General features: G+C 44.1%; 7 protein-coding genes across 15 annotated transcripts; 4 read left to right on the top strand and 3 right to left on the bottom strand.

Annotated features, from left to right (window-relative positions):
- The first annotated feature begins 50,959 nt into the window (after nucleotides 1–50,959).
- gtpbp8 (GTP binding protein 8) lies at nucleotides 50,960–61,631 on the top strand. Of its 6 annotated transcripts, none has more exons than XM_018743071.2 (7): nucleotides 50,960–50,979; nucleotides 56,607–56,959; nucleotides 58,799–58,897; nucleotides 58,984–59,114; nucleotides 59,330–59,429; nucleotides 59,689–59,807; nucleotides 61,007–61,631. In XM_018743071.2, exons 2-7 carry the CDS (start codon nucleotides 56,636–56,638, stop codon nucleotides 61,098–61,100), a joined length of 867 nt encoding a protein of 288 aa, XP_018598587.2. In that variant the 5' UTR covers nucleotides 50,960–50,979; nucleotides 56,607–56,635; the 3' UTR covers nucleotides 61,101–61,631. The 6 variants fall into 6 exon arrangements, with proteins under 6 accessions (XP_018598587.2, XP_018598585.2, XP_018598586.2 ...); XM_018743069.2 differs by lacking the exon at nucleotides 50,960–50,979 and adding an exon at nucleotides 55,090–55,164; XM_018743070.2 differs by lacking the exon at nucleotides 50,960–50,979 and adding an exon at nucleotides 55,111–55,147.
- A 121-nt stretch (nucleotides 61,632–61,752) lies between these two features.
- Nucleotides 61,753–67,336, top strand: slc10a2 (solute carrier family 10 member 2). Its single transcript, XM_018743066.2, has 7 exons — nucleotides 61,753–61,859; nucleotides 62,190–62,629; nucleotides 63,927–64,045; nucleotides 64,825–64,913; nucleotides 65,148–65,323; nucleotides 65,951–66,108; nucleotides 67,116–67,336. The coding sequence occupies exons 2-7, from the start codon at nucleotides 62,220–62,222 to the stop codon at nucleotides 67,259–67,261; spliced, it is 1,098 nt and encodes a 365-aa protein (XP_018598582.2). The 5' UTR covers nucleotides 61,753–61,859; nucleotides 62,190–62,219; the 3' UTR covers nucleotides 67,262–67,336.
- Nucleotides 67,337–69,867: 2,531 nt separating this feature from the next.
- LOC108928909 (ileal sodium/bile acid cotransporter-like) lies at nucleotides 69,868–75,991 on the top strand. The gene is made up of 6 exons (XM_018743109.2): nucleotides 69,868–70,280; nucleotides 72,944–73,062; nucleotides 73,834–73,922; nucleotides 74,148–74,323; nucleotides 74,431–74,588; nucleotides 75,849–75,991. The coding sequence occupies exons 1-6, from the start codon at nucleotides 69,868–69,870 to the stop codon at nucleotides 75,989–75,991; spliced, it is 1,098 nt and encodes a 365-aa protein (XP_018598625.1).
- Nucleotides 75,992–78,320: 2,329 nt separating this feature from the next.
- On the top strand, nucleotides 78,321–84,436 carry LOC108928910 (ileal sodium/bile acid cotransporter-like). Its single transcript, XM_018743110.2, has 5 exons — nucleotides 78,321–78,733; nucleotides 80,966–81,084; nucleotides 83,732–83,820; nucleotides 83,945–84,120; nucleotides 84,206–84,436. The coding sequence occupies exons 1-5, from the start codon at nucleotides 78,321–78,323 to the stop codon at nucleotides 84,411–84,413; spliced, it is 1,005 nt and encodes a 334-aa protein (XP_018598626.2). The 3' UTR covers nucleotides 84,414–84,436.
- A 2,706-nt stretch (nucleotides 84,437–87,142) lies between these two features.
- Nucleotides 87,143–92,244, bottom strand: rmp64 (ribonuclease MRP subunit p64). Its single transcript, XM_018743156.2, has 9 exons — nucleotides 92,142–92,244; nucleotides 91,556–91,710; nucleotides 91,323–91,411; nucleotides 90,426–90,554; nucleotides 89,327–89,404; nucleotides 88,353–88,660; nucleotides 88,161–88,222; nucleotides 87,794–88,023; nucleotides 87,143–87,643 (listed from the first exon to the last, which is right to left on the bottom strand). The coding sequence occupies exons 1-9, from the start codon at nucleotides 92,224–92,226 to the stop codon at nucleotides 87,298–87,300; spliced, it is 1,482 nt and encodes a 493-aa protein (XP_018598672.2). The 5' UTR covers nucleotides 92,227–92,244; the 3' UTR covers nucleotides 87,143–87,297.
- A 438-nt stretch (nucleotides 92,245–92,682) lies between these two features.
- On the bottom strand, nucleotides 92,683–95,431 carry tex30 (testis expressed 30). Its single transcript, XM_018743080.2, has 6 exons — nucleotides 95,202–95,431; nucleotides 94,292–94,710; nucleotides 93,921–94,157; nucleotides 93,766–93,817; nucleotides 93,160–93,368; nucleotides 92,683–92,921 (listed from the first exon to the last, which is right to left on the bottom strand). The coding sequence occupies exons 2-6, from the start codon at nucleotides 94,457–94,459 to the stop codon at nucleotides 92,745–92,747; spliced, it is 843 nt and encodes a 280-aa protein (XP_018598596.2). The 5' UTR covers nucleotides 94,460–94,710; nucleotides 95,202–95,431; the 3' UTR covers nucleotides 92,683–92,744.
- Nucleotides 95,432–95,595: 164 nt separating this feature from the next.
- poglut2 (protein O-glucosyltransferase 2) lies at nucleotides 95,596–106,317 on the bottom strand. 4 transcript variants are annotated; one of them, XM_018743076.1, is made up of 11 exons: nucleotides 106,158–106,317; nucleotides 105,840–106,067; nucleotides 104,803–105,008; nucleotides 103,978–104,183; nucleotides 103,587–103,664; nucleotides 101,599–101,771; nucleotides 101,132–101,369; nucleotides 99,054–99,263; nucleotides 98,503–98,592; nucleotides 96,392–96,496; nucleotides 95,596–95,751 (listed from the first exon to the last, which is right to left on the bottom strand). In XM_018743076.1, the coding sequence occupies exons 2-11, from the start codon at nucleotides 106,010–106,012 to the stop codon at nucleotides 95,734–95,736; spliced, it is 1,497 nt and encodes a 498-aa protein (XP_018598592.1). In that variant the 5' UTR covers nucleotides 106,013–106,067; nucleotides 106,158–106,317; the 3' UTR covers nucleotides 95,596–95,733. The 4 variants fall into 4 exon arrangements, 3 of the variants coding, with proteins under 3 accessions (XP_018598592.1, XP_018598594.1, XP_018598593.1); XR_001965712.1 differs by lacking the exon at nucleotides 95,596–95,751 and adding an exon at nucleotides 97,015–97,118 and having other exon boundaries at nucleotides 96,421–96,647; nucleotides 105,840–106,317; XM_018743078.1 differs by lacking the exon at nucleotides 95,596–95,751 and having other exon boundaries at nucleotides 96,421–96,647; nucleotides 105,840–106,317.
- Between the last annotated feature and the right edge of the window lie 9,663 nt (nucleotides 106,318–115,980).

Here is a 115,980-nt window from a genome sequence, read left to right on the forward strand (position 1 = left end):
CCCCCTTTAAAAACAAAGGAGCTGCTTCTGCTTACATCTGTTGCCTCCCAATGCGGGCTGCTCTCAGGACATAAAGGATAGCAGGTGGTGTGATGGTTGAGGACAAGGACTTGAAATTAACAAGCATTGTTGTTGTTCTCTTGAACAAGGCACTTAGGCTGAAACACTTCACTATGCTTAATAAATGGATAAAGTATAAAGCTGTAAACCACAACACAGCCAAAAACGGCATTTATTGCCTTATGTCGTTCCATAGCTCATGTCATAATTTTGAACTCTATCCAAATTTATGATACACCCCCACAGAAGCAAAATGGAAGGCTACAGATTGGATGTTTAAGGGTGACGTGGAGGGCTGATGACATTGCAAGGTCATGAGAGTGGAGGGGCTGGTGATGGTGATACCTGATGACTATTTAATGTTTTAGCTATGATGCTTCCTCCCCATAATCCATTGCTATTATGAATTCTATTTACTGTAGCGGAACAGAATGCTTTGCAGCTTTTACTGTCGACAAACTGTTTCCGCGTGAATATGTTCCCCGTTGTTCTGATTTTGAACTCTCTGTCGCCTGAAATGGAGCCGCAGCCAATGGAGCATTTGTTGCCCGGAGCAGGAAGTCTGAACACTGACCCAATCAAACAGAACCACAAGGGCATGGAGTAATCTTTTCTTCATTAACCTCATAACCTATTGATACCAGAATTAATTATTGATATCAGAAAGATTTCAAAGAATTCTTAATTGCTTTTTTCCTTATGCTGTGGAGCCTCTCGGAAGCTTTTTTTGTTTTAAACTTTAACCAAACTTTATATTTAAATAATAGCATTATTTGTGTGCAGCAGCTAAAATAATTAAAGTGTCAGAGGTTTTCCGCTGTACAATTATCAGTATGCCACATTTGACTGACGTTAAAGACGAAGCAATTGTAATTTTTTTCTGCTGGGTTCTGTTATGCTGACAGTGAAAACTAATAAGCAAAACAGCTTCAATGTAACGCAGAATCAAATTTGGATTGTAGTACAACAATACTTTTGCTGTTGTGAATTCTAGTGACAGTGAGCAATCAGAAGAGTAATTCCATGGAAGTCAGCTTAGTACCTTGTGTCTTATGTCTATGGAAAGACATAAAGCAACAACATTTACATCCATGGTGCAGAAGGTAATGTAGTGGTTAGAGCCATTGCCTTGCAATCATAGGACGCAGGACTGAATCCCACCTCCTGCTATAGGACCCTTGATTACCCTGAATTGATACAGTCCAATTACCCAGCTGTATAAATGCATAAGCCATTGTAAGTAGGATAGTATACAAATCTAAAATTATGTCACTCTGGGGGAAACAGGTCATATAAATAATAGAAAATAATGGTTAATATACACACTAGACTTGTTATACGGACAATATACACACTAGATTAGACATGTAACGTCATAAGCACCGGAGGAGTGACAGGAACAACAGCCTCTTGACCTTTAATATGGTTCCTTTAAAAACATATCTTGGCAGTTGGCTGGGGTTTCCACAGTGTCTTGAAAAGTGTAAAATAGTTATATACAACTGGGCATTTTGCTGAAGAAATTGAGGTTAAGTATTTAGCTCAAGAGAAAACCCCTACTGGACTTGAACTTGAACCCACTGTCAGAGTACCGCCAGCACTCCAGAGCTCCAGTGGCTCGGACCGGCAAGGCACGTTGTCTCACGTCCTTGAGGACGTCTCTTCCTGCCTCGGAGTGCTGAATGTCCGCTGCCAGGATGCAGAGCGAAAATGGCATTACTGCTCCAAATCCCATCCTACCTCCCCAGTCCTGGTGGATCGACAAATGCCGCTGTGTTCGAGGCAAGGAAAGCCTTTTCATGCTTCGGGCTGTACTCTTTTATTTAGTTGAACATCCTTTCGGTCTCCCTGGATGTGCCATTCACATCACCAGGTCGCCATTGTCGATTTCCACGGCGCTCAGACTCCCAGTTGACCTTTTTGCGCCTGCCTGAGGTGACCTTTTCCCGGCCTTCTCCCTGCTCATGTATAACAAATCTCCAGTGCTACCTATCTGCAGCAGTCCAGCTCGCTGCCGGGCCTCTACCACTGTCGCACTGATGGTGTTTGCATAAATTCCACGAGAAAGGAGGTGCTCAAGGTTGACTGCTGTGGAAGAAGTAAATGAAACTTGCGTTTCGGCTAGACTGTAGGTTGGTGTTTTTAAATGCCATCAAGTTGACATCAACTCTTGGCAACCATATACATAGTTGTTTCCGGAATGTTTTGTCCTACATTTTCATCCCAATGGTTGGAAGGACTGTGCACATTGTTACCGTGACTGAGTCCATACAACTGGTTGCTCATTGTCTTCTCCTTTTCCCTCCAACTTTTCCAACCATCACCATCTTGTTTTTCCAAAGAGTCTAGTCTTCTCGTGATGTGTCAGAGTGTTTGATAACCTCCTCACCATCTGGGCTTCCTGTGAGAGTTCTGGTTTAATTTGATCCAACATCCCCCAGTTTGTTTTTGCATCTTTAATAGCTTCCACCAGCACTACAGTTCAAAAAAGCCCATATTTGCCCTGTCTTCCTTCTTTAGTCTCCAGCTTTCATGTCTACAGAGTGACATTGGAAAACCGTTGCTAAGGTTCATTCCTGTTGATACGTTGGCACATTTGAGGACCTTTTCCAGAGATTTCAAGATGTTTCACTGCAAGACAATATGTGGCTATTCATGATTTTGGCCTTGAAATGAGCGGAACCCGAATCCACTTGGTACAGTAAATGCAGTGTCGAGACAGTCTTTTTATGACCCAGTTGGTATGCTGTTACATGCAAAGTGTCTTTTTGAACTTGTTCTCTTATTATTTTGAGTGAACAATTGCTCAAATTGTATAAGTCAAAGGAATCTATAAGTGCTCTGGACACACACTACTGAATGGATTGGTTATTAAGAGTTATTAGCTAAATGGTAGTTCGGAACTGAAATTTCATACAGCTGGATCATAGTACATTTAAATGCTTTATTTCGCTCTGTTTTGGTGTCACGTATATTTGCTTTATGATACGGGGACCTCTGCGACTGTGATATTTTTTCCTGCCCAAATGAAAAACTGATCTCAGTGAAGACATTTTTAAAGACTTATCTGTGAGGTCCATCTTGCCAGGCCTTTTCTCTGCTGTCCCTGATTCCCCAGTCCTAGATTTAACCTTGGTGGGTCTGAGAACGGGGGGTTTGGAAGGACAGGGCATGCAGGCAACCTGGCTTAACCTCGCTCCGCAGAGCCTCACAGCGGGCGGCGTCTGTAATCCGGCAGTTTACTGCGGGAGCAACGTGGGATCATGTCATCGAAAGGGTGTTTCACGCCGTGTCGCTCGGGGCTTTGTAATCCACACCCAGCACGAGGAGAGAAGAGCTCAGATGCCCCATTTAGCCCCCCCCCCCCCCCCCCCCCCCCCACCATCCACACATCCCCCCAGTGGATCTGCCACAAATGTACTGTATTACCATCTTGCGCCTTTCCGGCTGCTTTCAGACATCAAAAGTGCTAATGGGAACAAGCAAATCTTCACAGCAGATCGGCAGCAGGGCGCTGAGTGCTGTCGGGTTTCCAGATAGAAGTGGAGTGGGGGTGGAGGGACAGCCATGAATCAGAGTGTGAAACGAGGTCCTGCACTTCAGCCCAGCACACTCGTACTACAGATTCACCTCCTGAAATGTAGTATTGCTCCAGGACGGGGCGAGAGGGCACATATCTGGCAGAACCAGCAACAACTCACAACACAGCGATGCCAATGCTGTGACCATCCTCGCTCCTTACAAGTCTGACTAGACTCCTTTTCCCGTGTCAAATGATACAGAGGCAGCCTAGCAACAGCAAAACGGAAGCCGGCAATTTCACGTTTTAGAGCTTTAGCGCAGCTTTTGAAACATCCCCGTCTGGAACTTCGCTGGCATCTGTCTCACTGACAATTTGTCTTCTTTATTTCATTTCCTCAAACTGTCATTAAGAATAAATTCGAATGTCAGAAAACAGGAACGGGCCCAATATTAGCATGTCAGATACATTGTACCATACATTGCGGTGTTTCCATTCGGGTCCTGTCACTGCCAGGTACGTGAAGACAAACAAAGACTGACATTCAGCATTTGGCTTCTGATTGATTTTGTTTTTTTATGACTTCAGTGTTTTATTCCTCAAACATTTTTGTACTTTTAAAATTATTATTATTATTATTATTATTATTATTATTATTATTATTGTTGTTATTATTGTTATTAAAGAGTAATATGGTGGTATTTTACAGCTCCTGGCCAGTGGATTTGGAAGTGGGTTCAGATCCAACTGTCTGTGGAGTCTGCATGTTTTTCCTTTCATCATTTGGGTCCTTCCAAGTGCTCTGGTTTCTTCCCACAGTCCAAAGTCATGTGTTTCAGGTCATGTGGTGACCCTAAGTTGCCCATAATGGGAGTTTATTTGAAGGAATGAGTTTGTGTACCTTGTAATGGACTGATATCCCATTCAGTGTGTACCCTGCCTCACACCCTATTCTTCTGGAATAGGCTCAGGACCACCACAACCCTGCATTGGGCAAGCAGTTATGATCACGGACCTCATCATAAGGACAACGTGTGCTGTACAAATTCGAATATCAGGACTGACTCAGAATTGCAGACTCTTTTCTTGAACTTACAACTCCTGCAGACAAGCAGTGATGTAGTTCCAGAGAAGGGAAAATTGCAGCCACACACCATGAGGGGTCGTTGACACTCACACACACTCATACATAAATACATCTGAGTAGCAGTTGAAAAGATTAGAACAGAGTCATAGCTGTATTGCCATTTCAGTCTGGGGTCAGCTGGTGGAATCAAAGCTGTCATCAGGTGGGCTTGGTGAGGGGCACCTTTGACAGCGGACAGGAGGTGATGATGGACGGAAGATGGTGCTGATGATTCTATGAGCAACATAGGCAGTACTGTGGAGGATTGTGGGATTTTAAAAACCTTATTTGTGATGGATTGGTTGCTGAAGGGGGGTGTGGTGGTGCGGTGGGTAGGACCACAGTCCTGCTCTCCGGTGGGTCTAGGGTTCGAGTCCCGCTTGGGGTGCCTTGCGACGGACTGGCGTCTCGTCCTGGGTGTGTCCCCTCCCCCTCCGGCCTAACGCCCTGTGTTGCCGGGTAGGCTCTGGTTCCCCGCGACCCTGTATGGGACAAGCGGTTCTGAAAATGTGTGTGTGTGGTTGCTGAAGAGGTTGGGGGGGCGGGGTGAAGTACCTGTCTCCTGAATATCTGTTTAAAGTTTTCACTCAGCCGCTACTTTTATGGAAAGTAAATGACAAACTTTGCGCTGTATCCATGTATGCAGCTGGATAGATACCGAAGGATGGGTGCCCTTTCTACAGCTAAAACAGCAACACTGCTTGGGACTGGAACCAGAAACCTTCACACTTAAAAGTCAATAAGTGCTATGCTAAATTCTGTCCCCATTATTTTTAAGATATTTGCAGTGAAAGCATTTGGAAGACAAAAGGCAAATATGCAGGATAGCGCTCAATTTAGGTCATATTAGCTTTACCCATTTATTCTAATATACTTTTAAAAGCACCTAAAACCATTTAAAGTTCACTGGTGCAACTTATCTCAGTTCCCTTGCGGTGTCTTGTACGTGTTTGATTCTCAGATGTGTGACAAATTTGCCTAAGGATAAATGTGCCCACATTAAGAAGAATGGACACAGAAAGGTCAGAACTTAACATCTATAAAAAGCAGCGAGAAGAAGGATTCCCTGCCATCTTGGCTATTTTCAGCCGAACGATTCATAGCTCCCGTTCAGGCTGCTGTCATACCACAGCTCTAGATTCTTTGAAACACACACATACTGTACACTGCGGTAGAATTTAGATCCGTGTGATTTTAGGACATAGTTGGAAAACTGCAATACGACGGAAATGGTTTTTTTATTGGTGATAAATCACATTCTTATGGCTGTAATTATTGTCTTTTTGCTGCGCCAGCACGTTTTATCCAAAGCAGCTCACTTTTTCTGCACTTACATAAGTGGTCATTTGTACACAGCAATTTGGGATGAGAGCCTTAGTCTAGAGCATAACAATATGGTGCCTCCTGGGACTTGACCCAACACCCTTCGGGTTATACCTCGACATCCTGCCTTTTGCTGTCATGCTTCCAAGGCTGTATAATTAGTATTACTATCTTTTCAGATGCTTTTGCTGAGAGAAACTGTTACAAGTTCAAATTCCCCTTCTGTTGTAGTACCCTTGACTGAGGTACTAAACCTGAATTGCAACAGTAAAAATTATCTATTATCCATCCACCCAATTTCAAGAACTGCTTGTCCTGAGCAGGGTTGTGGTGAACTGGAGCCTATCCCAGAAGCACTGAGCACAAGGTTGAGGGGGCTACACCCTGGACATCGTACAAGTCTGGCAGCACAGTGGCACAGTGAGTAGCGCTGCTGTCTCACAGTGCTTGGGTGGTGCAAGAGGATGTGGGTTTGATCCCTACTTAGTCTGTGTGGACCTTACATGTTCTCCCTGTGTCTGTGCGGGTTTCCTCCACGTGCTCTGGTTTCCTCCCACAGCCCAAAGACATGCTGTTCAGGTTCACCCAGAGTGTGTGTGTGTCTGTGTGTTCCACTGATGTATGGATGAGTGACCCATTGTAAGTAGTGTATCTAGCAGTGTAAGTCACTGTGGTAAATAAGGTGTGTGGGCTCATAACACTACATAGAGTTCAATGGAAGTCACTTTGGAGAAAAGAGTCTGCTAACTAAGGAAATGTAAGTCCATGGCAGCAGTAAAAATTACCCTGCTGCATAAATGGGTAAATGATTGTAAATAGCTTAGTCCTCAAATTTAACATGGTAAACAAACTTGGAAAAAAGGTCATTAATAAATAAACACGGCATAATAAAAATAGTGGCATAATAAAGTAGATTTTGCTAATGATCAGCATCACAGACGGGGAAGTGTGGAATTCTGGGACATGGCAGCTCAGCATCTATTTATTAATGTTTGTTACTTATTTACATTTGCATTACTGATTACCGGATAAAGTACTGATAGAAATACAGTAGTGCTACGGCACGCCACGGGCTGATGGATCGCTGCTCATCCCAGCAGCAAAGGGTCACGCGTCATGTCATCTGTGTATCTGAGAAAAACAAACATGACGACTGAACCTGTCATCACACAGGTCAGCGCTACACGGACACCTTATAATGCCCTTGTTAATGTAACAGCTTTACCCATTAAGGGCAAAAAGTTTAAAAGCGAATGAATTTAAATCATTTTTATTTCCCAGCTGCACTTTTTAATATAGTGAGGTATATTGACATTAGCGACGAGTTGACATTAGCCGCCCTTGTTCGTAGCGCTATCGCGGGTACGCATTTTAACGGGATTACGGCCTCCGCTTTTTTAGCAGCGCTGCTTCGCGACGTTATTTAAGTTCGCGGATGTCAAGGTGCACAAAAGGGCGCAGTGTGGTTTGTATTTTCGGTACTTCACACGGAGCGCCGGCCCCTGTACTTTTCCCCCCTGATTGCCGAGCTCAGTGTGTTTTTGGGCTAAATGCTAATGTAATTCCAGGCCTATTACAGAGCACTCAGCCTATGCCCACCTGTGCTCCGGCTGGCGTTTCAGCTCCAGCGCAAATTCTGTTAGAGGCAATCAGGCCTGGTTATTACCGTGAACCAGCTGGCCGCTTGGAGCGCCCACTTTAGCCATGAAAGCTGCCTTCATTCAGGTACAAAATGCCTTTTAATGCGCGGCCCTATATACATGATGACCATCTGTTCTCGATTATGTTAATTTGTTCTCCTTCTTTTTTTTAAAACAAGGGCTTAAGCAGTGTTTTAACGTGCGCGCATTGATTAGAGGAAGCAGCGCTGGGAAGGGAGGCCGAGTCACCCCCCCACCCACACAGATACACACGCACGCGCGCACACAGGTAATCAAAGAAAATTATAATGGACGGAGGGTTTTAATGAAAGTGCTGAGTAAATGTGATGGGTGCCAGTAGGGCGGTTATGAGCGGCTGCGTCCCCGGCGCCCCTGGAGTGTTCCAGGGGCCTGTCTTCGCCGCTGCGTCGTCTTGCCGCAGCATTCGTGGCGCTCGCAACGCTTCATCTCAATTTCCTCCCCTTTCTCACTAATCAATCAATTTATTCATGGGCGCACACCGCCGCTCTTCTTGTAATTTGTTAAAGCAGGTCATCTGGCGATCGTGTTTGCATCGTTGTAATGCTCAGCGAGACTGGTTTCGGCGAGGCCGAAGAACCTGGCAGCTGCGAGCTGCGAGCCCCCACGCGACTCCCAGTCATTTCCGTCTTTGGCCTTCGGAAGGGACGCCCAGAGTCTCTTTATCGTTACAGTAATAATACATGCAGTTAGCAAAGTGATTAAAGAAATGGACTCGTAACCGATAGGTTGTAAGTTCACATCCTCCAAGGCGCCCCTTGCTGCCTGAACAGCTTTTCCAAATGACCAGCTGAATGCATGAGGAAAAAATGTCAGCTATGTTGATTGCTTTTTGGATGGAAATCTCTACTATGTACTGGAAAAGTGAGAATAAATCAACTTTTCGGAATCGACTTCTGATTCTGTGGGTCATATTTAATCCCTAAAACACCAACAAACCAAGGAAGGAGATGTGCATTTAAATACGCCCCCCCCCCCCAGCCTCCCCAAGGTATGACTGTGCTTAGTTGCACTGACAGAAATTTGAGAGAACATTGTTGTGTTACATTTATCCATTAATGTGACACTTTTCCCCATAGTAACTTACAGTGTTAAGTGACTTACAGTGATTTACCTATTTATACAGCTGGGTTATTCTTGACTACATCATGTTTTAGGGTGAATACCTTCCTTAAGGATACTGCAGCAGGAGGTGGCATTTAAATCAGGCTCATTCTGGTGTAAAGTTGGTATCTATAGCCACTAAACCACCTGCTGTCACTGTGTAAGTCGTCGCACATGGAGACACAAGATTTTTAAACCGGAACCTGAGATTGTGACAGGACATTCATCTCTTCCATTAATTAAAATGTCTTTTCATCCTTCAGTAGGATTCCGCGAGTTTGGCCTTCCTTTGTCCTCTCCGCCGAAATTAGAGGGATGCACTCGGGTATAGCACGGGGCTCCAGGATGCGCTGGCGAGCAGATTAGCTCTCTAAGCAGAGAACTTCAACTATCTTACAGAATTTCACCTGAGATCCAGCTAAACATTTGGAATCATAGAGGAACTATGGACTTCAGCAGCACGGCTGTGGAAAATAATGCAGATCGATATGTCGGTTCTCTCTTGGTTTGTGTCCTTTGCCACCTCCATCGATGGCTCTGCAGCCCAGAGCAGTGGAGTTCCGTAGATGGTGTCTATACCCTCCAACATGACCTGTGACCTGCAGGAATACATTTGGCCCTAAGAAAGACAGCAGGGACATCACAGACTGTGAACTCAGTCCACGATGGAGTGGTGGATAAATAGTGAGGGTAAATAGAGTCGCAGTCCCCTGATCCCCATCGCTGTATCCATTACTGCATTTTTATATTGTTATCAATATAAATTTCTAGGGATTTTTTCTTAAAATCCCTCAAATAGGCGATCTCTGAACCGACCCTGCTCAGTTTTGAAAGACTATGCCCTGTCAGTACTACCCAAAATGGTAATGAACCGGACCTGTTGCATTATTAGATTTTGTTCAAGCCAAGATGAAAATTGCTTTGTGGTCAGAGATTGCATCCACATTACATTAAAGTCCAGTAAATTTCATGTTTAAGGTCAGGGACATTGTTTTTTTTTTTTTTTTTCCAAAGCACTGGACAGGGATTGCAAAGTTTTGGTCACGGTGTTTTATAAAGCATTTTATAAGCAGCTGCTAAGGCAACATTGCAAAAAGCTAACTGGAAAATCCTGAAGTCGTATACTGAAAAAAAAATAACCTTAAAATATCTTTAAAATACTTGGCTTGAGTTTCTTTGGAATATTAATGACAGTTTACAGCTGTATAAATAGTCATAAGAAAATGTAACAGGCCCTCAGTACAAGAAGTGAAATTCAAGACTTTAATTCATAAAAAATGTTTAATTTATGTTGGACAACAGCTTTGAACCTACTTAACCCTGGCAAACAGCTGATTTCAGACGAGGGTCCCAATCTCAGCCAATGGCCCCCAGGGGCCGTTCTGCGAGGTACCAGAAATACCCACAAACCAACACTTTCCCCAATGCTCCTCTTGGAGTCCATCCAAAATACACGTGTTCAATCTCACACAGGGACCAAAAATAATAACAGCTGGGATTGTTTGGATGTCAATAGAATAGGACTGCAGATGCTGGCATCTCCCTCAAGTGATGGTTTTGGGCTGCAGCTCGCGGGATCGCTGAAGTCCTGCTGGTGAAACACAGAGGGGAAAAAAGCAAATGCTCACTCCCCCCCACTCCATTCACACACCACAAAAAAGAACAAAAAAGCAATTTCAACAGTAATTCCGCAACTGTGCCAATAAGTCTTTTTGTTCCCTGGAGGGATGTACATAGATGGATTCCTGAAGAAAGTATGGAATGGTTTTATTTAATGCATAGTGGTATTTTTTTAAAGTTTGGGGAGGAAAAAAATAAATCAGATTCTATCAATTGACTTGCGTGAACCCCCTTCCAGGTCCTCAGATATTGGCAGGTGGTCTTGGCCAAACACTTTGGTGAGTTACCCCTTGTTATAGAAATAGGGATGAAAATGAACTCAAAGGAAGAAGCATACTATGCAAAGTAAGAGCTCTTATCTTAATTTTTTAACCTCTCTGTTGCCCACATGTCAATAAGTTCAGAAAAAGGCTCCAGACCTGGAATAAAGCCAGTCGTGGCTCGGTGACTGACAATAAACATGTAAATAATGTACAGAATGTTGAGTTGGAAAGATGACAAGTCATATTCAGCAGATTTCCCCCTGTAGGGAAGGAGATGTCTGATATCATGGTAAACCACACCAAAGGAGGTGAAATAAAGGTACTGTGGGTTCCGGTTCCACAGGGGAAACTTATGATGGCCCCTAAATCAAGCTCCTGAATTAGATCAGTCAAATTTACATTTACTCATTTAGATGATGCTTTTGTCCAGGGCAAGTTACAGCGTTGACCTACGTAAAATTATTTATCCATTTCTGCAGGTAGGTTATTTTACTGGAGCAATTTTACAAGGGTACTACAGCCAGTGGTGGGATTCAAACCTGCAACCTTTGGGTGAAAAGGCAGCAGCTCTAACTAATGGCATCACTAAGGGGGGTGAGAGGGTATGGACCGCACTAGGTGACACCATCAGAGGGGGTGACACCAGAATGAGTGTCTGTAAAATTTGTGTGCAGTGTTTCAGCAGAGGGGTGCGGTGGCGCAGTGGGTTGGACCGCAGTCCTGCTCTCCGGTGGGTCTGGGGTTCAAGTCCCGCTTGGGGTGCCTTGCGACGGACTGGCGTCCCGTCCTGGGTGTGTCCCCTACCTCTCTCCAGCCTTACGCCCTGTGTTGCCGGGTAGGCTCCGGTTCCCCGTGACCCCGTATGGGACGAGCGGTTCTGAAAGTGTGTGTGTTTCAGCAGAAATGTATAATGTTATCTCTGTAGTTAGTTATAACAACAAAAAAAATCATAATAAAGCCCAGCTTACATGTATCAATATAGCTACAAGGCTAAAATTCCATTCTAATTTACGTTTTGAACCTTCTCATGCGCTCTGCTCAGAGCTCTCGTAATTACCCAGTTACAATGATGCTTCGAATCACGTGGTTTTGTCGCCACGCACTACAAGCATGCGCTCTTGTTTTCGTTGCTGCTGCTGTTTTTATGGCTGCTGATTTTGTTAAAGAACGTTAAAGAAAATGCAGACCTAAAGCAGATAACCCCTTCCAGCAGTTGTTTGTCACAGACTTTTTTTCTTCCTTTTTCTGCCAAAGTAATATTCCACAATTATTATAAGAGAATGTTTGGTATCACAGTGGAGGGAAAAAAAATTACTTTCTAGATCTTTCCACATAATCTTTGTTTTAAAAGGAGACTAATGTTGTTAGGGCATTCTTAAGTTTATTCTATGAGCTTTCTCTGGTCAGTTCTGTGCTAAAGTTTCAACCCGTGAGCCTCCATATTTAACATTTAAATTATCTCACATTGGTGTCAGGTGACAGTGATCGATGTCAAGGTCCCCTTCCCCGTCTCGCCATATTTCTCTTACAGGAAATATAAATGCTTTATAAACTTAAAATAAATACTTGGGCAAACGGCATACATAAGTTGATCCTGAGCAAAATCTGCAGGCATTCAATTTGTGCCACAAGATGACAGAGGGAGATGCATTTATATGGGCATGAGCCCAAATGATTTTATGAATGCAGAACTCATATTAATAAATAGCCTGAGATGGAAATTTTCCCTTTTGTCGTGCAGCTTGTGCTTAAGTGAAACTGTTAGATAGAAATATCAGTTAAGAGAAAGATGCATTTCCCACAGGGTGTTTAATGGGCAAATACCTTAGGGTGTCGGCGAGGCAGACGACACGGTGCTGACAAACCAAATTACATTGTTATTTGCAGCCGTGCACCGAGCTGTGTTTGACTGAATGATGCAGCATTTATCATTTACTGTAATGGCTGAATGCTTGTCATTTCTAATATAATAAATCTTGTGCTGCCCAGCTATTGGCAAATACATTTTTTTTGGATGTGATGTGATGGTAATGTGTTATGAACTGCTTATAAGAGCAGAAATACAACCCAGCTTTGAGTTGGACGAGGTGTAATCTTTGCTCAAATTTTGAGATGGTGTGTGTGTTGATGAGTTATGGGAATAAGTGACAGTTTCCTCTTCCAAATATTGCAGTATACATTCCTATAACAATATGGAAGAAACAAAAACCTTAATCTTCCACATATGGCAGATTTCAGTAAAATGGAGGAACATTGTGCCAAAAAGGAGAATTATGGGAATTTGAGTTCTTTAAATACCACCAGGAGATGGCAGGTGGAAACAGACAAATTGGTCCCATGGCTGTTACTTGAAGTGAAGGTGAAATGGTACATACACATCTTTGTACCAGTATTTATGTTATTAATTCTGTGATTCTCAATGAGTACGGATAATTAATTAATTTCTTGCTGAATGGAATGGTTGAGGGTAGAGTTTCTTGCAGATGCTACAGCTTCCCTCTCATTTCAGAGAAAGGGGCTGAGAATTGTGGGTAAAGCTGTTGTTTTGTTAACTATGTGAAGTCTAAAGTCTATATATATAGATATGTTTTGGATTATTCACACTTGTATAGTGTGAATGTAAATAGTGCACTGATAGGTTTTTCCTTCTGAAATAAATTATCATGGAACCACTCATCCTTGTGATTCCACCACTGTGCCTGGGCAGTCCTGACAGAGTGCCACACAAGGAGTTCTCACTGATCGACTGAAGTAATCACATTATTGTTGGCCAAAATTCAGGATGATGTGCCCAAAGAACTCAGGCATGATCAACTCAGGTGAGCGATCTGAGAATCACATGACTTTCTCTCACCTGCAACCCTGTATGGAGTTAATCCGATTGTGTGTCTATTATGTATGTGCGAGATGTAGTTATGAAACTTAACATCACCTGGTTCTATTGTTGATTCCTCGGAACAAGGTAAAGTGTGGCGCAAGACACAGAAGGAACAGCAGGGATTTCCGGTAACCGGTGCCAGATGACATCCCCAGTTTTCCAGGGTCCCACGGATCGCAACCCTTCATCCATGTCAACTGATGTCTTCCAAATGGTTCTTATGTCTGTTAGCACCACACCATTGCAGTAATCATGGTTTAACATTTCACTTGTTTGTCAGTTTCTACGTTCCTGTTTTTAATTTATATTTCTGTTTTTCTTTATTTGTTTACTTTTGTTTTTCTCCCCACATGTGTTGGGCTTAAGAAATTGTTCATAGCTTTAGCATAACTGCTGATCTTCAAGCAGGGCATTCACATTGAACCGGTCAATAGACGTCATTGATTTATGTATGCTTTTATAAATGTGCTTCTGCTCCTTTTCAGCGGGTGATTCATTTGTGTTACATTTATCGATTGTTTCCCGATTGTTTAGCTTTTTTCTCAAAAAAGGCATAAGTATTGGCACAAATTCTTGCTTTCAAAGGCCATTTACTTGTATTAGAAAAGCTGTGTTCCAAAAGAGGTACTTCTTTCCTGTCCCGTAAGTTGCTGGGTAGGCCTTGAAATCCCCACTCTTTCCTGACACTCATCCCACTGCGAGGTGCTCTCTATGGGGGAGCTGTTTACCATATGGATCCTCAGCTCCATACATCCCACTATTGTCTTCAGGGACTGGCAAAAGTCTGCCTACCAAGATCTGGATTCTGGATTCACCAAATTTTTCCACTCGTACTTGAATTCTCTTGAACATTTTCAGCTACACACAGTTGTACCAGTATGATCATAGCACAAGCGGCACCTCTTTCAATTGTTACACCATCTGTACTTTTATACTGCATTTATTCATTTCCCTGACACTTTTCTCCAAAGCAGCTGACAATGTTAAGGTACGTACTTTGATTTACATTTATACAGCTGGGTCATTTTGTACTGGAGCAATTGAGAGTAAGTTTCTTGCTCAAGGTATGGGCCATACCTGGGGGCAGCTGGAGAGACTGGCTCAGGACGGAGGCACCTGGAGAGCTGTGGTTGGTGGCCTACACCCCAGAAGGGGTACAGTAGTAGGCATAACTAACTAATTTCTAGCTCAAGGCTTTCGCAGTAGGATGGATTCAAACCTGCAACCTTCAAGTGCACAGGCAACAACTCAGATCAATAAGATACCTGCCACTGCCTACTGTAACAGAAAAATTGTACATTGTCTTATATATAATTAGTAATAATTAGAAATTGTAAGTACACTAACATTATAAGTGGCTTTGCAGAAAAGCGTCAGCTAAATGAATAAATGTAAATGTAATCATAATTAGTCAACTAGGTAAAGAAATAACTTCTCCATCAACTGTGATTTTTTTTTTTCCCCAATTCAAGTTCTGGTGCCATTATCCCTAGTCAGATGGTGACCCATTGAGTCTGAAGTTCTCTTAGGATCTTTGTGTTCATCCAGGTCTCCACTCTCATTGCGCTCCATCCAAGTCCTGTGAGTTCCCATTTAATTCTGGCCAAGTCAAAACCAGATGCCCATCATCCTATGACTGGTGCTAAAATGGCCAAATTCCCTGCACTGCTGTCATCTACTCTGTATCTTTATTTGCTTGCTGCTCTAGCATTATTGTATGTACCTCCAAAAAAATAACATTTTACACAGCCATATCTTATTTTCATCTCTCCTACATAATTAATTACAGGATTTAAAGGATTAATAGTATAAATTTCACCATGGCGCCTCCACAGTTCTGCAAAAGCCAAGAGAGAAACCAGTGTGTAAAATTTTGACTTTTACTTATTTATCTACTGCCTTGCAGATTCATTCCCTGATCCCGCCAGGCATTTGTTTTCCTGCTGCATTTGTGTCATCGATCATACAGAGGCCTTTTTTTTCACTGTGTTGACAAGATTAGTCTGCGACATCTCCACTTTCCCCAGTCCACAGGTCACTCCACCCAGAACTGTATGACCCAGTGGTCAGGTCACCTTCCATTAGAGGTCCGATCACTTGTAGTCCCAGTAGTTCTTAAACGGAGATATAGAACATTTTTTTCTGTATCAATTCAAGGCATGTACCTTGATCGTCTACTGCAGGAGATGGGCTCAGAACCTGGCAGCTTTGAGTGGAAGATGGGAACTGTAACTACTACATCACCTGCTCCCTCATTCATCTATATGGATCTTCAAGATCCACTCTCTTTTGCTTTTTTTGCTATACTTGATCCACCGGAGCAAACCCCCTCATCGTGGCCATACTTCCCCCCCCCGTGTTGCCTCTGAGTTGTGTCCTTTCCTGCCGGGCCTCTGCAGTCGGATCCATTTTCTCATCTCTTCCGTCAGCCTACCCCCTCGACGCTCCAGGAGAACAAGGGAGGTTCAGCAGCCTCAGAAGCACAGAAATACGAGCGTGCAGAGAACATTTGTCTTCGTTGTTAATAGATGGCGCAGATTCAGGCCTCTGGCTGCGCGTATTTGCTGCTGCGGTACCCGGCCTCTCCTTCCCCTCGCTCCACTTAATGCGCCACATTTGGTTCCCATTCACCAAAATATGAATATTTGATAGGAGGGATTGAGCAGATGCTGGAGTCGGTTTTCCCTTTCTGTTTGTGTTAACTGAGTCTCTTCTTCCCAGCGAGGCATACGGGGACACTGTCCCCTGGGTGAACCAGCCTCCAAAAGCCCTGCCCTATCAAGCTTTTGGAAGAGAGCTTAACAGAAGAGTAACGGTGGAATACAGTCTTAAAGTTAAATGAGATGAGATGACAGACTTGGGACTTCCACTGTGCGAGAATCACTAAGTAATTTCTAGGCTAATTGCAACTCAGCGCAAAGCCCATATCCCACCATCGGTGAGAACTCAGATAACCCGCAATGTAATATCAGAGAACACATTAAAACAAATAGTGTCCCACTGTGAATTATGGTGGGACTGTGACCTGGTTGGCCAAGTAATGAGGTCTTAATAGCAATACTCTTCCTTCCCTTGTTTTCTGCTCTCTGTTCCTTATCTTTCTTTCTTTCTTTCTTTTTTTTTTTTTTTTTTTTTCTTCTTCCACTGCACTGAAGCAACTATATACAATAAGCTCCGCCCTCGGCCAGTCCATTACCAGTTAATGTTAACAAGTATCCGCCTTGTGCTGAAAGTATAACAAAATAATGGTTCAGTAACATAGTATTTCACAATCACAATACTTATCACAATCTTCGACTTAATTCCATTAACATAAAACATTGTTTCGTCTCCTTTTTTTATTATGGACTCCTTCTGCCAGTACTTAAATGACTCCAACTCCCATAATTCCTCTTTTGCCATCTTGGCCTCTGCTTCCATTTTACCTAAGGTAAAGCATGTGTTGTTTCTCACTTTAAAATATACATTTTGCAGTTACATTTATGCATTCAGCAGAAAGCAATGCACATCTCATAGAAAATACAATATGTGCATTACATCAGTAGAAAGAGAGACTTAGATGCAGATGTGTGATTCTTAAATTAAGTGCAGTTTGTTTCTTTCGCCATGTGAACCAATATTTGTGACAGAAGAAGCTGCATAAAACTTTATCTGAATATCGACGATTCCTAATCACCTTCCCAGTAATATTAAATATATATATATATATATATATATATATATATATATATATAAAATTTTCATATATATTTATACTCTTGTGTTTGTGTACTCGATAAATATGTTATTTATTTCTTCTGTAATTCTCTGTCAGCTGTTTGTCTGTAAATACTAGACTCGAGGCACCCAGAACCACAGCAAATTCCTTGTGTACATCACCACACTGGTCAATAAAACTCATTCTTATTCTGATATATAGACATTTACATTAAAATGTTCATTTACAATATGCATATTCTGTAACATAATAGCATTACATTTTTTTCCATAATATTTCTCTTTGCTTTTATGTATTGTTATAAACAGGCTAAGAGGCACATGAGACAGAAAAGGTCCATGTGAAAGATGGGTCTAAGAGATGAGAAGTGTCTTTCAGGAGCTGTGTCCCCAAGATGGGGGAAAAAAGAGCAAGAGATATGTGAAAAATAGATATAGATAGAGGTATATATAGACAGAGAAAAATTCGAAGGCTAGAATGGTGAAAAAGTGGCTGTTTTGACTGTACTGCTGTTAGCTGTTCTCATCCACCCTCATCATCACGGCTATACTGGAGAGAGAGGATTTGGGGGGAGTCCTTTTTTCTGTAGCTCTAAATACATTATTTTCCCCAAAGGAGCGGAAGAATTCCAGAACGTTCTCTCAAGTTAGTTTTAATTTCTGTGACGGAACGAAGAGAATCATGTGTGCTCATTTCCGGCGGAGCCCGTTTGCCATATCCCAGCAAACACCTGGGAGAAGCCGCGTCCTCGGAGCCGCACCCAACTGCCACAGCGAAGCGAAAAAAATCCAAAAAACACAACCCCCGCCCCCAGCAGCGGCCTGCAGCTCAATGTTGCTCTCTGGAGGGAAGTGTTTGGTGGCAGAGGAAAAAAGCCAGGGATCAGCAAGCTAGGAAAACCGTGGCTCGGCGTCTATCCAGCACCAGCAGACTGGACCCCCACCCCCACCCCCACCCCCACCCACCTGCGACTGCACATCACCGGTAAAACTAAAGGTTGCCGGCTACATGCAGTCGTTGTCTTCACCGCGGTACGGTAATCCTCTAAGTTTCTGCCTCGGGGCCAGCATTTATATTGATATGGTTATGAATTATTTTCCTTGCTGCACTGAATTTGAAATACTCCCCTTTCCATACTTTTTAGAGGCTCGCATGACCTTGGGAATCAGTTCTTCAAAACACAGCTGCATTCCTGGGGCATTTTATGTTAAAATGAATAAGCTGGGCAGCTTGCTAATAAAATACCCTCTAGCTGATGTTTATTAATATACTGTACAGTCAGGATTAACAATATACAGTATATGTAAATGCCTAATGTGAGTTTGACAGTTTGGACAGTAATGGCTTCAGCTTATGTGCTTTTATACCATATCCTCCTCCGCATGCTTGTGACGCAGACGCTCCTGTAGGCGAGCAGTTGGGGGAACAGCAAGGCGTATCCATCCCTCACTTCTCACATCAAGCCGTTTCTAGGCATTTGTTTCTCTTTTTCGAGTTTTTTCTCCAGTTTGCAGAAGGAACCGCAACCAGCGGTCCTCAAGATTCAGAGCAAGGTGTGAATACCCGAGCAGGGCTTTGCTGGGTAATGTTATGCTCACATGTGATCAATTAAGTGGTGTAATGTTACAGCTATTTAGTTGCGTAGCTAAAATTTTTTGTCCATAGCAATGTATTATTTCTACTCATTATAGAAATGGATATATGGATTTGTTGCAGGAGTATTTCAGTTTAAGTACCCTGATCAAGAGCACCACAGCAGGGTCCACTGCGACTCGAAGCAGCAATCCCTGTCTCTCAAACCACTACCCCACCTGTGCCGCCTATTTCTGTGCACACACTCTTTTGATCACTCCTTGCAGACTTTTGCGTGTGCAATATTTGGACATTACAGGATGGTGAAGGGTGTGAGTACATTCAAGGATAGACAGGGCAAGACATAGGAGAGTATTATTGACTGTTTGCTCCCTTGCAGAGCCAAGCACTTGTTGTTAAGCCTGAAAAAGTGTCCCGACTTGTCATGGTGATATGCGAACAGGGTGACATGAGAGGACTGGTGACAAAGTGAACCTCCTAATACAGGACATTGCAGTGACACAGGTTGCCATAGTGACCCACTAAGATAGACTGACGTTACTTGTTTCGGTTAACTGTGGGTTAGAGTAACATAAGCGGTCAGAGTGGTTTGAGTAAACAGCATAAAACAGGTCACCATGTTGGCAGGTTGGCATGGTTTATCAAACTGACACACATTAGTAGACCAGAAAGATATAAATAATCTCTGGTCTGTGGTGAAAGCAGCCAAAGAGCAGTGAACATAAGTAAATTGTATCCTCTGTTCAGCATCCAATCAGCCAGGAACCTTTTTCTCTGCCCTGGTATTAATATGTTATCCCAGTTCCACTCGTACCCTACCATAGTTCTACAGCTGTCCTTGACACATACCTACCCTTAATACCCGCTCACAGCACATCGTTGAGGTTCGCGATGAAAACATCCCTGAGATGCTCTGATGAGGATCTTTAACAAAGTTTGATCTCATTAAATGATGGGATTCCAGTGGAACTGGAGCTGGAGATGGAGCATAGGACATGTGTGAGACACACCTGGGGCAGAGCAGCAGAGAGATCAGCCTCAGCTCTGCTTTTTTGAAATGTACTATGTCCTTGCGGTGTTTTCCCATGATGCTTTGGTTCCACTCAACATTAAAAAAAAAGAAACGCTTTGAGGGTGAAGTCGTGCCCCACAGTGTGTGACTCCGAATAAGTGTGTGAGGGCCCTGTGATAGACTGGCATCCTGTCCAGAGTGTACTCCACGCTAAATTCGCCCCGGATCTCCGTGACCATAATAGGATAAGTGGTTTCTGGATATAAACAGAAGGATATATTTACAAATTGAGCCTGTGTGAAACTGGATTTAAATTACAACTCAGTTAAAACTGTCACCTCGTTTAGGACTGTAAGTTATGGTGGCAATATTGGACCCTAGTACTTCTAATGGAGACCTCCCCAGTTTAAAACGTTTATCAGGTTTTGGCCCTGTAGTCATTATTCACTGTTTGATGACATGTTTGATAATTGCTGGTGCTTGAGAGGCCAATGTCTAGCCAGGGAAAAGGGAGATGAGAGATGGCCTTATGCAAGTCACCTGTTTCATGTCCCCTCAGGGCAAATTTCGGGCAGTTTATTAAAAAAAAGGGGCCTTCATATCCTTCAATAAAGCACCTGTGTGCGGCTTAAAAAAATCTTGTCGAGTGCTGAGGGCGGTCTTGAAGACCTGTTAGCAGTGATAGATCATCCTCTTATGTTGGGTTCTCATCAGCTGCTGAATACACATATCCAACAGTCCATCGCCATGGCTGCATCGTGGACATCTACAAGATGGAACTCAAAGAAGCTTGAGAGATTTTGATGCATAATGGAATCTTAATTGCTCTTTAGGCTTCACTGTATTGTGGAGATTGAAGGCAACGCAATTATGTTGCACCTGTGCTGTAAACACTGCTATTTCCCGAGGTGTTGAGGCGGTTTTCTCCAATGGCTCACATCACCTCTCAGTTGCACACAGGCTGTTTTCTATTTTAAGGGCTTTTTATGGCCGCTCTCGGTTCGTCCTTCCCGGTGGGCTTTGTGTGCAAGTCCGCAGGGCCGCAGGAGTCTCCAATAGCAACCACATCGTAATTAAGCTTACAACAATTTTGTTTTTACTTTGCCGGAACCACTGGAGAGAGAAGGTAAAAGCATACCTGCCGTTTTCTGTTTCAGGTTTGCCCTTGGGATTTGGGATCTCAGAGATCCAGGACAGCTGGGACTCTAAATTGAATAGATGAGATGCACAACACGAGATTTCTTTCAGAAGTATGAAAAATTTTAATTTTTCATGTTAGATTTTCATGAGTCGGCTTTACTCTGGGATACAGTCAAAGCCAGTATAAAGTTTTATATCTTTTTATGAAGAGTGTTATATTAAAAACTTGTTTGGGGAAATAGTTCAGCGATGTGTTGAACTCATAAACTATTGTCCATGACTGGAGTTGAAGGTGTCAGTGGCAAAGATACTGTAGGTTAAGGTTGCATTTACTTATGTCCATATCTAGCACAAATGTCATCCACTCCATTTCACCTCTGGTCACAGTCAATATCAAGTTTTTATTGTTACAAGTTTTATTGTTATTGCTGCAAGGTCACCAGTATAACACAATACTGTCTAGAAGAGTATGATGTTATGGATGTCCACCCATCCCTCGCATAATGTGATCCTATACAATCAAAATTGTGATGTCATGCCGGAAGAAGGGAAGCTGGGGAGTTGTAGAGTTGAACCCAATCATGGGTGCTGTTATTACGAACAAATCCAAAGTGGTAGGCAAAAACTGTGGTCGGGGACAGGCGTGGGTCAGGCGATGAGCAGACGTGGTTTCGTAGTACGAGATGAGGAACGTAGTCGAGAATACGCAGCAAGGGTCAGATGCCAGGAAACAAGGAACAGGAGAGAGTCAAGAACACGAAACACACAGGAGCTGTGGTTGCTCGAAACGGGGTTCCGCAAGCAGGTGTGGAGTCCCTGTCCCTTTGTACTGTGCCTCATTGATGAGAGGCAGGTGGAGGTGTCATGCGCGAGGTCATGGGTGTGACGTGAAAATATATACCATTTTACAATGTAACGGGCTAATAATTCAGTACAACATCATTTTCGCCCATTACTTAGTCATTGGGGGGCACAGTGGCGCTCTTTGGTGGATCTGAGGTTCGAATCCTGCTTGGGGTGCCTTGTAATGGCCTGTCTTCCTGTCCTGGGTGTGTCCCCTCTCAGTGTAATATCAACCGAAACATAAACAGGTCACTGTGTTGGTGGGTCAGCATGGTTTATCATTATGTAATAATTTTCTCCAAAGCTACTTAGTCATTTACAGTAATTTACCCCTTTACAGGCAGGGTAATTTTTAGCACAGCAATTCAATATCATGTTCAATGTTACTACAGTATAAGGTGAGATTCAAATCTGGGTCCTCTAAGGCCTTATAAGCATGTAAATATCAATTCATTCAACGTGGTGATTTCACCAATTGTTTTAATTGAGGGATGGGTGTATTTCAGAGGTTTAACAGAAGGGCACAAGTGGGATTCAAACCAGTCGTGTTCAGAAGTCTATTCCCTGAACAACCACATTACTTGTCGACCCTTTTCTGTACTTTTTTCTTCTCCAAGCCTTTGAACAGCTGGGGGATCAAAACGGGATTCTTTAATGTCCATGCAGGCTGGTAGGTTTCCACATGCTACGCTACCATGTACAACCTGTGTGTGCCATGGAGAGAGGCCAGCTGTGAGGTCCAGCCATGTGTTTGGACTCTATCTGACACCTTTGGTGACACCCCCTGTCACCGCTTCCTGCCTTCTTTGCCCCTGGCAACACTCGCTCTCCTTCACTTGTCAACGGGGGACATTCGATCCCCGTCGACCATCCCGTGAGGGTTCAACAATCCAATTGGAATTCCGACCGAGCGCAGGGCCAACACCATGAGTCTCCAACAGGAGCAGTCTCTAAACTCCACAGCAGCCCTTCATCGAATGCATGGCGTCAGCTCGTTTCCTTCACTTGGAATGCATTCAAGGCCTTCCTCAATCATCGTGTGTGGCACTGTGGTCTCTCCTACGAGACTGGTTTGTTGTACAGATGAAACACCATGTGCTACAACCCTGAGTGATGTTGTACAGCTCTGGATATTAACTTGGCACATTGAAAAAAACCTGAAGACTTGTTAGAAAACCAGATGGAGTGTGAACATGCGGCAAGCATACAAAAATGCTTTTTTCAAGATTATAAGGCAGGCGAAGTTGTCTCTAGAAACTTTGGACTATCAACTTCTTTGGTCGCTTTGCTTGGAAAGGTAAACAGCAAAAGAAAATCTCACCCTCCTTCTTGTGGATATGAACTCTTGCAAAATATTACCAGTAAAAAAATAATTTATCCTTCAATGTTGTTCCCCTTCTCTGTGTATGCTGTCAGTGGGACATTCATGGTCTGGATGGTCACAATGAATTACTTCTATCGAGAGTCCAAAAAACTACATTTTAACTGGAGTGACCAAGATAAGGCACTTTGACCAACTGCTCCAGGACTCGAAGAGTCTTGAACAGTTGTGCGCAGAATTGAGTTCTGCATTCAACAAACCACATTCCCTATCAATACTAACTCAATGAAAGAACCCAGTGGAGTTCTACTTATGTTATTTAATGGTTACAGTCATGGCTTTGTAATATGAAGGTCTTCGGTAAAAATCTCGCTCCAGATGCAGTACCATTGAGCAAGGAACTTACCCTAAAATTATTCCGATAAGAACAGCCAGTTGTGTGAATCCATAAAACAACTGCAAGTTAGATAAAATCCTTAGCTAAATAACTCATTTTTATTCATTTATTTTTCAGAGTCGTGTGCTTCTTGCCCCTTCTCATTTGTCACCTTCAGTTTTCCTTGTCTTTGTTCTCTTACTCCAGCGCTATACGAAGGCTGTCAACTCCGTCCCTCCATCACTGGTGTCACTGAGACGCGAAGGAGTCATTCTCATGGTCCCTGGGTCGGCCCGTAGTCTGGCTAATGAGACCTCCAGCACATTAAACATCTCCACAGTGCAAAGCGATGGGCTGTAGCCATCACTCAGGATCTGCAGCAGGAAGGACAAATTGAACATCTCACCGGATTAACGAAAGCAGGACACACTCAAGGTTACTCTCCGTACTCTGATGTCGGCATTGACTCTTATTACCATTTTAATTGCATCAGTATTTATATTTTTCCGTCTTTCCCCATCAAGTCATGGCACTTTTAAATAGTTAAACCAAGTTAACTTTTTCTGTGAAAAATGAGCAACATAGAAGATGAAGCATTTCGAAGGGATTCTGTAATGTTTAATCCGTGAAAACCTTCAAATTATTAAAAAGAAGTTACAAAGCATATTTTTTGCTTTTTAAAAAGTTGATTGCTGGTAGCTCTCATACACCAGCAGAGCTGTAGAACTGTAGAACTCCTTTAGTGCTCTTTAACTTCTCTCTTCAGGCCAGGAAGCTCATCAGGAGGACATGGATGTCCCCGAGCATCACCCAAGGGGCTCGGTATGCTGCAGGGTGGGCACTTCTTTCCCTTCTCACCCGCAGCATATAAACTCCAACTAGAACAACGTCACCTGGATTCAGGAACAGTTTGGTTAGAAAACTGGACAACAGGACAATTACATAAGCTTGATGAGAGAAGTGGAACTGGAGAGAACTCTGAGCTTAAACCATAATTCATTAATACATTATCAGTAACTACTTTTCAAATGCAGGGCTGTCATGGTCTGGAGCCTAACCTCAAAGGATTGCGTGTGGGGCTGGGTACATTCAGTGCATCAGAGGTCATTCACTCATACATTTGCTCCTGAAGGAAATCCACAGAAACACAGGGTCAGTTTGCAGATACCACACAGAGTGTACCATGCTGGTTTTCTATCTCAGATCAATAGCATCTGCAGCATACAGACACATTTAACTGACACTTAAGCACAACAGAAACTACTGATGTGTTTAGAGTTGTTGTGATTATGAAGGGGGGGTCCAAACACATATTGACTTCATAAGTTTGTCTTGCTGTGGTCCAGCATAGTGTCACCGTCGCCAGAAATGTACACAGCTGATCATTCATTGTGTCACTGTAATAATACTTACTGTACAGTGCTGGTGCAGCATTCTGTAACCAGCTGCAAATGGATTTTGGTTCTCATCCAGATGGACAGTGTAATACTTGGAAATGCTTTTCTACCATGAAAGTATAGTTTTTTCCAGAGAGCCTGTTTTTCTTTGAAGTTTGAAATGGAAACCAGAAATTTAATGTTAGTTTTAAAGTAGTTTTTACAGCAATTTGGGGATATTCGCGAGCTGGGGTTTCAGTTTTCGTTTATGAAAACAATCTTTCATAGAGGTGTTTTGTAGTGCTCTATATAACATTGTTCATTTTTAATATGCATGGCTTTATATGTCGACAGTGTGATGTAAAATTGTAATGATAGATAGATAGATAGATAGATAGATAGATAGATAGATAGATAGATAGATAGATCTTCATTGGAATAAACTCGATTTTCCACAATACACTGAAGAAGCAGGAAGATAGGAGATGTTGGTACATTTCTCTCATTTCCTGCTTAATTTAAAGCAATGTTGTAAGTGAAAATTGCAGTTATTTTTGTCATCAGCAATTATTTTACTGTTTGTAACCATTTAAATTGCATATTGTGGGTCCTGGATCTTTGTGTTCTTGTTAGTTGATTATACACATGAATTTATAATATAAACGCTTACAGAAGTATCTTGAATGTGCCTCTTTTAATATTAATGTATCTGAAACTATCTTATTAAATGCAAAGAAAACTGTTAAAATGAAGGTAGCTTTTTAAATTCAATTAACCTCAGGGTCGATTATGCAAACATTACCATGGAGTAACCTCTCAAAAAGGATTTAGGAAATTGAAAATCTTTCAAAATCTTGTTTGACATTAATTTACTGATGTGATGTTGACACAGTGGTGCATTTGTTTGTTTGTTTATTATCAAGCACTGAGAGAGAAAAGGTACTGAAAAGTAAGGATTGCCTGGGTTAAGCTCAGGACCACCAAAACAGAGTTACACTTAATAGCCCAGCTGCTGGGATTCAGAAACAGATGTACCGGTTTGGATGTGGGTGGAGCTCTTTGACAGAGGCGGGGCTCTGGATGGTGGGCGGAGCTGTATTATTACATCAGGAAAAAAGAAAACTACACAGGGGAATGGAGCGATTCTGAGCATTTGCCAGGCGTTTTTTCCGCATGATGCAAGTTACCGCTACCCAGACTTCCCAGAATGCTTTTCAGATGACGGCAAGAGCAGTGTAACGAAGCAGGCATGAGGCAGTGGGTCCCTGCAGTTTTATGGGGGGTTTTATAGGGGGTCCCTTTGAGCACATTTCATTGTCACGGTGGTTTATTTCCTATATCCAATTAAGGGCTCTTTTTAGCTTCTACACTGCAAGTGCCAAAAACACATGTGTGAGAGACATTCAGATATTCGTTGTGGGATATTTGGTATTTTCCATCTAGGTCTGTGGGCTCCGGTCTACAGTCAGTAAGAAATGGTAACAGTTTATGTTCTCTCAATGTTATTTTTTCAACCACTACAGCAGTGAGGAGACACCATAAAGCTGCTTCACTCTGCAAGCGGTTGCAACAGTTACACTCCATTCACCTCTTTTCGCTATGATAAATATTGCAAATGTTCCTTAGCTTTCTAGCATTTAGACCTGCAACCTTGCGCTTGAAGGAGCCAGGTTCGAATCCCCCCTCCTGCTGTAGTGCCCTTGATCAAGGTACTTAGCCTGAATTGCTGCACTTAAACTGACCCAGCCAAATAAACGGGAAAATCAGTGTAAGTAGTATAACATTGTAAGTTGCTTTGGAGAAAGGATCTGCTGAAGAAATTAATAACTAGTTAAACTTTCCAAAGAAAATTTTTGTCAACCACAGTTCTTCCATCCTGTTAAACATGTGGATGGAACGCTGTTTGAATAGAGTGTTCAGTGAGGGTGGCTGGCTGCAGACAGCAGGATGACCAAAAGGACCTTTTGAAAGTCATCGTGGAGCCCCTGAAAAATGGGTTTTTTACAAGACATTGCACTGCGCTGGGATGTTAAATCTCACTTAATGAGGACTGCTTTATCACTATTTAGAGAAAGTCCGCGTTATTAGCCGTTATAAAGTCCCTGTGGACTCTAATGAGGTGTTAACCCTCACTCAGGAACGGGCAGCGCAGATGAAAGGACACCCATCTCGGGCGTGATTATGACAGAGAGGGATCGTGGAAGTGCGACTTTAGCCGACCGTCACCCGTTCCGGCTGCTTCTAGAAACACTTTGCCACTATATATGTCACACAGCTTGCTGAGGCCTATACAGTTGGTAGGAAGGAGCACGTTAACCCAAGTTGACGTTTTCAGCGGTGGCGCGTATTATCAAGAGACCGGCGATTATACGGTCTCCGGTTCCGATTTTCAATGCATTTTTTTCCCCTAAAAATGACCTGAGAAATTACTACCTGCAAGTGCTGCCTCCTCATGATGGATGATTGGGCATTGTTTCAGTAAAACAATCCTCATATCATTTTAGCCAGTAGTAAATCAAACAGCTCAACCCTACCCCCCACCCCCGGGCAGCATCCTTTAGAAATAATTTATTTTGTTTGAAACAAAACAGTTACTGACAGGATTTTTTTTATGTATTTATTTTTTGCCTTCCTGGTTTCCTATTACACACCTCGCACTGGGTGTTTGAATCAATGGTGCTCTGTGTGTACCTGTCTGTCCAGAAGGAGTCCACGTGTCATGCGATACCTGTGCTGTACACAGCTGTCGTAATCTTAAGCGTGACGTTTCAGCCCAATTATTCCAACTCGTGTCGCGGGTCCCTCTAGGTGGATGGGTCATGGAACGTGTGAGAAATGAAATGGTGGGGATTCGGCAGAGAAGCGCATAAATAACACAATAAATGGAGAGGCACGTTCTTATGGTGCTCCACCATGTGGAAGGGAAAGCTTTGACCCCCCCAGGTGAGTTTCCTCTCGGGGGGATATCACTGCTATAGGGAGAAGAGGAGAAGAGAGAACGCCACGGCAACCGGCCCTCAGGTCCCCAGTAACAAACTACGGTATTTTTGTACCATTACACAGGCGTGTGGAACCCGAGACACCGCCAAGGAATTTAGTTATAAGTGCGTACCAAGGGCTACCATACATGGTTGTAACAATAACAGTAATAACAACAATAATAAACACCATTCTACATAGTCCGTGTAAAAGCAGGTCTCAAAGGCTTCACATTATGAAGAAGGATACACACAAAAAGATACATTAATAAAACAAATTTACCATGTCAGTATAAAAAATTGCCGCAATGAAATATTAACAGAAGTAAACAAATTAATGCAAAGAGATACAAATATATTTTTTTAAATAAATGTAATGCAGATAATAGTAAAACAAATGGTCGAGGTGAAAGGGAAAAGAAAGGAAGCGTGAAAATATGTAAATAAAGTGATTCTGAACATGTAGGTCTTAAGCCTTGATTTAAAGGTGCCCTGAGAAGAAGATTATTTTATTTACCGTGAATTTTCGCTGATACATGCAGCCAGAATGTAGCATGAGCATCACTGGGTATCACCTCTTATGTTATTAGTGCATTCATTTAAAATTAATTAAGAATTGCATATTTACAGCTATTTTCACTCTTCAGTTTAAGTACCTTTCAAGATTTCCAGGCCGCAACATGAGGTCTCCTCCTCAGTTAAAATAAGAACTCAGAAAACTCCGTGTCTCATGATCACTTCATTTTATTCCTTTCCTTCCATCCCTGAATTTAAAATAACTGTCCCACTGTGGAGAGTTATTGGTGCAGCAGTTAAGTACAGGTCACACAAAAATAAAATGCAAATAAAAATTTGCACAGTGGTTAGAGCTGTGATCTTACAGTCAAAGGTCCTGGCTTTGAATTTCTGCACCTGCTGTAGTACCCTTGGTCAAGGTCCTTACTGATAGCATAAAAGTTGGGCAATTGTGAGTGTAGTGGTTGGAGCTGTTACCTTTGCACCCTGAGGTTGCAAGGCCAAGTCCCACCTCCTGCTGAAGTACCTTTGAAGAAGGTACTTGCCAAAAATTTCTCTAGTAAAATTACCCAGTTGTGTAAATGAGTCAATAGTTACAAGTAGCTTAACACTAAAAGTGACTTTGGAGAAAAGTGTCAGATGAAAGAAGAAATGTAAGTTGTCCAGCTGTGTAAATCACTGTACAAAGCTTTGTGTACAGAAGTGGAAGGTGTCAGAAAGAAATGATTTGAAGAGAATTTCATGTTTTCCACACGCGTCACAAGTCCTTTATACTGAAAAAGGGATGATGTCGTTTGCACATATCGCACATAGCTCCTTACACTTTGATTTTTTTTTTTATATCAGAAGTAAGCACTTCACCACTTCTGCTTGAGAGAAGTTTCTTAACAGAAGGTGAAATCATGTCTGAAACGATTTTATAGTCAATACTGGGCAGCCTCCAACGGCACAATTAGCGCTCAGCGCGATCACGGATGCCTTAACAACCATCTCCATGGCAGGGGAATCAGCACACTTCAACATGTCGCTAATTTAACCTCTCAGAAGTACAGCGAGACGATGGGTCTTCCCGAGAAAGAAAGATAAGCGGCGCTCGCTGCCTGACAGCTGCGAGCGAAGACGAACGAGGCCTCCTCGCGTCCGTCCATTGAAAGCCAATTGTGTGTAAAGTGGAGAGTGACATTCTGCCTTCACAATGTGTAACTAGGTATGTTACATCCACTGCTTTGATACCTCAAATGGCTTTTTGTGCGCATCGGGCGGGGTAATGGTATCTCGCGCCCTCTGTACAGGCCGAGAAATTGCCTGCAAATGCTTTATTGAATAACTGACATCGCGCACGTTTTCGCCATTGATGATCAAACCTTGGATCTAGCCTGGATCTTTTTTTTCCCTTCCCCTGAAAGACAGATTATTTTAGAGTGTCTGCCAGAGAATCAATCAGCTTGGCTAAATCGGCCATAATGCTCCCCAGCACACGGCTGTGTGTGAACTTTTCTTCTTGCTCAAACTTCTCTGTGGCTCTTTCTTGCATGGCGTCCTGTGGAGCATCGCTGTGCTTCACCAAGAAACCTTTGGGAAAACCCATCATCCTCTGATTAGATTACATCAGTTGTCCATCCATCTATCTATCTATCTATCCATCCATCCATCCATCCATCCATCCATCCATCGCTGTATGATTTTTAATGGTGATCCCTGCAGGATCCAGTCAGCTGCAGACCCCCATTCTGAGTCGTTCCCCAGGGGTCTTGGAAGCCCAGGTGCAGGAGGAAGCAAGCAGACAGGGGAGGGGGCACTGGGAAGAAGGGTATCTCACTTTTCCACCACAGATGGTGTCCTTCACCCTTCCTTGAGCTGGAGAGCTGCATGTCTGTCGGCCAAGGGGTGGTCCGTCACTGGCGTACGTCCTCTGGCTTTCCAGAGTCTCTCCAAATGGCGACACCAAGGCTTCATTCAGCAGTGGGTTTCTTTCCACAGCCTGTAGGTTCTTTTCTGACACCTGGCACATTTCCCATTTACGAAACCTACACTTCCTGCAGTGTGTTCAACATCATGGTCACTTGAGAAGAAATGTTACACACACAGGCAGTGTTAAAATAAAAAAATATAGATGCCTCCCACAAATATTTAACATACCTGTAGAAAGGGGCTTTTGCTGCGTCTGAAGGTAATGTCTTTTAAGTGTGCCTCTTTTTTCCTGCTCACGGTTCCTTCTGTCCACTGCTTCGGACAGATTTTACACACCATAAAAAGAGAAATGAGAAATGGAGCACCATCTCTTTGTTGTTCTGTTAAATTTGAGAGGGAAAGGATTATGACTGCAGGCAAGGGCGTTTCAACATGAGAAGAAGAAACTTTTTAAAATGTGGGTTAGGGTTAGGGTTCAGAATTGTGAAAAATAAAACACCTTAAGTGACAAAAATTTTTAATATAAATTCCCTTAGGCTGTGATACATTGAAAGTAACTAATAAAATAAAGATGTCTCAGGGCTACTATGACCCCATCTGTAATGGCTTTGGGTGACTTTCAGCTGATCCAAGCTTCTTACGTGGACTCATACATCTCAGCGAAGATTCTTCCGGAATAATCAGTGACACTCAACTTTACATGCAACCAAGGACGGAAGAGTTGCACAAGGTGGCCAATTCTTTTACTTGACATTTACAGTACCAGTGAAGTATATGAGCCCCCTGCTCACCCTGGGCAGTACCTGTATGGGAGAGACTGATGGCAGAGTGAGAGCAAAGCACAGCACAAGTCTGTCTGACACCACCATGTTGCTGATTCACATCCCTCAAGTAGCTGCCAATCGAAGTGACAATCAAATAGCAAATGCAGGGATCATCATAGCAAGTGGATCTGAAAAAGATGGGTTTGAGACCCTTCTTGAATGCTGGGAGGGATTCAGTAGCTCTGAGGGACAGACGGAGCTTGTTCCATCATATCGAGGAATGAGGGCTCTAGTGAAACCCATTGATCTAGTGATCAACTGAACTGAAGGGCTTTCCTTAAAAGAGATGATGGAGCATTTAGAAAGCGTAGTACCTGGAAACGAAGAGGACAGCCGGTGAGATTCCCCAGGACCCCATTTAGCAAAATTTACAGAGGGGTTTGCATCCATTAATATGTTAAACAAAATAATCTGGCCTAAACTTGCTGGTAAGCAAAAAATAATATTGGTTCTTAATTAAATTGGGGACATTTCAGATTTTAATCATAAACAAGAAAAAAGGAGAAAAAAGAGAAACAACATTTTTTTTCTCTAAACGGAAGAAGATAAAACAGCGGATTTAATTGCTCGGAAAAGATCTTTGCACGGATGTTCAAATGAGAAGCTGAGCGGTTTTAAATTAACTGCGCTGAACTCCGCCTCTTTCGTAATTTCGCCAAGACTTTTGCCATTAATTATATAACTCCTTGCTGAACTGCTTAATGAACGAGGGGGGGATGAAAACTGGCAAAAAAAACAGTGGAGGAATTTGTTTCTGCAGGTAAATTGGGGTTTTGTGCTCTTAGTCAATCATTGGTGGTTACTAAGGTTACAAAAACTAAGAAAAGGATTTCTTTTTTTTTTTTTTTTTTTTTTAAAGAAACAGTTCAGAAGAGTCATTAACACACTACAGTGTAATCTTTACATGTGTGCATCTAATGCATAAAGGTGGAAGTGTACATCTACATTTAGGGGTGGGAAATGGGGGGGTTCAGGGAAGCTCCAATACTGAGAGAATAAAAAGGTGCCTCTCAGATGCTGCCAGTACCACTGTGGTAAAGAACATAAGCTTTCAACCCAAGACCCCGCTGCTGTACCCTTGAGGAAGGTACTTAGCCTGAACTTTTTAATACATCCAAGAGAACTGGTGTCATCGTGAGGTGTGCTGGATGAAAGTGTGGGCAAAAAAATAATCAAAGCAGATATATTTTGACAGGAAGTCTGCACCCTTCGGCACGGAAAAGACACCAAAGGTGGAGAAGAGACACGGGAATGGATCGTCCCAAAGCTGCGACGATCGTTTCGTCCTTCTGTTGCACAAATCGGAGGTTTGGCCGCGTGCACCTGGGTACAGGGGCACAGACGAAAGCCGGACCGCGCGGAGCTGCAGAGCATCGCCGTTGCCATGGCGACCGCACACAAAAGCGTAACGTGACGAGGCAGGCAGCATTTTAGAAGAGTGACAATTAAGGAGAGCAGACCGAAAAAACCCAATTATTTCCCTGAAACCTTCTGAAAGATAAGAGGGGAACGCTGACTTACTGTAACCACTTTATACTGTATATTTCAATGAAAAATGAAAGAAAGGACAGAGAAAGGCTTTCAAAAAAAATCTGACAACGCATCCTTTAATTCCCCTCTGACCATTTTAAATAGCATTAGTCTCTTTCATCTCCCGAGTGCAGTCCTATTTAAAGCCTTTATCAGCTCTGCGCTGTTTTACAATTAATTAACCGAGAGCGTCGTTCTCGCACGTGAAGGAAATACAAATCCTGCACTCCTTTCTTTTGTGGCCTGGTTCATAGAAGGCCATGCAACAAGGGTCTCCCGCACTTTGAGCCCACTGACAGTGGCTAATTGCTAAGAGCGAGCCCGACAATTTACAGAAGAGTCAGAGGGAGGAGGAAGGGATTGGATGAAGGGTGGCTGGGGTGAACGGGGGGATCAAGAAAGAGCAGCCGTCTTCTGATCTCGTCACCTCTCTTTCGCACCTCCTGCGTGACGTGTCTTTCATCCGGCTTTCCTTCCACCTTTAAAAGAGTGCAAACGGGAGACTGCGTGTCCTTCGAATCCACAATATTTTGAGTATAAGTCCACCACCCAACCCCTGGAGCTGAATTTGTGCTCCCGTGACCACAGGCTTCCACTGTAACTGCTGAATTCTGCAAGTCAACAGTTGTTAATAAGGTACAAGGTTCCAGTGCGGCTGCTTCGGCCGTCGAAACGGCTGACTTAATGAAACGACGTAGCTGGATGGCGTCCCGCTGATAATTATATTTCACAGCGCTAAACAGAGCACCTTGTGTTACCCATTAGAGTCAACGAGTGGTCTGTGGTTTTAATGAAAGGGCTCCTGGGGTCTCCTGGGCGGATCAGAGGGCTGAAGCAGCGACAAGAGGCCCCATGCTGGGAGTTCACACCCTCCTCCCCGTGGAGCTCGGGGTCTGATCCCACGCTGATGGACAGCCAGGTGTCCGACAGCCAGCGAGGCCAAAGCGTTAATGGACCGCTGCTGGCTTCCTGTTGGGAGAGGTCGAATTCTGACTGCGACACAACCGAAGAGGTCTCGCATCTCCACGGGGCTCGACGGCCTCTAATCATTCCTGATCACAAATCTGAGCCCGTCGAGGTGCGGGAGGAGCCCGCCGTAGCCAAATTAGGGCAAGCGCAGCTGGCGATCTAAAAAAATTAGAGAACAAAATTCACGTTAAACGTTAAACGTTTTGGTATCGGATCAAGATTGCTGACAGGAAACCTGTACTTAAAGACCACAGTCACCACAGCCTGGAATATGGCACCATCCCAGAGAAAGCATGAGGCCGTGTAAAGACTTTAATTGGATCCTTAGTGACAGTAAGAGGGCCTAGCGGGAAGCAGAACAGAACTCTGGGGCATTTTAACAAAGCAGCACCGTTTTATAGGGGCTTTACTTTGGCCGTCACTGACAGACCGGTGGTGAGACGGCGCTGCCATACACCGAGGGGGTGTCCGCAGTGCTTTTTAAGGGACTTTCGTCGAATCAACCAGTGGGCGATGGACTAAAAAAGTAGATTTTATGCATTATCCACAAACCGCCCTCTCCCTGTTCCCACGCCACCTTGAGCTGGACATCAACTCCACACCAGCACCCAATGTGTCCCCTGAAAGTCTTTGAGGTTCTTAAATACTGAGGGTGAAAGGTCAACGGTACCTGAAATTGTCTTGACCCCCACACCAACCTATTAATCGAGGAACTGCGTTAAATATTTCGGAATTCTCAGTCTTAAAATCAGACCAACCTCATGAACTGTATTTGTCTAGTAACCGTTTTCTTCTAAGCATCATAAAAACCTTGCAGGATACGTTTTGTAATAAGCATAACTTTATAATGCATTCCATGATTTATGTGTGCCACGACACGTATTAGCTATTTTTTTTAAAGGTAACAGCACCCTAGATCACACCTATTTAAATTAGGAAAGCCACCGCAGCCCAGAGCAGGCCGTTAGCCTTTTACGAGCGCCGTGTATTCATTATTCACACCTGCGCCCAATCAGATCTCACCTCCGTGTCAAGGTTGTAATTGGAGCCGGCGCTCCGACCCGTCAGTCATGCCAAGCTGGCGTCGGCTGCCCTAATAATGTTTTAAGCACCTGCCGGCAGCGCAGGGCATGCAGATTGATGGATAGCTCCGGAGCGAGGGTCTGGCCCGGAGAAGGGCGAACGTGCAATTAACCGGGCTCTCCATCTCATCCCGGCCCACCTTCTCCCAGAGATGTCGCTGCGATTCGTGGGGGATTTCCATTATTAGATGTCTTTCTGGTTTATCAAGAGTCATTAATCAATAATAGCCTTTTGTAGGGTTTCGAGGGCTGCCTTTTCAGTGCCTGATACGGTATGTTTTTAGCAGCTCGTTCTGCTGTCGACAGAACCACCGGCCAGGGCAGTACCTTGCTGACGCCAGAGTCCTTTATGCAAGCATGTTCTCCGTTGGAGCACAACAAAAATGTACATGCTTTCAGTTGAAGTTTCTCCCACGATTCAGTAAATGCAGAATAAAAGACTTGTAGATGTATAATGGTAATTGCGATCATACTTTAGCTTCATATCACTCTTGCAATCGCGGACTTGAAAATGAGTGTGAGGAATGATCCGGTGCTTTCTTGTTTCCGATTTCTAAGTGCAGCGGAAGAATGCGGCCTGTCTGCTCGCCACATGGGCACATGTAGAGCCAAGCAGGATATTCCCATTGGATATGAGAAGCTGGAGACTTAGTTGTTGACACATGGAGAAGGTTAGGTTTAGGGTTAGGGTTAGGGTTAGCACTGCAGCAAGACAAGGGATCTGATGTCCCAGATAAAGGGTCTGGGTGATAAGAAGGAGACACTGTTTTGCTCACATGCCACTCCAGTCCCAGGTGAGCGCCCTGATTCTACTATGACCTGACCATCAGTCAGCCACAGCTGTGACCCAACCTTCACCAAGTGTTTGACTGTGTGCTGTGTCTCTCTGACAAATCTTTACTGTACCAGAAGTACTCCACCACAGCATTCTCAGTGTCCTCCTGCCAGATCCTAACCACTTGAGACTCCATCACTGACTTCTTGATGTTATAATGATCTTTAGTTAAGTCAAAGTCCTTGTCCAAGGCGATGTGGAATGATAAGTTTGTAGAAAACAAGCAAATTTATCAAAGCACAGTTTTTTTGTCTAATACCTACATTTTTGCCAGACAATATTACAGCGTTGGCTGCCTATATGGGATATGCAAAGGTGATCATGACAGATGGTGTGATTGAAATTCCAGAACGCCAGGAGATCAGGAGAGAAATGGGTCCAAAAGAGAGGTGTTTTGGGTCCAAACAAGATGTGACACTCCTCAAATGTTGCTTGGGATTCAGCAGCTTTGAGGGACAGAGGGAGTTTGTTCCACCACATCGGGGGAATAAGGGATCTGGTGAAACTCACTGATCTGGTGATCCACTGAACCGAAGGCTTGCCTTTAAAAGTCACGATGGAGCCCTTGACAAGTGTACTACATGGAAATGAAGAGGACAACCTGTTTGACCACATCAGAGCCAAAACCAAGAGCCTGCGGACTTCACATTTTGGACCTCACTTGAGTTTATTGATCCCAGAATATTTGAAGAAGCTGCCGAGCCACAGTCAACTGTCGTCAACCGACCAAGTCTGATCATCACAGGTGGAGTTCTCCATGTCCCATCGTGTCTTTATACCATCGGTGCCTCAGAACACTTTCCCCTCGGTCTTCACCTGACCACTTTCTGTTTATTGTTAGTCGTTCTTGGTTCTTTTCCTTTTGTCTCTGGGGACGGATTCTGCTCATCGCAATGAAAGCGGAAATTCGCTCTTCCATCGAGGGCCAGAGGAAATCTGACGCCCAGCCGGAGCACCAGGCCTCGCCCCCAGAGCAGCAGAAGGACAGTACGGGAATCAAAAGGTTATTGTGTCGTTTCAGTAACCCGACGTCTGCCTGCATTAATCCACAAAAAGTCCCGATTCACTCACATCCTTCCCAGGAGAGCCATAACTGTAAAAATAATGGATGTCAGGGAGGGAGTTTTATCATTTATTTTAAATTTGGATATATGGGGTTTGAGGTAAAATTTTGGATACAGTAACTCGGATGCATTAAAAGATGTTATAAAACAGAGAGCTCTGGGGTCTTAAAAAGGAGAGTGAGGAAACGGCGAAATGTCGCTCCCAAGGCCCATATTATTATTTCAGGGTTGTTCATTATTTCCCAAGTGCCGAAGAGAGCCGAGCAAATCAACGGCCTGCACTTAAAAATATAAAAAGAAGCCCCACTAAACAACTTGTTCCAACAAAAACGCATTTCATTTAGCTGTTAATTACACTAATGGATGTTTCTTTGTTACCGTCGGAGACGCCAATCTGTTTTACTAATGTAGAGGGGCGCCCTGCACTGAGGGCGCTTTTGTCCTTCAGAGCCTCTGTGCTCGAACCCGGGAACACCGCGCCTGTAATTAGTTTATCCGGTGTGCTTCACTCCCTGCCAAGAGAGGGATTCTCTCAGGGGAGCGAATGGCTTGTCCAGGAGGTTCTCATGTCAGGGGAAGGGGGGGGGGGAGTGCAATGACTGCGTGCCCCCCGGGGGCTAAGGCCAAGGTTGGGGCCAGGAGTCGATCACAAAACCTGGCGAAACACACCCACCCGGAACCGCTGGTGGGACCCGTCGCTTTCAGAAGGAAATGAGTTACTTTGTGTCCAGTTCACCAGTGATGTCTTTTTCTTCTTTGTGGTCAGCTGTTAGTACAACCTTTTCCTCAGCTGGCATGGTTTGTGAGGGGATTCGGGGTTTTGTTGTTTTTTTTTTTTTTTTTGGCGGGGGGTGCAATTCTTCAAGGGGGTGTGGTTTGTTAACACCTCACTGAGTGACCTCAATGGATGGATGAATGCACATCTTCCGCTCTTCCTTCTCTTCTGAAGAAAAGAGAGGTTTAAAAGAAAGCCCTTTTGGGTGTAATCGGGGAGTTTAGCGCCCCTGTGAGAGCCACCGAATGGATTCCTTTGTGCCGACCGACCATCTCGATTCCGCAAGCGTTCACGGAGAGGTCCAAAGCCCCGGGCTTTTTTAATTTGCTCTCCGTAGACTTTGGATAATTGGGTTGGCTGTCCGTGGCCAGACTTTGCTCCCAAGTTCAGCGGTATTAAACCTATATTGTATTTGGAGCCACAGACAAAGGCACCCAGCCTGCTGGGAAGTTTCTGAATTGGGGAGGGGGGCTTTGGGTGGTTTCAATCAAGAAAAATCCTGATCATTTACTCATCCAGTAATTTGGTTCTAACTTCCACTGTTATTTTAGGACACTGTGAAGGTTCATTTTTTGAAGCAATGCATTCAGTGCAATGGTGATTTTTTTTCTTGGTGGGGCAACAGGTGGCGTAGTGGTTAGAGCCACCACCTTTGGACTTCAAGGGCCCATGCTGGAATGTCACTTCCTGCTGTAAAAGCCTTTTTCAAGGTGCTGACTCTAAATTTGATACTGTAAAAATTACCCAGTTGTATAAATGGGTAAATTATTGTAAGTAGCTTAATTTGGAAGTTGTTTCAGAGAAAAGTGACAGGTAAATGAATAAATGTAAATTTCTGCCTGCTGATACACGTTTTCGGTCACGTACAGGTTTGGGTGTTTCAGGTGACTCCCAGGGTGGCATTGCAAAGTTTGGTAGCTGAACAGCAGACCCTCAAAACACGGAGCTCAGCAGGCTGGATCAGCCCCCGACCTCAGCATCAGCTCCTAGGAGACCAGGTGTTTCTGGATTTACTGTGGGCATGTGAAGGTGCGATACTTCTAAACCAGGTTCTGGGGAAGCAGAGCAGATGAGGCCCACCTTGCAGGAAAGGAAGATGCTTCTGGAATTGTTAAGTAACCCACACACTCAGACACTTCAAGGCCTGTGTTTCTTCGGGGAGTAAACGCAATGTTACTCTGCCCCGGTAACCGCAAAAGTTTCACATTGAGTGGCGCACCGAAAGTAGACAGTGAACAAGAAGACGGTGGTTCTCGCTGTCAATTGTGTAATTAATCTTAAAGATAAACTGGTCTGGCAACAAGAGCAAAGCAGCTTTCCTGTCGTGAACGGCTGTGGTCCTCAGGGCTCCCCGCTGGGGGTGTTCACCTGTGAAGCTCCGCAATCCGTGTCGGTCCGAGGACTGCTTCCTGAGGCACCTTGTGCTCTTTGTTCAGTCGTGCTTCGGTGCGATGCTGGAAAGTAACGAGAGGGCAGAGGTGATCCAAACCCCCCTGCAAGACCGTTGGCAGGGAGGTGCGGTCGAAAATAAACCTTCTGACTCGAAACTGGGCAACTGCGCTATTTAAAACCATGGAAAGGACAGGACGTTAGGTGAGCTGAGAAGCGGAGCTGAACCGCAACCTTTCGACCTCAATCTCCGTGGAGTGTTTCTCTGCCCATCGCCTGCGAGTCATTGAACAGTCGAGAAGGACTCCGGCACTGCATGTCGAGGTTGTATTTGTAAATCTGGTGTTTATCTTGGAGTATAAAGGAGGCTCTCGGTGAGTAATAGCAGCACGGGTTGCAGAACGTGGCTTCATCCTCAGCGGCCAACAGCGCTGCTCTTAAATCCGCTCCAAAGAAACAAAATGCACAAAGAGTATAACGGGTGGACGGTGGAAAGGTCGGAGGGCGAACGATCAGAAGTCACTGACACTGACGCCTATCAACGAGCTACAAGAAGCTGGATCACTTCTCTTTACCGGTTCTGAAGGGATGTTCCTGTGGTTTACATCTATTTCAAAGAACTGCAGATTTCAGAGCTTCCATGAGTACATGTAACCCATCATATGTCCACTGACGCCTCTGTTTTGGGGTTTTGAAAAGGGAGCACGTGTGTGTTTGGCACTGGATTAAGCGTCCAACTGGAAATGAATGATCAGTAAACCCCCCGGTAGCTAAAGGCAAGTGGACCGCTTCTCGCTCCATTTTCTTTCCCGTCCCTTCCATATCGCTCTTTACGTTGCGCGCCGTGTTCTCAAATCCCCGTCGGGATTCAGGGCTTGATGGTGATTTTCCATGACAAGGTATGAAAACAGCATGGGGAGGGGTGGTGCATCACCTGCTCGCCGCTCTTTTGGCCACATGGATTAATGAGAAGCACATTTCGACAAAGGCTTCCATTTCCGTGATGAAAATTTCATTTCAGCAGCGTCTCTGTCGACTGGTCACGTAGGCGCCGGCGGTCAACTGTCACTCAGGCCACGCCCCCCGCCCCCCAGGATCCAGGCTCCTCAGTTAATGAGTTCAGACGCGACGAGTGAGTGTCAGGATTTTAGATGACTGATATGCACTTGGTGTGTGTGTTTGTTTCTGTGTTTGTATCATTGTTCCAGAAACAGTAGAGCCGTTTCTGTGTATTTGTGGGTAGTACACCATAAGTACACTATATAATATAAACCATAATATTTATTTATTTGTTTGTTTGTTTATTTATCTATTTATTTATCTATTTAGCAAATTAAAATGTTACATTTGTATCTTAACCTGCTTACACTCATTTACCCATTAAGACAACAGAGTAATTTTTACTGTATCAGATCAGGCTGAGTACCTCGGTCAAGGGTAATACAGCAGGAGGTGGGATTTGTACCCGGGTCCTTTGAGTGCAATGCAACAGTTCTAACAGTACAATACCTACTGCCTGTAATAGTTAGTAATGTTATCACAATAATTCATAAATATGTGACTGCATTGCTTCTGAGACACTCATGTGAAGCGGATTTCATTGCTCAGAATTTACCTGGTTTCTGGATGTATGCTGAGGGAATTTGGGGAATGTACTGGAGCAGCAGTCCACCTTACTGACCGTTATTCGTTTCTCGCGTTGTGGCCTTTTCTTCTGTTTGACTCTTCCAGCCTGCACTCCGAGGGCATCATTTACCAAGGAAATTAATATTTCGGGCCGGGGTGTGGGCCACCTGGCAGCGCCGACCCAGTCCGTGTACAGCCCGTGAACGCCTTTCATAATGGACTCCCAGCTGTGAAGGCGACCAAGGCGCTCATCTCAATTCAGGAGCTAACCCGAAATGTCCAAAATAAGAGAAAATTGCCTAAATTTTCTCTTTAAATTTTGTTTCTCTTGGGTTCGCGTTACTTTTCCTGCCTTTGGTTTGGTCGCTCCGGCTTTATTTTAAACGTCTTCCCTCAGTAGTAGGTCGGCTAATGTGGTGGGTAGCTCTCTCGTTCGGTTTCTGACCGTGACCACTAATAGTCCCGGGCTTGGTGGAGGGTGCGATTTGGGGATTTTCTTTAACCTGGCACACAAGCCGGTCCTGATGTTACCGCCGTTTGGCATACATCTGGATCACATCCTGACCAGCACGACCACACTCCAGGTCAGCAGCTGTTGGATTCCGCTGTACCAGCATCTGGGGATTGAATCCCATCTCAACTTGGGCAGCGGGAAAAAGCAGAGCATCATGGGAGAGCGAGATAGACTCCCAACCAACCAGCCGCTTTACTGCTTGAACACGGCATTTAATTTTTATTTATTTGTTAACAGCAGAACAGACCTGGACTGGGTCACAAGAACATATAGACAAAAAAAGCTGTACTGAGAAAATACAAATACATAACATATAAAGAAATAATACATTTGTTTATACAGGAAAATACAGCACAGTAAATAGTAAATATATACAGATACTGGTAAAAACAGCACAAGGAGGAAAGGTCACAATATTTAGTGAAGGTTTTCACTAAGAGGCTGACAAAATATTCCAGAGTTGCAAGTTAATGATGCAAGTTAAATGTTAACTTTTTCTGGGATGTGAGAAACATGTCAGCCGTATATTTGCAGAGGGATGTTCTGGTGGCACCCATAGAAGTAAAATATACTGTATTTCTATATGTAGGAATAATCAACATACATCCAGTGTCTTTTTCCAGAAAAACAATTAGGATTGTGGTGTAACAGGTGTACAGGAGGAGAATCTGGCTTTTTATAAATAACCCTTTGAATAGTTGAAGACTCATTGGTCCAGTAAGTTTGAATTCCATCACATTTTACAGCATTTTAAAAGATTTTTACCAAACTGAAGCTGAGCTTAAAGCTGCTGATCTTTTCACGAAAGTGGATTCAAAAACCCCCTGGCGTTGAACACCTGACTCTAGATCCATAAAGATGAGATCAGTGTGTTTGATGAGATTCTCGATGTTCGTACTTGGAGAGGACGGAGAAGAGCAATGAGACGATGCGAAAACGAAGACAATGTGTGTCAACGTAGTAAAAAGGAAAGGAGACCTTCTCCTCCCCGTCTCATGGTGGCCCTCAGAGGTAATGGAGACCCTGGAAAATTTACCATTAAGCTTTTTCCAAAGCAACTTACAATGACATGTTTGTACACGGTGCTGTTTACCCTGATTTACCCATTTATATAGCTGGGTAATTTTTACTGTAGTTATCCAGGGTAAGAACCCTGATCAAGGGTACTTCAGCAGGAGCAGAACTTCAATACTGGGACCTTCGATATCTCTGACCACTACACCACCTCCTGCCCCAGCATGCACGGATATCAGTGTGGCAGCAAACGACACGGTATTTCCAGAACGTTCATTTTCCCTGTCCCAGCAATGCGTGCACACAACATGCCACCATTCCAGACCATAAAGACCTTCACAATCACAATCAGATACTACATCATCAGCAAAAATTCTATTTTTTTAAACTGAACTTGCACAATTCACCATTTTTACTCATTTAAGGCGCCGGATGTATTTACTCATGTAATTTATTCATTTTTTTGAAGAACTGTAGTATCCTGCCAGACTCATAAAGAACACCGGACATGTGTTTCCTTCTGATTGGACTTCATCAGCAGCAAATACTTTTCATGCCATATTTGAGGATCAAACTCAGGACACCGGCGCACACCAGACGAGTGTGTTATTGACTCCGCCAATAACACAGGTTTTATTCCTTCAGCTGATACTTTTCTCCAAGGCGACTTAACAATGTTATTTTACGTTTCTTCCCCAGGCTACTTACACTGATTTACCCATTTATACAGGGGACAGCTAGTAGCATTACATGGTGCGTATTGCTGCCTTTGGACCCAAAGGTCATAGGTTTGACTCTCACCTCCAGCTGTAGTACCCTTGAGCAAGGTACTTACTCTAAACTGCTCCAGTAAAAATTACCCCGCTGTGTAAATGGGTAAATAATGGTAAGGAGCTTAATACTGTAAGTCATTTTGGAGAAAGCATCAGCTAAATGCAGATCACTCTTACTGTGGCAGTTCAGGGTAAGTACCCTGTTCAATGGTAGTAAAGTGGGAGCAGAGGCTGCTGGGCAGAAGCTCCAACCACTACGCCACCTGGTGCTAGATGAAGAATTGGCACTGCCTGCGATCCTTATGTGGAGCGTCGCATGGCTAGGGGCACTTGCGGTTCACCCACAGTCTGTCACGGCCCACACCTCGGAATACCAGGTACGAAACCGTACCTCATTCGAGTTTCACACTGTAACTTGAACGTTTCACCTTTTTATCACTAACCCAGGTCTACAGATTTTGCATGAGTAAAACCAGGAGTATAATACCGGCTCTCGGGAAGCTGGGCGCTGACTGACAGTTGACCTTGAACACCGCGGTGCCTCTGGGTCGCCCCGACATCATCGCAACCCTTTTCTCCTTGCAGCAGCTAAGCTCTCCGGGAAGATGTCCAAGAGCTGTAAAACCTTCTTTAATGCAAACATCTCACCTGCTCTCGGCCTCGAATGTGAAGGAAGGATCTGCGCGGGTCTGCTGGGAGGAGGGCAACTTAACTGTCCCGGCTTTGTACTTTCAAGCGCTCTCTCTTCGACTTTGCGATGCCGGGAAGGCCGTTTCTTTTCCCGCATCACCCGAAGAGCCACTCGACGGCGCAGCGCCTCCCTCCTGGTTGCAAATGGTGTTCAGATGTTCGTGCCTCTGGGTGCTTCCGGCCCTGCCGTGAAGGACTGCAGGGCCAGCAGGTGGAACAGTGGTTAGAGCCGCTGCCTGAGGACTCGAAGGACCCAGCTTTTGATCCTGTTTTATCTCCTGTTGTACTGCCCTTGATCAGGGTACACACCATGAACCGATGCAGTAAAAATTACCCTGCTGTATGTAGCTTCTCGTAGGTCGCTTTGGAGGAAAGTGTCAGATAAATGAATAAATCTAGAAGGTTATGTTTGTGCCCCCGTCCATATGCGTCCCCGACATCCTCTCACCCTCTCCCCTCACCACACACACACACATCAATCTGGCCTCCCATCCTCCACCAACACAGCATCATGCAGACCTGAAAGCCGCACAATGGTGAGCGTCTCTCCAACAGGATCTCGACGGGCGCGGCTGAGTAATGAGTCCAGCGGCGGATGCATTTATTATTGTTTGGGGAGGTTTTTTCCACAAAATGCCAGCGCAGGCCAAACGTGATGTATGCTTTCTGTTGCCCCGCTCCCCGGATGGTTCTTTCTGGAAAATCACCACTGAAGGTGGAGAGGAAGGATACTGAGACTTCAGGGTTACAGCTCCAGTGTGTTCAGGTGGACGAGCTTCAGTGTCACTGTTCTGTTATTTTAGCCCAAAGTGTCCAAATCTTACAGGTTTACGTTCATGCGGGTCAGTGGGGGGTGTAGTGGTTAGAGCTGCTGCTTTTGGATGCAAAGGTTGCAGGTTTGAATCCCTCCTTCAACTACAGTACCCTTGAGCAACATACTTACCCTAAATTGCTCCAGTAAAATTGCCCAGCTGTATAGATGGGTAAATAATTGTAAATAACTTAAGGATGTTAGTCACTTTGGAGAAAAGCATCAGCTAAATAAATAAATTTAAGTGTTATCTCCCTAAATATATTCACTGCAGCAGCTCCGCTTCAGTCGATTGGCCCCTTGCTCATAGGTGCAGTGCCCGTCAAAAGTTTGAGTACATCTGCTTGAATGCAGACTCTCGTGCGCAGAAAAACGTGGAAACTTTGTGTCTGAGGGATGCAAGTTAGTTGGTCTCATGAGCCGGTGAGTGAAAGCTTGAAATACTCCAGTAAAAGACCAGTACAGCAAGCAGCACAGAGTTAGTGTTTGTGATCCAGTCCTGGGCGGCTGGTGCACAGTGGGTCGTGGGTGGATGTGCATTCCTAGCTTATGGGAGTATCTAGGTGTTGCTGTGCTGCATAAGTCCTGTTTGACAACTTTCATCCGTCATGTCTGAAGGTCCATCGCTGTTGTCTGCATCCCTCCCAAAGTCTTCTGAGCCGTAATCCTCGGTGGAGCATCAAACATACCCGACTTCCCAGTTCGGCGGAGCCAGCATCGGTAGCGGGGGCCGGTTTGGGTGGCGTGACTTCTCAGAGAGGCAGATTGTCTGGGGCTCGACCAGGGACACAAGCTGCGAAAGGTCTTCATCTGTCCCACATTTCCTGTGTCCCTTCTCCATCTGTGGTCCCAGTGAAACTGCACAGCACCTGCCAATCACCCGGCGCCCCACATCGTCCCCTCCTACGCTGTCTGGCAGATGGAAGCTGGATTGCGGTGTGAGTCTGAGAACTTTCCGGAAACAGCTTGGCGTAGTGGCTCTATCAGTCTGTGACATCAACAGCAGCCAGGGCGCTGAGCATTTCCCGCAGTTTGTCAGGGTCCAAATTGACGGCTTCGGTCGTTGTTCAGGGGCCACGAAGCAGGGGTCGGATATCTGAGGAGGACACCAAAGGAACCGGACACGATCGAACCCAGCACCCCCTCCGTGAGTCTCAGATGTGCATTTTGGAGCTTCTAATCCGTGTAGCTAAACTAATCCATCTCCACCATTAGCAGGACACGGAGCTCACGCTTTTGGTGTGTATTCTAACCATCATGTCAAGTGCTGTAAGCCCTAACGTCCTACATGAACCTCCCGTATCCACACTGTTTCTGCTTCTCTATTCTGTATAACTCAATTCCCCCCGTGGATCAACAGAGTTATCTTATCTTATCTTATCTCATCTTATCTATGATCATTTTGCTGTTGATGTGTCACAATCCATCATCACGGCTGTAATATTAAACACCTTGAAAAAGGTAACTAAGATGAAGCTTTAATTATTACGTATTATTTATCAACTATTACTTATCTGTCTCCTTCTTCCAAGGCGACTTATAATGTGAGGTTTAAACACTAAGCTACGTATAGTGTTTTTACCCTGTTATACAGCAAGGCTGCTTTTATGATTAGGCGACAATAGGAAATCACCTCAGGGGGCAAAAATCTGGGGGAGCCTATTTCTGCTACTAAAATCAAAAAATAATTTGTAATCTCCGAAAAACCCTTGCTTAATAAGAAAGAAACAGTTTCATTAGAATACTGCAGATGATGTGATGTCTTATATATTATGTAAAAATCATACGACATATCGGTACCCTGTGTCTTCGGAATGTCGTATCTGTGGGACGTTTTCTATAAAATAAACTCAGTCTACACAGTAGATAGTTTATATGTATTTGTTTCCTTAGCCACCTACAGAATAAGTTTAGTTTTCACTTGTTACAGTAGAAATTTGCACTTTGCGTGTATATAATGTTCACATATGTTCAGGTCAACAATTATGGAAAAGTAACATTTTATTCGTAAATTCAAAGGCTATTTTGCATTCTTTTGATCTTTATGTATCTTTACTTATCTCTGGAGAGCTGGTAGTGTAGTGGTTAGAGTGGTTGCTTTTGGTCCCAAAAGTTGCAGGTTTGACTCTCACCTCCAGCCCTAATATCCTTGGAGAAGGGAGTTACCCTAAATTGTTCCAGTAAAATTACCCAGCTTTATAAATGGTTAAATAATTGTAGGTGAATTAACACTGTAAGTTGCTTTGGAGAAAAACATCAGTTAAATTAATAAATATCTTTAATAAAAATGACTTTTGTCATGTTTATGTATGCGTACCTTCATTAATTTAGAGATATTCTGTAAGTCTCAGGGGTGCTGGACTTATTCTTGTCTAGGGCCATCAAAAGCCCTTATGCTGGCCCCTGCAGCTCGGTCATTTTTACTGTATCAATTCAGGCCCAGTACTGTGATCAAGGGTACTACAGTGAGAATTTGAACCCAGGTCCTCTGGCTGCAAGATGGCAGCTCGTACTGTAACTGTATATGGTGGTGCGTAGCGAACCTGGGAAGGGAAAAAACTCACAAGTACAGCCAGATGCTTTTTAAAGGCTCTCGAGGTCAAGTTCTCCTTCCGCCCTTTTCCCGCAGAGCTCCTCAGAGAAGGTCGTCCAAGAGACGACCACCTGCAGCCCGACGGTCGGGGGTCCCGTCGCCGGCGTTCCGTCCGAGGCCACCTCTCAAAGCCCGGCCCTAAATCAAACCCCTCTTTGTACCGTGGTGCACCGCCCAGAGCGAGACTCTCTCCTCGAGGGCCAACCTACGTCTTTCTTCCGCTTTTCGAGGCAGGACTTGGCGTCCGTGTCGGTGTGTTAAATGGGCCACATGTTCCAGCCAACAACTCATCCCTCTGTCACAGGGAACGGTACGACACACGAACTCTCATTCAAAATTAACCGCGCAATAAAAGATTGATTTCCAAAAAAATGTTTTTTTATTCATTATCTTCATAGCGCTTATTTATTTAGAACCTCAGAAACGCTCTGACCGTTTGTGAGAGAGCAGGAGGGTATCGCGTTCTTTGCCATGCGGTCAGGTTAATTAACCGGGCTGACCCAGTCCCTCCCGGTCGCCACGGACACCTGCCACTCGGTGCTCTCGAACCTCCTGCCGGATCAGGGCCGACTTAACCGTCCGCCGCGGCCGAGCGCCTGGCGCCGTGAGTCAAAATGAGGGCAACGCTGCCCGAATCAGGTCACAGAGGCATCGGAAATGAGCTCCGCCACCCGGGCTGCGGACACGGGACGCTCCGGCACATTCCGCCTCTTATTGTCCGTATCCTTTCCAGCCCTGAATTTCATCCAGTCCCGTTGCGGGGTGCTGCAGGTCTTGGCCCCGGGCAGATTTAAATTTGCATTCTCTTTTTGTCGTCGGCCTCCCAGGGCCTCGTACGATGCAACAGATGCGTAAACGCACGACTCGAGCGTCGCTGCGGGATTTGCAGTCCTCCGCTGCCCTCTGGTGCCAGGGTGCTGCAGCCGCGCCACACGGAAACCGCGCAAAAAGTTCCTCGAACCTCCCCCACCCACGTTTTTTAAACAGCCATAAAGAGTTTTAATGAGGTAACGCTGAATGCGATAATCAATTAAAGCTCAGCCTGTTCCTGTCCTTAGAAGTAAAAGACAGCACACACACACACACACACACACACACACACACACACACACACACACATACAGGCCCGAGCCGCTATTAAACCTTTGCAGGCACTTCTGTGGTATCGAGTGGAAGTTTAATATCTGTTTAAATCACTGTCATGCAGCAATATAAAGTTCGCCATTTCTTTGTGATCGCGATGGTTGTGCCACGGGGCACAGTGCGCTCGACGGTGATGCGGCCCCTGAAATTCCCCGCGTGTTTCCTGTCGCTGAGACACCGCTGCCGTTTCGGTGTCTCTTTATTAAAGCTTTACGACATGTGTGACAGTTTGCTCATCTGGTTAATGCCAAGTCAATACGGAAGCAGACGCCCCCCGGTAAGCGAAGACGGGCCTCGGAAGGGGCGGGGCAGCAGCCTCGTGCGAAAGGCAGCGACGGGGAAAACAGATCAGTGATCGATAGAGGAAGGGCAGGCGGGTCTGGATCAGCGAAACACGGAGCGTGTTTTTATGGTGGCGCTTTTGGACATCGTCCAGACTGTTGACCTCTTGGGACAGCCTTGGGTCAGACCGATCCATCATAGGTTCAACGACGCGGCGGGCAGCGGATGATGCCGAGCATCTAGTTTTCTCTAGCTGAGTGGACGTGGGCCTGAGGGGATGGAGAGAAAATGGTCGGGAGACATTTACTACATCATTACATTGAATTTACCTTGAATTTATTCAATTGTTAATGTATTCGTTTCTCAAAAGTGACATAGAATTCACTAAATTAAAGTGCATCAACAACGGGTGAAGAGCTTTAGACAAAGATGCAGGATGATGGACACACAGCTTGTCTGTCTGACACCACCACGTTGCTGGTTCACATCCCTCCAGTAGCTCCGATAGAAGTGACACTTACATAATAGCAAATACATCGATAATCATAGCAGATGGTTTTGGACTCATTAACGGAGCTGTCAGGACATCAGGGGAGAAGTGGCTCTGAAAGAGATGGGTTTGAGACTCCTATTGAATGTTGGGAAGGATTCAGCAGCTCTGAGGGACAGAGGGAGATCATTCCATCACATTGGTGCCAAACTGAGAACCTGTGGACTTTAAATCTTGGACCCGTTGCGGGTGGGACCACAAGCAGCCGAAAGTGGAGGAGCACAGCACTCTTCCTGGGCAGTAGGGAGTGATAAGCTCATGCAGATATTGGGTGCAGATCCTTTGACCGTTTTATAGAACAGACAGTAATCAGAGTGTTTTAATTGATACAGGGAGCTATATGGAGAGAAATGAAGAGAGGAGGCACTTGGGAGACAGAGACACAAAGGATACATTTGCAGTGCAGTTTAGAGTGATATGAGGACCCCTGATTGCCCTGGAGGCAGATGGGGATGGGCTCCCACAGCGAGAGACAACTCACCAGCTCAGTGCTGGACCGCAAGCAACTCATTTCCATCCTTCCCCGATCGCTACCATTTGCTCTTTTCATACGGTCCTCCCTTTATCCTCCTTCAGATCCCACACATTGTTTTCTTTCCCTCAGTCTGCACCCCCCCAGCATGACTTTGCAATCCACAGAAATGTCCCTCAAACCCATCCCCCATCCCACCAACCCCCAGAGATCATAACCCTCTCCCCACCTGCAGCACGCAGTCGTCTGCAAACTGCTGAGAAAGGCACCACATGCAGCAGCGTCCAATAAAGGCATTGTCCATCACGCCCCCCACCCCGTGGCTTGTGCTGTCACACTCCAGCACCTCACAAAGAGCAGCACCGCGACCCACAATGTCGTTGCGTCGCCGCACCTTCTGCAGTTGGCTTCTAGCAGCGGAGGTTTCTGTAACGTCTCCGGGGGTGTGGAGACGCTCTGGGACTTGCGACCCCCCCTTGCGATGCCTTCATCGTTACACCCCAAGAGGGTGACATGGCCATTGTGCTCTCAATCCACCACACACACACCTGTCACGATGACCGTCTGCCTCTCTCTCTCACCCCCACGCCCCTGCCCCACCCGCGCTCCTGTTGCACCGTGCTGGGAGGAGGGGATGAGTGTCCTTGCTGGCGTGACCCAGGAAGTCCCAGGTGACCGTGACTGACCGCCAGGTAATTATGTGTCCTCCCCCCCACGTTCAATCCACATCCAGATGGCTCTCATTTTGCATCTATGACCCCCCCACCCGCCAGTCCTAGCCTATCCTGCACGGGTCTGAACTTTCACACTCAAAACCTCATCAACAGATACATTGTGGGGCTGTGAATCATCTCTTGGGCTTTTACCAGCTGAAAACCAATGGTGATTACAGTTAAAATTCATTTCTGTCACATTTTTGCCCAAGGCAACTTCTAGCATGGTAATTTTTACTAGATCATTCAAGGTAAGACTAAGGTTACTAAAGCAGGAGGTGGGATTTGAGCCCCTGTCCTTTTAATTGCCAGGGGAGGGTTCTAAACACCACGCCACCTGCTGCCCTTTGCTTTAATGTACACTTGACAACTGGCTACTTATACGTTTATAGGTTGGACACAGAGAGATTATTACTGACTGTTAAATACTAATAGTTGTGTTGGACAAGTGTGTTCAAGCAAGAAAAGAATCAGTCTGGAGCTGATCATGTGATGGACTGGCATCCCATCCAGGGTGTACCCTACTTCACGCCCTATGCTTCCAGGAGACACTCTGGACCTCCGCAACCCTTCAAAGTGGATATTGACGATGGATGGATCAATCGATCGATCTTTAAACTACACGTGTTCGTTGACTGTACCAAAGTGGTTCCACTCTTATGACTAAAGTTTCCAGTAAAGCTCACTCCCTTAAATGGGTCTAATCTTGTGATTATAACTCATTTTTTTTCTTTCCTTTCTGCAGCAGAAACGTCTGGGGGTGAGATTTGTTCATCCAGCTTCTCCTTGATCACCGGAGATGGACGATATGAGGCTGAGTGGGGGGGGTCCGCCTTCACTCACGCCCAGGCTTACACACTGGAATCTGCAGTTACACCATCGCGTCGGCACGGCAACCGTCTGCTCGAGGATTAACGCTGCGCGCCGAGCATCTCGCTGACCCCGGGGGCACTGGAGAGAGCAGGGAGGGAAGGTATAAATCAGGCATGTTCAGGGGGGGAGTAGCTCAGCTCTTCAGGGGGGGTCCAGAGAAGGTCCCCAAGATTACTGCTCCCAGAGATGGATATGGACTGAGTTCCAGATCTGAGCAGCTGTTGTAGGAGACAGAACTGGAGGAAAATTACAGGGATCCCCTCATGATGGGGGATGGTGGGGATGGCCTGGTAGACAGCAGCTGCAGTACAGTACACAGGGCAGCAGGTGGAGTACTGGTTAGAGCTTCCCTTAGAGGACCCAGGTTGAAAGCCCACCTCCTGCAGTACCCCAGTTTAAGGTACTTACCTTTAATTGATACAGTAAAAATTACTGTGCTGTCTAAACAGGTAAAGCAATGTAAATCGCTCTGGAGAGAAGTGTCAGATAAGAGATAGTTATTAATGAGCATTATGAAAAGGGTTTACTTTTTGTTTAGTGGCTGCTTATTAGTATTAGTTACCATCTTGGTCAGGATGACTTTTTTATTATCATGTTCCTTTCATCACTCAGATGTACAGTGATCTGATACTACAGTAAAAGTGTAGAGTGATTTTTCGGTGCAGGAAATTGGCTTTTGTTCACCAGCTGTTTGGTTGACAGGTTTGCTCAGGAGATGAGGCCCTGTGTCTCCCCAGCTCTTCTGCAGCAGGTCCCATAGCTGTAGGATGCCTTCGCATTGCTTTGCTTTCACTCTCCTGTCCAGCTCCTCCCATAGAGGTGCTGCCCAGGTTGACCATGTGTGCTCAAACTTTTGACTGGTGAAAAATACTCTGCAGTTGTTCACATCCACACATCCTTAGATGCAAGGACTGGTGTGAGTGCATGGCAAGGATTTAACTGAATGGTATAACAATTTATGGTACCAGAAAAGCTCCTAGGTGAGTGAGTGTGTGTGTTTACCTGTATCATATGGGCCCCTCAGAGCAGGCAGGGGGGCATTATCCCACTCTCTCACTCAAATGCATCTTTAGCTGCATTGATGTACATTGTTTACAGACTCAAGGTGCCCCCCCACACAGAAAGCTAAGTGTTGATGCTGAGAGGCTGGAGCTCTTGGCAGCAAAGGCAAAATCGATATCCTGACCACTGGGCTCTAGCACTCTAATATCCTCCGCACACTACCTGGCTAAATATTTATGTTGTTTTTAAGGCGGATGGTTTGGAAAAACAAGGGGAGACCGGAGAGGGGCGGCCGCCGGCGCGAAAAGCGTCGCGCGGGGCGCTTCATTTCTTGATTTAACCCCCTTTCCGAGCAGAGCCCGGCTTTGGCTGTCGTACAACTCTGAAGGTGGTTTTCTTTTTTTTGTGATAGAATTCAGGCACCGGATTCATTCTGTCTCGTCTCTCGGGGCTTTCGCACCCCCCGCCAACACACACACTCACGTACACACACACAGGCCCTTTCTATCCTTGCAAAACGAGATTATTGAGCATTACCGCTGTAAGGCAGAGTAATTTAGAGGTTCAGGTATGCTCTGTCACTTGTAATAGGCAAGGGATAAAGAAGGCCGAGGGGGGCTGGTGGGGAGCGGCGGTGTCAGGCTGCCGGATCGAGGAGGCGGCAACAGGCCCCCGCATATTTTTCATGACAAAAAACGATGACAGGCGGATTTTGGAGGGAAGGCATGTTCGTGGGGGGGGGGTTGGCGCAAACGTCTGACCTTCTGACTCGTCTTAGTCACTTCTGACAAACTTTTTCCAAGCATCACTCGACACAACGGAGAGCAAGGCAACTCGCACGTTCACTGTCTCCGTGACAACGCCCGAGGGGGGTGGGCGACAGACAGCCACGCTGGTTAACATGCAAATGAATGTGTTAATAGACTCGGAGGGGGCGCCGGAGGTCAGATGGGCAATAATTCAACGTCAGGTTAGCGACGAGAGCCAGCAGGGCGAGGTGGGTGAGCAGTGTGGCGCCATGTGACCTCTGACCCCCACCCCCCTTCCCTACCCGAACCCGACGCCTGCAGCTGGGCCCTTTCCCCATCTCTCGATCAGAAGCAAGGAGAGCAACACCAAAGACAGGAGGGAACCCGGGGGGGGGCAGCACGAGGGGAATCGTTTTGTTTTATGATTTATATCATCATTATTGATAAGTGCCCCGCAGAGATAAAAACGCCATCACAGGGCCACAATTGGCGTCTGCTTGCCGGAGATTGATCGGTCTGCCATTTCATCTTCGGTATTATTGAGCGGGCCGAGAACCCCCTGGGCTGTCACTTTCTGTCTCATGCTGTCCTCCGTCACATTTTCCCACAAATGCCTCTTCAAAATCTACTTGTAGACCCTGAAATACGCGTCCTTCGGTGCGTACGATTAATCTTTCGTCTTAAGGGCGGCTCTTTTAGTGGAGTGCCTCAGAGCCCCGGGTGCGAGATCCCCACTTAACTGCTATTTCTTTCGATAAGGTGTAAACTAGCAGTTACATTAACCATCTAGGTAAATGAAAGCAAAGATTACACTTGTGTTTAACTTTGGAGCCAAAACTAAACCGCTGAACCGACCAGGAAAGGCCGAGTCTCCGTGACCCGAGGGAGGGATCATTATGGAGGCCCTTCAGATGTCGTACTGCCATCTACTGGCCAGCTCTCCTCAGCTACTCCACTTTTTAACCGTCATTTTTAGACTCAAGGCTGAATTATTTCGCAAGATAACCAGTCAAAGCAAATATGCAAGTGCCTGACAAAAATTAACTGACACTTTCCAGGAGCACTGAAACAGGAGCTCAAAGGAAAGCCTGTTTCATGAGCCAAGGATGACAAGTTGACGCCACAGTACCGCTCGGTGATATCAAGGATGGCGACGAACGCTTGGCAACGTTCGGGTCAGCTCATGAAATCATAATCCCATTTCAAAGGGACTAATCCTGCTCGATAGGGTTGAAGAATGAGTTATAAAGCACCCAGAACTATGCACTTAATAAACAAAACCCCTCTTCTTTTGATAGCATGGGCAAATTTTATGTACAAGTCTTATTACGCACGTATTATGAAATGCTCAAGGAGGTGCTCTGGATTCCCGTTCATCACCGGCAAGAGCTGCGCGGCTGCCAGACGGGATTAGCCTTGCTTTAAGTGTCACTATAAATTACCTGTCAATTTATTTCCAATCATTTTTCATCGCGAGTAGAGTCTAACAAGCGGGAAAAAGTCACGGAGGCCACACAGTGACTCAACGGGAAGGTGGGATCCAAACTCCGCCTCTACCGACGTGGCGTCCCAGCGATCACCGTTGTCTGAACACCCGTCCTCTGAGGACATCGTGTTCTGCTCAAAATTCATAAGCACTTAATTTGGCAAATTAATAAACTGGTGTCTGTAAAGGAGGCCTGCACAGGACCAGAAGATGCTTGAGCACCTGGTATTTTACATCTCCATGAGAGACGTGCCTGTTTTTCGCGATGGGAATGCATGCCGGCGCACTTTTCCGATGTGAACCTACGTCGTGCGCAACGTCGACTCGCTGCGTGTGAGGGAACGTGTAAAACGTCCACTGTGTACCACCACTGTCAAGGTGCGGAGCACAGAGTCAGTCACCCGCTGGGGTGCAGACGGTGCTGCTTCACCATCAACCAAGAATCAAGAATGCCCTAAAGGAAAATGATATATTGATATATTACATAGAAACCTCATTAAATTGTTGCAAATTGATGTATTTATGACCTTGTAGGGTTTTTATACAGCACTGTTGACTAGAGTGAAGCTTCACTTTTTTGCATTGCTGTATTAGTATTTCTTCAGTTTAAGTATCCAGATGCATAAACGGTAGAATGTAAAACTTTAAACTGCTCAAGTCATTAATATGCAAACATAATAAAATGCAAACATAGGTGTAAAGTGCCTGGGGACAAGGTAAAGAGGTTCCCAAGTGTGCTAGATGGTAAATTCTGTTTTGTTATGGTAATGAATGTCCATCTCTGTCTTGTACTGTTATTCTCTCTAGATCTGCACATGGATTATTATAGCACCTTGGAGCTTTTTTTTTTTTTTTAAAAAAGTTGTTCCAGAAAACTGAATTGGAAAACTATTTAAAAAAAAAAAAAAAAAAAAAAAAAAGAAAACAAAAGCGCACATATAGCCCGGTACTATTTAAGCGCCCCTTGTGGCAGCGGGACGGATAAAAGTGTAACGCTGCGCTCGAGACGTGACGTCACTGAAGGATTTAAGGTTATGGATGATGAGCGGTAAATGATGAATAATGGTTTTAATTTTTCATGCTTTGTCTCTGGGTAAGCTATCAGATATCTCATTTGTTTGTGTTTTTTTTTTTTTTTTGTTGTTGCTGTTGAGTTTTTTTGTTTGTGCGTGTTTTTTTTTTTTTTTTTTTGCGCTGCGAAGACGACGACGTCGGATACTGAACCAGTCGCTGCGAGCCGAGAGGGGGGAAACAATTAAGTTCCTTACCAGTTTAGTTTTACACTAATTAAATATTTTACACCTCATGGGTCGAAAAGCTAAGGCTGTAGTCTGTACAAAGCTTACAACATATTTAAATTACAATTGCACAGTCAGTGCATTGAAACACGGCAGCGTCGGTAACTTTTTAGGGGGACACACAGGAAGTCACCCAGAAACCATATTATTATTATTATTATTATTATTATTATAATAACTAATAATGAATTTTATTACTGGATTTAGCTGAAGTTTGCTCTAAAGTTACTTAATTTTAGGTTTTTAGACCAAGCTACTTGCAGTGAGTTACCCTTTTACAGCAGAGTCATTTTTACCTTGTCAGCTTGGGGTCAGTACCTTGATCTCAACACTGCAGTGCACAGTGGTTTTTCCTTTTTTTTTTTTTAAACCACATCCTCACTCTTCGATCAGTCTTGGTACGAGATCACAGTCCTCAGGTGTGGTACAGCTGCTGAGTGTCCTGCAATGCATCACCTTTACCACTGTGGCTTACAGTATTACTATAGTAAGGCTATAATTTGATCAAAACCACTGCTTTATCTGCCAAAGTCATAGCCTGTGTCTGAGGTTTAAATAACACAAACAGCAAAAACAAACAAACAATCTCCTCCATCCCTTGGCTTTCAGCAGTCAGGGTGTTTTTTTTTTCGCACCCTTAGTATAATTTCTTTATAATTTGGAATGATTTGCAATCAGCTGTGGATGTGAGCAGGAGCTCCAATCAACCCACACAAACACATGCAGCACTTGTTTTTCTATTAACAGATTTTTGTTGATTCATTGCACTAATGCTTTTTCAGAGCAACTTAGTCTGAGGTTTATCTAGGAAGATATTGACAGGAATTTATATATATTCCTCCAGCAGGTGCTTTTCTCTAGAGCAGCTTACAATTATTTACCCATTTAGGTTATTTTATTGGACTAATTTAGGGTAAATACCTTGCTCAAGGCTACTACAGCTGGAGGTGAGACTCAAACCTATGACCTTTGGGTCCAAAGGGAGGAGCTATAACCACTATCCTACCAGCTGTCCATTTATGTGCCTGTGTAATTTTTAAGGCAGCATCTTAGGATAAGTACCTCACTCAAAGGTTTACCACTGAGCGGTGGGATTTAAGTCAAACTCCTATGATTTCCGGTGACAACTTTAGCCACTACGCCACCTGTTGTCCCCACACTGCTCACACCTTTGCCCTGTTCTGCACTTCAGGAAGCCCTGAATGAGCAGAGCCCAGCAAGATGATTGTGACAAAGGCGCACTCCCTGCTGAGACCCGTGGTTCTGTTCGGGACCGTTCCCTGGCGAGTGACTCACAAGCTGGCCTCGTTCCAGGAGGCCTCCAGGCTGCCGGAGAAGAAACTCCAGGACTTGCTCTTCCCCCTGGCTGCTCTGGAGGGCGAGCTGGTCAGGGGAGCAGGTGACATCAACCTCCAGCTGTTCCGGCCCAGCGCCGAAGACATCGCCAGGGCCGAGAAGCTCTTCACCCCATCTCCTAAACACAAGATTGATTACTTCTCCTCGGCCGTGAGGATGGACCACGTCCCGCTGATAAGCCAGCCTGAAGTAAGGCTCCGCCACCCCCGCTGCAGGTTTATGAAGTCATGGTAATTAAACCCATCGTTAAAGTGGCCCACCACTCCATAAATTCGAGCCCTCCACGGCATTTACGCTTCCTGCCGATGACTTTGTGGTGCCCTCGTATAAAACCGAGTTCTTTGTGCCTGATCATGGTACCCGCGACGAGTCTGGGGCTGTACCCCTGCCTCTTTTCTAAGGTTCCAAGCAAAAGACAAGCTTCAGATGAGTGACTGGTGTCCTGCCCAGGGTGTACCCTGCCTCACGCCATGCGCCTCCTGGATAGGCCCCAGGCCACTGTGACCCTGCAGTGGACAAATGGTAACTGATATTGGATGATGGACAGAATACATTCATGCATCTAGGCGTTCAGCACCAGCCCTTTTCCTCTGTGTGGTCAGTTTTTCCCCCGAGAGCATGACCCATAAACACCAGTAGTACAGCTCTTATTGAAACGGCTCTTGGATTTATCGCTGTGATAGAAGCTTTGTGGCTGGATGCAGTGCTAAATTGTGAGTTTTAAAGCTTTACTTGATTTAAAGCTAACGTCTTTGTTGGCCTGTGGAGGGAAGCGTTTTATGACTTGGAACTACTTTACAAGGGCCTTGATTATGAGAACAGTTATTGAGCGGCCAATACTGTTGTGATATGAAGAAGAGGCACCAGGGAGATGGTGTTAGACACAATTCAGTGTTGGGCCTTCCAAGATTTACACAGGTTTAACTTTCCCTGCTGGAGACATGTGGGTCAGGCTGGAGACTCAGCACCCCATACATGTTGTGTTGGGCTAAAGCTGTGGACACAGCACTGAAATTGCATCTTTGTAGGACCCTGGCAGACAGGAACCTTCATGGGTGACATTGTGTTTCTTCACTGCATCTCTTGCAATATCGTCCTTTTCAAAGTAAGACAATCAAACCAGTACGTTTCCTCTTAGGGCCGTACGGGTCAGGTGTACCGCTGGGGTATCTGTGGGTGAGCTCCATCTAGCTGGAGGAGAATCAGCTGGCAGATTTGTTTCTGTAACCACAATGGAGGGTAAAATCTTCCTTAGCAACACTGATGTTTGTGAGCTGAGATTCTGAGACTCATTAAAGGGAAAGAAAAAGATACCTGTTGGTTTCTAGATCCTGGACACATGATCACACCCCAAGGTGACCTTTTTAACACAACACGGCTAATCTCTAATGGGGATCTTATGCTGTGTGACAAGTTTTGTTAGTTTGTCAAATTATTTTAATTTAATTCATTTTAATACTGAAGCTGCTCTTTAAGTTGCTTACCACAGTTTTTTCCAGAGCAGCTCACACAGCTCAGTTTTATGCTTAATTTACTTTAACAGTTTAAGTTAATTATCTCTTTCAAGGGTACAACTGTACCACACTCCCATAAATATTTATTAACTTAGCTGACTTTTTTTTCTTTTCTTCAGTGACTCAGTGTGTTAATCTACTGAATTATGAAATTTATACAACTTGGTTTTTTTTTTTTTTTCTTTCTCTCTGTACTGATTGTGGGTAAGTACCTTACTTAAGGGGAGCAGGGGTTCAAACTTGGATCCTTAACCACGAGGCGGTAGCTCTAACCATGGTACTGCCTGAATGAACCATCTGAAAAAGCTCCAATTTCAGTAAAAGGTGCATTTGCCACTGAAGGCGGGCACCAGGTAGCTCTGCAGGTTATGGTAACACAAGTTTTACCCAACAGGTTACAAGTTTGTATCTTTAAGAAAGCAGTTTTCCATGTGTTTAAAAGGGTAGATGTGTCAAATTGTAACCTATAGAGTGAGATAATTAAGTAGAGACACACAACTGCTGTCTTCCCCAGGTGTGTTTCCTCGGGAGGAGCAACGTGGGCAAGTCGTCGCTCATCAGGGCTCTGTTCTCCCTCGCCCCCAGTGTGGAGGTCAGGGTCTCTAAGACTCCAGTGAGTAGAGACTTTGTGAGAGATCTTCAGGTCGCTTTAGGGCTCAAGCCATCATTTTTACTTAGTGTTCGTTCGTTTGTTTTTAGGGTCACACAAAGAAGATGAACTTCTTCACGGTGGGAAGGGCGTTCACCTTGGTGGACATGCCAGGATATGGCTACAGAGCCCCCACGGATTTTGTGGACATGGTGGAGTCCTACCTGGAGACCAGGAAAAAGTATAAAGTGATCACACTCCCGCCTTTGTGCACTCGCTTCAGTATTTACCTTCAGCAGCTGCTTCTGTCAGACTGATCGTGGACAAGTTGGTTTCAGTGGAATGTAACGGGGTGAAGTCAAAGAGAGAAATCGCATTTAATAGGTAGAGTAACGTTGGAACAGTATGCCACAGTGGAGTTATGTGTAACACGCTGTTGTTGCTGCATCTGTCCAGTCTGGTGAGGACCTTCCTGTTGGTGGACGGATCTGTGGGAATACAGGAAGCAGACAGGGTTGCCATGGAGATGAGCGACGAATTTGGGCTTCCTTTTGTGGTGAGTAGTAGCATCGCATTCAGATGTTAATTTCTTTAACATCTTCAGCCTTTGTTTGTTCATACTATGTGGTAATAAATTACTTCTGATAACCAGAAATGTCCAGGTTGTGGTAAATAGAGGCCTGTTCCTAGGAGAGCCTGGCTGTGTGGCTGTACTTTCTCAGCTGGACCTGAAGATGGCAGGAACACCACTGTTTCTCAAGAAACTCAACTCAAGGGCCTCCAGCAAGCTTTCTCCCTCATGTTCTTTGTTGCAGATCGTGCTGACAAAGATTGATAAAGGCAGGAAGGGGGTGCTGTTGACTAACCTTCTGCAGGTGCAGGAAGTCATCAAGAGGCACACTGCCTGCTGTTACCCACAGCCTTTCCTGGTCAGGTCAGTGCTGAAACAACTGTTTTGTGCCATTCTGTAACACACTGGGTGTTGCAAAACACATCATGTAGATGTGTATTAGTGTGTGTTACACACACTTTCTATCTTGTGACTGCGCTCCAAGTCTGCCTTCAGGATGGATCACTGTATTATTTATGATGTGCACTTCCTGTTACCGCTACATCGCATACACAGCGCTTGCATTTCTAATAATGATAGAAAAATAGTCAAAACCATGGGAAGTCAGTGGCTTTGACTGAAATGTGGCCATGCATGAAGAGGACCGGATGTTATTAAAATCGCGGCGGTCAGAAAGCACCTCACGTGTTACACCCCCTCTCTTTCATACACATAGGCACATGTGAATATCTACTATAAAACATAGAAAAACACGGACAGTTCAGATGACACACTGAATAAAATCACATGACGGACAGAGCCTCAGAGATCCTAGAAAAGATTAGTTAATGAGGGCAGTGGAACTATAGATGCCTGCAGAAACCTGCTCTTACCTGAGGTCGCTGTCACCATTCCAGCTGTGCTAGCCTTATAAAATATACATCTAATTCTCACAAACAGCAGATCTATGTATAGGACGATTAATGATTGCCCCACACACACCAGCATTCATACTTACTGTGTGGATCTGTGGCTTTCATATTCTGCAGAATATTGGACTGTGGATCTGCTTGCTTGAGAAAACAGTGGTCAGAACTTTGTCCTCTGCTCTCATGTGAGGGCAGTGATCCATCACTGGGGGACACTGCGCACATGTTTACATCCAGTATTATTAGTGTCCATAGTGACTCTTGTCAGACAAGCACCAGTGATTCTCCCATCTATACAGCAGGGTATTTTTATTGCACCAATTCAGGGCAAATCCCTTGACCAATACCTTGACGAAGGGTAGAAAAGCAGTGGGGAGTTAAGGGACCTTCAGACTGAAAGAGAACCACCATAACCACAACACATCCTGCTAGCCAGCTAGGGCCAAATTTGAACTGTGACTCCTACCTTTTTCTGCTTCATTTCACGCAGAATAGTGCAGAAAAACTACTGTCGCCCATCTTTGAAATAGTATAACTTAGTATGTGTAACTAACTGCCTGTTGTTTGCATGACATCCTGTAGAAAAGCCATTTGTTTTCTTTGTATCCAGTGTTTATTCTGTCTATGATGACTTTGTCTCTGCGTAACTGACAGCTCCACCCAGTTCTCAGGGGTCCATCTGCTTCGCTGTTTCATCGCCCACGTGACGGGGAACATTGCCCTGATGAGCGATGCCAAAGGCAGCTGACCTTCCATGCAGGCGCTTCACACTGCTTGGACCCGAGCAGAGCAGCTCTAGACCTGAGGCTGTTTCAGCATCGCTCTGACCTCTGGTGGTCAGCACTTGATGAAGTGCCTGTTTCATTGTAAAACCCTTCCCTGGGGTTTCAGATTTAAATCGCATGATTACTGTAATTTATACTGTAGTACATGTGGATTCTTGAAGGCTGGAATTGTTGAACTCAGTCTTAATCCATCTGTGTTTGTCATTTTATCCTGTAAATATGTTTCTTTGAAGAGTGGAAAATTCTGACTATGTTCCAAGCAATTTTTCCAATAAAAGTGAAAGCCAAGACTTGGACTAATTGCCTTGATGTTCTTTAGCTCTTCAATTGCATACGGCCACTAAGTGTTGATGTAACTGGTTCAGCTGCCATTCCTGTTGTTAAATAATAGAATGCTTTAGTGGAAGTGTGATCTTATACTTTATTCCACCTATCAAAACCAGCCCATTCATGTGGACTCTTTAAACTTTAAACAGGCTCCCACAGGTCATAAGACGTCGCTTTTCGCCTCTGAACACCAGGCTCTCTGTGAAGTTGTTTGATTGCTTTGGTGGGCAAAGAATGATCTTTTTTCTTTTCTTTTTTTTTTTTTTTTTTATATTACACTTTTCCGTTCTTTGGTGACACTTAGTTCCTTGTTCTTTGGCGACACTGAGGTGACCTTGGGCCTCGGATCATTCAGCTCAGATCTAGTGGAGGACAATAAAAGTCAAGGCCGAGAGGTAAAAGGGAAAGGAGGGGCTGTTGGATTGCTGTCACTTGTTGTACGTGACACTAAAATAATGAAATAACTTTTTCAGCAGCGGCCTCGTAAAAGTCTACGTACAAGTTAATGTTTACTTCGTGTATTTATTGTTTTAATTGTGGGTGGATCTGTATAAGGGGCAAATGTGAGGCAAGAAGACTCTCGCATGACTTAAAATTGTGGGCACCGGAGTCTGTTGAGACGGAGTCGAGAAACCTCAGCACCACGGCGCTTGTGTGGAGGGGACACACTTTTGCCGGAAGGATTTGAGACTAACCACTTGTCTAAATCCCCTTTGGAACAACAGGTCCAGCTAGTACATCCTCATCATCTGAACATGTCTGCACCCACGCTCTTCCCCAACTCAACGACAGCTGTCGATGGAGTCTGCCCCCCAAATGCCACGCTGTGCAGCGGTACCTCCTGCCTGGTGTTGGCCAGCAATTTCAACTACATACTGGGTGTGTCTATGAGCACAGTCATGGCGGTCATGCTGGGACTGGTCATGTTCGCCATGGGCTGCAACGTGGAGGTCATGAAGCTATGGGGACACATCAGGCGACCCTGGGGCATTTCAGTGGGCTTCCTCTGCCAGTTCGGCATTATGCCCTTCACAGCCTTCGCCCTGTCGATGGCCTTCAACGTGCTGCCAGTGCAGGCTGTGGTCGTCATCATCATGGGCTGCTGTCCAGGTGGTTCTTATTCCAACATCTTAGCCTACTGGCTGGACGGTGACATGGACCTCAGGTGAGAGCAACGTTCTGGAGGGGTCTCAGGGGTCTGAAATTAAGTCCAGATGGGCTCGTTCAAACGTCCGAATGAACTAATCTACTTTGTAAAATAAGTGAAGTTGAATACTGTCATTCTAACTTCTATGATATATCACTGTCGTTTTCATAACTGTCAGTTGTGTAGCTGTAATAAAATTAACCTACGTCAAGGGCTCTTGAAGCGTTTTGGACCAAGAACCACGTTGTCAAAGTAAAAGATGTGACGGACCAAGCACAGCCTATGCAACGTTGCTGCAATTAAAACAACTTGTAACTTTTACAGGTGGTCCCCGAATTACAATGGTTCGACTAATGATTTTTTCGACTTTATTGTGGTGAGCTGGAAATACGCATTCAGTAGAAACCATGCTCCAAATTTTGAATTTTGATTTTTCCCGGGCAAGCGATATACGGTGCGATACTCTTTCGTGATGGGGGCGCGGTGGGGCAGCGGGCTTGGCCAGGTCTTGCTCTCTGGTGGGTCTGGGGCTCGAGTCCTGCTTGGGGTGCCTTGCGATGGACCGGCTTCCCGTCCTGGGTGTGTCCCCTCCCTCCGGCCTTATGCCCCGTGTTGCCGGGCCAGCCTCTAGTTTGCAGCAATCCCGCTCGGGACAAGTGTTTTCAGACTGTGTGTGTGTGTGTGTGTGCACTCTCTCGCAATGCTGGGCAGCGGCAGTAATCCACATCTCCCAGTCTGTCACACAGAGGTGTGTATTAAATGCATTTTCGACTTACAATGGGTTTTGCAGAACGTAACCCCATCGTAAATCGGGGAGCACCTGTATTCAGATGGTACCTTTACTCAAGGCGATGTATAGTGTCACAATTATTTACCAATTTGCACAGTGTGGTATTTCTACAGGAGTAATTCACAGCTATTACAAAGAGAGCAGGAACTCTAACCCGAGACTTTCAGATAACATGGCAACTGCTCTAACTTCTTTCACCTACTTTCGTGCCCCCACTATAATAGGTGATTAAAAATGTTAAAAGTATTTAATCTCATTGAATCAGCATCATGCCCTTTATATTTAGTATGGAACCACTTCATGAACCGTTACATAAACATAAACTATACACAGAAATATTCTCCTAGCAGCAGTAATTAAATTAGTAATTAAAGTGTTATTCAGCCTGAAAAACTACATGTAGTTTATCATTTTTTTTAAAAAACTAGTTTTATGTAGAAACTTGTAGTTCCTGGACCTGTAGTGTACTTATTGATCCCTACCAGTCATGAAGAGTGTAATGCTGTGTCTTTTATTGTGTATCAGTATCAGCATGACAACCTGCTCCACCATGCTGGCCATGGGCATGATGCCCCTGTGTCTGTTCATCTACACCTCTGCATGGACCTCCAGTAGCAGCATCCAGATCCCCTACGACAGCATAGGTACACTTGCTTTTTTCCACACGTTAACTTGGCACGCTGCGTCTCGGCATCAACTTCCTCTTCGCTGCTCAATATATTTTTCTTCCTCTCAGTGTCACTGACTGAATAAAACAGCTCCATGTTTCTTCTGTTATGCAAATAATTATTTTAAAACTAAAACCATAAAACTGTAGGAGATAGAACAGCTGGTAATGTAGTGGTTAGAGCTTTTGCACCCAAAGGTTGCAGGTTTGAATCCCACCCCCAGCTGTAGTACCCTTGAGCAAAGTACTTTCCCTTAATTGCTCCAGTAAAATGACCCAGCTGTATAAAAAGGTAAATAATTGTAAGTATCTTAACATTATAATTTGTTTAACATATAATTGTCATTTAAATGAATATTAATATACATTATATTAACATAAGATAAGAGGATAGTATCCTGGTGAGAGATGATGTCACATTTGAAGGAGAAAAATTCAATACAGAATTAATAATGATACTGACCAGCAAAAAGCCTTCCCTGACTGTTCATTCACTTCTTAATCTACCTACAATATACCTGTGTTCATGTCACGTTGCTGGTAATATACTACATAGATGATGTACTTGACCACAGGTAGCATTTCACAGCTTGAGTACTTTTATAAGAAAGTAGCCTTAATACTCACTGAATACAAATGTTACCTTAAATCATAACAGGAATGGTCATACTAATGAACCAAAGCAACTTCTGCTCTGTCTTTTAGATGCTTTTCCCTGAAAGTCTTCCTGACATTCTGACTGTCTTCTCTAATCAGGAATCACCTTGGCCTCAATCCTGATCCCAGTTACTTTTGGGATGTACATCAAGTACCGATGGCCCAAGACGGCCAAGAAGGTCCTCAAGGTGAGACCTCTACAAGTTTATCTTTCATGCCCTCAAGAATGAGCGTATGTGACTTTCTGTCTGAGAGTTTCTGTACTGTGCATGTGGAAGCAGAACTTCCAGCTCAATATGCTTTACCTGTCGTGATTTAACTGGAGGAATCAAAATGAAGTTATGATGGAAGACTTCAAAAAGAAATCCCAAGCAGGTTTTTCTTGGAACCATGGTTGACTAACAGTGTGTGTGGAACTGCAGGTGGGATCCATCATGGGCTTCCTCCTCATCATCCTCATTGCAGTGGTGGGTGGCATCTTGTATCAGTCTTCCTGGGACATTGCTCCTTCCATGTGGATCATTGGTGTCATGTACCCAATTCTGGGCTCTGCACTGGGCTTCCTGCTAGCGTGGATGGTTGGCCAACCCTGGGCCAGGTAACTACTTCAGCAACCGGCAGTGTAACACTATGAGCCAGTAGGTGATATAGTGGTTAGAGTCACCGTATTTGGGCTTGAAGTCCCTAGGTTCAAATCCCACATTCTGTTGTAGGACCCTTGAGCAAGGAACTTGCTCTAAGTGGCTCCACTGAAAATGTAAAGTTAAAAAAAAGTACATTGCTGTAAGAAGGTTAGCATTCTAAGTCACTTTACATTTATTTATTTAGCAGATGCTTTTCTCCAAAGCGACGTACATCTCATAGAAAATACAATGTTCATTACATTAGCAAAAAGAGACACTTAGATACAGACGTGTGATTCTTAAGTGCAGTTAGTTTGTTACTTTCCACCATATGAACCAATGTTCATCACACCAGTAGCTGCATGAAACTTTGTGAGAATATCCACGATTTCCGATCACCTTCCTAGTAAATTTTTTTTTGGAGATACATGTAAACATTTATGTTACATTACAGGAATAACATAATTCTTTGCATAAAATCGTCTAATAAGTAAATGTAATGGCACAGCACCTGCGAAGTCTGCGTACGTGAGGGTGTCGGTATGAATCCGAGGGCTCTTACGCACACCTGAGCCTAATGTGTGGTCTACCTGTTTTCGCAGGTGTCGCACCATCGCCCTGGAGACGGGCATCCAGAACGCCCAGCTGTGCAGCACCATTGTGCAACTGTCCTTCAGCCCAGAGGACCTGGAGCTCATGTTTTCATTCCCACTCATCTACAGCATATTCCAGGTTTTCTATTCAATGGCAGCAGTTGGAGGTGATGCAGCATCATTAATGTCACAGCATGTGCTATTGCTTAATGAAAAAATTACAGTGCCCCCTTCATTCAACATTCATTAATTAGCAAAATCCTCACCTGCTGATTGTAAAATTAAAGCTGCCTGCTGTGTCTTGGCTGCATTTAGTCGTTGGTGACGACTCGAACGGTGGGTTATGATGTAATGGTGACATTAGCCTTGACGTGGAACGACGAAGCCGTCTTATAGGTGTATAGCGACACTTTTGGTATCAGTACGACATTATTGACATTATGACAATATGACATTATACTGTATTCATGAATGTTTTTTTTTACCCTTTTATTATTAATTTCGGGGGTGCGGTGGCGCAGTGGGTTGAACCACAGTCCTGCTCTCCGGTGGGTCTGGGGTTCAAGTCCCGCTTGGGGTGCCTTGCGACGGACTGGTGTCCCGTCCTGGGTGTGTCCCCTCCCCCTCCGGCCTTACGCCCCGTGTTGCCGGGTAGGCTCCGGTTCCCCGTGACCCCGTATGGGACTAGCGGTTCTGAAAATGTGTGTGTGTATTATTAATTTCACTTTGTTTACCCATGATTGTTAATGACTGTGTATGTAGTTAATGACTTATTAATGCAGTTATTATCCAGGATTTGGGGGCGTGGTGGCGCAGTGGGTTGGACCACAGTCCTGCTCTCCGGTGGGTCTGGGGTTCAAGTCCCGCTTGGGGTGCCCTGCGACGGACTGGCGTCCCGTCCTGGGTGTGTCCCCTCCCCCTCCGGCCTTACGCCCTGTGTTACCGGGTAGGCTCCGGTTCCCCGTGACCCCATATGGGACGAGCGGTTCTGAAAATGTGTGTGTGTGTGTGTGTATCCAGGATTTATAAATATTCACCTTACCCGTTAGCCAGATTTTATAGTTTTACGTGAAGTTAATGAGCCTTTACGGAATTGTCTTCCGAAAAGGGAACAGAGAGGTTGAGGTGCAGCAAACGCAGAGATGGCTGCTGAACGCATGTGTCCCACCTGCAGGTTACCAGGTGTATAAGCGCCGTTGTCAGCGCAGTGCCATCAGGACGTCAACCCCAGAGGACAAAGAGGTGCACGCTGTGGAGAACGGAGGCTTCCGGGGCGACGAGAACGGCAACAACGTCGGTGACAAGGTCACCCGGATGTGAACGTTCGAATAAAAGCGGCGATGGACCGGCAATTTGGCCTGAGCACCACAGCAAATCCACCCTCGCACCCACCGAACTTTTCCGTCGGGAAGACTGACCCAATGCTTCGAGCTTCCTGCGATTACTTCACATTATTCAGTATCTTATCTCACCTCACACGCGCTTCACTTTCTACGTAAACCTTGACTTTGAGGGTGTGTTGTCAGCGATTGCACTCAGCAGTGGCTGAAAAGAATGGGTACGCTCCTCCTCTCATTTTTAACTTTCCGTAGTGTGTAAGCACGGTACGAGGACACGAAGTGGAGCCCTGTCGACTTGTATTTATAGCAGATCTATGTACCCGAAATATTCTCATTGCTTAGCAATGATTTTAGGTGCTGAGCAAGCACGTGTGAGGCAAAGCTTTACTGCGTAGTTTACAACAATAAGCATATTTATCCAGATAATTATTGTTGTTATGCCTTGAAAAGTGTAACAGTATGGGCACTCGGACTTGACGCTGCAACCACAGGCTCATAATAAAGTTCTGTAGTCGCTGTGCTACTACGCTGAATGCTTTCATGTCGGCAAAGGGCAAACGGGCAGGGAAGAAGGAAGCCGATAATCGAGCAACATGTCTTCATTGGATATTATATATTCCATCTTACGGGACTGACGAGTGAAAAGGATGGACTGACATCTCGAAACTTCACGACATTCACAATGTCTACGTGTTGCATCAGCGCAGGAAACCTCCTCTGTTGGAACTCTGCATTACTCTGACTCTGGGGTTGGAAGTTGGCCTTCTGTAGAACCGGGGCGATTCCTGGATTTTTTAAATAAGGTGGAAGAGGAGGCAAGAATTAGTGGGGGGGGGCACAGCAAGTCTGCCCAAGTTACGTTAGCTAAGATAACTAACTAGCTACATAATATTTTAATGGGACTCTTAGGAGCTTTTGAAGCCATTATACCCGCGAGGCTCGTCTCGAGGCTTCACTAGCTCCCAAGTAGCCTCGCTACTGTTGCTGTCATCTGGAGTTCACCTGTGCGTATCATTGCAGCACAGAACAACAACACCCCAGTCCACATATTTCATAATATATAACTGAGTGTGTTTGTGCCATGAACAGACACGTGGTTTGCGGTCGAGTCGTGTTGCGTCCCTTCTCCTGTCTGAAAAACGCGGGACTGTGATTCCGCATCGCAAATCAGGCAGTGATTAATAGCGCTCTGATCCAATGGCGTCGAGCATTGTCAGATTGACGGTACTCCAGCCCAATGGCGGCGGGGGGGTGCGGTCCAATGATATTTCAGGGGGGCCGGTCTCACCTCGTGCCACCTCTTTAGACACTCCCCTGTTCTAGAAGCCCTCCTGGATCCGTGAATCTTGGCCCGTTACCAATGTTATTGGTTACAAAAGGCCTTAGTCTGGTGATTGTTTTAATTTAATTCTTCAACCGTTTCGCTCAGGAACTCGCGATGCGGACCAAGGTTTAACTTTATTGGATTTGTCGGATGGTCATTTTACGGTTTACTGTTGAAAATATTTTTTTTTTTGGAGCAATTTGTTCAATAAAAGTATAGTGAACCCAATGATGGCTAATTTCCTTCATCTTAGTCACCTCCTGATATTGCCACTGCGGAGATGTTACTGGCCAAAGACTCGCATAGCACTTATGGCTGTGGGCTGCTGTCTCATAGCGCCTGGGTGGTGTGAGAGGACATGGGTTTGATCCCCGCTTAGTCTGTGTGGAGTTTGCATGTTCTCCCTGTAGCTGTGTGGGTTTCCTCAGGTGCAAAAAGAAAGCCTATGAGAAATGTTATTAAGAAGATAGCGTGCGCTTCTGGAAATGTAAAATATGCGTGTAGCGAATGCTCGGAGAGACTCCCTAGACTCTGACATAGGGACAGGACGGTACAGGGGGCTCTCCCTCCAACTGGGGTGAAATAAAGTCAGATTCTCTCTCCTGTCTTGGGCCCTTTGTCTGAGTTACTTTTAAATTTGTTCCACAGCAGCTACAAATACGTCAATAATTCTAGGTTAACTTAGAAAAATTAGTTACTCATTCCAGTTGTACAATAATAGAAAACGTTGGGAATTGTTGTGTCTAACACTGCAGCCGTGTCTCCAGTGTTTCGCAACACATTACCGTGCCTGGTAAAATGGGAAAAATGGGCCTGTTCATGGAGGCTCCATGAGAGTGCAACTCGCCACCTCTGAAAATCGGTCTCATCTGTGCGGTAAGTCTCTTCGGTACTTCAATATCTGGAAGGCGCAGGGAGATTTTTTTAAAAATGTCTTTCGGGGCCATGAGACTAACATAATAAAACAACTTGTGCCAATCTGAAAAGCGGCCTCTAAAAAACAAACGAGACAGTTTTAGATTTTTTTTTTTTTCCATCGATTTCAGCTGTGGGAGGATTTGCGTTTAGAACGTTAAGGGTGAGAGATTTTTACGTGTTGTACATACTAGCGTTTGGCAAGAGGGACAGGAGAAGCTGAGTGAACAGAACGATTGTGCGGAAGACAAACACGTTTGCCAGAGGGATTTGAGACATTTTCCCTCCGCCTGCTTCTCTACCTGTTGAAACTGCAGGTCCAAGTAGCACATCTTCATCACTCGAACATGTCAGCACTCATGATAAACTCCAGCAACTGCACGACACCCGCTGATGGCGTCTGCCCACCAAATAGCACTCTGTGTCCAGGATCCTCCTGCCAGGAGCAAGGAAAATCTTTCAACCAGATCTTGAACCAGGTCTTGAGCATAATCCTGCCAATCTTACTGAACTTGGTCATACTCTCGATGGGCTGCACCACAGATATCCGGAAGCTGTGGGGACACATCAGGCGGCCCTGGGCAATTATAGTGGGCTTCCTCTGTCAGTTTGGCATCATGCCCTTCACAGCCTTCATCCTGTCGAAGGCCTTCAACGTGCTGCCAGTGCAGGCTCTGGTCATCATCATTATGGGCTGCTGTCCCGGCGGTTCCTTCTCCAACATTGTGGCCTACTGGCTGGATGGTGACATGGACCTCAGGTGAGAGGTTTCTTCAAGGCTCTCAAACTGAGCCCCCGAGAGTCATTCCCCTGTTCTAAAGAGCAGCTGTTTATTTCATTCATTGATTTACTTCAAATCACTAAAATTAGTACTGTTCTTATTAGGAGTGTGGCATAGAGCTGCAATTATTACTCTGAATTTTGTCATGAAAAGGAGTTATAACAGAACCTATACAAATGTAGACGTTTTGTGGATTCGTAGCCCTGTTTTAGGTATCAGAGCTGGTCTTCCTGGAATGAGGCCTAAATTCTAATGTTCGCATATCATTGCAGGGTCAGCAGGGCACAGTGTGTTAGTGCCTAAGCTCTAAGCCCAGAGCTGGGTTCAAATCTGTCTGTGTGGCGTTTGCGTTTTCATCTGGGCACTCTGATTTGCTCTCACGACCTCAATATGTACAAGTGATTGTGTGTGAGTGCCATATAATGGATTGCTGCCCATCCTGGATATTCCCTGACTATGTGTCCTAGGACTATCCTGAACTGGATGAGCAATTACTGAAAATTAATGGAATATAACAATTGCTATGAGTGGTAGTGTACGTTTTCCCATTATTCTTCAGTGTAAACTACAAATTGTAATGTAAACCTCTATATACACACACACATTTTCAGAACCGCTTGTCCCATACGGGGTCACGGAGCCTACCCGGTAACACAGGGCGTAAGGCTGGAGGGGGAGGGGACACACCCAGGACGGGACGCCAGTCCATCACAACGCACCCCAAGTGGGAGTCAAACCCCAGACCCACTGAAGAGTAGGACCGTGGTCCAACCCACTGCGTCACCACACCCCTTAACTTCTATATAATCACACTTAATTAAATCACAATAATTTAACACTGCAGGAAATACATCATTACAACTCAGGTATAGTGCTGCTTCAAATTATGAACCCTAAAGGGATGATCACTATTCTTGTAGAAGATATTAAACCTATAAAATTAATAAATGCTGATGATTTGGGTGACATAGCATGTAGTACTGCTGTCTCACATCACCTGGGTGGTGCAAGAGGATGTGGGTTTCATCCCTGCTCAGTCTGGGTGGAGTTTGCCTGTTGTCCCTAAGTCTGTGTGGGTATGCTCTGGTTTCCTTCCACAGTCCAAAGACATGCTGTTCAGGTTTACCCATAGTGACACAATGTGTGTGTGTGTGTTCCACTGAGGTATGGATGAGTGACACACTGTAAATAGTATATCTAACAGTGTAAGTCACCATGGTGAATAAGGTGTGTGGGCTGATACCACTACATAGAATTCATTGGAAGTCACTTTGGGGAAAAGTGTCTAATAAATATAAAAGAAATGATTTACACACCTGATCCTACTTGGTTTAGCCAGGGCAACTTGGGCTTCACTTGTTTTTACACCTGCACTACTTGCGTGTTTCGACTACACATGATTTCCTCTAAAGCAATGTAGGAATTGGTCAGTACACACGTATTATGTCACATGAGAAGTACAGCATTTCATAAAATAACCATTTTGTGGTCAAACTAAGGGGCACAAGGGGTTTGTATATTTCAATCAGCACTGTATATTCATTATCGGAAGCTGATTAATCAACAGAAAGGGAAGCTAAATCAGCAACTTAGCAATACTATGTATATTTAACTAATCTTTTAATCCACAGCATTCTGCTGAACTCAATTGGCAATACCCCTGGGAAATGAAAGGAGTAAGGCCATGCTGCCAACATACATTGCCACAGGATTCTGATGGATCAGGATCCAGCAGTTACTGCTGCATTGAGACCAGTCTGCAGTAGCAGGGCTTCTGGGGTGGAAAAAATTCATCCTGAAATGCTGAGTCCTGGAAGTTATTGAAGGGTCTACGCTCTATGCCTCAATAGTATTGTGTAGAGGCCTTATACCACATCTACAGGCTGGCAAACAAAAGTGGATGTTGCCATATTTGAAAAGGTGGATTGGAGAATGTGCCATAGCTATCGAGGGACCATGCTTATCAACCTTTCTGGGAAAGCCTGTGCCAGGAAGTTGGAAAGAAGGCGACAAGTAATTGGAGAGAACTGATTCAGATAGAATAATGTGGATTTCTTTCTGGCCAAGGGGTAGTGGACCAGTTCTCAGCTCTTACCAGGATACCAAGGAGATACCTTCACTTCTGTTTGCAGATGATGTAGTCTAGAAATTGATGTTCAGGATGCTGCTCTACAGTGATTTTTAGTTGACGGCAGTCAGGGTGAAGGTCAACACCTCCAAACATGAGGTGATTGTTCTCACTAGAGATAAAATGGGTTGTTCTTTCCAGCTGAAGGAAGAAGCATTCTGCATCCTGATCCTCACCTATTGTCACAAGTTTTGGGTACAAGAGACAGAAAAGAGATTCTTCAGTATTATGGTGGGTCTCCCATTCCATGATGGGGTACAGAGGTCACTGGAGGAAGGACTGCAGACTTCTGCTAAGGAAAGAGAAAAGTTTTCATCTGTCTAGACCCAGTGCTACCTCAGCATTCACCAGAATAAGCATCTTCAAAATCGATGGATGGATGGAATTATGCACACTTGAAAGCAACTTCATAACCTGTTTTGTATGACCATAATCTCAAAACGAAATGTTTTATTTTTAAAATGTTAGCTTATCCAAAGTTTCTCAAGTGCTAGTGTGCCTTTCTGTGTAACAGTATCAGCATGACAGCCTGCTCCACCAGTTTGGCTATGGGCATGATGCCCCTGTGTCTCCTCATCTACACCTCTGGATGGACCTCCGGTACCAGCATCCAGATCCCATACAAGCGCTTAGGTTTGTACACTTTTGACACAATAACCACACCATGTCTTATCATTGAACCTGTGTGACAAGAATCTCTGTGAAAACCACATGGATAACTGCTTGCTGTACTGACATGAAAGTGTTATTAGTCATTGGTGGGTTGAATCAGTGCTGTATTTTTGCTCTTGTAAAGTTCTTGCAAACTCTTATGCTTCATGAAGCTGTAGACACATTCACATTATTTCATTTAGCTGATGCTTTTCTCAAACGCGACTTACAATGTTAAGCTACCTTCAATTTTTTTCTGTTTGTACAGCTGGGTGATTTTATTGGAGCAACTTAAGGTAATCTTTAGTGTAATTTTGCTCAAGGGTACTGCAGCAGCTCTAACCACTACCCTACCAGTTGCCCCATGTTGGTCTAACTCCAGCTGTTCTGAGTCCAGGGTAACACATTTCTGATGGCCATACACACTTACCCCTTACTATACAATGAAAAATCGCTACAATGTTTTATGAAAATTTATATATTGTCTTTCAACACTCTATGCAGTGTTATTCTATGCAGTGGAAGTGAAAGAAAAAAATATTAAACAATTGTTTGGAAATCATATCATAAAATTTTTTGTCCATTAGAAATAATGATAATATAACACCTTAATAATCAGAAACAGACAGTTCCTCAGATCATGATAAGAAAGGTCATACTCATGAACCCAAGTAATGCACCTCTTCTGTGATATCTTTAAAGATGTTTTCTGTTGAAACTTCCTCTGACGTGCTAACTTCCTTTTCTTCTCAGCTATCATGCTGCCCTTGCTCCTGATTCCAGTTGGTGCTGGCATCTTCATCAAATATCGATGGCCCATGTTAGCTAAGAAGGTCATCAAGGTGAGATCTGTAGAATATCCACTTTCTTATGCTTGGCTGCTGGGACCTTCTGCACTGTAGCCATTGCTGCAGTCTTGGCAGTGAGAAATCTGAAATGCCTGCACACGAAAACATAATTAAAATTAGCTGAGAGGTTTCTGTAACATGAACAAAAAAAAAAAACCTCAGATTTCAAAGTACTCAGTTCCATGAGGAGGAAATTTTTGGCTTTCTATGGATCTGCAGGTGGGGTCCATGGTGGGCTTACCCCTCATCATCATTGCCACAGTGATGAGCTGCATAGTGTACAAGAATTCGTGGAGTATGTCTACATCCATGTGGATCATTGGCATCATCTTGCCACTACTGGGCTACAGCCTTGGCTTTCTGATGGCGAGGATACTAAGACAGCCCTGGAAGAGGTAACCACCTGTGCGAAAGGCAAACTGGCAGTGTGACTCGGTACCAGTAAGGCGTGCGTATTTGCATCGGCACAGCTGTACAGATGAGTGATATGTTGTCACCCTAGGTGTCGCACCATAGCCCTGGAAACAGGTGTCCAGAACGCCAGTTTATGTGGCACCATCACCCAGCTGTCTTTCTCTCGGGAGGAGCGGATGCTCGTGTTTGCTTTCCCAATCATCTACAGCTTATCCCAGATTTTCTTTTCCCTGGTGGCAGTGGGAGGTATGGCTACACCATTAATATCACAGCATGTGCCTTTTCATGGGGAAAATATTAGTTTCCCCTCAATTAAACATTCGTTAATCAATGAATGCTTATATCTTCTGATCAGAAACGTAAAACCGCCTAAGGTGCAACGACATGTGTAGACTGGATTTTATCACTGAGGATAAATGAAAAGATTCATTTTGAGATGAAAGTGAGATCTGTGCTGATGGCAATTGACAAAGCGGTCCTGTATGTGTCATGATGGCATCTAAACTGTATTAGTTTATGTCATGGTGAGTGGCTGGTATAAAATGGGTAAATGAAGGCTTCACCACAGAAGGTCTTTAGTGTAGGGCTTTTATTAACAATGAACCCAAAAATAAATTTTAAAAAGCTAAAAAAAAAAAGTTGAAATATTTGATGTAAGGGGAAAAAAATTACAAACACACAAAAGCAAATAAAGACATTGATTGACTTTTCTCGCAGATGGACGGGTAAATACCGTTCACTGTTATAATGCACTCTGCTCTCCAGGGTTGTGCCACTTCTTGCTTTTGTCAGATGTGAATTGATGATGAGATGCTTACGTGTATTTACCAGAGACTTTTCTCCAAAGCAATTCACAACATTAAATCACCTACAGCTGGAGAAAATCTATTAGACCAGTTTTGGGTACATACATTGCTCAAGGCTACTATAGCTAGAGTATGACACAGTACCCATTTACCCATGCTCTGAACCTGCAGCTTTTGGGGACAAAGGCAGTAACTCTAACCACTATGCTACCAGCTGTCTATAGCCAAACTCCTGTAGGACCGTGTTGACATATATGGAAATAGCTGTGTATGCTGTGCATGTGTATATGTAGAACATAAGCACTTATCCCAGACAGTGTACACACCCTTGGTTAGGGTAATCACTACCCTATGGTGAAATGTAAATGTAAATGTGTGTATGGAACATGTTCGCTGAGAGTTATCTGAAACTTCTATGCGTGCCGCAGTCAGCGACAGGGCCTCCCAACATACAATCCATGTAGGGTTCTTATTGACCCTTTTAACTTCAGCTTTTTCAACTGATTGTAAATAACTGTCACTTGTAATGATCTGCTTCGAAATTTAGTTGTCACGCAGAGCTTATGATCCATTGGCCAGATTTTCTAATTGTACGTAAAGTTAATCTGCCTTTACGGAATTGTCTTCCAAAGAGGAAACAAAGAGGTCGAGGTGCAGCAAACGCAGAGACGGCTGCTGAACGCACGTGTCCCTCCTGCAGGTTACCAGGTATACAAGCGCTGCTGTCAGCGCAGTGCCATCAAGACGTCAACCCCAGAGGACGAAGAGATGCACGCTGTGGACAACGGAGGCTTCCGGGTCGACGAGAACGGCAGCGTCGATGACAAGGTCACCCGGATGTGAACGTTCGAATAAAAGCAGCGATGGACCGGCAATTTGGCCTGAGCACCACAGCAAATCCACCCTCGCACCCACCGAACTTTTCCGTCTGGAGGACTGACCCAGTGCTTCGAGCTTCCTGTGATTACTTCACATTATTCAGTATCTTATCACACCCAACACGTGCTTTACTCTCCTTGTGTACTTGACTTTGAGTGTGTGTTGACAGCATCCCAAAAACAAATGAAGCAGTTCCAAAGGCAAAGGGTGATCCTACTCTTAAGTCCTTCATATTAACAAATTATTGGCTCTTTCCATTTCATCCATCCTGTGCTTTTGTTTCCAACTTCAAATTAAATGCCTAATTCATTCTTTCGTTCATTCAGCCAAGCAGCATTATTGCATGCAACAAGGACGTTCAAATAACTTCAGAAAAATTGTGTAAATGTCTCAAGCTTATATAGCATAGCAGAAGTGTGATCTTCACGTGTACAGATACCACCATCCAAGAATATTGCAGTGTTGTCATTACAAGCCATTAGTCAAATACCGGGCGTTCACAGGACAAAAGGGAACACCATGTTCAAGTAAATTGACATCATTTCCTCAGTTCAGTACATACTGATATCCCAGAGCAGACAAAGAACATGACATCTGTTAAAATTTCAACTGGGTCTTCAGCAACTTCAACTGGCACATAATATAGGTATATATCATATTATTCCACATTTCCCCCAAACACCCCCTTGAAGAGGAAACAGAAAACCTCATCGGAATAGTTTTTTGAGGACTCTGGATCAAACGGGCAACTAAATCTTTCGCCCCAGGCACGTGACATCCAGCAGTTTGTACTTCAATTAGGAAGAGTTCCATAAGTTCAGCATCAAGGTTTATTCCAAGGTCTTTCCTTCTCAGATTGGGCAGTGCTTACCGGGAGCATGGAAGTTGCAGCAACAGACAGGCAATTCATACATATCCGTTTGCAACAAGAAAACATAGATACAATGAGTAAGACTACGAAAAAGGTCGCATAACCATACTGCAAAACACTGCGCCCAGTGGAACCCAGAGCATTGTGTAAGCACCCAAACAGGCCTTCCCTTGTAGAACCTACAGAATCAAAAGACCTGGAGCTGTTGACTGACACTTAACTGATTTCCTGTAAGTGTGAAGCTTCATTTTCTGTGATTTTGGTGAAAGTCAAAAATATTCACATTTGTATAAATATTTAATTATCGGGGATTCATTTAAAAAAAAAAAAATCAATGGATTGGTATCTTATTTCCTTGATTTTATTTAGCTCTGGGTGGCATGGTGGGGCAGTAGCGCAGTGGGTTGGACCGGGTCCTGCTCTCCGGTGGGTCTGGGGTTTGAGTCCTGCTTGGGGTGCCTTGCGGCAGAGTGGTGTCTTGTCTTGGGTGTGTCCCCTCCCCCTCCAGCCTTATGCCCTGTGTTGCCAGGTTAGGCTCTGGCTCTCTGTGACCCCTGAATGGGACAAGTGGTTCAGAAAGTGTGTGTGTGTGTGTGTATGTATATTTCACTCTTCAGTTACATACCGAGTGTTGTTGACCTGCTAGGGACCGGTGGTTAGCATTGGCATGATGACTCCTGGCTTGTACTGCAAAGCTAGTTGATTAAAGATTCCACTCCTATGGTAGTACCTTTGATCGAGGTCCTTACTCTAAATTGCTGGAAAGATAGGCCAGCTCTATAAATGATTAAATCATTGCTTTGAAAGCATGAGTTTGTAGCGTGTGGTGATAATGGGAGGCTGAGTTAACCATCCCAGTTGCTGAACAACAGAATATGGTAAATGAGTGTGTGGGGAAGCATCATGTGCAGCTTTACAGTTGTGCTTCAAAAATCTCACAGTGTTTTTGGAACCTGACAGGATCCTTTGACAGGAGTCCCCATGTGGATTCCTCAAAGTTTAACTGAGGCGCGTCAAGAAAATGAATTGCTCCACCGTTGAACGTCAGTCACCTCAAACTGCTTTGGTAGGTATAGGATGATTTTTTCGTAGCATCTTTTAAGAGGGCGTTTCATTTGTTGGGTATTAAACTGATATAATAAATCAACTTGTACACACTGAGCTCATCAATGCTAACATGGTTAATATTTACATAAAATAATGTTGTACCCTCTCACTTGTGGGCAGGCCTGCATCTAAAAAGCCCAAAGGTGAAGTTGGGAAAATATTTAAAGTTGGGGATGTTGGAGACTGGCAAGGCGAAGAGGAGCAGTTGAGCGGGAAACAAATACATCTGCCAAGAGGGTTTGAGACTTGTTCTCTCTGCCTGCTTCCTTTCCCTTTTACCTGCAGGTCCAACTAGCACGTCTTCATCACCTAAACATGTCAGCGTCTAACCTGTTCCCCGGCAACTGCACGACACCCGTTGATGGTGTCTGTCCACCAAATACCACGCTCTGCACAGGAACCTCCTGCCAGGAACAAGCAAACTACACCAACCAGATCCTAAAGCAAGTCTTGAAAATAGTCCTGCCAATCTTACTGACTTTGGTCATTCTCTCCATGGGCTGCACCACAGATATCCAGAAGCTGTGGGAACAGATCAAGCATCCCTGGGCGATTATACTGGGCTTACTCTGCCAGTTCGGCATCATGCCCTTCACAGCCTTTGCCCTGTCGAAGGCCTTCAACGTGCTGCCATTGCAGGCTATCACCATCATCATTATGGGTTGCTGTCCAGGTGGTGCTTTCTCCAACATATTGTCCTACTGGATGGATGGTGACATGACTCTCAGGTGAGAGAAAGTTCCTTTAAGTTCTGAAAGAGTCTGAAATTGAACAGCGGTCCATTCAAATGCCCTAATTAACTATTTTTACCAAAATCACTAAATAGTGTCATTCTTAGGTATGATGCACGTAATTGCAGAAAACAGATTCACTACCTAGAAATCAGTTTTGTAATTTAACCTGCATACAAACAGACTTCACTGTACTGAGGGCTCTGTTCTATGCATCACAGCTGCCCTTGCTTGTATGAAACCTAAATTCTGATTTACCGGTCCATGGAGAGCTTACCTATTCTCCTGAAAACTACGTGATTTCAAACTTTGCAAATCATTAACACCTTTTTCCTTCTTTTGTGGATATGAAATACAAACCGATCACCCATGTAATCATCGCTACTACAACTACAGCAAAAATACAGTAAAACAACCAATTTAACATGCTCCGACTTACTGCGAATTCCGATGTAACACGATGGGTCATTGGACCCTTTTTTGCTCTGTCCGGAATGCGAGAAACTACACTGAAAAGTTCAAAGGTTGGCAAAGTTTACAAACTTAGCAAACTGTCTTATAGCGCGAGTGGGTTAAAAATGCTGAAATGTCTCTTAGTCTTATAACCGTCTGGTCTCGGCACCCGCCGTCAATTCATTGTCGGCAAATCACACTTACCAAACTTTGATGTTAGTTTCAAAAGACTGTTCTAAACAAATATCAAACACAAAAGTTTTTTTGAAACATCCAAAGAACACAAGTTTCATGTAATCTAATCAAAGCCAAGGCGTTTCGTCCTAATATTGTGCTCAAAGCAAAAGTGTTTGTTATCAAAGCATTCAGTACCAATGTGGATTTCTATTGATCCGCCTTGATCGATAGGTGTCGGCATCGAAGTACCCAGACGTGGCCACCGTGTCCTGTGACTGTCAACAGTCATCAGATGGGTTCATTACCAGCAGCCATTTGCAGTTTAGCTGTGATTCTAGATTTTGCTCAGAGCCAGCGACATGCTATGTTCAAGCAAGGAACACTCAATCGCTTTTTTAAACATAAACCGTAAATGATGATTGCTGATACGGCACGTGGTTAATAGTGTTTACACATACAGGACGTGTACAGGTGGGCCCCGATTTGCGATGGTTCGACTTGTGATTTTTTCGACTTTACGATGGTGAACTGGCGATAGCCATTCAGTAGAAACCGTACTTCGAATTTCGATTTTTTCCCAGGCAAGCGATATGTGGTGCGATACTCTTTCATGATGCTGGGCAGCGACAGCGATCTACATCTCCCAGTCTATAATTTGCGTGAATGCAGTCATGGTTTTAAGTACAAAATGTTTTTTGTTATTTAATTTCTTTGTTATTTAAGTAAAAAGATTGAATAAAAACTTGTCTGTGTTTTAATTTCTACTGTAACACATGCACATTGTCTGAAGCTGCTTGCCCCAAATGGGGTCACGGCAAGCCGGAGCCTAACCCCATAACACAGGGGGAGAGGGCAAACCCAGGACAGGACACCAGTCCATCACAAAGCACCCCAAGGAGGGCTTGAACCCCAGACCTATTGGAGAGTAGGCCCAGGCCAAACCTGCTGCACCACCACAGCCCCTTCTTCTGTAACACCAACCATTTATTTGCAGAATTCTTTAATGCAAAGGTAATATACTTTCCAGAAAGTAAACGTACAAAAAAGCCGGTCAAAATACGGAAAAAATGGGGATGATTTAGGATTTCTGGTCAACATTTGGTCAGTTTGAACATTGATTTTCTTGAACCCCGATTTAGAGCGATGCCACTTTTTTCGCAATCACATTTTCTGGACCCTAAGTATCGCGTTATAACGGGGTTTCACTGTATGATGAAAACTTGACCGTTGTCCTTACAAAGAACGTCTTTGCGACTCATATCACAAATATGAAACTGTTTAATGAGCAAAAATAGAAACAAAATCACTAATGTAACCATGTTTTGGATGTTTAATTGCTGCCTGAAACCACAACCACGCTTGAAATCAACATCATTTCATATTAACAGAAGGTCCAGAAAGCATTAGAGATTATTAATTAATAATTTTAATAGATGAACTACATTAGTGTCTGATAGCTGTTTAAAAGCAATCGTATGATTACTGTGCTTGACACACAAATGTCACGTTTCATTGTGGGTGGTTTGGGCTTTTACAGGACATGCATTTACCTGGTAGTCTGGGCTAATGTGGCATAGATGTGTCTCTCTGTCGCATCAGTATCAGCATGACAACCTGCTCCACCATGCTGGCCATGGGAATGATGCCCCTGTGTCTGCTCATCTACACCTCTGCATGGACCTCCAGTAGCAGCATCCAGATCCCCTACAAACTCATAGGTTTGTTCACTGCTGATACAACAACCCAACACACTGTATTTACATTAACCCTTCGGAAAAAAAGCCTGTCTTCTTAGTTAATTCAATTCAATTTATTTTTATAGAGCGCTCTTCTCACGCAGTGCCACAGAGCACTTTAACACAGGCATAAGGCAAGCAAAACAAATACATCAGATAAGTATGAGTCAGTGTTGCATTTACACATTTAGGTGCGGCACAGTAGTACAACGAGTAGCGCTGCTGTCTCCCAGAGCTTGGGTGGTGCAAGAGGATGTGGGTTTGGTCCCTGCTCACTCTGTGTGGGCTTTGCATGTTCTACCCGTGGCTGCATGGGTTTCCTCTCACAGTCCGAAGACATGCTGTTCAGGTTCACCCGTAGCGTGTGGCTGACAGGGAGAGAGTGTGTGTGTGTGTTCCACTGATGTATGCATGAGTGACCCATTGTAAGTAGTGTATCTAGCAGTGTAAGTCACCGCGGTGAATCAGGTGTGTGGGCTGATGATACTACATAAAGTTCATTGGGAGTTGTTTTGGATGAAAGCATCTGCTAAATAAATGTAAATTCTCATGTAACACATGGAGAGACTCCTGAGGAACTTGTAGTGATGATTTTGTTGACACATCAGCCTAACTACAGCAGAGTTTGGGGTGAGGAGTTTCTGCTGACACCACATCTGTTCTCATGTCAACTGAAAGAACATAAAGAGCTAAAAGACACATAAAAAGGCTAAAGCCATGTAACAAAATAGAAATAATGACAACACAGACTACCTAAATCCCATTTTTAAGTACAGGGAACTTTTCTGTCAACATCCCTATGCTCATGCAGCCTTGGTGCTACTTGGAATACCTGGTAGCGTAGTGGTTCGAGCTACTGATCCGAGCATGATCATGAACAATTGTACCTTACATAAGCTTAATAGATCATGGGGGAAGAGAGTCCGGAAGAGATGAGTTTTAAGACCCTTTTTAAATGTGGGCAGAGATTCAGCAGTTCTGAGTGAGAGGGGTTGGTCGTTGCACCAGCCTGGGTGTTATTTGGGATGCCTGGTAGTGTAGTGGCTCAAGTTACTGGCTTTGAATTCAAAGGTCGTAAGGGGGTTTGCTCCCCACTTCCGGCTGCAGCACCCTTGAACAAAGTAGTTAACTGAAATTGCGCTAGTAAAAAAAAAAAAAATAATAATAATAATAATAATAATAATAATACACACACACACACACACACTTTCAGAACCGCTGGTCCCATACGGGGTCACAGGGAACCGGAGCCTACCCGGCAACACAGGGCATAAGGCCGGAGGGGGAGGGGACACACCCAGGACGGGACGCCAGTCCATCACAAGGCACCCCAAGTGGGACTTGAACCCCAGACCCACCGGAGAGCAGGACTGTGGTCCAACCCACTGCGCCACCGCACCCCCCATAATAATAATAATAATAATAATAATAATAATAATAGATAATAGTGTAAAAAACACTGTAATTTTAGCATTTTGAGCACAACTGCCAAATACACAGTTTTTATTCATTAAATGTTATTTATATTATAAATGTATGAAATGATTGATCATAAACATTGCATGAGCCAGTATTTAGTGGCACCAAGTCAGGAAAAGATTGTATTGTATTAAAGATTGCCACCAAAACTGTTTGGGAGCCACCTCAAATGAGATCCTGTACCTCAGATGAGGTTTTTCCAGCTGTAATACAATGGAGTGACTTTCTTACATACTGAATACAAATGTTTAGTTAAATTCCAACAGGAATAGCCCTACTCCTCAGCCCAATTACATTTACTTATTTAGCAAATGCTTCTCTCCAAAGCGACACACATCTTAGACAATAATACATTTACATTTATATTTATTTACATTTAGCAAACGCATTTCTCCAAAGCGACATACATCTCAGCGAAAATACAATTTGTGCTTTACATTTCTAGAAAGAGACAACAATACAACATTGCACTGCATCAACAGGAGAGATCTAAATGTAGACATGACTGAGTACAGTCAATTGGTCTCATGCCACCATATAAACTAGTATACATTACATGTGTTGCTGCATATACAGGTTTCAGACTCTTCTTGAATGTTGAGACATTCAGCATTTCTTAGTGAGAGAGGGTGGTCATTGGACCAGATCCAAAAGCCTTTCTGATTTTGATTTGGGACTACTTGTGTGAGGGACCACCAAGCATGCAGAGGTGGAGGAGCATAACACTCTAGTTGGCTAACAGCGAACAATCAGGTCTTATAGGTATTGCACAATATACTCACTGATGGTCTTGTAGGCCTTAAGAGTTTTGAACTTGATGCAGGAAGCTATAGGAAGCCAATGGAGAGAGATGAGTGGTGATCTCATCTCTCAACTCAACTTAGGTCAACTCAAGTCTGTCTTTCTCTCAACATCTCAAAGCCATAACTCTGTCTGGCTGATACATCCTGTGTAACAGCTGCAGGATGTATCAGCCAGACTGAGTAATGGCTTCGAGATGTTGAGAGAAAGACAGACTTGAGTTAATCGTTACTCCCAGGCTCTTAGCTGATGAAGCAGGTGAAATGAGCAAGTTGCCCACTTCTTCCACCAACTTTAAAGATGCCTTCAGCTGACGTTCTCTTTGACATTGATTACCTTTTCCACTCAGGTATCATGCTGGCCTCGATCCTGGCTCCTGTCAGTGTTGGCATCTTTATCAAGCACCGATGGCCCACTCTAGCCAAAAAGGTCATCAGGGTGAGTGAAAACGGAAGCCCCAGCACAAGAAAATAGCATCAAAATCAGTTGTGAGGTTTTGAACTCTAGGACATTTTAAGAGGTCCCATGAGGCAGAAATGTCTGGGTCTGTATGGGTCCTCAGGTAGGATCCATCGCTGGCATCCTCATCATCATCATAATCACAGTTGTGGGCAGCATCCTGTATGACAAATCATGGATCGTCCCTCCATCCCTTTGGATCATTGGCGTCACACTCCCACTGCTGGGCTACGGCCTTGGTTTTCTGCTGGCAAGGATAGCGAGGCAGCCCTGGAACAGGTAACCACCTCTGCAGCCGTATGGCAAAATGACACAGTATTTTAAAGGTCTGCGTGTGTATATGTGTTTGTGTGTTCCACCCCAGGTGTCGCACGATCGCTCTGGAGACAGGTGTCCAGAACAGTCCTCTGTGCAGCACCATTATATACCTGTCCTTCACAAAAGAACAACTGCAGTTTATGTTTGCGTTCCCAGTCATCTACTCTATCTCCCAGCCTTTAACGTTCCTGGCAGCAGCGGGAGGTGAGCTGGCATCTTGCGTACCACAGTATGTCCATGTTCACAATACATAAAGTACAGTGGCCTTCACTTTTTACAATTTGTAATGTGTCAAATATTTGTTAGGTAACTCGCAGCATCTGAGCTGCTTGTTATGACATAGGATAAATTCCAGTTTAGAATGTGCAGAGTTTGCATTTTCTCACCATGTGAACAACTCAAACACATGAGTAAAAGAAGGCAATGGTCAGGCCCCCCCAAAAAAACCGACATAAGTGCCCACTATCAGTCAAATTGAGCTTAACTGTGCTTACCCTAATTGGGCCCTTACACCCCTCCAGCTAAACGATTTACATAAAAGCATCTCTCAATTTATAAAAGTAACTGATTTCTAAAAACGGTGCAGATACTGAAATTTTGGTCACCGAAAACCTTTTCTCATTATTTTAAATTGGGAACAAACACACACACACACACACACACATCTTCAGAACCGCTTGTCCCATACGGGGTCACGGGGAACCAGAGCCTAACCCAGCAACTCAGGGCGTAAGGCCGAAGGGACATACCCAGGACGGGACGCCAGTCCGTCGCAAGGCACCCCAAGCGGGACTCGAACCCCAGACCCACCGGAGAGCAGGACTGCGGCCCAACCCACTGCGCCACCGCACTCCCTGGGAACAAACAATGATGCATTATATATTCACACACATATATATAACATACACGATGATGCATTATAGATATTCACACACTTACTGCTCCAAGGTAATCCCCACTTTTCTTTTTTATTGATCTGCTTTCTGCAAGATGAGCAATAAACCAAGCAGAGATCCACTGAGCATGTTGCATTCATTGTGAACAACTTTCTAAAACTTTGCACTGTTGCCAAAATGGACATACTAAAATTTCTCTGGTAATCACTCTGCTGTCTCCAGACAATCCTGTTGAATTTCATGTACCTCCCATAATGTCCCACACCTCACATTCCCAACACACCAACAGATGCAGAAATCTTCATGTTGACATTCCAACTGCAGTGCATTACTATACTTCTGCTTCACTCACAATGTGCAAATTTCTTCAGACACACTTTGGATAGACTTAGTAATACAGATTTTTTTTGTTCCATTAATCAAAAACTGGGTAGAAAAGACAGGCAGGGGACAGCTGGTAGCTTATTGGTTAGAGCTGCTGGCTTTGGATGCAAAGGTGGCAAGTTTGATCCCCACCTCTGGCTGTAGTACCTGTGAGCCAGGTACTTGCCCTAAAAATTGCTCTAGTAACATTACCCAGCTATATGAATGGGTACAAAATTGTACATAGTCTCACACTGTAAGTTGCTGGGCAGTAAAGAGTTAGCTAAATAAATACACAGAAGTGCCATATACTCAAATTTTGGATAATGAGCTCATAAATCGAGGGATGTCTCTAGTTACATATGCATGTACCTGTTGATTATACAGGTAAAACTCCCTGCTCTGCAAGAGTCTCGACTGTAGAAGACGAGGGAAAAAAAGCCAAATGAATGATGTATTAATCATTAAACAAACTGCATATGAAAAACTAAACTAAAAAATACTACACAAAAACAAAATTATAAATGTAAGCAACGTTGTCACTGTGCAGTAATGAAATATTTGGATCCAACCCACGGAACTCCTCATCCACCAAACCTTGCCCTTAGCATTCATACTAAGGAATTATGAAGTATGATACAAAAAGATGAGTATGTCAGGCAAGGCAGCGCATTATCTATGGAATTTAAAATTTGTTGTCCAGGTACAAGGTTGCTGGTCCCATCTGTTATGTTATACAGTGGTCAGCTTCCAGCAGCAAGGTACATAAAAACTTGAGATCTGTAGTAGTGAACATATGAATGAGGTAGGTAACTGTCCCTCCATTACTCTTGCAGGTTACCAAGCATACAAGCGCTACAGTCAGCGCCCGGCCTTCGAGGCTGTCACCTCCAACGAGAGCTAGGTCCACGCTCTGGTGCGTGGTGGCTTTTGGGCCGGTGAAAAAGGCAACCAGCCAAAACCAATGAGTTGTCAGCAGGTTCCGGAGGCCAGTCAAACGTGATTTTAGATAATATAAAAACAACACAATATGGTTTGTGGTCAAAGTACCATTCTGATTGGAAAGCCCCAAGCATTCCCACCCGCAAAAAGCAGGTCATCTTCCATAGCAACTGCATGAGATCCTACAAAGTCTTCAACTGTCCATCTGAGGGAACACCTCCGCTACTATTTATATAAACATTTAAAAATAAAGAAAGCTTGGTTCTGGAAAAAAAAATTCTCATTTTCCAGAACAAAAGCATAAAATGTATACAATCCCATGTTTTCTGAAGTGTTTGGACAGACAATATAGAGTATTTCAATTCTTTTGAGAACACGAAGTATTACAGCAACAAGTGGAGGCTATTAGAATAATATATAATCTATAATTACACTAACACACTATAACTACAAGCATTTATTTGTGAACAATAAACTCAGTTGATCTCTACTGCACCTTTATCAAGTCAGGATCAACCAATGGGTTTATGTTTGTGTCCATTTCGAGGGAGTGAAGCCCAAAGCAAAATAAACTTTGGCCTAATGTTCAGGACCTCAATCCCAGAACAAAATTTTGTGTCCATAAATCTCACTCACTCACTCATACACATTTTCAGAACCGCTTGTCCCATACGGGGTCACGGGGAACCGGAGCCTACCCGGTAACACAGGGCGTAAGGCCAGAGGGGGGAAGGGGACACACCCAGGACGGGACGCCAGTCCGTCGCAAGGCACCCCAAGCGGGACTCGAACCCCAGACCCACCGCAGAGCAGGACTGTGGTCCAACCCACTGCGCCACCGCACCCCGTCCATAAATCAGTTTGTGTTATTATCAACCCTCTCCTTTTATACCATGCTAAGGATGTTCTCTTTAGAACATCAGCCAACCCTCAGAGCTCAAAATTCTAAAGCAGCAAAGATATCATCAATCTCCTTCCCGCTGTCCGACCACAGAGAAGCGTTGGCCTTCATGTCTTTGTCTTTCCCATTAATAACGTTGTTCTTGTTTTTGTGTCGCACGCTCATTTTAGCAGGCATTGTAGTCTCCCTCATCACCTTCTTCACATAATCCCATCTGGCTCGTTTCTGCAATCGCATAACTCCCTTGACACATTTGAACCGTGTCCTAAAACGCCAACTTCTCCACCTGTCATGGAGCGAACGCAGAGGTTGGGCTCTTGATCTTTGGAGAAGGAGAGCTTCACCAAACTGCCTTCTGAAGGTCTTCAGTTTCCTGTCCAGCCTGAAAAGAAAAACACGGTCTTCACCAGAAAACAGTTCCAACTTTATAAAGCTTCCTCAACCTGCTCATTTCCTATTTGTAAACAAAAGAGAAATAGGGATCCTGCTGCTGTGGACCTAAGAGGTCAAAGTTCAACACAGCCCACGGTACCTGAACCCTTCCTCTTCCAGGCGTTTCATTCTTTGGCATTTGAGGTTCTGGAAAGCAAGGAGGCACCTTTCCCTGCGTAGCTTCCTGCTTTGGCACCAGCAGATGACCTTAGCCAGATGAGCAGCCATGTCACTAAAAGACGACACAGCTGCCGTCGCCTTCAAAAGCCTCCTCTTCTGACCAATCAGCACTGGGTCCTTTTCTGGCATGTCCACTTTATGTGCAATAACCTAAACATTTACAATTATTATTAAAAAAATAATAATAAAATTCTTATTTTCTAAAGAGTATGAAAGACATGTTGCTTATGAAATGACCACTGCCCCACAGGGTCACATTATACAATATAGTGCAACACAGTACAAACCTTACTGTTCTTCCCAATGGATCGCTTAAGCATGGCTTTTAAATCAATTACAGCGATATGACCTGTGAAGAGACGCATCATGTTAAACACCCTAATGATGAAAGAGGAAAACCTGCTTTGTAGAGAACTAAGTGCATTCATATTGAGATGAAACCAAAGCAAGTACAGCAGGCAGTACTTAATGGGCGTTACCCATAGCTGTGGAAGGTCTCTGTAAGATGCTGCTACCCAGGTCTTCAGTGAAGGTCCTTTCTATGGGTCTCTTCAGCACCGACCTCTTGCTCCCTTTCCCGGCCACATTCTTCACCATGGTGGAGGCTGCAGGCAGCTCTACCAGCAGCTGAGCCCAGCGTGAAGGTCCAATGAATGTGGGCAGGTCCACCGGAAGGATGAAGTCTGTCAGAAAGGGCATGGGCCTGGCTTGGGCCACTTCCTGTAGGAGCTCCCATGCCCCCAGATACAAGGTGGCCAGGATCTTCAATATGCCCCCAAAGAACACCCTACAGGTCAAGAAATGTCCAAAGCAGGAACAGCAGTCAGTGGACAACTAGCCCTGTAATGGAGTTAATAACAATCAAACTGAAAATGTAAATAAATGGCTCCAAGTTGTGACAACAGAACACACTAGCTTATTTCCCAGGACATCTGCTGAGGAAGGACCTCATGTCAAATGCAAAGCCAATGACAAGGAAATTACTGTCAAGTAGACATGTGACTGACTATTCAGTGCAGAAGAACTTCCAGAAGTCCTTTTTCTCTGCTTTTTAAAAAAAAAAAAGCTAACTTTATTATTAGATTGTCCTAACTTAGAACAGGGTCCAACTAGAACGACTGCAATGGAAAATTCCAGTGAATTAAGTGCCATAAGGACATAAAAACAAACATGCATGAATGCTGCATTGCATCACAAAGCTTTATTATATTTATTCACAAATTTCACACACTAGTCATGTCAATACCAATATAGAACAACAAATGTACACTTTAGTATTATATTTTGTTTTCCTTTCCTCAGTTTCCAAATGGTTTAATTCGGACAAGTAGAGCACAGTGCCAAAATGCTATCTGTACTTGTCTTTCGTTTCTCATGAGCTATTCCTCACTGCTTGATTTGTTCAGAACTTCTGGAAGACAACTGCAGAATGCATTCCACTGCCCAAACTCACCATAGACGACTCAACATACTGACCAGAACCAGGTTGAGGACAATGAACTCTTTGCAGGAAAGGTGCCCGTGTGTCAATCTGGAGCAGGGGTTAGAGTCAAGGCCTTTCTGTACCAACTTTACATTATCAGATTAGCTTAGCAGTGATCCTGATGAGAACTGTACCCTTAGACACTGCAAGCACCACACATCATTTATCAAAATCCTACTTCCCTCTCCGCCCAACAAGCTGTAAAGCATATATGAAAGACCACAAATTAAAATGTTCACAGGTACAAACACACACAGAGCTTATTGTTTTCAGTATCCAGGACACAGAAAATCAATGTAAAACACCAAGGAACATGTTAAACCTCAACAGATAGTGAAAGAGTGAAAACCACATGGTCATCGAGGAAGTCATCAACAAATGCTTGTACAACACAAGGTGGCCATGTCCCAATCCTAACCACAAGGTCGTAACAGGGTAGTCACACACACTCGGGGCATTTTATTCAGCAAATCATCTGAAGCACTTGTCTTTGGACTGTGGGAGGAAACCAGAGCGCTGAGAGGAAAGCCACACAAACACTGGGAGAGCATTCAAACGGATACACAGACCACTTTAAGGCCATATCTGAGCTCTGGGGCACCAACATTACTTGCCGTGAAAAAGTCAGATTTAGATGAATACATACAAAAAACAGGGGGAGAGGTGGGTTGGACCAGGTCCTGCTCTCCGGTGGGTCAGGGGTTCAAGTCCCGCTTGGGGTGCCTTGCGACGGACTGGCATCCCATTCTGAGTGTGTCCCTTCCTCCTCTAGCCTTACGCCCTGTGTTGCCGGGTTAGGCTCCGGCTCCCCGCGACCTCGTATGGGACAAGCAGTTCAGACAATGTGTGTGTGTGTGTGTGTGTGTTCAAAAAAGGAAGAGGTGGCAATACACAGGTTAAAGACATGTGCCCCCAGCTACCTTTAGTCTCAGTGTCCCAAAAAAAAAAAGCAATCAACTATGCAAAACTGAACAGCTCAACATCTGTAGAAGGTCGTGTGGGTCAAACGGGGAGGAGCTACCTTAAGAGAATAATTAAGCGATTGTTTACTTGTTTACTTTAAGGATACAAGAAGGCACGTGAGCACTGGTCCACCAAGCAGGCCATCAGCTTGCCTGCCCCAAGGACCTTCAGGCAAAACCACTCAAGCATGGACTGGCTGGGAACTTCACACTGTCCCGTTTCGGCCGCCACCTGCCTGCAGCAGCCAGAGCACAAGACGGATGATTGGCGTGTTTCCACACATCCTGACCTCACAGAACGCATATGAGCAACCATGCTGACAGGAGCCAGAAACCATTTCATTTATTCATATATTTCATCTAATTAAAACAGAAGCAAAAGACACAGGCCCCATGACATACACACTTGTTACATCAGAGTCAACAGTATGAACCACATCTTTCCTGCTGTATACTCCTAATGGTGTTAAAATCACTAACCTAAAAGTAATAATGAGAAAGGTGCATTTGTAAGTTGAGTGTCCCTAACACTGCATTGTCACAGTAGCCTATTTATAGGATATTTCAAAGGTCTAAAACACCAAGGTTCAAAAGTGCTGCGACTGTCAAGGATGGATGGCAACACAGGAGTAAGACACTGGGTAGTGATGTAGTTGGAACAAGGCTTATGGTGCAAATCTAGGCTATTCCCTCAAGAGTCATGCTTAACATACCGCTTTTCCACCTTAGAACCGCTGTACAAAATCATTAGCCATGAAATTCATTTCTTAAACCATGTCTGTCCTTTGTGATAAAGACACCAGCAAAAAAAAATAAAAACTTAAAACAACTGTTACCTGCTGCAGAAATGAGCAAAACAATCTACGTACTTTGCGTACAGAGGGAAATGTGTAGCCTCGGATAAAAATGTGAGCCAAATAATAACGGCAACATCATGAGGATAGGCACGGGGGGAGATGGAGCAAATTATTAATCGTTACACTGGTCATGAGCTCAACACATACCTTTGTGCTTGGCTGGGACACATGTCCACCAGGTCGAGGAGGGCAGGGATCAGCTTCATCTCTTTCACACGGTTTATGCATCGCTCCACCTGTGTCCAGAGCAGTGCTTCAGTCAGAAGGATGGAAGACGCTGTGCTGCAACATCCATACCCAGTGTTCACCAAAAGCTGCCTCTGTAAGCTCTGACTGGGCACCTGATGTGATGAACGCAAGAGTTCAACCCCCCTCCTCACCTGCTTGATGGCCCTGAAAGGCTTGTGCTGCCGCAGGCTGTTGTTGCACACGTGGAGCAGCGAGTACAGCACGCGCAGCTCCGCGTGCAGCACGTGGCTGCGCAGCAGCTGCAGCGCGCGCTCGCACTCCCCGAGCAGCCGCGTCGCGCGACCATCTGCGGACGGAGCGAAAGGACTGAAGTGCTTCAGATACGTTAACTTTTGGGCAACTGCCGTTCAAAATGAGAGCACTTTTACCGCAAGCCAGGCCGGATCTGATCGAAACTTAAAGTTAAAGCAGTGGGTTTGCATATCTCTGGCAGAGACACTGAATGACACTCTCTGCCATCGTGTTTATAACCGTCGCATGAATTATATTTATGGTGGTGTTTTCCGACGATATTACAAATTCATTATTTCAATTTTTGGTTCTAATTAAGTTTCCACACCGCAGTTCATTCGACAGAGACTGACTGGCCGCTGGTAGTTCAGGCGCATCCATCGCATTTTTAAAAAAAACACACAGACACAGTCAACGTAAATAAGAAAAGTTCACTCGAACTAAACACTGAAATTAGCATATCACACCCATATGTGTTCCATTTACCTATGCGGTCGTTAAACTGAATCCGGACTGTAGAAAGCGCACCAGGCTGCGGAATATAGACCCTATTCCACAGCTGAATCGCCATGCTTTCTCCACGATTCGAAGTTAGTAGAACCAGCCAATCAAAATTCGGAGCGCAAAGATGACGTAATCACAAATCGCCGGAAGTCTTTTTTTTTTTCTTTTTTTGAAGAGCCAGGTTACTGGTTCATATACACACGTATTATTGGATGTCAGAATGTCACGATTTGACATAGATAAAAATAATTCAAAAATCCTAAAATAGTAATCATTAAAAATGTCTCAAAAATCAGTCATTTTCAATGAAGCCAATTAGTTATAAATCGAAATGTAAATAAATCTAAAAAAGTCAGTGACCGAATGTAAATATGTACTTCTACAATCCATTCGTACAATAAAGTTTTCAAATTTAGTATTTCTGTGAAAGAATCTGTATAGTACTCCACAACTGTGGAAGCAGATGACCTATATAGAAAACAAAGAGTAATTTTATACAAAAGTTTATTTATAAAAAGCCTTACTGGATATATAAATATAAGGAGCAAAGGGCATAAAAATTGAGCCATTCAACTTTCTGCAGATTCAGCCAAGTGCAGCAGTGGGGGAATGTTCTAGAATCCAGGCCACTACGCAAGCGTTCACTTCCTCCAACACCGTGTCCTCTGGCCGTCCCTTCACTGTCAATCCATGACTCCCCCCTTCGATCCAGTGCACAGTAGCAGGACTCTTCATGTCCTTCAGTGTGTGCTCCAACAGTTTCTGGAACACACACACCATAAAAGCGTGCTTAGCAATAGTCGTCCTTTTCGGCACCTGCGGTCGCACCACACACGTCCAAAATTAAGTTCTGTTTGCAGGCCCCTGCAGTACCAGAGCCTGTAAGCAAATGTTAGATGAAACAGCCCTTTAACAGCTACACCTTGAGCAGGTGTGCAGCCATTCCTTGGCCATAACCACCTGTTACCATGACTACCCCACCCCAACACCACGGCCTCACCCTCTGGCACATGGCATCGGCAGAACCAGATACGAAGAGCACGGGTACTCCCGCAAGCCCCCGCAGGTCCTCGCTGCGCTGCACGTGGAGGTGCGTCTGCCCCGGAGGGTGCAAGGGGAAGGACAGGCAGATGAGGCCGCGCAGGACCCCAGCCGACTGCTGCATGCTCAGGGCAACGGCCGCAGCGGCACGGGAGCCCATCGAGCGGCCTGCCGGGTGGAGAAAAGAAAACTGCATGGAGTGTGGCACAGCGCGGTACGTTCAAGTCCACCTCAATGTGTTTACATGGGTTTCCTGTAGATGCTCTGGTTTCCTCCCACAGTCCAACGATGTGTGATTCAGGTGGAAAGGTCACCCTAAATTAACCTTAGTATGTGTGTGACTGAATTGCCTTGTGATGGCCTGGCATTCCATCCAGGGTGTCCCCTGCCTTGCAACCTAAGCTTCCAGGATAGGCTCCGTACCACCACGACCCTGCACTGTTCAAGCGGTTACTGAAAATGCATTGATGAATATGCATGAGCCTGCTTAATCAGAGTCCTGTTCCAGTGTCCCAGGTGTCGTTGTTAGAAAGTGCAGAAAAGAAGAAAGTACAGGTTTTCTTACCACCAAGGAAAACATCTGTAAGTGTGAACCTCTCCAGGCCCTTCAGAAACTCCTGAGAGAAAAACTCAGTGAGTCACTTTGGGACCGTTACTGAAAACAGTGTAAAAACACTGTTTTTTGTTTTATTCCATTTTTTAAAGGGCGCTATTCCTCACCAGCGCCGCGCCGAACGCCCTCGTCCTGCGCGCGAGGTTCGGGCCCCTGCACGTGAAGCGCAGGCACAGCAGGCCCGCGCTCGCCACGCGCCGCGCCAGGGAGCGCAGCTGCGCCTGATGCATGTCCCCGCCAGCGCCGTGCGTGAGGACCAGCGCGGCACGCGCCGCGACGCGCGCACCCGGCACGCTGAGCACGCCGTCGAGGTGCTTGCGGTCAAACGGGATTTGCACATTTTCCTGCAAATGGAGGGCGCGGCACTAAAATATTAATAACCAAGATTTTGCATCTGACATAATTATAACGACTTTAATTTCACGAGCGAAGTTCGCTGGTATACTATTGCTCTGCAGACCGTGTGTGTCGGTGTTACCTCGTGGACCTCCTCCATAGTTAAAGTCCCACTTCGCCGCGCGACGAGCAGCTGAGCTTCTCGCGAAATGTCGGCAAAACTGCGCCATCTAACGCCGCGGATTCCTTTGCTGTCTGTGCGCACGCGCCATCCCGTCGCTGCACGTGCCAGGCTGCTCCATATTTGCATAACTTTATTTCGCGAAAGTCAGAAAGCAGCAGCCATGGCATAGGTGGAGTAATCTGTGCAAATACCGTGGCTGATAAATGTTTAACATAATAGCCCTTATTGTATGCCACTTTCACCGTCCGGAATATGTGTGACCCGGGAGGTGAGGTCACAGTGAGTAACATGATGAGGTGAGATTGCCCAACTGCAACTGTAGTACCAGTAGGGTACAAGTACGCTGCTGTGGCCTCTGGATGTCCAACCACTGAGCCCTGTGGAAAACAAGACCTCTGTCAGTTTTAAACTGACTGATCTGTGATTCCTGACTTTTGTGTCAAAATTTAGACAAAAGCGTATTAAAGGAAGGGGTTTTTAACCTTGTCTAAGCCACAGACCTATTTAAGAAGCCGATTAAATTGGAGGACCCCTCCCAGAAAAATTTCCACAGATAAATTTGCAAAAATACTGCACTGAATATTAATGACATTTACACAAATATTTTAATTTATGTAACAACTGTAAGATTAACTTTTAGTGTTATTTGCAAAGCAAGCTTATGCTTCAACTAAGTCCCAAGCCCATCCACAAACCACCAATGGCTCTGTGGACCTCATTTTAATAATCCCTGATTTGAAATTATTGTAATTAACATAATTCTGGAAAAATATGCTTCTAAAAGTATTTCACTGTGTGCACCATGAACACTTAACTTACGGTGACATATTCAACATTAAGACTTTATGAACTATAAAATATAGCTTACTCCTCCAGGTTCCTGCCATGGGCTGTGAGGCTTATTATAAGTTCAAGCTGTCTGGTGTCTCCATTCTAGTAAGGCTATAAAACAAACATCTTTCATGCTGTGGTTGATGTACAGAGCTACAGTTAGTATTTAGTAATCCATTATTGAGAGGAAGAAGGTATTTGCCAATCATATAATGACTGAAAAACATCAAACTGAAATCTGTTGGCAGTCAATAGATTTTCCCTTTGGCACCACAGAGGTAATGTTTTAAAATGCAAAAATATATGTTCTGAAAATATTACATGCATTTATTCCATTGCAATGTTGATATAAACCAGACATCTTCAAAGAGACTCATAAATCCATACACACTAGCCATAGAAATCATGTGACAAATCTGGATAAACAAATATTTTCCTACAAATGTTGAATTTATTATAAAATCATAACTGTATAACTTCTTCCAGATATTTTTTTTTTTATAATAAAAATGTTTACTAGCCATAGCAACCAAATAAAACTTCATGCCAGTTTGTGGGACTCCCGTGTGTCAAAGTTCATCCATAGCCTGTAAAACAATTCAAACATGAACAAAAATAAATGTTAACAATCAACATGTCGATGCAATTGTTTTATGTGCACATAAAAGATGCGCATATGGTTTTAGTACCTGAATCAGCCTTTTTAAAATTACAGATTTCGGTGACAGGCAATATAACTCCCTGTACCCAGCCTGCAAGTAGAACACCACCAACTGCCCTGATCCTGAAACCGGGGTTATCATCTTTCCGGGATGACTTCCCTGACTGGCCAATTTTTGTAAAAATGTCAAGAGAATTCAGTATTGTCTAATATTTGCTTCCCAACAGGCAATCAGTCCTTTAGATAGTTAATATTTTTTTAGACAAGAGCAGCAGCTGGAGTGTTGAACTGGGGAGGGGGGGAACCCACTAAGTATCTTAATGTTCAAACCTCAAAGTTTAAGTTCCTTTGGAGATAAAGGATCAGATAATAAACACACTACTAATCCACTGTAGACAGAGGGAGTTTCACAGGATGAGTAGATGGCCGTACAAGTCTTATCCACCTTTTCCTGACATATGATAATCAGTTGTTAAATAAGATAATAACAGAGCTACTGAAATTGTGTACAGCTCAAGTCCAGAGAGAAGAGAAATGTTGAGAAAGTGCCGGCGTGTGTCCTGTACCCTCTGCCTGTGGCAGGAACAGGGGAAGAGATCGTCTTTTGGCTGCTCCACTTTCTCCATGCCTTCCCGCACCTTGGGTTCAGTGACCTGGCGAGCAGCATATTCCTATGAGAGAGAGAGAGAGAGAAAGAGCGAGCGAGCGAGCACAAAGAAAGGTGAGAACTTCAAGTAAAATTGTAACTTTTACCTTTTGTATGTGAGATTGCCCCGTGATGGACTGGTATCCCATCAGTATTGCCTCAATTTAATCACTCTCCTGAAGATAAAATCATAATGAAAATTCTGAAGAGCAAGGAAACAGCTCAATTACATTTGAAGGATTGTTTACTTTTTTGCAAATGTTCTGAAAGCAGCTGCAAAATAAACTGGATCCAGAGGGGTAAAACAATGTGGTTTGCAACCAGATTGAAGTCTTAGAAGTACCCCTGCTGTTGTATTTTATTTGCCAAAAAAAAGGCTATATTCATTCATCCATTGTCAACGAACCACTTCCAATACTAGGTCACGGTTGTCCAGATTCTATTCTAGCAGCACAGAGCATGATGCAGGGTAAGCCTTGGATGGGATACCAGTCCATCACAGGGTGATCTCTCACATACAACAGGTAAAAGTTACAATTTTACCTGAAACATGTCCTTGGACTGTGGGAGGACACCCTCACCAACATGAGAACTTTGCAGAGAATGTTCCATACTTGAATTCACATTGTAAAACTAGTTCTGGAAAGCTAAAAAATAATAAGGATTACAGATTAATTCAGCATGCTTAAGCAATGCTGAAAGGTAGCCTAAGGTCTTGATGTAATAATAACTGTAATGATTTGAGCAGAGGCTCAACTATGTCTTTGCACATCATGTTCATTATCACTGTACTCAAGGGATCATAGTGCTTGTAGCTTTTTTCACAGGTACATTATGACCCGAGAAGCAGATGACTATGAATTCACATCAATGGGTGTAGAAAAGGGGAAAGAATGCTGCTTCCTCAGGAGTGAGTGAGGGACACAGAGGTCAATGAGCCAAGATTGAAGGTTTCTGTGTGAGGATGCTGAGGTTAGTAGCTATGGGTAAATATGAGAGTGTGGTTATCTTGGGATTGACACACACTTATCGCATTCCAAATTTACAATCGACAATCCCAAGTGTCATTTCTACATCCTGACCCTGACAAGAGGTGGGGCATCTGTTACATAAGGAATGGGGGCTGTCAGGGTTGAGGACAGCATGACTACTGGCTAAAAGTTCTGATAGACTGTCATAAATCATTTAATGGGATATCAAATTGGGTGAAACCTTAGCACTGTCTGGGAACAACTACCATGGTATTAAGGAACTCGTTTGTTCAAGTTTTAGCACAAAGGGCTAATGCTTACTGTATCAAAGCCAGTCCCCAGTGTCCAGTCCTTACATTTGACAACTTTGTTCAAGGTGACATAAAATATTATCTTTGTACACTAAGATGCTTACAATTATTTACCCATTTATACAGCTGTGTACTTTTTACTATATTAATTCAAGATAAGTACATTGATCTAGGGTCCTACAGCAAGAATTCAAACCCAGAGCCTACAGATTACAAGGTGACAGCTCTGAACACTATACCAACCTGCTTACCTCTCTGACCAAAACCATTTTGGTACCATGTGACAAATGAATGTCCCAGTGTCCTTGAAAACATCATAAATATGACAGCAAAGATTTCAACATGAGATACAGATAAGAACATTCAGAGAATTCCAGCCAATGCTTAAACTGTCAAGTTTTTATTGCCGTTTAAAAGAAAATTCCTTGAAAAGTAAGATGATACTGACAAGGGAGGTACTCATCTTCCCTGCCGAACTGTCAGTAGCCCCTTTGACATTTATCCATCTTCATGTTTAATCCTCAATCCTGTCACAGTCAGCGTGCCACATTACTCGGCTGTATAAATGGGTGAATGACTGTATGGAGTTAAATATAGTATTTAACAGTAAGTTGCCCTGGACAGAGGAATCAGCTAAATACAGGTTAATATTTTAGCAAAAATTGATTACCCTTCCAAAAGTTACAATTTCCTCATTGATTAATTCTGAAAAGAACAGGAAATAAAAATATAAATGTGTGCGCCCATACCTCGAATAGTTTGAAGTAGTAACAGAATATGTTGTCCCCCATGAGGTGTGTCCGGGCAAACTGCTTACCAGCCTCCGCAATCCTTCTCGCCTGAAAGCAGATGCAGTGCAGTGAGATCACAAGAAAATTGTCGTCCAGGTGGCAGCTCTTGTTACCCTCAGGAAACATTACACAATAACTATATTTTCTGATCAAAAACTTATTTCAATACTCAAAGCGCTCAGTCTTAAACAAACTGGCTGTCACACACATTCAGATACAAGATGGGGGACAAATGATATTCTTTCATCTAACACTGTCCTACAATGCAATTTAAAAATGTTTGGTTTTCACATACAATTATTTACACTGATTTACCCAATTCATACAACTGGGTAATGTTTACTGTTGAGTACCTTAAATATACTACAGCAGGAGGGGTTGACAGAGATCTGCTTGGAATGAAGATGTTCTACATTTTACTAGGAAAAAGAGGACTTCTGATATAGCGCCCATGCTTTGATGTACTAGATCATCATCCTGTTGCTCATACTCTTGGGTCAGCTGGATACCTCATGGTCGTTCTCCTTGGCCCAGCGGATCGTGTCCAACAGGTCACTGAGGTCCCTCTTGATGGGGATGTAGTGTTCCCAGGGATGAAGCTGGCTGTAGAAGTGCTCATAATACTCAGAGTCCTGCTTGAGCACCAAGCCGCCTCCCGCCAACAAATACGGCAGCCGGTAGGCTGCTACCGTGCCATCCACATTGATCTGGTACTTGTACTGGGGAGAGCGGACAACATAGAACTTGTATAGAAAAATGACACAGTTTCAATGGCTTGACTCTGAGGACAAAATACTGATTAAATTATTCATTATTGTTACACAAGCTTTTTTTTTTTTTTTTTTTTTTTTTAAACTCTGTACCCATTTTTAGAGCACTTTATTCTAATTGTAGCAACTCAGGTGTTTGTAACGTGTGGCTTTAGATGTATACCAGAGTGAAAATGAGGCAGCTGGTAGCTAAATAAAACTTCTGTTCTGAAATTTTCTTCAGTGTTCCCATGAGCATTTATAGGGACAGGTGACAGCATAGTGGTTAGCACTGTTGCCTTTGGGCCCAAAGGTCACAGATTCAAATCCAGCTATAGTACCTTTAAGCAAGTTACTTACCCTAAATTGCTGCAGAAGATTCCCCAGCTTTGTAAATGGGTAAATAATTATAAGCAGATTAAAACTAACTTGCGTTGGAGCAAAGCGTCAGCTAAATGACTCAATATAAATCTGACACAGATTTTTCACTAAGCTCTTTTACAACTCTTCAAGGGTACTCAAGTTTAAGATCAAGGGTACTTCAGCTGGAGTGGAGATTCAAACCCAGGACCTCCAGACTGCAAGTCTGGACTAACCATTATGTCCCCTGTTGCCCCATTTACCAAATACTCCCTCATTTCTGCGTTGTGTTTACACACAAACCATCTGAAACCGCTTGTCCCAAACGGGGTCGCGGCAAGCCAGAGCCTAACCCGACAACACAGGACGCAAAGCTGAGGGGGCAGGGGACACACCCAGGACGGGACGCCAGTCTGCCACAAGGCACCCCAAGCAGAACTAACCCCAAACCCGCCAGAGAGTGGGACCCGATTAAGCCCGCTGCGCCACTGCACCCCCCATATTGTGTTTAATTAGGTTTAAATACAGTGAGGCACTTTAGAAGCAAAAAATTAAGTTTGAGGAAGGTCTATTTTTATATATTGCACATGGCAAGACTCCACGTAATTTAGCTGGAAAAACAACTTGACCAGCTCACTGTTGTATCTGTGTACTGTCAGATCCTTTTCACATACCTTTCCTTTCCTTGTGTATTTAACTTAGCAACATTGTCACATCTGAAATTGGAGACTTTGAGCAGTAATACACCTCTATGTTCTGGATCGAAGTAGAAAATGTGCTTAATTGCACAGAGCAAGTCAACATTCACTCACACACACACACACACACACACACCCCGTGTGATCCGTGCCACCTACATGAATGAGCAGAGGTGGGCCTCAAACGTGCTGCTTTCTTCATTCTAAATGATCTCATTCGTATAACAGGACCGCATCAGTTTAGGGTATTGAACCAGGCAACATCTGATTTTATGCTGGACAGAGTTCTCAGGATAACATGTGACTTCCCATACACATCTAAGACTGTAAAGATAACTGCATAATTTTTGGATAGTCTGTTTTGATATAATTGATATGTCAAATTCATTTGCCCCCCCCCCCTTTTTAACAACCAATTCACATTTCTACTTAAAACAAGCTAATTCACGCATCCAAAAAGCAGGCAAAAATCTATCCACTATCAGTAAGCATTTGGCTAATGCAGGGTCATGGCAGTCCAGAGTCTATCCCAGAATCATAAGGTAGAGTACACCCTAAAGGGTATGCCATTCCATTGCAGTGCAATCATATGCTCATTCACTCACAGGCTACAGGCAATTTAGAGTCAACAGTTCAACTGAAATAGGTTTATGAACTGTGAGAGAAAAAGTGGTTCCAGGGAGTAACCCAAACAAACACAGAGTGAACATGCACACTCCACACGGTCCAAGCAAGGCGCTGCGAGTCAAATATTCTTGTGATGAATTCTGCTCCTCTCACCTTGAAGAAGTCGAAGAAGGAGACGTGTTTGACCACTGGCCCATACAGGCTCTCATCGTGCTCGAAGAAGAAAAAGTTGGTGAGCGCAGCATCAATCAGGTCCGGGTGAGCCCTGCTCAGCTTTACCAGCTCCAGGCGCTCCTTGCGGCTGTCTCGCCCTCTCCAGAAGGCTGTGCTGTTCTTCTCCTCCCATGGGGGACCCGTGTTGACTTGCACTGACATCATGTCCAAACTCACTCTAGAACAAACCACAAAATTACATAAAATAGAAATGGCAACTTTACACACAAAGTCTACCTGGACAGTCAAAAGTAGACATCCACATCACTAGCTATTGCAAAACTGCACCTTTGTCATTAAAACATATTGGTGGTCATATATGCTGAATCCAAGAGCAGGTTTAGTATGACCAAAAAAATCACAAGATATTAACTAAACATGTTAAAAGCTTTGAAATAATAGCTTGCCTCCCCATTGTCTCTAAGACAGATTCTGTGAGGTCATAAGTTGGCATGACGATGTCCCGCGTGTCACTGGAACCACACCAGGAAAAGATGGGATGCAGTTTCTCTGAGGGCTTCCTCTTCTCCAGCGGCCAGTCCCCAAGGTTCACAAAAAACTCCACATCAGGCAACTTCACCTAGGAAAACAATGTCACATTGCCACCTTCAGGTCACATGGCAAAAATATGATAGCTGATGAAAACCTAAAGGCATAGCTGCCAACCTCCAATGGGAAAACAATTGAGACAAGGATGGAGTTACTACTATCATCATCGCTATTGTTTTACTGTCATATGGTCTTATATTACCGAAATACAGAGTGAAATGTGGGGGCAACAGACCGCGCTCTGGGCCTGAACAGATTCCTTGGCAGCTGGATCCTGGACTTCCTGTCAGGCAGATGCCAGGTGGTCAGAATTGGCAGCAGCATCTCCTCCCCATTGACCCTCAACACTGAAGCCCCGCAGGGCTGTGTTCTCAGCCATCTCCTGTACTCCTTATACACCTACGACTGCATGGCCACACACAGCTCCAATGTCATTATCAAATTTGCAGATGACAATGGAGGTAGGTCTGATCGCTGACAACGATGAGACGGCTTACAGAGATGAGGTGCACACTCCGACACACTGGTGCTAGGAAAACAACCTCTCGCTTAACATTAAGAAGACCAAGAAGCTTGTAGTGGACTTTAGGAGACAGGACAGGGAGCACAACCCCATCACCACTGAAGGGACACCAGTGGAATGGGTCAACAACTTCAAGTTCCTTGGTGTTCATGTCACTGAGGATCTCACACGGTCCACTCACACTGAGGCAGTGGTAAAGAAAGCTCACCAGTGCCTCTTCTTCCTCAGATGGCTGAGGAAGTTCAGTATGAGCCACCACATCCTCAGATCATTCTACACCTGCACCGTGGAGAGAATCTTGACTGGCTGCATCACCGCCCTCGACCACAAAGCTCTGCAGAGAATGGTGCGGACAGCCCAGCACATCGGAGGTGAGCTTCCCTCCCTCCAAGGACATCTACACCAGGCAGTGTGTGAAGAAAGCACAGAGGATCATCAGAGACTCCAGCCACTCAAGCTATGGACTGCTCTCGCTGCTACCATCAGGCAAACAGTATCGTAGCATCAAATCCTGCACCATCAGGCTGCACGACAGCTTTTTCTCATAGGCCAGACTGTTGAACTCCAGCAAACAACTAATAATGCCACCACATGCACAACTCAATGTACCTCCCAGACTGCGCTTACCACCAACACTGGATATTGCATACTATATATTTTATCATGTGAATATTGTACACACGGTACATACTGTACAGGTGTTTATTATGTATACTCTATATATTTTTTGCAGTTTGTATATTTTCTGTAACTTATGCCGAACGCACCTAAGATTTTCACCACCTGTACACTTGTGGTTATGGTGAGTGAGAAAGTGATTTGATAGACAGGGCAATGAAAGTTTGTAACGATCATGCAGGAATCTGAGCTGCGATTGCTTTCGTGAAGTGATCACGTGGACCGAATATGATGCTCATGCCCAGAAGCAAGTATCCATACAAACTGTTGATTGAAAAAACTGATCAAAGACAAGTGTGTGGGTGTTGGTTGTGTGTGCGATTGGTTATTTATTAGGAAAGCGAAATTTAGCAACAAAAATTATACATTTGTACTCAAGTGTTTCTGGGAAAATAGGAAGGATTGGCAGCTATGCCTAAAGGGTATCAAATGATGACTGTGATGAAAGATTTATCTATCTGCGAGACATTTTTGCCCAAGGCAGTTTACAATGTGACTATTGTACAATAGACTTCTTATAAAGATTTACCCATTTATACAGCAGGCTAATTTTCACCATGCCACTTCAGGAGAAGTACCTCAATCAAGGGTACTCCAGCAGCAGTGGAAGAAGCTATTGAAGACATGAATTTGAATGTTCCTTACCTTCCTGGACAGAGAGAGCAGAAAAGCATCCATGAAGATTCTGAATCCCACATGTTCTCCATGAGTTTTAATATAAATCTGAAGACAGACAAACCGCAGGTATTTACACTAGAGTATCCTGGAAGAACAGGACTAAACGGGTTCTCACGATGGCACACGACAAACAAGGCTGGTAAATCTGCCTATAGTGTATTCAGGTGTTTAAGATCCAGAAGGATGGAGGATGAGAAACACTAGTCTTTACTCTTCCATAAAGGTTAGGAGTGAACATGTCACCATGAGTGTTGGTGGGGAGAGGAACAGAAATGAGCAGCCATCCTGCACAACTGCATCCTGGATCTCCTCTACACAGATGTGTATGGGGGGGACTCAAACCCAGGTTTGAGCATACCTGATTGTCTTTGATGGTATAATGGCATAAGCTTTGCCTCCGGCCGAAACGGCGAGGCACCTCCTGGGCAAGGTGGTCCGGGTCCACACTGGGGAAATACGACAGGTCCTGCTCTATCTGAGGCACAGAGTCTGGGCAGCGCATATGCTTCAGCCAAACCTTGGTCTGAGGCTGGGGGCAGCTACAGCCATCGTGATACACAGGTCCTGCATTTGGGGGTGGAAGTGGGGTTCTTTAAGAAGGACTGCATGTGAACATCTGAGAAATGGACAAACATGTACAACTCCATGCATTTATTTAGAGAACATTAATCCAAAGGGTTTGTCTCATTCATGATTTCTCTGTTTCTTTTGGACTACAGTTCATCGACAACTTACGAATATAACTGGACAGAGCAGGTTCGTGACTCAGAAAGTTCAGTCAAATGTGACACGGAGCATGCTGGGGCTCCTCATCCATTCCATATGCAGCTACTGGTGTAATATGTGCCTGCATTGATATTGGACCAAGTGGCTATAGTCCAATTTAAGAGAACAACAAGTCTGCATCTCTTCATCTGTTGGTGGAATGCACTTGTATTTACTTTGAGTTGTGAGACACTTGGGAAAAAGTGTCAGGTAAATGGCTCAATAAATATTAGGAATATTATCTTTATAATAAGATTTCCTGCTATGAAAAACATACAACTACAAATCCAAGGCACAAAATATACCACATATGGAAATATGCCGCTCTGGTTTCAGACAGGTACCAAGATGGTCACTGACTGCATTCTGAGTATAGGCATCGTTGAACACAGACATACTGTACCCCGCTGGCACTCACCTTTGAGGTGGTATGGTGACTGGGCCACATGCACGCCCTTGAGTAGGATCTCGATGGTCAGGGATGGGTAGCTGGCGTACATCCTGTAGCGGACCAGGAAGGAGCCATCCCTGCGGTCCAGCACCTGGACCCAGATGCGGGTGAACTCCTCCGCCGGAGTGGTGATCTTTACCTCATAGGTGTTCTCGCCAGGGGACGATGTAAAACTGCACAATGCATTGTGGGATATCAGTGACAACACCAGCACAAACTCCCCTCCATGTAGCAACAGCATTGGAATTGAACAAAGAACAATAGATCTCACACCTATTTTTACATCACTTACTTGACATTAAAGTTTGAATCACATTTTTTACTTCAGTTTGAAGTACTAGGTTGTTTTGGATTTGTCCCCTTAAACTAAAAAAAAAAAAATCAAGAACTGTAACTCCTGAACTTGCTGTTTAGGTGCTCAGCATGGTGGGAGTTCAAAACCTTGTTATGCATTTGGTAGTAAAATACACCAAGTTCTAACGAAAAACCTGTGGTCATTTACCTGACTTGAAAACCAAAGGGTATGCAAAAAGTGTCCCTGTGGAGATTTAGATTTTTCCACAAGAAGAAAAGTGGCACCGACCAAAATACAACCCACCCACTCCGGCCCAGTCACTCTCATTTACAAAAAAAAAAAAAAAAGAAAAAAATTTTTTAAAAATTCTACTATTTTTGTCTAGTTTCCCGCGTTTTGGTTGGATTATGACGAGTTAAAATAATTTTCTCCAACTGGACCATTACAGTGCACGCGCGCAGCCCGTCGGATGAGAGGTAATCGATTAGGAATTACGTCACGTTTCCGGAAGTGGAGGTCTGCGGTTAACATAATGATACCGTGGTCTTTCGTCGTGTGAGGAAATGTTGAAACCTGCAGTTTCGCTTAAATATGCACTCTAATAATTCACTTGTTTCTGGTTTGAAAGTTAAATAGTTCAGCACATGCATCGAGACACTTGGTTGTTACGAAGTAATTTTGGGTACAGTCACTGCGGTTCCGTTCTCACCTTGTTCCAGCCCCGTCCACAGCCTGTATGAAGAAATACCGCGCAGGCAGGACGACGTCTGCCTGGAGCCCCGGGCCCCACACGAGGGAGCGGGCTGCGCTGGGCTCCTTTGTCGCTGACACGCCGGACGCTTGGAGACCCAGAAGAAGGCAGGGGAGTAGGACGCCCAGCATGGCCGTGTCCGTGGGTGGATGAGAGGGCTGGTTTTCTGTGTGGCAACAGAAGTGCCTTGGAAGAATATGCCAAAACCGGCCCTTAAGAACACCAACCGCTAATAAAGTGTGCCTGCAAATTCCACGACCACATCTGTCTGCTTACCGCAAATGCAGACAGACACGAATAGACGGATCTCTCTTTACATGTCTACGTTTATTTATTTATTCTTTTGTATATTAATGCATTCGCTAACTTTAATTGCATTGTAATAACTTAAATCAGTTTTTTAAGCTCGCGTGGAGCAGAGCAACTTCTCGCAGCCAGAGTGGCACAGAGGAGCGATCGGATTGGTCCATGTTAGCGCTTTCTGATTGGTCGAGGATGAGACTCTCGAAGTTGATTGGCTGAATCTGTGGAGAAAACTGAGTAGTACAGGGATTACTTGCATTCTCCACATAGTTGCTGTGCAGATGTAATTAGTACTATTAAAAACTGTTCAAAGTCGAGCAGCAAGCCAACTAATGACAATCAGTTCATTCAAATGTTTTGAATTATATAATATATATATATATATGTGTGTATATATACATATATATTTGAGCATCAATGTTTGCAGAGTTTGAAATGAAAAGGGCTACTAAAGTTATACTGTAAGAGTGATATTTGTTCAGACAAAGAGCCAGGGGGACATAAAGATTTTAAGACAGATGAGTTTCACTGCTAACAGCAGTTTCAGCCATGTGCTTTTATAGGACCTTTTTTGAATTTGGCAGACACCTTTGCCCAAGGCATCTTCCAATATCAGATACATTACAATTACCCATTCACGCAAGGTATTTTTTATTATACAAACTCAGGATTAGTACCTTGATGGAGGGTACTACAGCAGGAGCAGAGATTCAAACTGAGGAGCTTAAGAATGTAATGCGATGGCCCTAACCACCATACGTGTTTGACATGAAGAAGTGATGAAGAAAGGCACACACAAATTTAAGTGAAGCTGTTTCCAGTTGAATACTCCTTATACAGAAGGCATAGTAACAATAGTCAGTGAAATGGCATGTCAGCTGCAGTAGAAGCATGAGACACAAGAGGGCAAGCTAACACCAATCAGCTCAAAGTAAAGGCGCTTTGGGAATTGCTTTCCTAATGCAGAGGTTTACATTGTTCCTTCACTGTGTCATGTTGAACATCCATCACAGCACAAAATGGGAAAAAGACCAAAAGCCTTTGTCTCAGAATACTGAAGGTAACAGAACATGGATGGTTGGTTTTCCAGACTTGGAATCAGCAAAGGCAGAACAAAAACAGAAACTATCCCAGAAGCACAGGGTGTAAGGCTAAGGTGGGGACACCCAGGACAGGACAGTCCATCATAGAGCAACCACACACACACTAAGGACAATTTAGATTCACCTGAAACACATGTTTGGACTGTGGGGTGAAACCAGAGCACCTCAAGGAAACCCAGATGAACACGGGCAGAGTATCAGACTCCACACTGACGGATCTGAACCCACACCTCACCAGGGCTACCTTCTGATTCACTATGTTGACCATGTGTAAAGAACATTTACTAGTTAGTAAGTATAGTGTTCTCAGCTGCTATGTATTTATGTAATTGGTAGTTCTCTCAAGGATATCGTCCACAGAATATATTATTACTGAAAAAAGACACCCGGTGAGAGAAGACACCATTAAATGAAAGTCTCACCGTTATCAGAGTTGACCCCATTCTCTCACACCCACCCCATCCCACCCTATTTGTGCTCTATCTCTCTGGCTGGTCTAACTGTCCTTTACACTTCAGATAAGCATGAGTGAATGCAACAAACATCGTACTGCTGCAAATGCAGGGATTCGTAGGAATGGCTTTAGTGTGATGTCAAAGTGTTGCTCCCTGTCACGTTCATATTACACACCCTGAGCTCATGTATTTATTTTTTCTTGGACTGATTTGTTTGCTTGAATGTGCTGCTGTTTTCCCATGCTTCTTTCTTTTACAATTCGCTCATTATGTTTTAACGGCAAAGATGTCTTTCGAGTTTCCAGGCATTCCAGAGCTGGAATGAAATAAACATTTTTTGTGTTTATGAATTGAGCCATTGAAAGAAAAAAAAAACCAAGTGGTTTCGGTGCTTCTGCGAACATCTGCTTTGTCTGCTGCCCCCATGTCCTCACACAGATAGACCTCATAACGGCCAACTCCGTGTGTTTATTAAGGTTTTATTTACTTGTCGAATTTTCAGTGATTCCCTGAAGGCACTGCAAGCCAAAAATAACAGATTTTTCAACTGAAAACAAACCAGTCCTACAGATGTAATGTAGAGCAGCAAAAAGTTCATGCATGTACCCTTAGGACAGAAGGCAAGATACACAAATGAAGTTCAAATCACATAACTACAACTTTAAGTGCTGCAGGAAATTGAGGGAGAAACAAAAAGGTGAAAGAAAATCAGTTCTTTGGGTAGATGGTCTTTACGGTGGAAAGAAAATAACCTGAAAATGATACCCAGTGTGAGAGGGTTTCCAGGATTTTTGCTAATTAGATCACAAAATAGCCAGGATGCTCACCACAGTCACAACTTTCCACAGGTGTGCTGTGGAGTCCTTCCTCACAGGGTGTATTACATCCTGGTGTGGCAGCTGCTCCATACAGGTACTTTTCTCTTTTCTGCCATCTGGAAATCGGCTCAGGTCTATTCGAACCCGCACTGCTAGGTACAGGAACAGCTTTTACCCCACTGCTGTAAGAGTATACAACACTAACCAATGTGCCACCTTTAGTAACTAGAGCTGGACTGCTCCTCCCAAGCACATTGGTAAATTACACTGCCACTTTAAGCATTCTCATTCTCTCGTTCTGAGTTCTCTGGCTGTCTACTGTTATTGTTATTATTGTTACCGTTATTAATTGTTATTGTTTATTAGCATTACTCATTGTCATTGTTTTGTTTTGTGCAGTATTTCTATTGTTTTTGTTCGTAGTCTGTGGAGAAGCATTCAGGAAGAATTTCATGATACTTGTACATGTTACTTGTACCAATGACAATAAACTTGAAACTTGAAATGTGTACCGTTGGTCACGGAATATGTATCACGTGTGCTCCACAATCTGCACAAAGGTTGGTGAGTGAGGCCTGTGCTCCAAATTACAAACATATTCTGTTCACACCAGAATACATTAAAGAATGATTAGGATTAGTGGGTTATGTTTTATAAGTCTAGACATTTCTTGGAGAAATAAACATTGAATCGAGTCTTTAAAAAAAGATAACAATTTCAGAAATACAGTACAGTTTGGGAAATGTAGTTTCTCTTTTTGTCAGCACATGGAAAAGCTGTCATGACGCATCCACGAAACACATTTTTTTGAACAACAGGACCACTCAGATTCGGCTGCATTTTGGAACGGGGATTATTTTTTGGAAGACTTTCAGAAAATAAAATATGCGATTCTTAAGGTTGTTCATTTCACATCTTAACGGTTCAGCAGAACACTGAACTTGAATTTATAACTTTTCTGTTTAAAGTTATCATTTTGATATTTGTATCACAAGCAGTAAAAGAAGAAGCTAGAAAATCTATTAAAAACAGAAACACAGAGAAAACTGAATTTTGAAATTAAAATTAAGCAAAAAAATCAATTCCAGTAGTTAACGAGGTTGATTTTGATTAGTATTACTATTTTATTGTTAGTTTATTAGTTAGTTGTAATTAGTTATCATTAGTTTATTATTTTTAGCTGCCTTATTACTTCTTTAATGAAAATTGTAAGTGATAGCTTGACTTGTCCTCATATAGACGGAATAAATAAGTTCAGTGACAGGACCGAGTTAAAAACATGTGACAGGAAGGCTACAGTTTCAAACTGCTACTGAGCCCTTTTGTCGCTGTAATTTACCTGAATTACTTCTTCAGATATCCAATTGTGGACATAAATACAGGGTGGGAAAGAATGGGTCTTCGAAACCTTGTTATTATGTCTGTTATTTTAAAAGTATTGCAGCTGCTGAGAGTAAAACAAGAGGTGTGCATGAGCACATGGGGCGAGGAACCGAGCCATACGCAGGGGCAACGTGGGTTGGGGATGAAACCCAACCTTCACACGTGTAGCTGAACCCTTCCGGTGCATGAACTCGACGGACAAGAGCAAAAAGCTATGAAACCATTTGACTTTCAAGACATATTTTTTGTCGCAGGCATGTCATAATTGCATTTCTGATCAGTTTCTACCACTCTCACCCCCTCACACTGGCCAATAAAGAAGGGCTGCTCATATAACGCTGCACTTTCGAGGTGTTAGACGCAGGGGGAGTGAACAAGTCCGCTTGTCTGCCGAGGAAATCCGCACACAGAGACTTTTCTTCCGTTTTAAAACCTGGTGTTTGTCAGGCTTTTGGGAGGCAGCTGTCTGCTCTTTCCAGGGACTTTTGGCAGCCAGCCCTTCAGCTCCAAAGCGTGCATAACTCACCGTTGGCCCCCTACGGGACCTCCAGCTTCCCCCACGCGGCCTCCCACAACAAGGGGATCGAGTATAGTTGGGCCGTGATGATAATTTTTCATAACAGGGTGAGCCCATATTTTAAGGTTTCGTGGACTCAGGTGGCACCAATCCAAATCAAAGAAAACGAATAGTCTACAAGTATTTGTGTAAAAAAACCCACAGTAGAGAAGCAGGTTGGCTTGCGTGTTTTACAGATGCAACGTGTTTTTCCCTAGAAAGCACTTAGTTACGCATGCATGTTGGCAGGGGATGATCAGTGTCCGGTTTGTTAGGTATCTGTTACCTGCTATTAAAAAAAAAACAGAACTTGATCCCTGTCAAGTCACAAAATGTATGCTGGCAAAAAAAAAAAAAAGAAGTGACATCAGAAAAACTGACTACTTCGAAAATCGTGCGTCTGCATCTGTATTTCTCCGTCTGTGGGTGAAATGGGCTTTTGTTTGTTCTGGGTTGTACATTAATCTGGACAAAAGCATCCACTAAATGAATAGGCTTAAATCTAAATGTAAATATAAGTGTCAGTAATGGACAGAAGCAAAATGTTTGGTTTTCAAGGTGTACTCCCATTGTGTTGCACTGTGGCCAACAGCCATGCTGTTACACACTGAATGGTGTAAAGTCTGGAGGCAGCAGACACACTGAGGAAGCTAACTGTCGCTAACTGTCGCTAGCTGTCGCTAATTGTCGCTAACTGTCGCTAACTGCTCACCGCTAACACCGCGCTTGGTTAGGAATAGTGCGTTAGCTGTTGCCCCGAGGCCAACCGCTCACTGGCGTCCGCCGCTAAGGTCCACAGCTGTCGTCTGGGGACACCAATGCGGTCCGACAGGTGGGCGAGCGCCAGCTTTAACAGTTTCTGACACCACCGCTTCAGACACAGCAACCTTGACCACAGTTCCCCGATTCGACAGTTAACAGCCACCCTCGCGTGCTCAGCGCCACTTCCCTTTCGTACGCCTCACGCATTCGCAAGAACCATTGCCCACAAACTGCTTCTCTGCAGCTGACAGCTCTTGCACCGCGGTAATCCCAGGAGCTGACCAATGCTTTCTGACAACCGTTATAGCTGGCTTACATTGGGATGTATTTACTTATGTTGAATGCATTAAGCTGCAGCCCATTTTTCAGTAAATTAATTGCTTAGCAGACACTTTTGTCCAAATAAACTTTAAATTACGGTGTTAGACCCATTTATATAGCTGAGCATTTTTACTCGATCAATTCAGGGTAAGTACTTTGCTCAAGGGTACCGCAGCTGTTACAAGGAGAGAACCTTGAACCAACAACCTTCAGGATGTATAGAGATGTCTTTATACAATTACCTTTACATCTTTTCATTTGTAACATGCATTGCATGCTTGTGTCCCAGCTGGATGGCTCTGGTTTCCTGATGTACTTATTTATCATAAACACAGTGACCTAAAGCAAGTAATTAGTGAAGTCATTATTAATGGCAATTTTACAGTATGGTGAGAGCAAGCTGCTGAGGGGAGGACAGAGCTCCAGTAAGGGCAGTTTTACACACCTGGTAACACATAAGAGGTCACTTGAACTCAACCTGCATCAGTATATTCATTCATTCAGCTACACTTTCTCTACAAAGTGACTTACAATGTCAAGGTTACAATTATTACAGTTAGAAGCTTACAATTATTTACTCATTCATGCAGCTTGGTAGTTTTTACCGGAGCAATTCAAGGTAAGTCCCTTGCTCAAGAATCCTATGGCTGGAGGTGCGGATCAAACCTGCACCCTTTCAATCCAAGGGGAGTAACTCTAAGCATTATGTTTCCAACTGTCCCTGCTGTGATGGATGTGAAGAGGGTGTTAGGCCCAGAGTGCAATTATCATGGTTTATCATGACTTATTCTTAACCAAAGTGTGTTTTCTCTCTTTTTTTCTTCACTTAAGTCATGGAAGTCCTTGTTCCCACCTGCATTAGGGTTTAAATTTGGGTGATTTGCATTCTCACTGCAATATTTTAATAGATCTAGATGCTTGTTTTTACATTTATATATTTAGAAGATGCTTTCTACAGAGTGAAGTATAAGGATTCTGAATTTCATTGATCTGAAACAGACAAGGACCCAAACAAGCGTGGGGAGAACATGTTAACTCCACACAGACAAAGTTGGATTCAAAACTATGTTGCAGTGCACACCAGAGAAGCTGTGGGGCACCAGAGCTACCTGCTGAGCTGCCATGCATATTAGCTGCTCTTTATAACAGGGTAAACATACCTGGTTAAATGAAGTGAAATTAAAATAATAAAGAGGGCTCAACAAAAGGTTTTGGCTGTTTTGGACCAAAATATCTGTCTTTTTGATAACAATCTCAATTTATGTAGTTAAATCACATCACAAGAAATGGGTTGTCCCTGTTTAGTTTTCCTCCCAAAAACTTTCAATGTTTATGCATTATGTGAAAATGAAAGCTGCCATACTTCACGTGATTTGTTTAAAAGTGGTCAAAATAACGTTAGCTTTCAAATAACATATTTTGCACATTGAATCATTCTGAACACAAACCTTCCAAAATATGTGAGCTTTACGCTGGGCCTGTTGAACTCTCGTTGACTTTGAGATCCCAGCAGATTCTAAGTACTGCTTGTGTCTTCAGGTTAACGGCAAAGCACGGTTTAACCCCAGGCTGCTTTGATTTACATCAAATTCCGTTTTTATTGATCCCCACCATGTTTCATATCCTACAAGAATGCAGCTATGATAGCACAACAAGGGGCTCTTTGTGGAAAAGACCACATGGAATCCATCAGCAATGGGAAATGTCTGAAAATAAAGGGATGCTGCAGGAAGAGTGGAAATGATGTGGTCCCTCATGATTGGCCCAATCCCTCCTCTCCATCCCTCCCCAGTGTGGACGTGTTCCGCATGTGATGGACCATGACCCATAAGCCTGACCGTGCTGAAGATGTATCCTCAGCATCAGCATTATTTTCCAGCACAAAAGCTGCATAGGAAATATCATTCACTTATTTCTGGATGACAGAGATGAAGTTGTTTTTGTTTCACATCACGCATTCATCTACTGATCTGACAGTGCTTTCTCAGATGTCACAACTCCGCTCTTCCAGCCATAATGATGAACTGACAAAGATTTGGCCCCACGACTTCATGCCGTAGATCACGCAGGCCCCATGCACTACAGAGAGATTATCAGTATGCCTTTGTCTTTTTAATACATCTCAGCTGCCTTACACTCGGTTGCTGTTCAACAGAGCAAGAATGGTGTGGAAAAGTAAATATCAGCGACTTCCGTTTGTGGGAAATGCTGTTTCTGCAGAACAGGAAATGTCGCCAACATGTTGAGTGAAATGATCAAAATCTTTTTCCTGTGTTTCATTTCTTCTTCTATAACAACAAGCACAAACCTGTGAGTACAGACTGCCTTAAGTGTCGGTTCATTCATTGTTTTTTCAGATGTGACGCGTTGACAGATCTACATGCTGATCGGCAACAATTTTGCTGATAGCACTTATATAGAGCATATCTCATTATTTTAGATGTTTCAGACTAGAATATCTTAGCATTTTTGACAGAACTCTCAATTTATGTAACTAAAACCACATGAATGGGTTTTAATTGGTTTGCTACTAAGAAATGTAAATGTTTATTCATTGTGTGAAAATAAAACTTCCATACTTTATGTGATTTCCTTAAAAATGGTCAAAGTAAAGGGGGTGTAGTGGTGTAGTGGTGCAGTGGGTTGGACTAGGTCCTGCTCTCTGGTGAGTCTGGGGTTCGAGTCCCGCTTGGGGTGTCTTGCGGCGGACTGGTGTCCTGTCCTGGGTGTGTCACTTCCCCCTCTGGCCTTGCGTCCTGTGTTGCCAGGTAGGCTCTGGTTCCCCGTGACCCCATATGGGACAAGCAGTTCAGAAAATGTGTGTGGTCAAAGTAATTTTTGCTTGGAATGCACATATTTTGGAAACTGAATTGCTCAGAACAAAAATCTCGCAACATACATTTATGTTTTATAAATATATTTATTGTACTTTGTTCACACTTCTTTATTCCATTACGTTAATGCTGTTCTATTATGCTCAGCGTCTTGAATGAGCTCCTGCTGTGTGAAACTTCTTGAATGTATAAGTGTACTTGGCCAATGATGTGGCCAATCTTATATTATGGTTTACTCGGAGAGCATATTTGAATTTATTCATTTAGCAGACACTAGAAGAACTATACTGCAGTACCTGCATTCTTTCACCCATTCGTACGGAGGAGCAATGTAAAGCACACACTCTCACCTAAACACAAACATGGACTATTTAGGGTCACCATTTCACCTGAAACACGTCTATGGAATTCGACAGGAAACCAGAGTACCAGAGGAAACCTATGCGAACGCAGGCTGGGCCAGATTTGAACCCACAGCTCAGGAGCTGTGAGGCATCGGTGCTGCCAGATATGAATATACATAACAACATAGTTTATTCTGGTAATCGCTGAGGAACCATGGCGTGACAAGATGAATCATGTAAGAGATTGGGCCTTGGGGAAGTAGAGGTAACCACTACAAGGGAGAACAAAAAGGGCATATCCGCCATTGCTTTTAACGGGGGCCCTCGTCAAAGCTGTCCCACCAGTCCGGAGAAGAACTCCCAGCCGCATGTCACACGCTGGTCCCATATGTGCTGAGCCATGGTTGTTTTTCATTCCCTTTTTGTTATTTTTGTGCGCCGCTGGCCACATGGCTGTCAGCGGTAAGTTGACACAATCCACACGGGAGGCGCTGTCATTGTAGCTGGATTGAATGTTCCACTGCGGAGTCCCATTTGCCCCTTGGGTGGGATCTGTTATACCCTGTTATACCCTGCTCACGTCCCTCCAGCCCAAACACACACCCCTCCCCCAAGAATCCTCACTTCATAGCACTCTCTTCATGACTCGGTCATTCTCAGGAAGCGCCTCCCCTCTGAGGGTAAACAAGCCATATACCTCGGGAATAGCAGGATATTAAATTTTAGAAAAGAAGCAGGAATCTGCCATCAGTCGGGAGCAAATGACATAAATGTGTGAAGAGCGTATTGCTGAGCGCTCGGTACGAGAGACCGAAACACTACATCTGTACGTGCGTATTCCTGTTTTGGTAGAAATTTCTAGTAACTCTGATATGAAATGACACAAAGTGAACAAGTACTGAAAAACATGTGTTTAAAGCACAGTCAGTTGCACAAGATTCCTTGAGCCTATTTGCAGAAGTGCAGGCAGCTTCAGTGTGCGGTAAAATGTCATACATTTATCCTTATGCAGGAAAAAGCTTTTCTGAGAAAATCCCTCATTAGGAACATTTTACATTTGCTGGAAAAAACTTCTGCGCTGATGACTGAGTGTTCTGAATCACCTCTCTAAACTCATACCTCCATTTAGGCCTTAAAAATGGGGCTGTTGTTCCTCCTTTGGCTGTGACACATGAGGAGACCAACACACCATGCTTGGCGATGACAGAATGACCCACAGT

This window comes from Scleropages formosus, chromosome 14 (genome assembly GCF_900964775.1).
Source record: "Scleropages formosus chromosome 14, fSclFor1.1, whole genome shotgun sequence".
Lineage (NCBI taxonomy): Eukaryota > Metazoa > Chordata > Actinopteri > Osteoglossiformes > Osteoglossidae > Scleropages > Scleropages formosus.

Bases quoted from the DNA above. Each gene is read 5' to 3' on its own strand.
- slc10a2 (XM_018743066.2), top strand. From the start codon at position 62,220: ATGTCTGCACCCACGCTCTTCCCCAACTCAACGACAGCTGTCGATGGA. The intron at 62,630-63,926 runs GTGAGAGCAACG...ATTGTGTATCAG, and splicing joins GACGGTGACATGGACCTCAG to TATCAGCATGACAACCTGCT. The intron at 66,109-67,115 runs GTGATGCAGCAT...TCCCACCTGCAG, and splicing joins TTCAATGGCAGCAGTTGGAG to GTTACCAGGTGTATAAGCGC.
- tex30 (XM_018743080.2), bottom strand. From the start codon at position 94,459: ATGCAAATATGGAGCAGCCTGGCACGTGCAGCGACGGGATGGCGCGTG. The intron at 93,369-93,765 runs GTAAGAAAACCT...TCCACCCGGCAG, and splicing joins TACAGATGTTTTCCTTGGTG to GCCGCTCGATGGGCTCCCGT. The intron at 92,922-93,159 runs GTGAGGCCGTGG...TGTGTGTTCCAG, and splicing joins CCGATGCCATGTGCCAGAGG to AAACTGTTGGAGCACACACT.
- rmp64 (XM_018743156.2), bottom strand. From the start codon at position 92,226: ATGGCGATTCAGCTGTGGAATAGGGTCTATATTCCGCAGCCTGGTGCG. The intron at 91,711-92,141 runs GTAAATGGAACA...CTCCGTCCGCAG, and splicing joins TCAGTTTAACGACCGCATAG to ATGGTCGCGCGACGCGGCTG. The intron at 90,555-91,322 runs GTATGTGTTGAG...TGGCTGCTGCAG, and splicing joins TGTCCCAGCCAAGCACAAAG to GCAGGTGGCGGCCGAAACGG.
- gtpbp8 (XM_018743071.2), top strand. From the start codon at position 56,636: ATGATTGTGACAAAGGCGCACTCCCTGCTGAGACCCGTGGTTCTGTTC. The intron at 58,898-58,983 runs GTGAGTAGAGAC...GTTTGTTTTTAG, and splicing joins TCAGGGTCTCTAAGACTCCA to GGTCACACAAAGAAGATGAA. The intron at 59,115-59,329 runs GTATAAAGTGAT...GCATCTGTCCAG, and splicing joins TACCTGGAGACCAGGAAAAA to TCTGGTGAGGACCTTCCTGT.
- LOC108928909 (XM_018743109.2), top strand. From the start codon at position 69,868: ATGTCAGCACTCATGATAAACTCCAGCAACTGCACGACACCCGCTGAT. The intron at 70,281-72,943 runs GTGAGAGGTTTC...TCTGTGTAACAG, and splicing joins GATGGTGACATGGACCTCAG to TATCAGCATGACAGCCTGCT. The intron at 74,324-74,430 runs GTAACCACCTGT...TTGTCACCCTAG, and splicing joins CTAAGACAGCCCTGGAAGAG to GTGTCGCACCATAGCCCTGG.
- LOC108928910 (XM_018743110.2), top strand. From the start codon at position 78,321: ATGTCAGCGTCTAACCTGTTCCCCGGCAACTGCACGACACCCGTTGAT. The intron at 81,085-83,731 runs GTTTGTTCACTG...TTTTCCACTCAG, and splicing joins GATCCCCTACAAACTCATAG to GTATCATGCTGGCCTCGATC. The intron at 83,821-83,944 runs GTGAGTGAAAAC...ATGGGTCCTCAG, and splicing joins TAGCCAAAAAGGTCATCAGG to GTAGGATCCATCGCTGGCAT.
- poglut2 (XM_018743076.1), bottom strand. From the start codon at position 106,012: ATGCTGGGCGTCCTACTCCCCTGCCTTCTTCTGGGTCTCCAAGCGTCC. The intron at 105,009-105,839 runs GTGAGAACGGAA...TGCATTGTGCAG, and splicing joins GTGGACGGGGCTGGAACAAG to TTTTACATCGTCCCCTGGCG. The intron at 98,593-99,053 runs GTATCCAGCTGA...ATCTGCTTTCAG, and splicing joins CCAAGGAGAACGACCATGAG to GCGAGAAGGATTGCGGAGGC.